The sequence below is a fragment of the Bidens hawaiensis genome, unplaced genomic scaffold (genome assembly GCF_021521415.1).
Source record: "Bidens hawaiensis isolate Kalapana, Puna unplaced genomic scaffold, B.hawaiensis_p1.1 tig00000190_1, whole genome shotgun sequence".
NCBI classification, from domain to species: Eukaryota; Viridiplantae; Streptophyta; class Magnoliopsida; order Asterales; family Asteraceae; genus Bidens; species Bidens hawaiensis.
The window spans coordinates 6,981,467-7,125,645 of NW_027491020.1; positions in this window are offsets into that span (position 1 = coordinate 6,981,467).

Sequence of the window (144,179 nt, forward strand, 5' to 3'; positions counted from 1 at the left end):
TGCTGATTGGTTGAATTTGTATTGATTGATTTTTGCATGTTCGATTCTAGACTTTGTGTTAGGGTTTGTTTGCGGTCGGTACGACCGTAGGGTTTTGTTTAGTGAATCAATCGATAAAAGTCAACGGGTATACACCTTATTAGAGACCGAGAGGTGATAAGAAGTTTGGGTTGTCTCATAGCCTTTGCATGCTAGGATTAGAATTGCGTGAGAGCGAGTTCGGTTATTGTCGGGTTTGGGTTTTTGAGGGGCTAGTTGATCTAGTTTATGTTAAGTTGAATTGTTCCTCTATCCTTGGTTGCATAATATTCATATCTATTAGGGTTGAGTGTTGGTGAGTCCGAGAGGAGAGTCGGCATTAGAACACCTTAGTAATCGTTTTCCAGTTTGCATTTCTAATCAATTAGGGGTAGTTTTGGTTTGTTAGTGAGACCGAGAGGTTATCTAGCTAACTTGAGTGAGCCTTAGTTGTGTCATCTTTATATACCGGTGTCGTGAGTTCATTTAACCCATTTGCTTGTTGGTACGTCACTTTGATTCACCTAGGTAGACATTTTCTCCATCGTAATCAGTTAAGGGTTGTTAAGTTTTCTAAGTTTGGAAAGTTTTGACAGTTAGTCCACTTAGTTGCGTTTAATTAATTAAGTTAGTTTAAAGTAAACTTTTTAGTTTTTAATAATAAATTCAATCAAAATATTATAGCATTTTTCAAGTAGTTTTTAATAATAAATTCAATCAAATATTATTCTTAGGTAGGTCTTGTCTAGGGTTTGATACTCGGACTTCTTTAATCTATATTACTTACGATCTGTACACTTTCCGGTTGTGTTTGGTGTCATTAGACTAATCTGTTTTGAATTTAAAGCTTAGTCATGAGTCTTATTGATAGAAACGTGAATTTAAAACACATCAACAAACATGATCAAATTGAAACAATCTAACCAATTTGGATAACTAATCTATAATGCTAATGACTTCTCCTGAAAAGTTAATCTTCTTAATCTTCAAGTGTTGGATGCATGGGATTGATTCCCTTATTAATGGTGGTGAAAGGAAGTGGTTGGAGAGTATTGAACGCTTCTCCAAGGGGTGTTCAAGTCCATTAAATTAAGGAGAAGAACATTCATTTTACAGGTTGATCAGACCTTCAAGGCACTGCTGTGCTAAGCAAGGCACAACCGTTTTGCCATTTTTGTGATGTTACATTAATTGCTCTTGTCAGATGGTATAGCTCAAGGTAACACGGCCGTGCTAAGAAAGGCACGACTTTGTTGAGTTCCACAACAGTCCAAACTCTTCATGTTTTGTCTTTTTTCTCTTTTTCTGAAGGCATAGCCATGTTTTTATTCAGAACCTTCTATTTTATCTTTTCATATTAACTTTGATAACATGGGTTGTGTCTTGGTTAATATGGCCATGTCTTGATTCATAGATTTTTGTCTTTACTTCGTATGCTCTAGCCATGGCCATGTATTGATTCACCATGGGGTGTGTCTTGTTGGTTTTCACTTTTTATGCTTGTTTTTCTTCGTATTTCAGCTTCTTTTATTCTTTAGGACTATATTTACCTATAGATATAAATTACAAATATTAGTGGTTATTTATTCTTATATAGTTACCAAAATTATACATGTTTGGAGATATTTTGGTATTGAGAAGATGAATAGTTTCTTATACATCAAATACTCACCCCCACTCCAGGATCTAACAACGCCCTTGTCATTTTAAAATCACCCACTTGAATGGGTATTATTGGCGTTCCAAGATCTTGAAGTTTAGTTGGGAGGATTCCCGTCAAAACCGAACTCACATTTACAATTAAGTCAACTTGTTTAGGCATTTTGTGAGTTCGTTTTTGAGTATATAAGTCCTTTAAGTATTTAGCATAAGCGAGGACGTTTTTAATAACATCAATGAGGGGTAAATTAATTTTTAATTTTTTGAACACTTCCTACATTTCCTTTTGTTGAGGGCCCCTCTTTTTGAGTGATGACGATGTTGCAGGATTCACCAATGCCCGAAGAAACGAAACGGTTTTACTCGTTGAACCCGTCTCCTTGGCGGTTGATGTTTCATTTTTATTTACCAATTCATTTAAATTATTTTTAATTAATTTTTCGGTTTATTTATTTCAATTTCCACATCCGCATCACTATCCCCATTTTCACCCAAATCTTCCATCACACATTCAACGAAGGATGTTGAACCGCAGTTGACTTTGACTTAAGCAGTTGACTTTCATTTGAACCACATTCGAGGTGAGTTTCGCTGCCCCTCTTTTTTACTTACACCTTTTGGGGGAGAAAGCATGCATACAAAACTTTTTGGATATTGTAGACTTTGTTAACACCTCATGTATACATAGTGAACTTAAACTGAAGTCCCCATACACATTGGACCGTTAACAATTGTACATTGGCTGGGTAATGAAGGTAGTACTACTGGGTTTGATGAACCCCCTTGGGGCTCTCGGGGGAGGGAGTCATCGGGTGTCTCATTTATTAGAAACGCAATATGTACTAGTCTTATATTAGTCTCCGTGGGTGGCAAACAAACTAACAAGTCAGCCTCGGTCACAATGGAACCTACACTAATGTAACATGATGACTAGCCTAATTAACTAGTGGTATTACTGATGCATACATTATCTGTACTTTATCCATTACAATGTTTACTTACTTATTGGTTTGTTTGACAAACTAGTTTTAAAATCAAACCCGTGAACTCACCAACCATTGTGTTGACCCGTTTTAGCATGTCTTTCTCAGGTCGCTAAAATCAAGTGCACGGATAGGAGTTGCATTCATGGTCACTCATAAACACTGCATCATAAGTTGTAACTTTTTAATTAATAATGTTTGCTTTTGTTTAGGAATTTACGTTTCCCACTATGTTACGCTTCCGCATTTTAAAACAATAAACATTAACTCTGGAATGGTTTTCCCAAATATGGGGCAATAAAGTCTTATAAAATATATAGACGATGTTTGGTGTAACTAATGACTGAGATCCTGGTTTGTCACACGCCTCGCGGTAAATCCCTGCACGTGGAAATTGAGGGTGTGACAACCTTCATCTGATCCTCCCATCCAAACTGTTGTACAACCATAGCCTTCTTACTATTCAACCCAACTTATCCACCTAGCCCCACTGGTACCATGGCCCTCTCTCCGTGCGAATATTTGACAGAATTTGTGTACTCACGAACCAAAAAGATCGGGCTTGTGACAGTTGTAGCACCTCATCTTGCTTTTGTCGAATCCCACACTTGTGTTGTTGGTAATAGCCCAGGTATTCTTACCAGTCTTCTTTGTGAAGTTCTTTTCCATGAAGACGACCATTGCCATTTACCAAGAAATATCCATATCCTCAACGTATTCAAGATGAATTTAATCCAATTCACCAAGCATAGCTAGAGAGACAATATCACCAGCAAGAAACGCATCGTCGCAGTTCATAAAACTTGCAATCAAGGCGATGTTCTCTTCAGTCTTCTTAGAGATGGGGGGAAATCTAGGTGGTAGGCTTTGCTGAAAAGGCCTTGGATGGAAAGGCATTAGTGTTAATAGATTCCTTTTTGGGTGTTGGAGAAAACTTGCTTGAGGTGGATCTTGAACCGCTTGTTCCATCTTGAGTAGAGAAGGCAGTATTGGTGGATCGACTATAAACAACAATTTTATAAGAGCTAGCATGATTTATGGCACGCTGTTTTTCGTCCATATCATACGAGTTAATCACAGCTTTCATCTCACTGATTGTTAGTCTAGCCAGGTCCTTTGTTTTCTTGATCAATGCCACATTAAGATCCTAGCTTGGAGGAAGGAAATTCATCAACTTCTTATTGACATCATGAAGGGTTAGCTCAATATTAGTAGATCTCATCTTGGTCACGAGCTTGGTGAATCTTTGTAGTTGAGAAAAACGAGATTTACTAAGACGTGGTTGAACATATTGAACTCCTGTTTCGGTAGAACTCGTCTACTTTGCTGCATATCTTCATTTCCCTCAAAATTATCTATAATGGTTTACCCATAGCTCTTTAGTTGAATTTGCATCTTGAAGACCAATAGAAATATTCAGGGATAGAGCTATAGTGAGAGTAGAAAAGGCTCTCTCATCATCTTCTACCAGAGCAAAATATTCATCAGTGAACAAATTTTCTGGTTTGTGAGCCACAATCCTCTCATCACTATCCAACGTATAGCTCACCACAGCCGGACCTCTCAGAATGCTTCTCCAACCCTTGGAGTCTTTCATCTTCATGTATCTTTCAAACATATACTTCCACTCATCGTACCCATCAGCAGAAAATAGACGAGGAACACGAGCGGTGGTACCCATCACAAAATCAAGCTTCTGATGAATGTTGGTGCCAACAGTATCATCCTTTGATTCCATCTTAGCCAAAAACCCACCCTTTAGCCGAAACCACACCTTTTAGCCGAGAACACAGTGAGATGACTAAATCTGGCCGAGAACCCTTAACCGAGATCTAGTAACACCGAGAACCTTTGAATTTAAACGAAAAGCCTGACCTGAGCCAAAAACACTTTGCTAAACCGAGAACTTAATTCGAGATCCTTTGTCATTGAGAACCAAATCTTTCCGAGAACAATGTTTTATCGAGAAACCAGTTTGACTTGACCAATACTGAAAATTCCGATAAACAAGAGATTTCGATATCTTTGAAATTTTTGAAAAGATTTGAGCAAATCCTATCTCGAAGTTCCAACCGAATATTCTAATGATACAATGAATATCAGTTATTTGTGTTCTTCAGTTTCCAGCAGACTTCAATGATCAACCGAGCAAAAATACGCCAAAACTTCGATTTTAGCACTTTGAAAAATCCAAAAATCGGTTCCTTGAATTTGTTGATATTGCAACCGAGCCTAGAATAGGTCTATCGACTCTGATACCACTTGTAAGACCCGAATCTGGATCACTACAATGCAATATCAAATGAGCACATGATTGGGTGAAATCCAAACACGTGATGAATCAAGAAAGAAATGAAAGCAACACAAACACAAGATTAGAAGCACACGTTTATTATAAATGTCGTGTGCGTTATCTCGTGACACCAAAATCGATTACACCTTTAGAGAAAAAGTTATTGTAAACGTCTAACCTAATAAATGATTAGCATAAACCATATATAGCTTGGTACAAGCCACATAGGCCAAGACCAAGCCAAATATAAACAATCTAAACCCAATACCCGTCAAGCCCACCGAAATAACTCAAAAGATCTCGGTCAACACTAAACAAAACAAAAAATTCTATACAAAGCATAAACGAAAAAATAAGTCCCAATAGCCTGACATCGACATTACGAAGAATTCGCTTATTTGATGAAATGATGAAAGCATGTGATGATCTGACGAACTATAAGCTTCAGGATGGTGCAAAGTCGTCCTAGGGTTCTTCTCTGGGTGCTGGAATAGAAGATATATTGAATAGGGGCTCATTAACGATTTTATATGATTTAGTGTAACATCCTGAAATATTATAATATTAAATAAAGGAAGATTTCGTTAAGTTGTCAAGCGATAAATAATATTAGCTAGTGTTTAATAAAGAATCATGGACTTGGATTTATTAAGATGGATTAAAAGGGTAATGGGCCTTAGGTCCATGGGCTTTTAGAGATATAAATACCCCTTAAACCATCCTAAAACCCTAACTATCATTTCCATCTTTCATAAATCTCTACACACTCAAAAACACACACACACACTACACCATATACGGCCGAGAGAGAAAGACGAGCGAGATCCGAGAGCAAGTGAACGTTAGTTGTGATTAGATCTTTGTTATTCGAGTTTTATACAAGATCTAGAGTTCCTAGACAAGCTAACCAAGATCAAACGGACCCGTAAAGGTATGTCTTTTACCTTAAAGTTTACGTTTTATAAACATTTAGTCTTGAAACTTAGAACGAGCATAGATCGGATATAAATGAAACGTAAAGTTGCGAACTTGATGCTAAAACGAACTCGTCTGACCTACAAACATGCACGACTCGTGTAAAATGAACCCTAGATCTAGTATTAAATGTTTAAGCCTTAAAGTTTCATGCTTTATGCTGTTACGGGTCAAGTTTTATCCGAAAATGAACATGAGAACGTTTACGGGTTTGGTTAAAATCGCATTCAAAGATTTCGCGATGAAACGATTATGATTAAGGGGTTTTAGAGCAAACAGTGACCACCGCTGAGCAACTTCGCCTGCAAGCTTAACTTCGCCACGGTATGAACTTCGCCGATTACATAAGTTCGCTGAGGTATAAGTTCGCCTGTTACCAAGTTCGCCAATGTTAACTTCGCTGAACAGCAAGTTCGCCAATGTTAACTTCACTGACCTGGCAGCTTAACCCCAGCCATGGGCTCTGCCCCTTGGACCCCGCTAGGGGCTGCCGCCAGAGTGCAGACAGAAGTACTAGCTAAGGAAGGGTTAGTGAAAAAAGAAAGAATTTATGGCCAGCAGGAGGAGTTGATGGAAAACACTCATGGCATTAAGACTAGATTTGACCGCATGTGGATCCCACGCCATGGAGATCTCAGAGGTCGAATCTTAGATGAAGCTCATAAGTCAAGATACTCGATTCATCCAGGATCCAACAAAATGTACCAAGACCTGAAAAGAGACTACTGGTGGCCAGGAATGAAGAACGATGTGGTGGATTATGTTAGTAAGTGCTTAACTTGTTTACAAGTCAAGGCCGAACATCAGAAGCCTTATGGGAGGATGCAACCGCCAGAGATACCTGAATGGAAATGGGAACACATCACCATGGATTTCATAACTAAGCTACCTCGTACAGCTAAGCATCATGATACCATCTGGGTGATTGTGGACCGTCTGACCAAGAGTGCTCACTTTCTGCCTATACGAGAGGCCATCTCGTCAGAAACGTTGGCAAGTTTGTTCATCAAAGAGGTTGTATCTAAGCATGGAGTGCCACTGTCAATCGTGTCCGATAGAGATACTTGATTCACTTCGAGGTTCTGGAAGAAATTCCATGAAGCTATGGGGACAAGATTGAACATCAGTACGGCGTATCATCCTCAAACCGATGGGCAGTCTGAAAGGAAGATCCAAACCCTTGAGGATATGCTACGTGCTTGTGTTTTAGATTTCGGTGGAAGTTGGGATGACCATCTGCACCTAGCAGAGTTCTCCTACAACAACAGCTACCATTCAAGTATTGGTATGCCACCGTTTGAGATGCTTTATGGTAGATGATATAGAACTCCCGTGTGTTGGGGAGAGATTGGTCAAAAAGAAATGGGAAGCTTAGAAGTTGTTCAAGAAACGTCTTCAAAGTTCGATCAGATTAAGGCTAGAATGAAAGCTGCTCAAGACATGCAGAAGGCGTATGCTGATAAGCGGCGACAACCGATTGAGTTTAACGTTGGTGACAACGTGATGCTCAAGGTCTCGCCTTGGAAGGGAATTATTCATTTTAGAAAGAGAGGGAAGTTGAGTCTGAGGTACATCGGACCGTTTAAAATCTTAGATCGTGTTGGTGAAGTAGCTTATAAGCTGGATTTGCCAAAAGAGTTAGAAGGAATTCATTCAACCTTTCATGTTTCTCATCTGAGGAAGTGTCTAGCTGATGACACGTCTCACGTGCCATTAATGGATATTGAGGTTGATGAATAGCTGAACTACATTGAACAACCGGTAGAGATTGTTGATCGCAAAGATAAGCAGCTTCGTCACAAGGTTATACCTTTGGTAAAAGTGATATGTAAACATCGCAAGGGATCGGATGCTACTTGGGAAGCTGAGGATGATATGCGCAAGTTCTACCCTAGTTTGTTTAAGTAATAGTTAGGATTCGGGGACGAAGCCTCTTTAAGGAGGGAAGACTTGTAACATCTTGAAAATTATAATATTAAATAAAGGAAGATTTCGTTAAGTTGTCAAGTGTTAAATAATATTAGCTAGTGTTTAATAAATAATCATGGACTTGGATTTATTAAGATGGATTAAAAGGGTAATAGGCCTTAGGTCCATGGGCTTTTAGGGATATAAATACCCCTTAAACCATCCTAAAACCCTAACTATCATTTCCATCTTTCATAAATCTCTACACACTCAAAAACACACACATACACTACACCATATACGGCCGAGAGAGAAAGGCGAGCGAGATCTGAGAGCAAGTGAACGTTAGTTGTGATTAGATCTTTGTTATTCGAGTTTTATACAAGATCTAGAGTTCCTAGACAAGCTAACCAAGATCAAATGAACCCGTAAAGGTATGTCTTTTACCTTAAAGTTTACGTTTTATAAACATTTAGTCTTGAATCTTAGAACGAGTATAGATCTGATATAAATGAAACGTAAAGTTTCGAACTTGATGCTAAAACGAACTCGTCCGAGCTGCAAACATGTGCGGCTCGTGTAAAATCAACCCTAGTTCTAGTATTAAACGTTTAAGCCTTAAAGTTTCATGCTTTATGTTGTTACGGGTCGAGTTTTATCCGGAAATGAACATGAGAACGTTTACGGGTTTGGTTAAAATCACATTCAAAGATTTCGCGATGAAACGAATATGATTAAGGGGTTTTAGAGCGAACAGTAACCACTGCTGAGCAACTTCGCCTGCAAGCTAAGTTCGCCACGGTATTAACTTCGCCGAGTACATAAGTTCACCTGTTACCAAGTTCGCCAATGTTAACTTCGCTGAACAGCAAGTTCGCCAATGTTAACTTCGCTGAACAGTAAGTTCGCTAATGTTAACTTCGCTGAACCGCAAGTTCGCCAATGTTAAATTCGCTTAATATTAAGTTCGCCAAAAGTTAAGTTCGCTGTGAAATGAATTAAAATCCTAAACAGTAAGTTCGCTAATGTTAACTTTGCTGACCTGGCAGCTTAACCCGAGCCAGGGGCTCTGCCCCTTGGACCCCGGTAGGGGCTGCCGCCCCTAGAACCCCGCTGCCAGGGGCGCTGCCCCCGGACCCCTGTTCGTTGTGGGTTATATAAAGATATAGATACGATATGAGTAGCAATAGTTAATTGATACATGTACATATTATACAGTTAGCCATGCACAGCTAAAGAAAGGGATTACCATAAACGGTGAACGTAACCGACTTCAGGTAAGTTTCTAGCCCCATTTCCTTGTTATGTTTTCGGGGCTGTGTGCATACTCGATGTGATAGTTAATACGCTTACCTTAAATGGTAAGTGTATGCCATGTATGATTTATGCGATAGATATTATGTTACGATTGTGAATGAAAGCTTGTCGATACGTGAACGATCTTCGGATATTGCACGTATTGACAAGGGAGGTATGTATATGAAAGATGAATGTGTATGATATAAATATATGAACGATACATGGGTATGTAAAAATTATTAAAGAAAGTATATGTATGAGTATGTAAAGATACTATGAACGAAGAAGAAGAAAGAGGGATCAGACCCTAATAATATCTGAGATAGAGAAGACAGGATCAGACCCGTAATAATATCTGAGATAGAGAAGTAAAAAGGGATCAGACCCTAATAATATCTATGATAGACAAGAAAGGGATCATACCATAATAATATCTGAGATATACAAAGGAAAGAGGGATCAGACCCTAATAATATCTGAGATAGAAAAGGAAGGGATCAGACCTTAATAATATCTGATATAGAATGGACAGTAAATATAAAGTATAAAAGTAATAAAGTATGTATGTATGTATGAAATAAAAGTAAATTAGTAGAGTAATTATTATGTATCTTCGGAAGCATGATTGAAGGTAAGTGAATGTATTGTATGATGTATGATTAACTAGAACTCACTCAGCGTAGCTGACTTTTAGTATGCACGCAGGTGAGTATGATGCGACAACTGGCGTGAGCGGGACACATGGCAGAAGAATAAAATCCTGGCATCTGAAGACCTTTAATTTTTTATAAGTTATGTTTTAATTTCGAAGGACAAGAAGAATGTTTTAAGACATGTTTATGATTTGATATGTAATGTTTTATGAAAGTTTTATATTCCGCGTAAAGTGTTTTAATTAACTCTGATTTTAGAACTGCGTTTATGAGTAAATCCAACACCAAAGTAGGGCTACCGGTAACGGAGCTTTACAAGTTGGTATCAGCACAAAGTTCGAGAGATTTAAGCATCCTACATGCTTAGACTCGAACATAGAATGGGATTTAAATAAGAAAATAAAAAAGATGCCAGTCCAAGAATGCCATGTGTCGCTCAAGCAAGCTCAGCAAAGGTAAGATGTACGATCAAATGATGTATGATAACTGATAAAGAAAGGATATGTGAACATAGGGATATGATTAATTGATTGTTTTGATTGACTAACTGTTTAAGTAGAATCAACACAAATGGACTCATAAAAGGAAGTGTATAGGACACGGAAAGTAACGTGATCAGCTAATCACAGCTGGCCACTGTTATTACCTGTTAGCCTTACTATCCTTGTACTAAATAGTTCCTTGATTGATGATGTTTGTGTTTTCCCTTTTTAGAATACGATGGCTGGAACGGGAGGAAATGTGAGAGCCGGAGGTCGCACTGGACGTCGTGTCAGGCCTCGTCGTGTCCGACAACTTTCGGTTGAAACAACTTCCAACACCGGAGATGAGGGAAGCGCAGCTGGAGGGAACCCGAACAACAATGAAGGGGTTCAACTGGATCCCGCATTCCAAGCAGCTATGGTTCAAGCTGTAGCCACTGCTGTGAAGAATATGACTCCTGGAGGGTCTGCTGGAAGCCGTGAAAGAACTGCTGAAGGGGCAGCAGGTGATGGTAGGAGAGACGAAGAAGAAGAGAGGGAGGCCCCGAATGGGGTTAATTTTGTGAAAGCCGACGATGGGAAAAGAGGCCGAGTTGGGTGCAACTATAAGTCCTTCAAGGGTTGTGACCCGCCGAAGCTGACAGGTTTGGAAGACGCAATCACTACTCTTCAATGGATAACCGCCATGGATAAGATTATCCGTAATAGCGAGTGCCGTCCCGAAAAAGCTGTGGGTTATGCCACTCAGTCATTCGGTGATGAGGCTATGTACTGGTGGGAATCTGTTGAACAGAGGAAGACCCGAGAAGAGATAAAAGCTATGAGGTGGGATGATTTGAAAGATCTGGTAATGAAGAAGTTTTGTGCGGATGCAGAGGTTGAAAGGGTTGAAATGAAGTTTTTGAATCTGAAGGGGGGTAAGATGACACACCGCGAATACACTACTGAATTCAACCGCCTGTCTCGGTTGGTGCCAGACATGATGAACACTAAAGCCAAGCGGATCAAGTGTTACCTGAGGAGACTGCCGCAGAATATTCGCGTCTTGGTCAAGGCGGGTAGACCATGTACTTTTGATTCTACTGTGGGGCTCGCAGAAACGGTTTATGAGGACTTGGCAGATGAGGTGGTTATGGAAGAGAAGAAAGAGAAGAAGTGGGTCGCTCCTGCCAAACGACCTGGTACTCAGTTATGGAACCCCAAGAACAAGCAACCAAGAGTTTGGGAGAAGAGACCGTGCAAGACGTGTGGAAAGATGCACAGGGGTGAGTGTAAGTGGGGTAAAGGATCTGATGTGTGTCATAAGTGTGGTAAGGCTCATGGTGGGGAATGCAAGCTGGGATCGAATGCCTGTTATAAGTGTGGAAATGTGGGGCATTATTCTCCCGATTGTACTGCAAAATCCGCATGTTACAAGTGCGGTAAGCCAGGACATTTTGCTACGGAATGCACTGATGGTGGTGCCGGAGGGAGTGGGAAGAATGATGCTGATCAGACTAGGCCAAGAACTAGAGCCTACATGCTGACACAGGAACATGCTAAACAGATTCCGGATGTTGTGACTGGTACGTTTCTAGTAAACGGTGTTTCTGCTTCTGTATTATTTGATTCAGGTGCGAATAAAAGTTTCGTAGCTACTCTGTTTAGTAAATTAGCTAAAATGAAATGTTGCCGAGTGTCTGAAACTTTTATAGTAGAGACCGCTAGTGACACTTCGGTTAAAATAATGAAAATGGTTAAGGACTGTAAGATAGAGTTAGAGGGACATGAGTTCCCTGTTACCTTGTACGTAATGATCTTAGGAGGGTTCGATGTGGTTTTGGGAATGGATTGGTTATCCGAGTATAAAGCTCAAATAGTATGTAAGAGTAGGATAATAAGGTTAAAGTCTTTGGATGGTAATGCGGTGACGGTTTATGGTGATAGGTAAAGTTCTGGGCTTAACGTCATTTCGATGATAAAAGCCGAGGGCTTGTTAAGGCGAGGGTGTGGTGCCTACCTGGCGTATATTGTCAACGCTACGGCCGAGATGGAAGAAATGAAATGTCAGGTCGCGCTTAGAATCGGATCTTAATCAATCATGTCATAACTCACACAAAATTAATCGTGTTGACAAGAGAGTTAATGACGGGTTACTAAGTTTAGAAAGATGACCGTTTGTTAAAGGCGGAATCAATAACAAACATACGGTTGCAATGAATATTCAAAATACGAGGACACACGAAGGATTCACTCAAAAGATTTCCATTTATATAACGTTAATCATACAAAAGGATAATCGATTTAGGGTTTAGGAGGAATCCTAGGACAGCCGTCACACACACTTCTCTTAATTAATGTGTCGGTCTTATCCACTCGTATATTCTGTCTATTTCGTGTCTCTTGTGTCTTTGGCGGCGTGCCCTAATTATTCTATTTATAGGCCTGCCAACCTAAGACAGGCTGTCATTCCTTCTAGAAACCCTATCCGATAGTACATACTCAATTTACATATTCAAAAATATACTAAGTGTAAAACAAGTCTTCCGGGTAAGCTTTTCATTAAACTTCAGTCTCCGAGTACGCAGTGTACTCGGCCTTCCTTCAGACTTGGTAAACATAGAAGTGTACTCGGAATCAGTTTCCGGGTAGACTTTACATAGAGAATATTTTACCAAGTAAAATATTCACCGAGTAGACTTCAATCTTCTTGGACTTATCAAACTTTGCTCGACAAATCCTCACGAGCAACCTTGTTCTTCTATGATCCTGTTCGGCTTTTTGTTAGTTGAATAACTTATTTGATAAGGCGTACTCGGGAGTACATACCTTACTCGAGCAGAACCTTACTCGATATAACTTAGAGATATTCCATCAACTCATCAAGTATACTCGGACCATAATTATTAAATAATACCATGCCCGGTCTTCCAATTACTTGGCTTCTTGGACTTGGTTGACCATACCTTACTCGGAAGAGTAAAATACTTGGTCTTGAAGAACAACCCTGCTTGACAAAGTGAACCTTACTCGGATATGCCAAATAGATGAACCTTACTCAGAAATCACCAAAAAGCATACCTTGCTCGGATATCCACTTAAGAAGATTCTTTGAAGTAAACCGTGCCCGAAAGGCAAAATCTCGTACTCGGCTAAAGTAAAAGCTTACTCGAAGGTCCAAGGTGTACCCGGGTTCAATACTTAGCAGTTTCTGAGGAGGTTGAGAAGATTCCAATCTTCAATATTCTTCATTTAGGTCAAATCTCCTCATTTGGGTCAAACTCTTGACCCAACAATCTCCCCCTAGATTGGAACACCTCAGCTGACCCAAAACACTCTAAGGTTACATACACTTAGCAAAATACACAACAAATTTCATAATTGAATTACATAAGTAAAAATTACATAATCAAAGGTTTTTCCGAAGACATTACAAAGCAAAGCCTATTCTATCTCATTTGTCTTTTCCTCTCATTGTAGGCTGCTTGTCTTCTCAGCTGGATCACATATGCTGCCCTTTCTCTGAATATATTGAGCACTTGGTAGTGAATGTGTCCTTCTTGTATCATCAAGTCTCTTATATCAGCAAGATCATCATTATGTAGGCATGTCAGATCTGCATCCTTCTTGATTGTTGCCAAGGCCTTCCCATCTGAATTCCTCAGCACATAGTGGCCAGTGTCTTCTCTGTATTCAACTTCTGTAATGACACCATTTTTCTGCACTGTGTAATTCGGCATTCTCATCCTTCTTCCCAAGCTTATACAAGTCTCCATGTTGGACAGAGGATTTTGATCTCGGACTCTCATCTGGAAGTTCAGCTCAGCCCTGTCCATTTTCTTCAGTTTTTCTGATCTCCTTGACTTGTGAAGTTGGATCAGTCTCCAACTTCTCTTTTCTTTTAAAAATTTGAAGCCATCAGCCGCCTGTTCTTGCAGATACTTAGATAAGTCATTCATCTGTCTTCCTGCTGATCTTTCTCTGTCCCTGAAATCATATAAGTGAAGTGACTCCATTCTTCTTAGTTGTTCTTCTTTGTATTCTCTGAAATCACTTCTTACAACAATCTCCCTTAACTGCCTACTTTCCATTATGACTTTCAAAGAATCAGTAACTGAATCATAGTAAAGCTCTCTTGGTAGATCCACAGCAGACTGTGGTCTTGTTCTTTGTTGCACTGAGCTACTTGATTCACCTCTTCCACCATGACCTCTTCCTCTAGGGAATCTCTGATGAAATGGAGGTCTAATAGGAATGGACTTTCTTGGCTTTTCAGGACCCAAATTAAAGAATTTTCTGTATGTGGCCTCCACCATTTCAGTTGGTAAATTCTCAAGCTTTCTCACATTCACCCCATGCTTGTGAAACTCATTTAACATCTTTGCCATCCCCACTGTATTTGCTGATCTTGCTGGTACAAACCTGCCATCTGCATAATACCTAGGGTTTTCACCCTCCTTTAAGGCCTTTTCCCATTCTGCCTTCTGGATATAAAATAAGTCTTTCAGATCAACCTTTTCCAGGGCATTGAAATCAGCTTCAGTCATGCCTTTTTGATGTATCGTTATGTTCCTGAGGATGTTTATCATTTCCTCATTTTCCCATGGCAAGAACTTCTCTTCATCAGACTCAGGCTCAGGCTGTTCTGGCTGAGGGATAGGAGTTTCAGCAATTTTCTCTAGTTCCTTCTCTTTCTCCCTCACAGTCCTGATTCTTCTTCTTTTCGCAGGTGGCTCATCATCAGTTTCTTTCATAATTGAGCTCTCAGTATAGACCCTTTTCATCTCTTTCTGTTTCAATTTGGAATATTGGTCAAATACTGCCTCTTTGCTTAAGTTTCTCACAACTTCAGGCTTTATCCCTTTCTCAATCAGATAACCACACATTCCATCATACGTTTCTTTAATTCTTCCAGCTCAACCCTGTCATCCTTTTTAACAAATTTTTCTGACACTATCTCTTTCTCACTTTTGTACAGATCTTCAATTTGATCAACAGTGTATCTTTCTAAAGCAGCTTCAGGATACCCTCTAACCTTCAAAAAGTTTTTATAGTGCTCAGTGTTTTTCTTTCTTTTCTCAACCTTCTTTAGGACTTCCTCTGCATTTATTTCAATTATGCCCCTTTGAATATAAGTCATTTCAGCTTGAGGGGTCTCAGCAGTAGAGCTTGTGTCAACTTTCTTACCTCCTTGATCAGGGTGATTATCACCCTTTCCATCAGACTCCTCAGAGTCATCCTCCCCATCATCTGATAGATCATTCATGGCATCTATCTTTGGTTCATCAGAGGCAGGATGCTCTGGTTCAGCAACATCAACATCATGAACCTCAACCTCAGGGACATCAACATCAGGAACCCCTGGTAATTTTTCTCCTGGTTTCAGTGTTTTCAAGGGGATTGCCCTGATTGGTTCATCAACAGTCTGTTTAGCAGATTTCTTTCTTCTTTGATAGGTCTTTTCATATCTTCTTTCTCCCCAGTTACTAGCAGGGTTCTTTTTCATGTCTTCTTTTACTTGATCAACCCATTTCTTAGCAGCTTCAAATGCAATTGACTCCCCAATCTCTTCAGGTATAATCATGTCAGTGTGAAGATTGGTTGATGGTTCAGCAGTCTGCTCTTGTTGCTCTTGAAACTTGTTAACCACCTTTCTCAAAGAGTCATCAACCTCTTGAGTTTTGTTCATATTCACCAGTATTTCAATAACCTCTTGATCTGCCACATCTTGAAATATTTCTTTTGCTACATTGGCTTCATTGATCAATAGGTCCTGTTGTGCCAACTCTTCTTCAGTCAAGGAATGGGCAATTGCTTCCCTTTCCATTGACTCTTTAATCAGTCTTTCTCTCTCAGCAAGAGCAGCAGCAGCAGCAGTATCAACAAAGGATACATCTTTCTCAACATATACAGCAGGCTCATCCTCTGTTGCTATCATTTTACCCTTTTCTTTTCTTCTCATCACCTATTCTTCATCCTCTTGTTCATCACTTTCAAACTCATCAATCTCTTTGAATAAGTCTTCCAATTCAGAGTCATGCTCTACCCTTTTGGAACTAGCTTCTTGATCATCAATTGGCTCAGTGTATTCTAGTTCCTCAGTAGCAGCATTCACATTCACATTCTCAACAGTCAGTTCTTCATCAATAATCTCAGTCAACTCTTCTGTCAGCACATTCTCAACATCATCATTCACATTCATTACAGATTCATCACTTTCATCATATTCATTCATGATCCTTATCAAACCATCAATATTTTCAGCACTTTCAGCATCAGTCTCTTGATCCATATTCTCCCCCAGTTTTGGGGCAGCTGAGGTCTTCTCAACCTCCTGCACCAGGGTTTGAATCATCAGTTCAGCCTCAGCTAGCTTTTTCAACAATATTTCATTTTCATTTGTCAGCTCTTCATTCTTTCTACTCAACTCAGCATTTTCATCCCTAACCTCCTCAACTCTCCTCTTTAGCTCATCATTCTCCAACATTAGTTCAATATTTCTTTGAAGTGTGTTTTCTTGTTGGCTTGAGGGTGGGGTTGTAGGAAATGGTTCATAAGTGGGTTGTTCAGTGATGGATGGGGATTGTGTGTGTTGTGTGGAAGTTTCTGGTTGGTCTAGGTTGAAAGATTGAGGTGGTGTTTGATGTGGTGAGGTATGTGGTGGTGATTGTGTTAGTGTAGGGATAGGTTGTTCAAGTTCTTCATGCTGCTCCCCCTGTACTTGTGCTATAATCTCCATATCCAGACCATCTCCCCCATCATTTCCATCTTCATCATCATCAGAGTCTCTTTCAGAACTCTCTTCTTCCTCCTCTGAGCTCAGCTCAGGTACAGGCATAACAGCCAGATCATGGTTTAATAACCATGGCAGAATTTCCAGTGGAACACTTACATCAAAATTGTTTGAAACACCAGGATTCTTTATTCTCTTATATGCATCGGGATCTTGCAGTTTATGGGTGGTTCCAATTGTTGGTAAATCTTGTAAAGTGCTATTGAAAATGATCTGCAGAAATCTTGGGTACTGTAAAAATCTTTTGCTTTCTGGTTTCTTCAAATTCCCCACCAGCCCATCAAAAATCATCTTGGAAAAATTAAATGGCAGATCAAAAATTGTACCAACAGTGGCATTTGCTAGATCAAGGCTCATCAGAGTCCATGATCCCTTTCTCGGAGCAAATCCATGAATAATGTGGTGAATCAGAAATCTGTACAGCATCGGAAATAAACCCTTCTGAAACTGTCCCTCATAGACATTTCCTTGATACCCCATTGTTTCTTTGAAAATCTTCAACATATGCTTTGTATCGAAGCTGATGTGATTGTGATCATCGTCATTCAGTCTTAAACACCTTCTTATCATCCTTTCAGTAATATGAATCTCTTGTCTAGCCACGGTCGCCTCGATTCGTCTTTCATTACCGTCTTCAACAAGCTCTGCTGATCTCCAGAAATCCAAAGAGTGATTTCTATAGATAATCGGGCATTCAGTTAGTGAAAAGCTAGTGTTTGACCGTGCCATCCATAGGATCATCCGAGCCATCGGTTCATTCTCTGGTGTTACTTGAAGTAGTACGCACATATTGTGCTTTGGTTCAAACACATACTTCGGCTCGTTGTCTGCCATATCTGTAAAACATAAACAAACATATTCAAAGTGAAATTAGACATAAAGTTTAAAACTTTAGACAATTTCAAGTTATAAAAATGAAGAAGAAAGATAAAAATCTTCAAGAACCTGTTATTCGACAAATTAATAACCTAAACACATAAACAGAGTGTTAGTACTCGAATACATTATCAAGTCACAATCACAATCTAATCGTGATCGGAAAACATAAAATTTCATGCTTACCGAGTCGGAAATAAGTGGCTGATAAAAATTAGGGTTTGGATTAATCTTGAATTCGATAAGTCGGTTATTTTTCTTAGTTAGAGAGATTTGCAGTGGAAGGAGAGAGATAGAGGGAAATAATGTAGAAGAAATTTGCCTAAGTCCCTCTTTTATACATTTTGAAAGTGGGTTTTAAATGCTTTTTGTCTTCTTGTGAATTACTAGCTGTCAACCAGTAACATTATCCACTTGATATATTAAAAGCATTTAATCTCATTTAAAATCATAAGACCTTACTTGAAAAATTAATTAATCCAAAGTCTACTCGGTCCTCTTCCACTAACAAACCTTACTCGGTCAAACTTTACTCGAAAAATATTCATTTTGAATATAAAGTTTGCCCGAATACTTCTCTATTTAAACCTTGCTCGATCAAGTAAATTAATTTAAAGTTTAAGATATAATGAAGAAAGCTTACCCGAAATACTTGATTTCTTGAGAAATAAATCGCAAGAAAAATAATCAAATATAGTTATCAAATAAACATTCTTACTAAGAATCAATTAAGATCCTCCAAAAGTTTCTCAAATTCAAATTAAAACTTATCTAGCATGAACCCTAAAAATCACAATCACTAACATATTCAAACAACGTATTCATTCAAGTATGAGTCTAAACAATTTTATCATACTAACTCACATATTCAATCAATGCATTCATTCAAGTATTCTTGTATGAAAATTGTGCTCGAGCATTCTTTCAAATGTAAAGTGTGCTCAGACAATAATCTTGTGCTAAGTATACTCGAATAACTTTCATATAGTACAAAGTGTGCTCGAAACCAAATTCTAGCAGACAGTGTACTCGGAAAGTTGGGTTTTGAAAATTACCAAGTATATTAAAGGAACACAAGTGTACCCGAAATATAAAGTGTGCTCGGTAAACGAAGTTTGCCCGAAAACACTTGTAATTTCAAAGAAATCATATACAAACATATCAAAGAGCATGCTCGACATGAAATTAAACACTAACATTTACGTGTGCTATAGTCTAAAATTTCATAGAGCTTGCTCGAAAATCCTAAGTTAGCATAATGCTAGCTAGGATAAACACATTCAGACATCAGGTATGCCCTTGCTCGAGGGAACTTATCATATCAAACCATACCCGAAAATGACAAACTTAAACAGTAACATTTAAGCGTGCCCGGAAAGATTAACAAGTCTTTCCTAACAACATATTCACTCAAAGCTTACTCGGTACACTCACTTAAGTGCACAAAGTTTGCTTGACAACACAATCAGCATATTACATGCATAGCTTACTCGAAGCTAACATATAACATGCATAGCTTACTCGAAACAAGAATTTCTTGTTAACAGTTAGCTATTTCAACACATAATCATCTCAAGACTTCAAGCTTGCTCGGAAAGTGAGTGCAATAGTGCAAACATTTCAAAGCATGCCCAAAAATCATAATGTTAGTCAAAAATGACTAAGCTTACTCGGAAAGGTTGAAAGTTGTCAAACCTTACCCGAAACAACATATTCACACATAATCAACTGTTCTGTACTCGGAAAGGTTATAATTCAATAACCTTACCCGAAAATACATATTCAAACAGTTTGTGCTCGAGAAGGTTGGAAATCATACAACCTTACTCGAACTTACATATTCAGACATAATCAACTGTTTTGTACTCGGAAAGGTTATAATTCAATAACCTTACCCGAAAATACATATTCAAACAGTTTGTGCTCGAGAGGATTAGAAATCATCAAACCTTACTCGAACTTACATATTCAGCCTATTTAGGCAAAATGCAACACTTTTTGACTTAAACCACTTTTCAAAGACATTTCTAAGTTATGTATCATTTCAGAACATAGTTTAAGAGCAAATGGTGCATTAAGAGATCAAATTTCAGTTATAATTCATTTCAAAACAATTTCTTTTATAAACTGAAAAGATCTCAGGAATGGGATCATATTGACTAAGTAGCTATTTCATTACTTCACTCTCAGCATTATTATGACAACTTAGATAGGTTAACAGCAGGTATAAACTTAGCATGATTTTCATCTCTTTGGTGATATGATTAAGGTTCAATTTGAGCATAATGCAATAATGGTCAACACTGTGCTATGATGCCTCATATCTCTTCTCAAAGCTTATTTGGCTTTCCCCAGATCACCCCAATTTGACTCCAACCTCCTGTATTTGGTCAAAAATAGGTTTTTATGACAGAACTTATTGTATTTTTGGACTTTTTATATTCAAACATGTATAGAGGTTGAACGTTGGACTTACAGTTAGCAACATGCCTTTCATTCAAGATGAGACAGATTTTGCCAACATCTTTGTAGTTCTTGTTGTAACCCTCTTGTTTGATAAAATATTTAAAACATTTATCAACTTTTGGTTGATTTATTCATTCTTCCCCTTGTTTTTGATATTTTCTCAAATTTTCTTAAAGCATGTTCTTTGTCATATTTAAAAAAATGTTTCATTTTGGTTGATCAAATAACAACAGGCTTGTGTATGACTGGGTAATCACTTTTCTGCCATATCATTCGGAGAGATCTATCTTGAGACATGCAAAATAACTATGCATCTCCACATAAAGATTAGCATATTCATTATGTTTATATCACCTTAGATTTTACATCATCATGGGAAAGCAACCATACGTGTTAATGACTATACTAAGGCCTTTTTAGCCTATTAATTCCATATGATCAGCTAAGTAGTCAATGTACTATCATTTCCTAAGATATACAGCTTAATATTCAATCACCTCAATACCTCTTCATTGTCAGGTTAATGGCTATCCTGTATTGACCAAAAGTGATCAACAGGACCAAACATACATGTGAATATATGTCCTGTCAAAGTTAGAGTTATTGACATAGTTTTAAGTGAAGGAATAAGAAACAAGTCATAATCGCCCCAAATGCATTCAGTTTTTAGGTCAATGGCTATCCTTTGAATCTATAGAGATTTAAGGACCAAACATACACAAGTGCATGTCCTTTCAACTGGGCAAATGACATAATTTTCAGCAAAAACAACTGTTTGAGATCTTTCCCTTTAAAAATCCTTCTTTTAAGCTTCTTAAAAGCTTGAACTGAATAATCTTATCATATCTCTACACCATTAATCAACTTGCTCATGTTTTGACCAAAATCTAGTATTTATGCAAAATTCATTAAAAATTTCATTGAATCACATATTTTTGACATAAAACACATTTTGACACAAACAGTTGCATCTCATACTCAAATCTTAATCATTCTATCATCATTAAGAAAAACAGACTGTAAACTCATTCAATGTCTATTCAACCTTAACAACTTCAGAAGATCAGATTAGGATCATATTCAAGTAATCATAAACATGTGATTACTCATGACATTATATAAGCAATTAATCTCACCTAAACAGATCTAATTACTTATCATAACATCAGATCAGTTAACAAGATAGTCAAGTATTATCATCAAAATCAACCAAATTGCACAAGTAGTCACTCAAGTACCTATCAGTTAACATCAAAGCAGTGACATAATCAAAACATATTAAACAACATGTTCAGCAACATATTCAGCAACATATTCAGCATGTGTGACCTCTTTTAAAATATTCAAGTAACACATAGAGGTACACAACTAAGCACACATCCTTAATCAGATTTCATCAGAGTTGATCATCCCCAGGGCTTTCAACAGAGAGTTGAACCTGGTTCTATCAAGTGGTTTGGTGAATAGGTCAGCCAGATTATCACTTCTATCAACTCTTTGCATGTCAATCAAACCCTTTTCACTACAATCTCTGATGAAATGATGTCTGATTTCAATATGCTTAGTCTTAGAATGTTGCACAGGGTTCTTAACAGTAAAATATGCAGCAGTATTATCAATCAGAATAGGGGTGTTTAGAAAGTTCAAACCATAGTCCAGCATCTGATTCTGAATCCAGAGAACTTGTGCACAGCAGGCAGATGCAGCAACATATTCCGCTTCTGCAGTGGAGATTGACACTGTGGTCTGTTTCTTGCATTGCCATGACACTAGTTTTTCACCCAAAAACTGGCATCCTCCTGATGTTGACTTTCTACTCATATTACATCCATCATAGTCAATGTCTGTATATGCAATTAGATCAAAGGATTTGTTCTTTGGATACCAAATCCCTATGTCTGGTCTTCCTTTCAAATATCTGAATATTCTTTTCACAGCATTCATGTGGGAGACTTTTGGATTTGATTGGAACCTAGCACATACACACACAGCAAACATGATATCTGGTCTAGTTGCAGTCAGATACATCAGTGATCCAATCTTGGCTCTGTATTCATGTTCATCAACTGACTCCTCCTTTTCATTAGCTATAATCTTTTCTTTGGTGTCCATTGGAGTTGAGGCAGCCTTGTAATCATGACAGTTGAACTTATTCAGAATGTCCTGTACATACTTAGCTTGGTGAATGAAGATTCCTTCATCCTTTTGTTGAACTTGTAGTCCCAGAAAGAAATTCATTACACCCATTGAACTCATGCTGTACTTGGACTTCATCACCTCTTCAAACTCCAAACACATATTTTCATTTGTAGATCCAAAGATGATATCATCAACATAGACTTGTACAAGCAGCAAATCTGACCCTTGTCTTTTGTAGAAGAGTGTCTTGTCTATGGCTCCCCATGTGAAGCCATTCTCAAGTAAATGAGTTGATAACTCATCATACCATGCTCTAGGAGCCTGATGTAAACCATAAAGGGCTTTGTTTAGCTTATACACCCTGTTTGGATACATGGGATCCTCAAAGCCTGGTGGTTGAGTCACATACACTTCTTCATCAATCTTTCCATTAAGAAATGCAGATTTGACATCAAGCTGGAATACTTTAATGTTCTTTGATGCAGCATATGAAAGAAAAATCCTTATGGCTTCCAGTCTTGCAACTGGAGCAAACACTTCCTCAAAGTCTATCCCTTCCTTTTGAAGACATCCCAGTGCTACAAGTCTTGCTTTGTTCTTAATCACCAAACCCCTTTCATCCCTTTTATTTCTGAACACCCATTTGGTTCCAAATACATATCTGTCATGTGGCTTGTCTACAAGATCCCATACATGTAAATCTCTGAACTGGGCCAATTCCTCTTGCATTGCCTCTACCCAACTATTGTCTTTTAAAGCTTGAGCAATATTCTTTGGTTCTAATTGGGATAGAAAGCAAGAGTACAGACAGATGTTAGCTGTCTCAGAATGACTCCTTGTTACTCTTTCATGCAAGTCACCAATGATATTTCCAGCAGGATGATTCTTTTCAACAGTAGGAGTTTGTATTATCATATTTGTAGACAAATTTATGTCAAGATTTGTTTCATTGATTTCAGGTTCTTCAATGATCAAATCAGCTTCTGCATCATGAAAATCTGATGCTTCATCATTGGTTTGTCTTGAAGTGGATGCACCATTGTTTCCCAGATTCAAACTTGGAAACAAGTCTTGGAATCTTGCTGTTGTTGCAGCTTCTTCATCATTTGTTTTGTTGCCTGTGTCACTCCCATTATGAACATGATCATTTTGTACATCAGTACTATCTTGACTTGTCATTTCCTGATCTTGTTCAATGTCATTGTTTGTGGAGCTATTCACAAAAGTGTATTCTTTTTCTGTTCTAGCAACTTTCTTTCACAATTCTTCCAAGTCCAGGTCTTTCTTCTTATTTTCTTCAAGTACACTGGTCTTGTAGAATGTTTCATCAAAGTCTTCAGAATAAATCTTGAATGACTTTATCAATTTTTCATGATCAAACAGCCATGTTGCACCACTGACTGTGTTGAATTGATTCTCATTAAAAATAATGTCAGATGACTCTATTACACTCATGTGATCTTTCACATAAACTCTGTAAGCCTTTGAGTGAGTAGAATATCCAACAAAGAAACAGTCTAGTGACTTAGTTTGAAACTTGTTCAAATAGTCTCTAGTGTTTAGTAAGAAACATTTACAGCCAAAGGGCTTGAAGAACTTGATGTAAGGCTTTCTATTGTTGAAAATCTCATATGGAGTTTTATCATGCCTTTTGTTCACAAGCACTCTGTTCTGAACATAACAAGCAGTGTTGATTGCTTCAGCCCAGAATGTGACAGGTAAGTTAGCATCAGCCAACATGGTTCTTGCAGCTTCTATTAGTGTTCTGTTTCTCCTTTCTGCAACACCATTTTGTTCAGGAGTTCTTGGAGCTGAAAATTGTTGAAGTATTCCTTTCATAGCACAAAATTCTTCCATAACTCCATTCTTGAACTCAGTACCATTGTCACTTCTCAGCATCTTCACTTTCTTATTCAGCTTGTTTTCAATCATTGTGACACATCCTTTAATCAACTCAGCAGTCTCATCTTTGGTACTTAGGAAATAAACCCAAGTATATCTTGAATAGTCATCAATGATCACCAAACAGTATCTTTTCTTTCCAATACTTGGTACACTCACAGGACCAAAAAGATCCATGTGAAGTAACTCAAGTGGTTGATTAATTGAGTTGATGAGCTTTGTCTTATGAGTAGACTTGTGTTGTTTTCCCTTCTGACATGAGTCACAATGATCATCTGACTTAAATTCTCTTGTAGGTAAACCAATCACATGTTCACCCTTGACCAGTCTATTCATATTCTTTAAGTTCACATGACACAACTTCCTATGCCACAATTTAGACTCATTTTCAGTGGCTTTGGACACAAAACATGCACCACCTCTTGAAATAGCATCTTTCATATTCAACTCATACAAGTTGCCATTTCTTGGTGCCATCATCATAATCATGTCAGGTGGGATCACAAACTCAGGTTTTAAGATGAAACAATGAGAATCATCAAAACTGACTTTGTAACCCTTATCACACATTTGAGATATACTCAACAAATTGTATTGTAGTCCCTCAACATGAAAGACATTGTCAAAAGACACCTTCCCATTTGTCAATATCCCTTTACCCACAATCTTTCCTCCATTTTCATCACTCCCAAAGACAACTGGACCCTCATACTTCTCTACATAATTCACAAGTGACCTCTTGTCACAAGTCATGTGCCTAAAACAACCACTATCCATATACCATATATCATTCAATGGAGTGGCCTGTTCCTGCACAAAGAGAAATTTGATTAGTTTAGTGATGAGATGCAAGCTTCTTCAACTTGCAACTTATCAGTGTCAATATTGGTGGCAGCTTGGGAAGTGAGTGTAATAGGTTCAGGATCTTCATGAGTGATCTCCAAGTTGTCTGAATGGTCAGTTTCATACCCACACTCTCTTGGTGTCTTGACAAGTGAAGCTGAATTGTCAAGCTCAACTGAGGCAGTTCTCTTTTCTTGTAAGACATAGTCCTTAGATTCTGAGAAGTCTCTTACATCAGTTACAGCTTCAACATTAGCTCCAGTTCTGGGTTTCCATGTGAAACCTTGTGGTTCATATCCATGTTTCAACAAGAACTTTTCATCACCAGTGAGTACAGCTTGTTTCTTTCTTTGATATACAACTTTTCTTTTTGAATTCTCACTGCCTGATGATTCTTGTGACTCATCAGACTTGACTGAATGAGTATTCTTGGTGAATTTCAATGACTGGTTTTCCCTTTTCACCTACTTTTGCTTCTGAGGTGATTTACTTCTTTTCACATTTTCAATCATATGCATCTTCTTCTTTGTCTCACCCTTCACTTCAACTCTTATCTCTTTTCTATTCACTTTTCCCTTTCCCAAATACATTGCATACTTCTCTTTGTACAAAACAAAGTCTTGACCAAACTTTGTTCCATTTGGGACATGGAATGGCTGAAACTTTAGTCTCTCATTACGTGAATCAGTATGGTGTCCATATTCATCACACTTTATACACCACACCTTTCTTTTGAACATCTTATGTTCTTGTGGTTTCCTGAATCGTTCACTTGGTTTGGGCTCTCTTACACTAATTGTCTTTTTGTTTTTCAGATTGTCATAATCAATTGAGAATGGTACAAACTCAGCCATTCTGATGTCATTTCTTTCCACACTCCCTTTAACAAAGACAACCTTTTTCAAGTTTAGAGGTTGATCATCTTCATTCTCTCTATATCTTGACTTCCTTCTTTCATATTCCTCAACAATCTCTACCTCTCCCACATCAAAGTCTTCAACACTTGAAAAGATAGGATAAATAGGAGTAAAATATTCTATATCCATTTCTTTCTTATTTACCTTCTTTTTCTTGTTCTTTTCTAACTTCTCCAAAAACTTTTTGCTTGGAGGTCTGACAGCATTGTAATTCACATTCTTCTTTTCACCAATGTCAAACGAAACATGTTCTCTCTTAATTTGCTCATTCATTCTTTTCATTTTATGTGTAACTGGAGGATACATTGGAAGTTGATCAAAAGATTCAGGCTTTTTATATTTTCTTCCTTTTTCAGCAGCTTGAATTTCTTTTTCAGTGATTTGATCACTCAAATCACTTAGATCATCTTGATCTAATTCATCTGAATCAAAGTCATCTTCAGAGACTTGAACTCCAATTGACTTTTCCTCTTTCATTTCTTTCTTCATAACAAATTCACCATTTTCACTCACCTCAACATTTTTGTACAAATCTGCAACATCTTCTTTGTCTTGAAACACATCTTTGAATTGTTGTAGATAAGCACTTCTCTTTTCTTTGTCAACTTTAGGCATAAAGTTGTTGTTGAATGGTGGTGGAACAGCCTTGTACTTTTCATCTTCTTTTACTTTATTCAGAATTCCACAAATGTTTCCAGTTGAAACTAAGTTCTTTAGGAATTCATTTTCAGTTTGCAGCTTTGTATTCAGCACCTTTTCATCAATCACCATCTTCTTCAACCCACTAATTTCTGTTGTGAATCTTGTCTGAGCTCTATAGCTATTTATACAATCCTCTTCCAAATTTTTCATTCTTTCCTCACTAACAATCTCACTTGCCTCATAAGCATTGATAATGCTTTGCTTCTTAAAACACTCACTTTCCAACTTACCAATCTTTTCTTTTAATTCATTGACAAGTTTAGGTAAATCAGCATTAGGATCAGAATGTACCTTAGATGAAGATGCAGAGTCTATGGCCATGAATGCCACATTAGCTCTTCTGATATCATCTGCTATATCTTTCTCATGGTTACTCCAGTTAATGCTTCCCTCATGCTGAGTAGTTACTGCCACATTGCCTTGATTTCTTGGTTGATTTTGGTTTGCTGGAATGTTTTAAGTTGCAGGGATTTGAACAGCTTGATTCTGATTGTTGTTCATTTGATATACTTGATTCTAATTCATTCCCTGCTGGCTGTTCATCTGAGGCTGATAGTGGTTATTAAAATTGGGATTGAAGTTGTTGTTAGGATGGAAGTTGCTGTTGTTGGGATTGAATCCTTGGTTATTGTTGAAGTTCTGCTGGTTGTTGTTTCTATGCACATTCTGCTGGTATTGTTGTTGGTTTCTAGGCTGTTGGAACTGATTGACTTGAAAGTTCCTTGGCAAATTGCACTCTCTTGCAAAGTGTCCAGGCTGTTGACAGTTGTAGCAGATAGCCTTGGACTTATCAAATCCTATTCTCTCATTTGGACCAGAAACTAGTGATCTACCAGTTCTGTTGTATAGTCTCTTGCTTCTTAATGCCAACATTGCAGCTTGCCATTTGAGATCCATGTCTTCAAGGTCATCAGAATCTATTTGTTCCAAATCATCCTGCACTACACTTGTGTGAATCATGTTTTTGGCCACAAATGCATTGTAGGACTTAGTGAACATAGACATTAGGGCTTGTGCCTCACTCCCTTGAACATCCCTGCACCAGCACTTTGAGCATTTCCATTTCCCACAGAAACTGAATCATAATCAATCAATTGAACATTAAATCTCTGTTGACCACTTTGATTGCTTGAACCACTTCCAATGAAAGACCTAGCAGTCTCATTGTTGTGATCACTTGGTTCTTCAATGATGGGAATTTGTTGTTGATTCTTTGTTGTAAGATTCCCCATTGGAGCAATTAAAGCATTTGACACATTGAAACTTGGTTTATCTTCCTTGATCATTTCATTCTCAATCATTTCAAGTTCAGCAGCTTGAAGAAAACATACTACATCATCAAATTTCAATTCATTGAAATTTTGCTTTTGAAGGATGAATTTGCAAGCAGTATACCATTCTTTTGGCATTGAGTTGAGCAACTTTGTATTTATTTCAAAGTCAGTCATTACATAGTCAGTTGTTCTCAACTCATTCACAATACTCAGAAAACGTTCTAGTATTGACTTCAACCTTTCACCATCTCTATACTTGAATCTTTCTAACTGTTGCTTCAGTCTTTGCTTCTTAATGTTTTTCAATTCAGTGTTCCCTTCATACATCTCAAGGATTGCATCATACATTGCCTTAGCAGTTTGATGATGTGCAACCTTTGTGAGGATTTCCCAAGACATACCAAGTTTGAGCATAGCCAATGCCCTGTCATCAACCTTTCTCATTCTCTCTCTAACAGCAGCAATAGCGTTTGCATTAGCACCTTCTTCAACCGAAGCTTGTGGTCCATTCTTGATAGAATTCCACATATCCACATCATTATAACAAACGGCAGCCTCAAAAAGCACTTTCCACTAGGTAAAGTTCTCCTGACCATACAATCTAGGTATCTTATTAGTAGACACCTCTTGTTCCTCATATCCAGACATTTTCTTAAAACAAAAGTTAAGCTTTTATCGAAAATAAAGTAAAATAATCAGATCTGAGAATAAATTCTTTGATCTGAGGTGTCTGATATGAATAGGACAAGATTCAACAATAAAAATCAAAGCTTTAAGTGAAATAAGGAAAAGAAAACACCTAAAACTTGTAGATCTGGAAGAAAAATGAAGAACAGAGCCTCTGACGTCACAAATCAATGGAACAGTGCTTTACTTACGTCATTCTTCTTCAAAACTTAATCAGCAACAATCTTTCTAAAGATAGCAGCAACAAGCTTTGATACCACTTGTCAGGTCGCGCTTAGAATCGGATCTTAATCAATCATGTCATAACTCACACAAAATTAATCGTGTTGACAAGAGAGTTAATGACGGGTTACTAAGTTTAGAAAGATGACCGTTTGTTAAAGGCGGAATCAATAACAAACATACGGTTGCAATGAATATTCAAAATACGAGGACACACGAAGGATTCACTCAAAAGATTTCCATTTATATAACGTTAATCATACAAAAGGATAATCGATTTAGGGTTTAGGAGGAATCCTAGGACAGCAGTCACACACACAATATTCTCTTAATTAATGTGTCGGTCTTATCCACTCGTATATTCTGTCTATTTCGTGTCTCTTGTGTCTTTAGCGGCGTGCCCTAATTATTCTATTTATAGGCCTTCCAACCTAAGACAGGCTGTCATTCCTTCTAGAAACCCTATCCGATAGTACATACTCAATTTACATATTCAAAAATATACTAAGTGTAAAACAAGTCTTCCGGGTAAGCTTTTCATTAAACTTCAGTCTCCGAGTACGCAGTGTACTCGGCCTTCCTTCAGACTTGGTAAACATAGAAGTGTACTCGGAATCAGTTTCCGGGTAGACTTTACTTTGAGAATATTTTACCAAGTAAAATATTCACCGAGTAGACTTCAATCTTCTTGGACTTATCAAACTTTGCTCGACAAATCCTCACGAGCAACCTTGTTCTTCTATGATCCTGTTCGGCTCTTTGTTAGTTGAATAACTTATTTGATAAGGCGTACTCGGGAGTACATACCTTACTCGAGCAGAACCTTACTCGATATAACTTAGAGATATTCCATCAACTCATCAAGTATACTCGGACCATAATTATTAAATAATACATTGCCCGGTCTTCCAATTACTTGGCTTCTTGGACTTGGTTGACCATACCTTACTCGGAAGAGTAAAATACTTGGTCTTGAAGAACAACCCTGCTTAACAAAGTGAACCTTACTCGGATATGCCAAATAGATGAACCTTACTCGGAAATCACCAAAAAGCATACCTTGCTCGGATATCCACTTAAGAAGATTCTTTGAAGTAAACCGTGCCCGGAAGGCAAAATCTCGTACTCGGCTAAATTAAAAGCTTACTCGAAGGTCCAAGGTGTACCCGGGTTCATTACTTAGCAGTTTCTGAGGAGGTTGAGAAGATTCCAATCTTCAATATTCTTCATTTAGGTCAAATCTCCTCATTTGGGTCAAACTCTTGACCCAACATGAAAGATGTTCCTATCGTGTGGGACTACCCAGAAGTATTCCAAGAGGATCTTCCGGGGTTACCATCGGAGCGAGAGATAGAATTCCAGATAGATTTAGTACCAGGAGCCCAACCCTTCGCGAAAGCACCTTACCGTTTAGCGCCGTCCGATATGAAAGAACTGATATCCCAACTGCAAGAACTCCTCGACAAAGGTTTCATAAGATCAAGTGTTTCCCCGTGGGGCGCACCGGTGTTGTTCGTAAAGAAGAAGGACGGAAGCATGAGAATGTGCATAGATTATCGCGAGCTGAATAAGCTGACGGTGAAGAATATGTATCCTTTGCCAAGGATTGATGATCTGTTTGACCAATTGCAAGGTTCAAGTTGGTTCTCACGGATAGATCTCAAGTCAGGTTATCATCAGTTGAAGGTGAAAGAGGCAGACATCCCTAAGACAGTGTTTCAAACGCGGTATGGACACTACGAGTTCCTCGTGATGTAATTCGGTCTAACGAATGCTCCTGCAGCATTTATGGACATGATGAATAGGGTATGCCGGCCGATGTTGGATAAATCAGTTATCGTCTTCATAGATGATATACTGATTTATTCAAAGAAAGAGACTGATCATGCTGAGCATTTAAGAGAGGTATTGGAGACCTTGAAGAAAGAGAAGTTGTACGCTAAGTTTTAAAAATGCGCATTCTGGTTGCGAGAAGTGCAATTCCTAGGTCACGTGATTAATCCAGAAGGGATTATGGTGGACCCAGCCAAGATTGAAGCAATAACTAATTGGAAGACTCCACAGAACCCGACCGATATACGAAGCTTCTTAGGGTTAGCTGCTACTATAGGAGATTCATCGAAGGTTTCTCCAAGATAGCCGCACCGTTGACTTGTATGACCCCAAAGTCGGTAGTATTCAGTTGGGGAAAGTTCCAAGAAGAAGCATTTGAAGAGTTAAAGAAATGGCTCACACAAGCACCAATCCTTGCTCTGCCCGATGGTGATGAGGATTTAGTTGTTTGTGCTGACGTCTCGCATCAAGGATTAGGTTGCGTGTTGATGCAACGAAGAAAAGTGATAGCCTATGCATCTAGACAATTGAAAGTCCACGAGAGTACTTATCCGACGCATGATTTGGAACTAGCGGCAGTTGTACATGCTCTCAAGATTTGGAGACACTACTTATATGGTACTAAGTGTACTATCTACACCGACCATAAGAGCTTGAAGTACTTCTTTGAGCAGAAAGAACTTAATATGAGGCAGAGAAGGTGGTTAGAGCTGATAAAAGATTACGATTGTGACATTAAGTATTACCCCGGTAAAGCTAATGTGTTCGCTAATGCGCTAAGTCGCAAGAATGAAGAAGTCATAGCAACAATGAAATCCTACCAGCTGATTATGAACTCAAGCTTTTTTGAAGAAATCGCCAAAGTGCAGACATAAGTACTAGCTGAGGAAGGGTTAGTGAAAAGGGAAAGAATTTATGGTCAGCAGGAGGAGTTGATGGAAAACACTCATGGCGTTAAGACTAGATTTGACCGCATGTGGATCCCACGCCATGGAGATCTCAGAGGTCGAATCTTAGATGAAGCTCATAAGTCAAGATACTCGATTCATCCAGGATTCAACAAAATGTACCAAGACCTGAAAAGAGACTACTGGTGGCCAAGAATGAAGAACGATGTGGTGGATTATGTTAGTAAGTGCTTAACTTGTTTACAAGTCAAGGCAGAACATCAGAAGCCTTATGGGAGGATGCAACCGCTAGAGATACCTGAATGGAAATGGGAACATATCACCATGGATTTCATAACTAAGCTACCTCGTACAGCTAAGAATCATGACACCATCTGGGTGATTGTGGACCGTCTGACCAAGAGTGCTCACTTTCTGCCTATACGAGAGGCCATCTCGTCAGAAATGTTAGCAAGTTTATTCATCAAAGAGGTTGTATCTTAGCATGGAGTGCCACTGTCGATCGTGTCCGATAGAGATACTCGATTCACTTCGAGGTTTTGGAAGAAATTCCATGAAGCTATGGGGACAAGATTGAACATCAGTACGGCGTATCATCCACAAACCGATGGGCAGCCTGAAAGGATGATCCAAACCCTTGAGGATATGCTACGTGCTTGTGTTTTAGATTTCGGTAGAAGTTGGGATGACCATCTTCACCTAGCACAGTTCTCCTACAACAACAGCTACCATTCAAGTATTGGTATGCCACCGTTTGAGATGCTTTATGGTAGACGATGTAGAACTCCCGTGTGTTGGGGAGAGATTGGTCAAAAATAAATGGGAAGCTTAGAAGTTGTTCAAGAAACGTCTTCAAAGTTCGATCAGATTAAGGCTAGAATGAAAGCTGCTCAAGACAGGCAGAAGTCGTATGCTGATAAGCGGCGACGACCGATTGAGTTTAACGTTGGTGAAAACGTGATGCTCAAGGTCTCGCCTTGGACGGGAATTATTCATTTTAGAAAGAGAGGGAAGTTGAGTCCGAGGTACATCGGACCGTTTAAAATCTTAGATCGTGTGGGTGAAGTAGCTTATAAGCTGGATTTGCCAAAAGAGTTAGAAGGAATTCATTCAACCTTTCATGTTTCTCATCTGAGGAAGTGTCTAGCTGATGACACGTCTCACGTGCCATTAATAGACATTGAGGTTGATGAACAGCTGAACTACATTGAACAGCCGGTAGAGATTTGTTGATCGCAAAGATAAGCAGCTTCGTCACAAGGTTATACCTTTGGTAAATGTGATATGGAAACATCGCAAGGGATCGGATGCTACTTGGGAAGCTGAGGATGATATGCGCAAGTTCTACCATAGTATGTTTAAGTAATAGTTAGGTTTCGGGGACGAAACCTCTTTAAGGAGGGAAGACTTGTAACATCCTGAAATATTATAATATTAAATAAAGGAAGATTTCGTTAAGTTGTCAAGCGTTAAATAATATTAACTAGTGTTTAATAAAGAATCATGGACTTGGATTTATTAAGATGGATTGAAAGGGTAATAGGCCTTAGGTCCATGGGCTTTTAGGGATATAAATACCCCTTAAACCATCCTAAAACCCTAACTATCATTTCCATCTTTCATAAATCTCTACACACTCAAAAACAGACACATACACTACACCATATACGGCCGAGAGAGAAAGACGAGCGAGATCCGAGAGCAAGTGAACGTTAGTTGTGATTAGATCTTTGTTATTCGAGTTTTATACAAGATCTAGAGTTCCTAGACAAGCTAACCAAGATCAAACGAACTCGTAAAGGTATGTCTTTTACCTTAAAGTTTACGTTTTATAAACATTTAGTCTTGAAACTTAGAATGAGTATAGATCTGATATAAATGAAACGTAAAGTTGCGAACTTGATGCTAAAACGAACTCGTCCGACCTGCAAACATGTGCGGCTCATGTAAAATGAACCCTAGATCTAGTATTAAACGTTTAAGCCTTAAAGTTTCATGCTTTATGCTGTTACGGGTCAAGTTTATCCGGAAATGAACATGAGAACGTTTACGGGTTTGGTTAAAATCGCATTCAAAGATTTCGCGATGAAACGATTATGATTAAGGGGTTTTAGAGCGAACAGTAACCACTGCTGAGCAACTTCGCCTGCACGTTTAACTTCGCCTGCAAGCTAAGTTCGCCACGGTATGAACTTCGCCGAGTACATAAGTTCGCTGAGGTATAAGTTCGCCTGTTACCAATTTCGCCAATGTTAACTTCGCTGAACAACAAGTTCGCCAATGTTAACTTCGCTGATCAGTAAGTTCGCCAATGTTAACTTCGCTGAACAGCAAGTTTGCCAATGTTAAATTCGCTTAATATTAAGTTCTCCAAAAGTTAAGTTCGCTGTGAAATGAATTAAAATCCTGAACAGTAAGTTCGCCAATGTTAACTTCGCTTACCTGGCAGCTTAACCCCAGCCAGGGGCTCTGCCCCTAAGACCCCGCTAGGGGCTGCTGCCCCTAGAACCCCGCTGCCAGGGGCGCTGCCCCCGGATCCCCGTTCGTTATGGGTTATATAAAGATATAGATACGATATGAGTAGCAATAGTTAGTTGACACAAGTACATATTATACAGTTAGCCGTGCACAACTCAAGAAAGGGATTACCATAAACGGTGAACGTAACCGACTTCAGGTGAGTTTCTAGCCCCATTTCCTTGTAATGTTTTCGGGGTTGTGTGCATACTCGATGTGATAGTTAATACACTTACCTTAAATGGTAAGTGTATGCCATGTATGATTTATGCGATAGATATTATGTTACGATTGTGAATGAAAGCTTGTCAATACGTGAACGATCTTCGGATATTGCACGTATTGACAAGGGAGGTATGTATATGAAAGATGAATGTGTATGATATAAATATATGAACGATACATGAGTATGTAAAAATGATTAAAGAAAGTATATGTATGAGTATGTAAAGATACTATGAACGAAGAAGAAGAAAGAGGGATCAGACCCTAATAATATCTGAGATAGAGAAGACGGGATCAGACTCGAAATAATATCTGTGATAGAGAAGTAAAAAGGAATCAGACCCTAATAATATCTGAGATAGACAAGAAAGGGATCTGACCCTAATAATATCTGAGATAGACAAATGAAAGAGGGATCAAACCCTAATAATATCTGAGATAGAAAAGGAAGAGATCAGACCCTAATAATATCTGAGATAGAATGGACAGTAAATATAAAGTATAAAAGTAATAAAGTATGTATGTAGTATGAAATAAAAGTAAATTAGTAGAGTAATTATTATGTATCTTCGGATACTTGATTGAAGGTAAGTGAATGTATTGTATGATGTATGATTAACTAGAACTCACTCAGCGTAGCTGACTTTTAGTATGCACGCAGGTGAGTAGGATGCGAAGCTGGCGTGAGCGGGACATATGGCAGAAGATTAAAAGCCTAGCATCTGAAGACCTTTTATGTTTTATAAGTTATGTTTTAATTTCGAAGGACAAGAAGAATGTTTTAAGACATGTTTATGATTTGATATGTAATGTTTTATGAAAGTTTTATATTCCGCGTAAAGTTTTTTAATTAACTCTGATTTTAGAACTGCGTTTATGAGTAAATCCAACACCAAAGTAGGGCTACCAGTAACGGAGCTTTACATTTAGGTTTAATTTTCCTTATGAGCTTGTTCGCGTAGCGTGAATAGATAAGAGCTTGGTCCTTCGTGTAACGCGGAGGACAAAATAGTCGGGCTTCATTTTAAGTTGTTTCACATTACGCGAAGTGTTAGGTCCTCCTCCCTTCGCGTAGCGCGTAAGAACCATTTAACAGTGACTTTTCTGCCTATTCTTGCTTTATGCATTGGGAAGCGTGTCGGTCAATTCCGTTCTTCTAAGTCTTCATTCCAAGCTCATAAATCACCCCGATAAGCATCCTTAGCGTCCAATGACCAAAAACACGTAAACATGCTTGATGTACCAAATTTCACACTATATTTTAAACTAAAATAAAACAATTAATATAATAATATACACAACTTATAACCAACCATCAAGACAACGAAGACACGAGCCCCAACAATTATGCGTCTACCTCATACTTTGCATTTGGTTTTTCAATCATAACTGTATTTTATTCCTTTCAAATTTTATTTATTTTGTATTCTATTTTATTTAATTATATAACTAGGGTCTTTTATCCGCGCTTCGCTGAGGAGATGTAGTTTTGTATAGCTATGTCTGTATGCATGTATTGGTGTGGGGGTGTAGGTTTGCGCAGATATGTTTGTATGCATGTAGTAGGACTAATATTAACATACTATTATTAATGTTTTTTTGTGGATAGTTAAGAGTACAACCAATATTTATGTACCGCATGTGTTTTGCATTTACACCGTAGGAGCTTACGTCAAATGTATTAGGTTGCCTTTACAGAACTTGTAACATTCGTTAATCTTCAAAACCGAAAACCCGACCTGTTGTAAATTTTTGGGTTTTGTTTCTATTTAAATTTTTTATATTTTTACAATGATATTAATTAATCTCAATTTTCGTTTCATGTATTTTATGTGATCATTTTTATGTAATTATACTTTTCACCACCATTGTAGTATTGCATACTTGTTTAAAAACATTCATAATCAATATCAAATATTCATGTACATGTCCCATCTAATTTACTTGAATTATTATTGAACTAATACTACTTTTATTATTATTATTATTATTATTATTATTATTATTATTATTATCTTTTCATATGTTACTTAACTAATAATAACTAATGAATGTTTTAATTCAATAAAGTTGATTAAAATAGTTAAATCTTTTGAAAATCCCATTAAACTATTTTTAATATGTATTTTAATTATATTAAATATGATTTAATTTCTTAAATTCTATAAAACATAACCACTTTAAAAATTCAATATAAAAGGAGGACTAATTCTCCACCTTTTTCACACCTCAATACATTCTTTTCTTAAGCTTAAGAGCACTAACAAGTATACTTTTACCATTTCATGCTTTTGTTTTGATTTAACTTTAATGTTCATACGTTTTTATAAGTTGTTCTTCATGATCATGTTACTTTTATCATAAAAAAATCTTATATTTTGGTTTTAAGAATCATTCCGATCATGGATATCGAAGATAAACATTTTGATTTTTATAAATCTTGGATCAAAACTAGTTATTTTGCAAGAACAAGCATGCATATATATTTATCTAAATCTTATAATCCGTTGATCATCATAAACTTATAAACTTTCTTTTAAATAAGATGATTTATAAAAATAATTATTTTATTTAAATATATCTTATAATACAAATAACATACTTCATATCTTTAAATTAATAATTAAGTAAACTAATTATTGTTTATTTTATTTCAACATAAACTAATATTTATAATTTCTTTAAAAAATTCATGCAAAACATTTAAGTTGATTAATTAGTAAATTAATTATTTATGGTACTAGAATAAAAAACGTTTAATCATAAATTGTTATTAATATTTTTATTTAATCTTATACTAATAAGTTACAATTATTTATCTACAAATCATTCTTCAACTAATAAACATCAAATGATTTATATAAGCTTTAATACATTATTGTTAAACTCATTTTAAATAAAACATCCCCAAGTCTCCATTTACTATAAGTTAATTAAATAGATATTAAAATAATGTCTAATTCCTAAAACTAATATTATTTAAATTTTATAATCTCGATAGTTAGTCTTTAAATTTTGTATTTACTTTTTAATTATAGTTCGTGAGGTTTGATCGTTTCAATTTCCTTAACGCGCTTTCGGCTGTTATATCAAGTATAACTTCAATTTCAAGGTGAGTTTCTCACACCCCCTTTTTACTCTTTTATTACTTTTGGGGGTAACATATGTATCCTACAAAGCTTAATTATTTATGATTTCACTTACAAACTACAATTCATTATATGGACTTGTGTGTTTTACTTGTTCAAAATTACTTGTACATGGATTTCTTCAAGAAAGTATGATCATACGCCCCCCTTTGAACTCTAGAACTTGTTGTTATGAGTGGAAAATTGCCTCATTATCCGAGTATGTTAGTTGTTACCATCGGGAAATGACCTTATTTGCTTTTCACAAGTTTTCGTGGAAATTTATGGTTTTTATGTATTATGTTGAACTGTGTGAACTCACCAACATTTAAGTTTGTTGATATTATTTTATACATATGATATAGGTATGCTTATTAGAGGATGAATCAAGAGAAGATACTAGACATAAGGATTATTAATAAAATGTTTGATATGTTTCATTTCCTTGTAACTTATTTATTTGCAAAACAACTTGTTATTTGAATCATCAATGAAATAATGATAATACTGTCACTTAATAGTGTCACATGTGTTTTGAACTATCTGTACGTCACACTCGAGCGTATTCAGCTTTAGCCAGGGTGTTACAGATTGGTATCAGAGTCATGGCTATAAGATAGAACATTAGACGTAGTATTTTAGTTAGTTATAGTTTATTTGTTTAATTGTTTAAGTTGCATGATTAGATATTATGTGGGCATTATGTGATTGTTCAAAGCACTTACTTGTTACTATTTTACTGATGATTCAATTACCTCAATCACACAACACACACAAGTCCAAGGCTTATGCCTAAAAAAACGAAGATTTCCAAACATTCTTAACAATCGATTTTCTTTTTGTTTTCCGATATTTCTTCTTTTTAAATATGATTCTATGTGGCGGATATTTAGTAACTGGAAGGGAATTGTGCTTGTTTTATAAACTCTTGACACTAAGTTTATTGAAACCTAAGGATAAGCAATGCGCATAAATCCCAATCAGACTCGGGACCCGGTTCCTTACTTGGAGAGTTCGGAAAGGGCATGAAACTTATTAGGTCAAAACATACCACCCCAACGCTATATAAATCACAACTTTAAAGCTTTCAACGTGGCAATGTCCTCTTTATGAAAAGGAATATGATGGCACTCCTAAGGATGTCATACAAGTCATGGTGGTTCACACGATGTGTGACTCCGACCCTCAATGTTTTACCATGTGTTTTTACTGAAAGTATGTCAAGTAGTGGTGACACACGAATACCTAGCTTTCGGTTTGATTTAATTGGGCATTTTGGTTATGTGTTGTAATACGAGAATAGTCGAGTTTCAATGTGATTTCTTTAGTTATATATTCATTTATTATTATGGTTTAAAAGTGAAATTCGAAAAGTCATGGTCATATATGAATACTCGAGTTTTGTTGGTACATAGATGTCAGTAGTTCATAGTCTAGCGTTTGTAATCGAGTCTGTAATGTAATTGTGTTTAAGTTTATCTTTATGTATGTAAGCGAAGTTGTCAACAAGTTCGCTTAGGCGAACTTGTTGAACAAGCGAAGTTGTTGACAAGTTCGCCTAGGCGAACTTGTTCAACGAGCGAAGTTATTGACAACTTCGCCTGAGGCGAAGTTGTCGTGTATTTAAGTAACCTACGGGTTACTGTTTATCGTTCGGTTTTTTTGAGAGTTCGTTTTAGAGTTCGTGATAGTTGTGATCATTTCACGTGTCAAGTGTCTGTAATAGACGTGGTTCGAGTTATAATATAACGTGGTTTCGTTTGTATCGTGTGTTCGTGTTTTACGTATTCTACGCTCGTAACTACCTACGCAGGGATTCCGCACCTGCGTAGATAGCGATATCCCGTGTAAGATCCGTCCGGGAACCTACAATTGGTATCAGAGCTTAGGCTCGATTGTGAGGTTCGGGATTTCACGCGGGTGTAGAATACGTCTCGTTTGACCTATTCGCGGGACGCGTTTTCGTTGATATTGTGTTATACTCACCTTATACAGTCATTTTCAAGCCGTTGCACCGACCGGAAACTGCTAGATCGTCGAAAACAGATCTGAATATTTTCAGTGTTCTTCGGGCGAAGTTGTTGTTCTTCAGGCGAAGTTGCCGTCACTGGAAGTAGGGTTTCGGCGAAGATATAAGGTTAAGCGAAGTTATTCACAACTTCGCCTACCTCATAAGTTCGCCAAAGCGAAGTTATCCTCAACTTCGCTTACCTCCTAAGTTCGCTTATCCTAAGCGTGTCCGCTTATCCTCAACTTCACCTGCGTAGTTCGCTCCTTCAAAGCGAAGTTATCCTCAACTTCGCTTACCTCCTAAGTTCGCTTATCCTAAGCGAAGTTATCCTCAACTTCACCTGCGTAGTTCGCTTATCCTAAGCGAAGTTATTCTCAACTTCGCCAAGTCACGCGAATTTAAGAATTTTCCAGCGAAGTTAACACTTAAGCGAAGTTAGCCTTAACTTCGCCTATAGTACTGTTTGGAAGATTTTTTGAATTTTCGGGTTTTTCTTGTTTTCGCGAAGATGTCGCCAATTAACATCTCAGAGTTCGTCAAAATGGAAGTAGAAGCGGGGTCGGCTACTAAGGCCCCAAGGTTAATGAAAGGAACTGACTTTGTGGCGTGGAAGGATAGATTCATTCAGTATATTAAATACCAGGATGCAAAGATGTGGGTGTGCATCCAGGATGGATATATCCCACCGACAATGGAGTACGAAGGTCGTGATGTGGTTAAGAAGTACAGCAAGATGGAGGAAGAAGAGAAGAAAATGTATGAGGCCGAGAGCAAGGCCCATGCTGCAATTACTATGGCTCTTCCTCAAGAGGTTCTCCATACATTCCGGAAGTACACTTCTGCACGAGAGCTTTGGGATGCTCTTGAGAATAGATTCGAAGGGAACGTGGGTATTCGTGCCTCGAAGATTAAGCTGTTAAAGACCCAGTTCTCTGTTTTCAAGTATTTGAAGAACGAATCGCTCGATGATATTATCACCCGATATTATCATCTAATGACAGAGCTGAACAACTATTCAATTGCTTACAGAGAGGAGGAAATAGTTGAGAAGCTTCTCGATGCTCTCCCACCGAAGTGGGAAATGTACACTGTTCTAATGAGGGAAGACAAAGACTTTCACAATTATGACTTGGAGACAGCAGTAAACAAGCTCAGAACCTTTGAGCTTAATATGGTTCGAAAAGAGACACCAACGGATCAGGTTCAAGACCCTGGTATGTATGGTGCCAAAATTAACTCAGGCTCAAGTTCGAAGCCTGACTCTGCTGCTTACTACTCCAAAGGAGAGTCAGGTTCTGACTCTTCTCATGAAGGAAATGTGTCTGTAAACATGAACGGTGATGTTTGCTTCGTTGCTGGAGGATCAAGTGCTTCGAAACCTCAAGCATCCACAAGTAGTTTCTCTCCCAGTGCTTTAAGCAATAACTATTCCAAGATGCCAATGAGTGTCAAATCTGCTGAAGAGCAGTTTGCAGTCTATGCATCTTTTATTGCTTCTTACGAGAACTACATACAAGGGAATATTGTGGACCCTGCTGTTTTGGAATAAGACTATGACCAGATCGATCCTGATGATCTGGAGGAGATGGATCTGCAGTGGCAGATGGCGATGATAGTCAGAAGAGTGAAGCGTTTCATGAAGAAGACTAGAAGAAAGTTCGTAGGTGGAAAGCCAGGATTTGATAAGTCAAGGGTGAGGTGTTACAATTGTCAACAAAATGGACACTTTGCAAAGGAGTGCACAAATGCACGGGTTGAACGTAGTCAGGGGAGGACTACACAGCAAAGTGGGAATAACAATGGGAATAATGCCATGATGTCTGATGCTGGTGAATACAATTGGAACATGTTCTCTGGAGAACTCTTTGAGCAGGCACACATGGCAAAGGTTGCAGCTGAAGAATGTATGAAAGCTGCTGAGAATGAAAAGGCATTCATGGCTGATGACCGGAACTCCGAGGTATGTACTAAACCTATCTGTACTAAATGTGAGAACTTGTCTGAACAGCTTGCTATAATTACTGATCAGTATGTTAAATTGGATGCCGAATTTAAAACCTTGAAAGAAGATCATCACTTCACAAAGACAAGAGAAAATAATTATAAAATAAAGATTAAAGCTTGTGAAAAAAAAAAACAGATTGCTGACCACCAGGTAAAAGTGGTGGAACTAAATAGGAAACTGGAGCAATTCCGGAATTCCTCTGCTATTCTTGATCACCTCGTCAGTGATCAAGGTTCCTCACCTAAAAGGGGAGGAATTGGTTACCATGAGGTTCCACCACCTTATAACCATAATTATACTTTCAATCCTAGTGTTCATGAATCTGTTAATTTTGTAGCTGATCAGACAGGTCCTGCTAAGGAAACTGGTAAAGTACCGGAAGTTAGTAAAGGCGAAACATGTTCGCCTGTCTCAAAAGTTAAAGTTTCTATTTCAAGTCCAGTCTCATCTGATTCGGATAAGTCATCCGAGTCGGGTAAGACAAAAGAGAAGGAAGTATTACCCACTAGTGGAGAAAAAGTTAATTCAACTAAAAGGAGTACTCCACTCAACCCATATGTCCCACCTTATGTGAGATGTACAGTTGGTAATACTGCCTCCACATCTAAAACATCTGCTGAAAAGAAAGCTGAATATAGGTGTTGTTTTAGATGTAATCAAACAGGGCACCTTGTTGCTGATTGCCCTCTGAAGCAGCGTTTCAGAGAGGTGAGGCCCTCGAAAACTGAGACTAAGGTTTCTGGAAATCGTTTAAATGTTAAAAATGAAAACCATTCAAATTTGAAAGATAATACAGGTTTTCAAAGAAACACATCTCGTTTTTATACCACTAATAACCAAACCAAATGCTATAATTCATTTGATTCTATTAATGTTCGTCGGTTTGGTTGGCCTCACTATCAGTCTCCAAGGAGGTATCCTGTTAGGACTTGTGGAAATTTTTCAAATGCTAACTTTGGTCAGCCAAGGAGTGTGAGTTCTGTTAAGAAGGTTAGTCGACCCAAGACCAAGAGGTCTTGGGTCCCCAAATTTTAATAATCTTTTTGTTTGTGCAGGAACAGTTGAACAGGGCGTCCAAGAATCTTTGGGTTGTGGACAGCGGCTGTTCCCGGCACATGACTGGTAACAAGGATTTGTTACAAGATTTAAAACCTGTTCAAGGGGCAAGAGTCAGTTTTGCCGGTGAGAGTGGAGGCAAAATAACTGGAAGGGGTACGGTAACTAACGGGAAGATGACGTTAGAAAATGTGAACTTTGTTGAAGAACTGAAGCACAATCTGCTGAGTGTGTCGCAGATTTGTGATAAAGATTATACCGTACACTTCACGAAGACTGATGCGATTGTGTTGAAGCCTGGTTTTCAAATACCAGAGGAGTGGATAGTAATGAAGGCTCCACGTGATCGAAATACGTATATGATGGATTTAAGTTCAACTGAAATGTCAACGGAAGAGTCGTGCCTTTTGACGAAAGCAAGCGAATCGGAATCTGAACTGTGGCACAGGAGAATGGGGCACATTCATCTTCGGAAGATGAACCATATTGTCAGACATGGGCTTGTGTTGGGTGTTCCCTTAAAAAGTTTCAATTTTGAAGACAAATGTCTTGCGTGCAAAAAGGGAAAGCAGCACAAGAAGTCCCATCTCACCAAGAAAATAAACTCAATTGCCAGTACACTAGAGCTGCTTCACATGGATCTCTTCGGTCCTGTGAATGTAAGAAGTCTAGGTGGTACAACTTATTGCTTGGTGATCACTGATGACTACTCACGATACTCGTGGGTATACTTCCTGAAATCAAAGGACGAAACGGCTCAAATGGTGAAGAATCTAATTACCAAAGTTGAGAACATTATGGATAAACGAGTGAAGTTCATCAGAAGTGACAATGGTTCCGAGTTTAAAAATTTTGAAATGGAGATCTTCTGTCTGTCAAGAGGGATTGAACACCAATTCAGCGCTCCGTATACTCCGCAACAGAATGGAGTGGCTGAAAGGAATAATAGAACTTTAATTGAAGGAGCCAGAACGATGCTGGCTGATTCGAAGCTTCCGGTGGTGTTCTGGGCTGAAGCTGTTTCTACAGCTTGCTATGTACTGAATAGAGTTTTAACGGTAAAAAGACTTAATAAAACATGCTACGAGCTTATGCATGGGAGAAAGCCCAATTTGTGTGGACTTGAAGCTTTCGGGTCCCCGTGTTCAATTTTAAAGGCACATTCAAAGTTTGGTGAAGCAGCCGCTGAAGGAATCTTGGTCGGCTATGAAGTTGGGACTCCCAACAGGCGTGTCTTTAATACAACGAATGGCAAGGTTGAGGTGGTGTGTAACACCGACATTACGAGTTACAGATCGCCAAGACCGAGCATCGGACCTCCTGGGATTTTCGACTATGATAGGCTCTTCAAGTCTTTTAACATACCTGATTTGTTTTGTACAGAAGAAGAAGAACGTGTTGCTATGAAGATGATTCTAGATGAGGAGGAGAATTTGGCACATAGACAGCTATTTGATGATGGTCAACCTTCCTCATCAAATTCTATCGATTCCCCTGCTGTCTCTCCTGAAGAAGAGTTTATTAATCCATTTCACTCTCAGCCAGAAACAACCATTGATGAGCTCTCTTCTAATTTAGAAGATAATTTGCATGTCGGTGCTGTTCCGACCACGAGAATTCACAAAGATCACCCTCTGGAGAATGTTATAGGTGATGTGTCCTCCAGTGTACAAACCAGAAGTAGCTTGAATCAGCACACCTGTGTTTATACAAGCATTAAGGAAACGGGTATAATGAACGAATGTTTGTACTCATGCTTTATTAGCCAGATTGAACCGAAAAATTATCAAATGGCTCTTAAGGACAGCTCGTGGGTCGAGGCCATGCAAGAAGAGTTGGCTCAATTTAAGAAGATGGAAGTATGGACTTTGGTTGAAAAACCAAGGAATGTGCATGCGATAGGCACAAAGTGGGTGTTTAAGTGGAAGAGAGATGAAAAGGGGATTATAATAAGAAACAAGGCGAGACTGGTCGTTAAAGGTTTCAATCAGCAAGAGGGGATAGATTATAATGAAGTGTTTGCTCCGGTGGCCAGGTTGGAAGCGATAAGATTGTTTTTGGCGTTTGCTGCTTTCAAGAAGATGAAAGTGTTTCAGTTGGACGTGAAGAGTGCGTTCCTCAATGGGAAAGTTGATGAGGTTGTGTATGTTGAGCAACCTCCGGGTTTTCCTGACCCAGACTTTCCTGATCATGTATACAAGTTGAGCAAGGCGCTATATGGATTACATCAGGCACCTCGTGCCTGGTATTCAACGTTATCGGACTACTTGCTAGAGAATGGTTTTGAAAGGGGTTTGATTGACAGCACACTGTTTGTGAAGAGAGATGGAAGTGACTTCCTGCTAGTTCAAGTCTACGTGGATGACATCATATTTGCTGCATCAAGAGTCTCCATGTGTCAGGATTTTAAGGCAGTCATGAAGAAAAGATTTGAGATGAGTGCCATGGGTGAACTAACGTTCTTTTTAGGTTTGCAGGTTGATCAAAAGAAGGATGGAATGTTCATTCATCAAACAAAATATGTTCATGATGTCCTCAAGCGCTTCAAGATGGAGGACTCTTCTCCATTTGACACTCCAATTTGCGTCAACCACAAGTTGGGAGCTGAAGTAGACAGTGACGCAGATGTGGACCCAACTCTGTATCGGGCTATAATAGGTTCTTTGATGTATTTGACTGCTTCTAGGCCTGATATAATGTTTTCTGTTTGTCTTTGTGCTCGTTTTCAGGCAAACACAAAGGAATCTCACATGAAGGGTGTGAAGAGGATTTTGCGGTATCTCAAAGGCAAGCCGAAGCTAGGGTTGTGGTACCCGAAGGGAGGAGACGTGGAACTGGTTGCGTATACGGATTCTGATTATGGAGGGTGCAAACAGAGTCGGAAGTCGACTACAGGAGGATGTCAGTTTCTCGGTGGAAGATTAGTTTCCTGGCAGTGCAAGAAACAGACATCAGTCGCAATCTCAACGTGCGAAGCTGAATATATGGCAGCATCCAACTGCTGCTCTCAGGTTTTGTGGATTCAGCAACAATTGCGCGACTATGGTCTGAATTTCTTACTCACTCCTATTTTAATTGATAACACTGCTGCCATCTCAGTAATTAACAATCCCGTGAAACATAGTAAAACTAAACATATTGACATTCGTCATCATTTCATACGAGATTGTGCAGAGAAGAAACTGATTAAGGTCGAAAAGGTCGATACGCTAGAAAATTTCGCTGATTTATTTACAAAAGCGTTTGATAAATCCAGATTTTAAAACCTAATTGAGCTGAACGGGATGATCAATCCCGAGTAACCATGTTTTTATTCGTTTAAAAAAAAAAAAAAAAAAAATCACTATTGCTTAAAATTAGTCGGTTACCTCAGTTTGATGGACATATCCTCGGATATGTTTTGGTCCTCGTTTCTACTTGTAGAGAATGAGGGTCGCCATTAACCAGACAACTGAAAGTGACCGGGGCGGTTATGATGTGTTTTCTTTCTGTCGCTGAAAATTAGTCGGTCATACTTAGTTAGAAGGACACATACTTGTATGTGGTCGGTCCAGTTGATACATTGGATCTTCAGGATTGCCGTTTACCTGAAGACTTTGACGTGATCGGGGCGATTGAAGTCAAAATTTTTTTTTTAGACGGAAATGAAATTACTTTTCGAGTCTACTACTTCGTATGAAGTACCTTTGCTATGTTAAATGGAAAATTGATCCAACCATGGAAAATGATAGATATACTAACTTTGTGTGCTTAACTAGTGAAGTTATTAGGCTTAAAAGGCTTTAGAACAATCATTGTATGTCATGGTAACTTTTTATGGTGCGTAAAAGTAGATGTGATACAAACTAATTTTACTTGATTTTATGTGGAAACTCCTTAAGAGTTTTGCGTGTCTTCATGTATATCTTTCCGAATGATAGGCAGAAAAGTGATTACCCAGTCATACACGAGCCCGTAAGTGTTCTGATTCACGTGAAGAAGGCGTTTCAAGACACTGCAGTGATCCAGATTCGGGACTTGCAGTTGCTTATTACTCTGAAGTCTATAAGTACGTTTGAAAAAAAAAAAAAAATTAGTACTTATGAAGTTATTGTAACATTCGAGAGTTCAAGATATCGAGACTTCTCAATCATGGAGTAAGAATGAATACGGGATCCAGACATAGAATACTTACAAGTTAATCAGACACTATGGGTCGAAGTCAATTCGGGGTGACTTGGGGAAAGCCAAATACGCTTTGAGGATAGATAGGAGGCATCAATATTTCTGAGTTGCTGCCCACTTAAATTTTAAGGATTAATTGAACCTAACTCGTATCACAGAAACGATGAAAACCACTTTAAGTTATACCTGCTTACAACCTGTCTCTATATGTCATAATACAGCTAAACACGGATCTATGTGACAGTCACGTAGTTAGTATGATTCCTGTTAGGATATTTTCTAAAACATAGCAGTCCCTACCGAGACTGAAATTTGATCCCTTATACTTTAAATTTTTAAGTTTTTGTACTTAGATAGTTTTATGATTGTTTATCTGGTTACTTAGAATTGATCATGTCGTTTACTTCTTAAAGGACAACTGTTTAAAATCTTAAGGGTTAAATTTGAAAATTTTAGGCGATGTTGTTGAATAGGCGAAGTTGTGAATAACTTCGCCTAGGCGAAGTTATCCGTAACTTCGCCTGTATAACTCCGCCTCTATATAAAGGATTTTAAGAGTCAAACTGTTCATCAGATTATCAGGCGAACTTATACGAAATTTCCGGCGAAGATATATAGGTTTCCGGCGAACTTGTTTCGTTTCCGATTTCGATCCTTTTTTCTCAGTTTCGTTCATAGATTCGAGGTGGGTGTTATCGATTAATCGTATATCCAAAGACAGTGGTGCTTTTCATAGGTCGTTTTGAACGGTTTCGTGACCTCGGTCCGGTGACCTTTCAAAATCGAGATTTACAAGCTTGTATTACGTGTTCATGGACAAACTGTTCGTCCACATAACCTTAATACCAAGTGTTTTTAAGTTCTTCATCGTCAAAACCTTTGCCGAAACATAGGATTCCGACTGTTAGAATCTTAACAGTCGCCGATTCAGTTCAGGCGAAGTTAGGGTTTCGGCGAAGTTATCATCAACTTCGCCTGACGAGTAATTTCGCCTGAGGCGAAGTTAACCGCAACTTCGCCTGAGGCTTAATTTCGCCAAACTCTTATCTTCGCCTGAGGCGATGTTGTGAAGGGGCGAAGTTATCATTAACTTCGCCCAGACCTTTTTACTTAAAATTAATTAGACGAACTTAAAGATGAAGCGAAGTTGTTCCCAACTTCGCCTCATCTATAACTTCGCCTATACAGGTTTGACCACAACTTCGCTACTGGTAATCAAGCGAACTTGTGTACAACTTAAACGTTTATCTAACTTGGTTCGTTTTGTGCAGATATGGCTGCTGTTGGAGGTGCAGGAGGTGCAGGTGATGACGGTGATGATCATAGACAGTTCTTCCCGGCGCATAACCAGTTCATTACACTTGACCCAGATGCAAAGGGCGTGGAGGACTATAGGGAGATAATTACTTTTCTCCTGCGCTCAAGGATTTATCATGCAATAACAACTACCCTGCCTATTTCACTACCGAATATTGAAGACTTTTGGCAGACGGTAGAGTACGATTGCCGGGTTGAGCCCCCGGTTATGCGAGCCACCGTTAACGGTCAAGTCGTTCAGTTTTCTTCTGAACACATACGGGTGGCGTTGCAGTTTGGTGAAGAGACGAGGGATGACCCAACGGAGTTTGTTGCGCCATTCCGTGATGGGGCGTTCCTCAGGATGGGATATTCTGGTCTCTTAGAAGACACTCAACGGCGGAAGGGATTTCTTTTAGATCAGTGGCGCTTCCTTATGCACGTCATGATCGTATGTATGTCAGGACGGAAGGCAAGCACTGATGGAATGGGTGCGACAATGCAGTCTGCTATGACTGCATTGACTTATAATAAAAGATATTCGTTCAGCCAGATGATCTTTTACGAGATCGACAGGCAACGAAGGGCTGTGGCGCGTGAGCGGTTTACAATGTATCCTCGATTTCTACAGATGATTTTCAATCATGTGGCTCCGACGCTGCCTCAACGACGCCCTATACGATACGTTGAAAGTGTGACAAAACGTATCTTTGCACAGTGTCGCACGTCTAGCGCACGAAGCAAGCCTGAGCTGCGTCCCAGGCATACTCCACTCTTTGGGTATCTTATAAACCCGGAGTATGTGCCTGCGCAGGGGATGAGTTCAGGGACCCAAGACCACAACAGGCGGCAGCACACCAGGCTGTATCAGCTGCACCTGCTGTATCTGCTGCTGTGACAGCTGCAGAGATTGATCTTGACGCCATGTTCGGCGGGCAAGGATTGTTTGATATGGACCGAGATGATCCACATGAGAATATTCTAGTCTCGGGTCCACAGGCTGACTTTGATGATGTCATGGAAGAGGCTAGACGGATGATGGTGACGCATGAGAGAACGGTTGGGAAACAGAAGAGAATTATTGATGACGACGACGAGGAAGATGATGAAGAAGAAGCTGTGCAGCTGGTAAGAAAGCGTTCACGTAGGGAAACGACAGGTATGGGTGTAGGAGCTGGAGAAACTTCACGGTTGGTACGTTTTGCTCCACCTGCCTTGTCTAGTATGTCCTTTGTTCCTACCTCTGTGCAGGTATCGAGTACAAGCGCTACGGTTGTTCCCGTAGTGGCTACATCATCGGCTGACATTCCACCGATCACAGCCGTCCAGACGTCGACTCCAGCAATTGTGTCTCTACCACCTCAAACGCTTACTCCATCGGTGGTAGTAGCACGATTTGTTGAGTCTACGGTCACCACTACTGCAGGAGTATCGGGTACGGTACCACCTGCGGACACGCCCTCTTCTGACTCGGAACGGATAGCTTCACTAGAGCGGATTGTAGCTGAGCAGTCCAAGACTATTCAAAGCCTAGTGGAAGCAAATCAACTGCAGGCATCCCTCCTGGCTGAGCACGGGAAAATCATAGATGCCTTGAAAGCGTTCTTGGCATCTCAGGGGGAGATGAGCTGTAGAGGAGATGAGTTGAGGACCAAGCGCAGAAACGATCAAGACGATGATCCCAATGCACCGAAAGGTGCAGGTGGTGAGTTGCCAAGAACTACTATAGCTCTTGGGGCTTCCACAGCTGAGGGGGAGTCTGCAGCTGGTGATGTTGTGGTTGATGATGATGTTGAAGATGTTGATGATATGATTGATGCACTGAAAGAGATAGACGAAATGTTAGAGGAGGATGAGTTGATAGATGAAAATGATGTTCTGCCAATCGATGAGATTGAAAAGATTGGTGCAGAAATTGTTGTTGAGAATGTGGTAGAAGAAGGAGAAATTGTTGAAGAAAATGTAGAGCATGAGATCCCGGTGGTTGAACAGTCGACTATATGTGAAGATGCTGCAGTTGACAACACTGAGTGGGAAGATCAGCCAAAATGGAAGGAAGGCTGCGCTCAGTGGTTTGTAAAGACAAAGAAGCCAGCAGTACCTACGATGTTCAAAAAGTCGTATAATATAAAGGGATATGCAGAATCAAAGAAGGGAATCATATGCTGGTTGTACGATGAAGAGTTGAAGTTATTTGTGATCAAACGGTACGACGGCATTCAGTACTTCAAGAAGATGTTGAGATCCCTGAATACCTTACCGGAGTGTGAGGTGAAAGACTTAGCGAGACTGGGGCTGATAAACAGAAGTGACGATAACATGGCGAGAGTAATTGGGAAAATTGTTTGGAAGGAGGCCATTAAAGACAAAAAGTTTGAACTTCTGAAGCCGCAGAAAGGGAAGTTAGTAGAAGACAAAGAAAGAGGGATGCGGGCAGACGGCAAACCATGGATGGTTATGAAGTATAAACCAGTCCGTAATTTAAAAGAAGTGCCGATGAAGGTGATGCCCAAGAATGTCTTAAAAGATTTGAAATGGTGGTACGTGGACTGTGAGACTGCTGAAGCAGTCATGGAGGATGAAGATGAGCAAGAGATTATGAGGGTGTATGATCCTATGCACTTAGTCAATCTGTCTCAAGCTGACTTGCAGGTACTACATGCTAAGAAGATTTTCTACATTCCTGCTTGGAAAGAGGAAGCTAAGAAGTACCAGAAGCTGGTCTCTGTATGTGTTAGACAGGGAGTGCATGCTTGAGAGGATGCAGAGAGAAGACGAGAGATTACAAGACACAAGCTATGAAGATCAAGATATGAAGCTACTGCCAAGGGGGAGTCTGTTGGTACATAGATGTCAGTAGTTCATAGTCTAGCGTTTGTAATCGAGTCTGTAATGTAATTGTGTTTAAGTTTATTTTTATGTATGTAAGCGAAGTTGTCAACAAGTTCGCTTAGGCGAACTTGTTGAACAAGCGAAGTTGTTGACAAGTTCGCCTAGGCGAACTTGTTCAACGAGCGAAGTTATTGACAACTTCGCCTGAGGCGAAGTTGTCGTGTATTTAAGTAACCTACGGGTTACTGTTTATCGTTCGGTTTTTTTGAGAGTTCGTTTTAGAGTTCGTGATAGTTGTGATCATTTCACGTGTCAAGGGTCTGTAATAGACGTGGTTCGAGTTATAATATAACGTGGTTTCGTTTGTATCGTGTGTTCGTGTTTTACGTATTCTACGCTCGTAACTACCTACACAGGGATTCCGCACCTGCGTAGATAGCGATATCCCGTGTAAGATCCGTCCGGGAACCTACAAGTTTCAGTTCGATTATCTTATATATATATTAGTTTATATTATGGCTTAAAATTGAAAATTCGAAAAGTCGTGGTGATGCATGAATAGTCGATTTTCAATTCGTTTTCTATATTTATATCTATTTTTATGGTTTGAATTGCAAATACAAAGAGTCATGGTGGTAAATGAACGAATGCTTTTCAATTCGATTTCATTACTTACATTAAGTTTGATATATTTTTCATTTGGTCATTCAAATATTTGTAAGATTTTTATGGAAATGAGCATTCCAACTTCAATTTCAAATTTTAATTCATGTGATTTTATTTCTTTACTTATTTTTCTTTTAAATATTTGTGGATTAATTGTGATATTTCTTTTGGTTGTTAATACGAATTTCATATCTGCGTCCCATGTCACGCGAATCATCCACGTATCGCAACATATCGTCTTGTTACCCTCGATGTCGCCCTTAAAACTCAACACGTGAAGCAACAACTCAAAGTATCGTACTATTGGCCACCGTGATCCCAACCATGACCCAAAACTCATCAAAACCCGTATTAACCATGACAGTAGATCCAATAACTATGCTTGAACCGATCCAAACCCAACACAACTCTTGGACACTAAAACCACCCCAACCAAAAAGCTTTGCACGGGGACACACCCTTTGCATAACATATGTAAATCCCACCATACAACTGTGATAAATCCAGCCACCATCTCTTACCAAAAACCTATACATATTCAACATCACATATTCCCACAACCTGTTACCCAACCATCTATCCCAACTATATGCCTTATACTCGTACTTCAAGCATATTATCATAGTAGTGACCCGAGTACCCCAACTATACTAAAAAAGGCCTAACTTGTTTCCGTCATGCAATATCTTAAACTGCATCCTCTAACCCCGTGGAACTCACTCGTAGCCTTACACCCCTACTTAGCCCCTTCGTACTCGTCAAACATACTTATTTGTATTATTATTATTATTATTGTTGTTGTTGTTGTTGTTATTGTTGTTGTTATTATTATTATTATTATTATTATTATTATTATTACTAATTGTAAGTTTCATACCTTCATACCATACCTTTCTATATACATAATTGTAAGTTTCATACATACATACATACATCATTCATTCTTCATATACAACAATTTTATCATCAAACCTTTACCTGGCAGTACATGCAATATCCGAAGATCGTTCATGTACCGACAAGCAGTCAATCATACCTTTCACATAAAACATATATGGCATACACTTATCACTTAGGATAAGTGTATTAACTAATCACATCGAGTATGCACACAACCCCGAAAACATAAGGAATAGGGCTAGAAACTCACCTCAATGCGGTTGCGTTCACCGTTTACGGTTATTACCCTCTTTAGCTGTGCACGACTAATTGTATAAAAATTACGCATATTAATTTCTATCACTATCCATAACGAATTTCTAGTCTAATTATAACCCTCGACGAATGGGGGTCCGGGGGCAGCGCCCCTGGCAGCGGGGTCTAGAGGCTGCAGCCCCTAGCAGGGTCCAAGGGGCAAAGCCCTTAGCTGGGGTCGAGGACTTCTTTGTAATTAATTCATTCCTTTCTAAGTCCAGGGACCATTCTGCCATTTTAATAAACTTCTAGTTCGTCCCAGTCAGTTAAAGAATGGGGTTCATAACGAATGAACCCATTCGTTACTTTGTAACGAATCAGACCTCATTTGTTTGGTCTGGTTAACGAATCGAACTTTATGACGAATTGAACCCTTATAACGAACCAGTTCTTTTAACGAATTAGACTTTTTAACGAACTGGTCATCATAACGAATTGGACTCTTTATAACGAACTGGCATTATAACGAACCGCTTAGCGAATGAGACTTAGTTCGTTATTCCTCCCTTAACGAATCAACATACGAATTACCTACTAATTCGTTACACCCGCTAACGAACTAGGGTTAGGTCAGAATGTCAGGGAACATTCCCTGACATCCTTACCTCGTACCCCTTTTCCGACGCCGCCTTTCCAGCGCCGTCGCCGGAAAAATGCGGTTTCGCCGGAAAAAACGAGTTTTGACTCGTTTTTCACAATTTTTTCGTCCCGTTCGATCCAGATCTGAGCTAGGGTGATCCCTAAGCTCATCTTAGGTTCGGTTTATACCCTCATCCACCCGGATCTCGTGACTTAAACGGTTTAACGGTGTCGGCTCGTCGTTTCGTGACTATATCTAACGGTTTAAGCTCATATAACATCATACTATCATTACCTTAGGTCGGGATTGGTTCTTCTTCTATGTTTCGGCTAGAGAGAATTAGAGAGAGAGAGAGAGCTTAAGTGTGTGTTTTGATGGTGTATGGAATATGTGTAAAATGAATTAAATGGGTGATTAAAGGTTTATATATTTATGGATCATGGGCTTAAGCCCATGGTCTTTTTCCTTTTTTCTTAACCCAAGTCCATAACCCATATTCATTTAACCCAACACTAGCCCGACTCATAATAACTCATATTTCATTTATTAACCGGAACCCGAAAAACGGGATGTTACATTAGTTATAATTTTTTATCTACAAATCGTTCTTCAACTAATAAACATCAAATGATTTATATAAACTTTAATTCATTTTTGTTATACTCATTTTAAATAAAACATCCCCAAGTCCCCATTTGCCATAAGTTAACGAAATAGAAAATAAAATAATGCCTAATTCCTTAAATTAATATTATTTAAGTTTTATAATCCCGATAGTTAGTCTTTAAATTTTGTATATACTTTTTTAATTATAGTTCGTGAGGTTCGATCGTTTCAATTTCCTTAACGCGCTTTCGGCTGTTATCTCAAGTATAACGTCAATTTCAAGGTGAGTTTCTCACACATCCTTTTTACTCTTTTATTACTTTTGGGGGTAACATATGTATCCTACAAAACTCAATTATTTACGATTTGTCTTACAAACTATAATTCGCTACATGGACTTGTGTGTTTACTTGTTACTTGCTCAAAATATCTTGCACATGGATTTCTTCAAGAAAGTATGATCATACGCCCCCCTTTGAATTCTGGACCTTGTTGTTATGAGTGGAAAAGTGTCTCATTATCCTAGTACATTGGTTGTTACCATCGGGAAATGACCTTATTTGCTTTTCACAAGTTTTCATGGAATTGTATGGTTTTTATGTATTATATTTAACTGTGTGAACTCACTAACTATTAAGCTAGTTGACATTATTTTATATATATGTTACAAGTATGCTTATTAGAGGATGGAAAAAGAGAAGACACTAGTGTTAAGATTATTAATAAAGTGTCTGATATGTTTCATTTCCTTGTAATTTTCTTATTTGCAAAACAACTTGTTATTTGAATCATCAATGAAATAATGATAATATTGTCACTTAATAGTGTCACAAGTGTTTTGAACAATCTGTATATCACACTCGGGCATATTCCGCTTTAGCCGGGATGTTACAGGACTGTTCGACTGTTCAAAAAAGACTATGTAGTTTCATGGCTATGTAGCATCATGCCTATCCACTAGCAAAACAATATTGGGTGGGTCTTCCAAGCTATGGGTCAGGGGCCTTGTCCCTATTGGTTGTTTCAGCTTCTTTGTCTTGTATGCCAAATTACAATTGTTGTTTCCATGGGACTACAGAAGAAACATCTGAAGTATATGTTGTAGAGACATTAAATATAGTTTCCAAAATATTACAGTAAGGTATTCTATTTTACATAGTTTTGAAGTATTTACTTGGAGTATCAATGGTTGCCTTAACATCTTGAAATTTCTAAGAATAATATTTTATATGTTATTTAATTATAATTGGAAATGTTTAATTGTGTTAGTAGAGAAATAATAAAATAACAAATATGGAGGATAAGTAGGCTAATTAAAAAAAATTAAAGATGGACTAAAAAGGAAAGATGGGCCTAAGGTCCATGGGCTTAAGAGGAGTAAAAATACCCCTTAAATCCTTTCATTTCCATTAAAGATGGACCAAAAAGGAAAGATGGGCCTAAGGTCCCTGTGTTGTTGTACGAGCCGTTTGGATCTAGATCTATGTAACATCCCGTTTTTCGGGTTTCGGTTAATAAATTAAAATACAAGATATTATGAGTCGGGCTAGTGTTGGGTTAAATGGATATGGGTTATGGACTTGGGCTATGAAAGAAAGAGGAAAGGACCATGGGCTTAAGCCCATGATCCATAATTATATAAGTCATTAAATGGTCATTAATCATTCATTTCACACATTCCATACACCTACCAAAACACACACTTAAGCTCTCTCTCTAGTCTCTCTCTCTCTAGACCGAAACCAAGAAGGAAACCAATCCCGACCCAAGGTATGATAGTATTTTGTTGTATGAGCTTAAACCCGTTAGATATAAACACGAAACGACGATCCGACACCGTTAAACCGTTTAAGTCATGAGATCCGGGTGGAATCGGGTATAAACCGAACCTATGATGAGCTTAGGGGTCACCCTAGCTCAGATATGGATCGAACGGGACAAAAAACGGTGAAAAACGAGTTAAAACTCGTTTTTCTGACGTGTTCGCGGTTTTCCGGCGGCCTTCCGGCAAAGGCGGCGCCGGAATAGTATGTACGAGGTTAAGGGATGTCAGGGAATGTTCTGACATTCCCTGACCTAACCCTAGTTTGCTAAGGAATAACTAACGAATTAAAGTGATTCGCTAGCTGATTCGCCTAAGTAAACATAACGAACTAACTTCAGTTTGTTAAGGGGAAAGGATAGCGAATTACCCTTGATTCGCTATAGTTAAAAGATAACGAATTGAAAGTAGGTCTACCGGTAACGGGGCTTACAAGTTGGTATCAGAGCAAAGTTCGAGAGATTTAAGCATCCTACATGCTTAGACTCGAACAGAGAATGAGATTAAAGTAAGAAAAGAAAGAAGATACCAGTATGAGAATGCCATGTGTCACTCAAGCAAGCTAAGTAAAGGTAAAGTACGTGATTAAATTCACATGTAAAGTAGAATAATGAATGAATGTCTGCGTAATTTCTAAATAAAGAATGTGTGAATGCTAGCTTAATTTCTAGGGATAGGGGTATAAGGTGATATGAACTGCTTGATTGTCGAACTGTTAGAAGTAGAACCAACACAAATAGACTCATAAAGGGAAGTGTATAGGACACAGAAAGTAACGTGATCAGCTAATCACAGCTGGCCACTGTTATTACCTGTTAGCCTTACTATCCTTGTACTAAATGGTTCCTTAAGTGATGATGTTTGTGTTTCCTTATAGAATACGAATGGCTGGAGCTAAGAAAGCTGCTGGAAAAGGAGGACGTACGGGACGTCGTGGCAGGCCACGCGTTGTCCGAGAACCGTCAGTGGAAGCAGCTACTAATAATGAGGGAGAAGGAAGTGCAGCTGGACGAAATCTGAGTAACAACGAAGAGTATCAACTTGACCCTGCTGTTCAAGCCGCCATTTCTCAAGCGGTGGCAGCTGCTGCGAAGAACTGGAATGCTGAAGGGGCTACTGGAGGCCGTGAAAGAACCGCTGAAAGGGCGGAAGAAGATGATAGGAAAAATTATGAAGGGGAGGGGGAAGAATCAAGCGTGGTGAGGTCAGTGAAGGTTGATGACAAGAAAAGGGGCCGAGGTGGGTGCAACTATAAGTCTTTCAAAGGGTGTGGTCCACCGGAGCTAACCGGCTTGGGAGACGCAATCGCTACTCTCCAATGGATAACCGCGATGGACAACAGTATCCGAATTAGCGAATGTCGTCCCGACCAAGCTGTGGGGTATGCTACCCAATCATTCGGTGAGGAGGCGTTGTACTGGTGGGAGACAGTTGAGCAGAGGAATAGTCGAGAAGAGATCAAGGCCTTGAGGTGGGATGATCTGAAGGAGTTAGTGATGAAACGATTCTGTGCTGATGCAGAGATAGAGAAGGTACTTTTGATTCTGCTGTAGGGCTCGCATAAACGGTTTATGAGGACTTGACAGATGAGATGGCTGTGGAAGAGAAGAAGGAAAAGAAGTGGGTCGTGCCTGTCAAACGACCTGGTACACAGTTATGGAACCCTAAGGACAAGAATCTGAAGGTGTGGGAAAGAAGGACCTGCAAGACATGTGGAAAGGTACATGGTGGCGAGTGCAAGTGGGGTACTGGTTCTGAAGTGTGCCACAAATGTGGAAAGGCTCATGGTGGCGAGTGCAGGATGGGGACAAATGCATGCTATAAGTGTAGGAAGATGGGTCATTATGCTAATGAATTTTATGCAAAACCAGCATGCTTTAAGTGCGGTAAGACATGCCATATGGCAAGGGAGTGCACTGATGGCGAGGCTGGAGATAGTGGGAAGAGAGATGCCGATCAAGCAAGGCCGAGGACTAGAGCCTACAGGCTGACCCAGGAGCAAGCTAGACAGATTCCTGATGTTGTGACCGGTACGTTCCTAGTGAACGGTATTTCTGCTTCAGTATTATTTGATTCGGGTGCGAATAGAAGTTTTGTAGCTGCGACATTTAGTAAACTAGCTAAAATGAAATGTTGCCGAGTGTCTGAAACCTTCATAGTAGAAACCGCTAGTGACACCTCGGTGAAAGTGATGAAAATGGTTAAGAATTGTAAGACAGAATTAGAGGGACATGAGTTCCCTGTTACTTTGTATGTTATGACTTTTGGAGGATTCGATGTAGTTTTGGGAATGGATTGGTTGTCCGAATATGAAGCTCAGATAGTATGTAAGAGTAGGATAATAAAGCTAAAGTCCTTGGATGGTAGTGCCGTGACGGTTTATGGCGATAAGGAGAGTTCAGGGTTTAACGTCATTTCAATGATAAAAGCCGAAGGTTTGTTAAGGCGAGGGTGCGGTGCCTACATGGCGTATGTTGTCAACGCTACGGCCGAGATGAAAGAAATGAAAGATGTTCCTATAGTGCACGATTACCCAGAAATATTCCCTGAGGATCTTCCGGGGTTGCCACCGGAACGTGAGATAGAATTCCAGATAGATTTAGTACCAGGAGCCCAGCCCATCGCGAAAGCGCCTTACCGTCTAGCGCCGTCTGAGATGAAAGAATTGATGTCCCAACTGCAAGAACTCCTCGACAAAGGTTTCATAAGGCCAAGCATTTCCCCATGGGGCGCACCAGTGTTGTTCGTGAAGAAGAAGGATGGAAGTATGAGAATGTGCATAGACTATCGCGAGTTGAACAAGCTTACGGTAAAGAATAGATATCCTTTGCCAAGGATTGATGATCTATTTGACCAACTGCAAGGTTCAAGTTGGTTCTCACGCATAGATCTCAGATCAGGCTATCATCAGTTGAAAGTGAAGGAGGCAGGAATCCCTAAAATAGCGTTTTGGACACGGTATGGACACTACGAGTTCCTCGTAATGTCATTCGGTCTAACGAATGCTTCCGCAACATTTATGGACATGATGAATAGGGTGTGTCGGCCAATGTTGGATAAGTCGGTTATTGTCTTCATCGACGATATATTGATTTATTCCAAAAGCGAGTCTGATCATGCTGAGCATCTGCGAGAAGTATTGGAGACTCTGAAGAAAGAGAAGTTGTATGCTAAGTTTTCGAAATGCGCGTTCTGGTTGCGAGAAGTGAAATTTCTAGGTCACGTGATTAATCCTGAAGGGATTACCGTGGACCCAGCTACGATTGAAGCGATAACGAATTGGAAAACTCCTCAGAATCCGACTGGCATATGAAGCTTCCTAGGGTTAGCTGGCTACTATAGGAGATTCATCGAAGGTTTCTCCAAGATAGTTGCACTGTTGACCGTATGACCCGAAAGTCGATAGTATTCAGCTGGGGTAAGTTTCAAGAAGAGGCTTTTCAGGAGTTAAAGAAGAGACTCACGCAAGCTCCAATCCTTGCTTTACCGATGGTAACGAGGATTTGGTTGTTTGTACTAATGCTTCGCATCATGGGTTAGGTTGCGTGTTGATGCAACGAGGAAAGGTGATAGCTTACGTGTCTAGACAGTTGAAAGTCCATGAGAGTACTTATCCGACGCATGATTTGGAGTAGCAGTAGTAGTGCATGCTCTAAAGATATAGAGACACTATGTATGGTACTAAGTGTACCATTTACACAGATCATAAGAGTTTAAAGTATTTCTTCGAACAGAAAGATCTGAACATGAGGCAGAGAGATGGTTAGAACTGATAAAGGATTACGACTGCGACATTAAGTACTATCCTGGTAAAGCTAACGTGGTCGCTGATGCGTTAAGCCGTAAGAATGAGGAAGTCATTGCAACAGTGAAGTCATACTAATTGATAATGAATTCAAGTCTTTTGGAAGAAATAGTCAAAGTGCAAGCAGAAGTGTGCTGATAGATGAGGGGCTAGTAAAGAAAGAAAGAAAGGATTTTCGGTCAGCAAGACGGGTTGATGGAAAACACGCGTGGTGTTAAGACTAGGTTTGACCGTATGTGGATTCCACGCCATGGAGATCTCAGAGGTTGACTCTTATATGAAGCTCATAAGTCAAGGTATTTGATTCATCCAGGAGCTACGAAGATGTACCAAGATTTGAAAAGAGACTATTGGTGGCCAGGAATGAAGAATGATGTAGTGGATTATGTTAGTAAGTGCTTAACTTGTTTACAAGTTAAAGCCGAACATCAGAAGCCTTATGGAAAGATGCAACCCTTGGAGATACCTGAATGGAAATGGGAACAAATCACCATGGATTTCATAACTAAGCTACCTCGTACAGCTAAGCATCATGATACCATATGGGTGATTGTGGACCGTTTGACCAAGAGTGCTCACTTTCTGCCTATACGAGAGGCTATCTCGTCAGAGTTGTTGGCAAGCTTGTTCATTAAGGAGGTTGTATCCAAGCATGGAGTACCGTTATCGATCGTGTCTGATAGAGATACTCGTTTTACTTAGAGGTTTTGGAAGAAGTTCCATGAAGCCATGGGTACGAGATTGAACATCAGTACGGCGTATCATCCTCAAAAAGATGGACAGTCTGAAAGGACGATCCAAACCCTTGAGGATATGCTGCGTGCTTGTGTTTTAAACTTTGGTGGAAGTTAGGACGATCATCTGCATCTAGCAGAATTCTCCTACAACAACAGCTACCATTCAAGTATTGGTATACCACCATTCGAGATGTTATATGGAAGACGTTGTAGAACTCCGGTATGTTGGGGAGAGATCGGTCAAAAGCAGATGGGAAGTTTGGAAGTGGTTCAAGAAACTTCCTCAAAGTTTGATCAGATTAAGGCAAGGATGAAAGCTGCTCAAGACAGACAGAAGTCGTATGCCGATAAGCGGCGACGACCGATTGAGTTTAACGTTGGTGACAATGTGATGCTCAAGGTCTCGCCATGGAAAGGAATTATCCGTTTCAGGAAGAGAGGAAAGTTGAGTCCGAGGTACATTGGGCCGTTTAAGGTTTTAGATCGTGTGGGGGAAGTAGCTTATAAGCTGGATTTAATCGGTGAGTTAGAAGGAATTCATTCAACCTTCCATGTTTCTCATCTAAGGAAGTGTCTAGCTGATGACTCGTCGCACGTGCCATTGATGGACATTGAGGTTGATGAACAGCTGAACTACATTGAGCAACCGATAAGGATTGTCGATCGCAAAGAAAAGCAACTTCGTCACAAGGTTATACCCCTAGTGAAAGTGATATGGAAGCATCACAAGGGATCGGACACTACATGGGAAGCTGAGGAAGAGATGCGCAAGTTTTATCCATAATTGTTTATGTAATAGTTAGGTTTCGGGGACGAAACCTCTTTAAGGAGGGACGACTTGTAACATCCCGTTTTTCGGGTTTCGTTTAATAAATTAAAATACAAGTTATTATGAGTCGGGCTAGTGTTGGGTTAAATGGATATGGGTTATGGACTTGGGCTATGAAAGAAAGAGGAAAGGACCATGGGCATAAGCCCATGATCCATAATTATATAAGTCATTAAATGGCCATTAATCATTCATTTCACACATTCCATACACCTCCCAAAACACACACTTAAGCTCTCTCTCTAGTCTCTCTCTCTCTAGACCGAAACCAAGAAGGAAACCGATCCCGACCCAAGGTATGATAGTATTTTGTTGTATGAGCTTAAACCCGTTAGATATAAACACGAAACGACGAGCCGACACCGTTAAACTGTTTAAGTCACGAGATCCAGGTGGAATCGGGTATAAACCGAACCTATGATGAGCTTAGGGGTCACCCTAGTTCAGATCTGGATCGAACGGGACGAAAAACGGTCAAAAACGAGTTAAAACTCGTTTTTCCGACGTGTTCGCGGTTTTCCGGCGGCCTTCCGGCAAAGGCGGCGCCGGAATAGTATGTACGAGGTTAAGGGATGTCAGGGAATGTTCTGACATTCCCTGACCTAACCCTAGTTCGCTAAGGAATAACTAACGAATTAAAGTGAGTCGCTAGCTGATTCGCCTAAGTAAATATAACGAACTAACTTCAGTTCGTTAAGGGGAAAGGATAGCGAATTACCCTTGATTCGCTATAGTTAAAAGATAACGAATTGAAAGGTCTAATTCGTTACATAGACTGGTTCGCTATGGACTGATTCGTTAAGGGTCCAGTTCGTTAGCCGGGTTCAATTCGTTAAAATAACCAGTTCTTCATGACAAGTCAGTTCGTTAAGGATAAGTAACGAACTAGGAGTTTGGCAGAATGACAAGAACAGTCCCTGGACTTAGAAAAGAATGATTTAATTACAAAGAAGCCCTTGGATTTTAAGTAGCAAATTATTTAATGATTCAAAATCCTAATGGAAAATGTGTAAAGACAGTTAATGAAAATAAAATTTTTCCGAGCTAACCTGGCAGCTTAACCCCAGCCAGGGGCTCTGCCCCTTGGACCCCGCTAGGGGCTGCCGCCCCTAGAACCCTGCCAGGGGCACTGCCCCCGGACCCCCATTCGTTGAGTGTAATAATTAAACTAGAAAGGCGATATGTGTAGTGATAGTTTACTGAAACGTATATTTATTATACAGTTAGTCGTGCACAGCTCAAGAAGGGAATAACCGTAAACGGTGAACGCAACCGCATTGAGGTGAGTTTCTAGCCCCACTTCCTTGTTATGTTTTCGGGGCTGTGTGCATACTCGATGTGATAGTTAATACACTTACCTTAAGTGGTAAGTGTATGCCTTGTACGATTTATGTATGATGATTGCTTGACGGTGTGTGAACGATCTTCGGATATTGCATGTACCGTCAGGTGGTAGCTAAAGACGTGATGGCTATGTATGATGTAAGATAAGAGGCATGTATGAATATTCATAATGTATGCATAATGTACGTATGATATGTTAATGGTACGTGAACGCTCTTCGGAGATTGCACGTATTGTCAGGAAAAGTATTTAAGGACATGTATAGTATAAAGCTATGGAAGAAAGGGTACCGGACCCTAATAATATCCGAGGATGAAGGGTACCGGACCCTAATAGTATCCGAGGATGAAGGGTGACCGGACCCTAATATTATTCGAGGATGAAGGGTGACCGGACCCTAATAATATCCGAGAATGGAGGGTACCAGACCCTAATAATATCCGAGGTATGTAGGGTGAAACGCCCTTTATAATGTATGGTTAGATATGAATGTGTATGGACGAATGTTGATCTTGATATGTATGTAATGCGTACCTTCGGGCACGTATATGTGTATGATGTTTAAGTTATGTGATTAACTAGAACTCACTCAGCGTAGCTGACTTTTAGTATGCACGCAGGCAAATAGGTTGAGGCAGTTCGCGTGACTGAAGACACATGGTATGGAATCGAAGATACTGGCATCTCGGAGAAATGTTGTGATGTTTTAAAGACTATGTTTTGTTTTAATTGACTACGAATGTTTTATAAGACATGATTTTATGGTTATGTAAAATATTATGGTTGAAGTTTTATTATTCCGCGAAAGTTTTTATTAGCTCTGATATTTAGAACTGCGTTCAAGAGTAAATCCAACATACAAAGTAGGGCTACCGGTAACAGGGCTTACAATCTAGCTTTATTCGGATGTTTAATCAACCAAAAACAAGCTTAAGGACCACCTTATCTCAGATCTAGACACCCCAAAGCTACCTAGGCCATAAACGATCAAACCCCGACCAACCATGGTGGTTAACGGCGGCTGACGGTGCCAGAATCGATAAAAACCCCAAAAAAGCGTAATAAGAAAGTTGAACTGACATTGGGGCGTATAAGTTTACGCCGTGTAAGTTAACCAATGCATAAGTATGTATGTAACGTATATGTGTACCAACGTATAAGTATGTATGTAGCGTATATGTGTACCAGCGTATATGTGTGTATCAAGTATATGTATGTATGAAACATATATGTGTATACCACGTATATGTTGTATGTAACGTATATGTGTATACCACGTATAAGACTTATACGCCATGACGACTTACGCGTTGGAAGTACTTATACGCCAAATGGGACTTAAGGGCCATAAGGACTTACACACCCTAAGACTTATACGGCCTAAAGTGATTTCCAAGATAAACGAAAGATAACCAGCGTATACGTACGTAAATGACAGTTTTGGACTAAGATAAGTAAATAACTAATAATGAAATGTAACATTTAATTAAATAATTGAAATTCAGTTTTATAATGAGGTTTTTAGTAAAGGCTTATTAATGAAAATACAATTTTTCCAAGCTGACCTGGCAGCTTAACACCAGCCAGGGGCTCTGCTGCCCCTAGAACCCCACAGCCAGGGGCGCTGCCCCTGACCCTGTAGCTAGGGGATTCTACAACCTAGAAGTATGATATGGATAGGACAAGTTAAATGATACATGTAAATGTTATACAGTTAGCCGGGCCCAATTAAGGAAATGAGTTACCATTAACTCTGAAAGGAATCGCTTACAGGTGAGTTTCTAGCCCCACTTTCTTGTTATTTTTCGGGCCTGTGTGCATATTAAATGTGAATGTTAATACACTTACTTTAGACGGTAAGTGTATGCTAGATGTGATAGTATGTATGAATGTTATTAATGAATGCCTATCGGTGCGTTAACGATCTTCGGATATTGCACGTACCATCAGGGAAAGTAATGTGTAGTATGCCTAGTATGAAATATATATTCATGAAAGTACGTAATAAAACGAGTACGTACGAATGTATGTTTATATAAAAATGGTATGTGTGACTAAATGATGGATGGAATGTATGGTTAAAGGTTTGCAAACCCTAATAATATCTGCCAAGGTTAAAGGGTTGCAGACCCTAACAATATCTGTGAAGGTTAAAGGGTTGCAGACCCTAACAATATTAGCGAACGTAAAAGATTTGCAAACCCTAATAATATCTGTGAAGGCTAAAGGGTTGCAGAACCTAATAATATCAGCGAAGGTTATAGGGGGGAAATTCTCTTTAAAACGAATATTTAGTTACGTATGAAGTGCACAGGCTAAACGAATGAAAGTATGAAAGAAAGAATGATAGTACGTATAAAGAAAGGTAACATGTTAAGAATGTGATATTTATCTTCGGATACGTACTTATAAGTAAGTATGTGTATGTATTGCATGTTGCCTGGTTAACTAGAACTCACTCAGCGTAGCTGACTTTTAGTATGCATGCAGGTGAATAGACTAAGGCAGCTCGCTTGATTGAAGACACATGGAATTGGACTGAAGACACTGGCATATTAAGGAAAATGTTATGATGTTATTATGGTTAATTTTTTAAAATTTGAAAGACAAAAGATGTTTAATTTGAAAAAGTTTGAACGATCATTTAATATATGTTTGAAGTTTTATATTCCACGAAAAGTTTTAATTAACTATGATATTTAGAACTATGTTTATGAGTAAATCCAACGTCCATGTAGGGCATCGGGATCGAGGCCTTACAAATTGGTATCAGTGTATAAGTTTGATAGAATTAAGCATCTTACATGCTCAGACTCGAACAAAGAATGGGACTTAAGTAAGAAAGGAGAGAAGATGTCAGTTCAAGAAAGCCACGTGTCACTCGATCAAGCTCAGTAACGTAAAGTGTATGATTAATATCATGTGTAATGTAAGAATGTGTAAGGAAGTTAGATTAATTGCTAGGGATAGGAGTGTATGGTTATATGAACTGTTTGATTGCCTGATTATTTAGAAGTAGAGCCATCACATATAGATTCATGAGGGGAAGTGTATAGGACACGGAAAGTAACATGATCAGCTAATCACAGTTGGCCACTATTATTACTAGTTAGCCTTACTATCCTTGTACTAAATAGTTCCTTAAGTGATGACGTTTCTGTTTCCTTATAGAATACGAATGGCTAGAGCAAGAAATTTGAACCTTTTTCCTCGGAACGTGATACACTTTTGGGTTTAAAGAGAAACGAATGGTGTGGGCCGGATCTTGAAGCTGAAACCAGAAAGGGTAGGGTGGCTGCGGGTCGGACGAGCTGGCTGTGGGGGTGCGACGTGTAGGGGGATGGCTATCAGTTTGTGGTGTAGTAACCAAAGAGAGAGGAGGATGGTGGACGTTGGTGGCCCGGTGGTGATGGCGGTTCAGTTGTGGTGGTGTGTTCCGAGAGATAGAGAGAGTAATCCGAGAGAGAGCTAGGGAGATGAAAGAGTGTTTGAGAAGTTGTTACATAGACTTTGTGTATGGTATAAGTAAAACAGAAAACAAGGAAAAGTGGGTATGGGGTATGGTCGGCCGGGTCAAAGAGTAAGGGAGTAAGGAGTTGTTGGACCAATTTTTAACTCGTGGGTAAAAGATTTCGCGTGTATCTGGAAAGACTGTCCAATCTCCAATTCTTGATTCAATTACTTGGTCAAGAACTGAAAATTGATAAAGATATGTGTATACATAACATGTGGGTGGGAGAGTTATTCATATTTTGTTTTCCTTTTCTTTTATATAAATTAGGAAACCATTTTGAAGAACTTTTGGACTTTAGTACTCTTGTAAAGACACTACAATAGGTGATTTATGTCGGTTCAAAATGTTATATGTCAAGGTAATGATAATACCTATTAATTCTATGTATCTTATTTCTTATAATTAATTAGTTATTATAGTTGTGTTTCAATTTTACAAATCATATGAAATGAATCATATGTATTCATGTTTACATTATGTTTTCGTTAAATGCATACATAATAGCATATAGATTAAGTTACAAGACGAAACGTTTTGAAGTAAACGCACATGTCGCTTTTTCTTCTTTTTCTTTGTACGTGTCACTTTTAAACATTCACTAAATGTATAGTTATGTGTGTTTAGTTTAAACCATCTCATCACCAACGTTCGTAACCGTTAGATAAATCTGGAATTTCGAGTAATTTAATTAAAAATACATTACTTACATGCAATGTATCGTGCATATGTGGTCTTATGCTAAACTCGATGTGATTAAGCATAACAAACTTTAATCATTCGGTAATTAACATAAAGAAATCATGTTTAGTAATTGTACGGAAAATGACTCATTTAGTGGAGTGTCACATTCCCCCACTGTTAAAAGAATTTCGTCCCGAAATTTAATCAATGTGAAGTTAGAAATTTGGTCGTTAGCATGACCTTGGATGAAACACGTTATACTTTCTTGAGAATATTGAATAATTTACGAAAGACATGTTGTAGCATTTATTTGTCTTAATGTCTAGTACCATGTTCGTGTTGTTGAACCCTTGTGCGGTAAATTCCCAAGAAATACAATTAGTGGATCATGTAAATTATTGGAATTTTGAAATTGCACCAAACGCATGGCATAGGTGCTTTCTATATTCCTTTCATGCCATGAGTGGCGGCGATGAAGGTGGTTAGGCAGAAAACAACAATGACAAAAAATATTATGGTCATCAAGGATTTAGTAGAAAAGGGTGCATTATTTTGGAAGTGTTGGGCACCAACAGTGGAACACTTATTCGAGTACCGAAAGAGTGGCAACATTTTCAAACTTTCGTCCCATCCAAATGTTCATTTAAGTTGATGTTGCTATCATATCACCTGGTTTGATGATGTATAAAAGATCTGATTTGTATGCGGATATACATGTCGTCAATCTCATGCAAATGATAGTTTATTAAGGTTAATATTGCGATTAATAGTTCACAAGATTTGAAACGATTTGATTACGGGTGTGAGTCACCAACTACAGAATGAATAGATTTCTATATACTAGCTAGGCAGCTTAGAGGTGAGATTTATCCATTTTATGTATATTATGCCGAAAGTGAACTTAGTCAGCTGGCAAACGGAAATTTTGGATATTTTGTTTTGCAATTTTAATGAATTCTACGGGTATCAAAGAATACCCGTCTAATCCGAATAGAATACGCAATGTATTCGCGGATTTTTAATCATGATTGAATTTATGGTTTTATAAGGGAAATTAGGGTCGATAGAGCGAAGACTCGGTGACAAAGATTAATTAAGAAGTCCGAGGTGTACAAGGAATATGTCACGTCGTAAAAGAATTTTTGTGTTTACCAACATCAACGTGCCAGTCGTCATTGTCAAAGACGATAACAACGTAATTATTGGCATGGCCCTATTAGCAATATAATCCACACATGACAGGAATGACTAGTAATAGTTTTGTAGAGATCGAAACGTGGAAGATCTTGATTATAAAATTTATTAGGGTCAATTTAGACTATCGATAAGTCGGTCGAGATACTTATTGCAAATACATAATCATGGACTGAGTCATATTGAATATGTTCTAGCGTATTCAAATTCGTTATCTCTGATATGCTGACTTGGCAATGAATATGAATACTTATTAGTCCCATTGAGGTGGTTTATAGAAAAAGGATAACATTTGTTAATATTATCCTACGAATATAGAATAATCCAAAGGTTAATAGTCATGCCATGAAAGGCATCCTTTGTTTCTAGTGACTAAGATTTGCGTGAGCGACATAGAAACATATGTGCTAACTTCCATGTTCGCATAAGAGGATGTGCTCACTATTTACTTTATATTCATGAATCGTAAGAATTAGTATGGAAAGCGACTAAGTATGGTTATAGATGTCGAAGTTATCTCTTTTAGACACGAAATAGCTCTTCATGAACAAATTCAGGTATTGGGCTTATAAGGTTTGAAATTAATGATAAGAATCTAGAATGTGATTATCATGATTAATAGGTTGTGTAGTGGTTTAGGAAGTATTAAGTCGTTCTGAGCCTACTGTTACAAACGATCATTTCAAAATTCTAGTGCCAACTTTTTTTATAGGATTTTTTCCGTGGATGCCAATTTCGATTATTCTAGGAGTGGACACTAGTAAATCGAAGGTTAGGTAAAAGAATATTTCAATCTTTTATTGGGTTAAGACCTAGGATAAACATAGAGGTCTCATCGTTGTACTGATTTTCGTTAAGTCAAGCAATAAAACGCTCGATGTATATATGATACTAAGTAACTATTGGACACGAGCATTGTCGAATCCCAAGGTTTATAAAGGAATGTATTAAAAATAAGCGAAGAATCAGTCTTGGAATAGAAGAGACTCAAATGATCGTGAAGATTGAATAAGGATATGTAGATTTTTACTGGAACAAGCATGCAAAAGAATTTCAAAATTATATGGTTGTTTATATATTTCTTGAAAATAACTATATAGCTTATGTTTGTGGAGAACTCGTTCATAAAACTTGATACATATATTACTAGAACTACATACTTGTTGTGGAGGTTTTGCTAAATATAGTAATCATAATAACTCAAAAATTTTTACCCAAGAATCCTGCAAAACTTATAAAGGTTACAAAGATTTTCTCGTATGTGTAATATGATATTTTGAAAGTTCAATTTTAAAAAGACAACGCACCTACATAGAGATGATAGTATTGAACTAAACAAATAGGTTTTTGATTTTCTTCTCCGTAAACCGTGTAGTACGTGCATCCTTGTAAATGAAACTTATCCGACTTGAGTGTGGATTTAAATGTGACGTGAATTCAAGAATAATAGCACTTAGTGTGAAATCAAGAGTTTAAACATGTGGTTTTGTTTTAAAGGATTTAGTTTAACTCATAAACAATACTAGTAAGTTTTGAGGATGATTAGGAACAAATTACCACGTATAACCATGGTAAGATAAGAATAAGTATAAAGATTTTGAGAGAAGTTTATGCTCAAAAGTCATAATAGATGAGCCTGATACATAAGAATTTAACCAACGTCAAAGATTGTAATCATTTTCAATTTGTTTTCAAAGGAACGACTTGTTTAACGATCTTTGATAAATTGAGGTTCTATAATCATGTTAAATGAAGTATCTGGTTGTTGATGATCGATTGAGTGTTTTTGAAACAATTATTTTTTTTAAACCACATGGACTTTATAGAAAATTTACGAACTTTGGTGTTCATGCGACGAGAACGCCAGGATATCAATTTGTCAGAACAAGATCATACAATTCAGTCACGAAATATTCAGAGTGAGTTCCTTAAGTCGTTCTAGTTTGAAACCTTTTGTAAGGCTGGATATTTATCTAGGTGATTACAAGTTCTGGCTGCCACATCAAGCTCACTTTTGAAGTGAACATGGCTAGATTTTGAGGAGGACTCATACACAATGATTAGGATGGGATGTAAAGGCAAAATGAGTGAGCTTGATGCATAAGAGCATCGTAAGCTTCCGTGGATGAAATCATTTCTTATCTAAATTAGGTATGAACACTTAGCAATCACCGCGATGGCATATGGTGGGTCCAATTATCATAACAAATGAAGCAATTTATCGATGATTGTAAATCAAAATGTTATTCAGGCGATTAACACCTTTAAATCTGGTGATTAAAGAGCGTTGGAGGAATGTCGATATCCACAAGGAACATGTTACAATCAACATCCGTCATGAAAGAAAGTGAAAGTTATCAAAATTGACGTAACGCGTAAATCGAACGAGACAACATGTGTGTACTAAGACAATTCAACACATGGTAAAATGCTCTAACGAAAGCAAGGTACATACGAACTTTTAGGCATATTTTAAGACTATGCGAAAAACGTTGTTAGTGATTTCACGTGCCCAAAGGGTTTCGTTTACGGCAAAGCTACTAAAGAAGCGTGAGTGAAAAGTTTTACTTCAAAGGGTGAGATTCCACTTACAAGCGTAGCGATAGAATTTATATCGTACTGTGTCATACAACATGCTGGCCACAAAGAAGTTGAGTTTCCCAATTTTAGAGTAAGATTACTAGAAATCTTTCAGAAACGTTGAATGGAGTGAGGTAGTGGAGTCACCAATTGACATGTGCCATGATAGTAAACACACATAGCAAATAATGGATGCACGGTTTATGAGAAGAAAATTATTTAATGTTACTTCACCGCTTAATAACACGCTACGAATGATTTATTTTTTTTGACATTGGCTCGGGTATAGAGACCCGGGAATTGAAGAATAATATTAACAGAGTATGTGGCAAGTTATGTTGCTAATGGTGCTGAATTCTGGGCGTCCATGATAACGGAGTGAAATAACGTTTCAAGTAAATGACGATAGATCAAGCTATTGTAGGGTGTCGTCACCCTTTTTTTAACGAACATTCCTTTTACTTGGAGACCAATTCTTGATTAACAAACTTGTGAATTTAAACTAATCTAAACATCTGCTCGAGCCATAGCGTTCACTAGGATTTTCATGCATTGCACATTATGATTACGTGTGCACCCGTAATGATAATCTGTTTTGCATGTTCACCCTAGTTTCTTCCATATTCGAGCTAACGTTTAAGGGAGTTGAAGTGACCATTTGGTATGCTAAAAATTTGTTATGGACAATAAATATTTTTCAAAAATCAAAGATTGATGTTGTACAAGATAGAATGATCAGGAAGACTCCATCTAGATGTGTCCGTAAGATTGGATGTTACATGAATGATTCAGTTTAAATAATGAGTAATCTTTAATTCACCAAGGTTTACACCTCTTCATGAATGTTAGCCTCTACGTCATCGCGTAAGATTTCAAATAGCAATTGACACGTAGCTTCCTCGTGTATTATATGCCCACACGTGTTCTAGACGCACCATATGGTCGTGTACCCGATGTGCCAGCACTGAATCGCAGTCTTATGAGACATACTTTACGGTGGAAATATATCAATTCGGTACTCCCATTATTGGAGTTACCGGTTCTCATTCCTTAAAGGTACATTGGGGTTATCGAGTCATCCTGACTCCTCGGAGATTAAGAATATAGTCTCAAGTCACCACTCAGGTGCGGGTCCCACTGGTTGTCGCATGGGTGGTTGGTGCGGTTTAGAAGACTAGCATGTCACACCTCAAATTGGCGGAGATTAGGAGACAAATGATTATGGTGTCACGAAACACAGTGTGAGTGGATAATGAGAACAAAATCCATGTGACAACAATTCCTGTAGTATAGATTATGGAAATGTGTATGCATGCAAAGAAACATTTATGAGTCACCAGTTATAGACTAGAACTTCTAGTTCACTATAACCAATGACTCTGATACGAATCTGTCACACCCCGCTAGAACAAAAGCGCGGGCGCGTGACGTCATTTATACCGTAAGCATATGATTATCGCCAACATAGTAGCATTAGGATACCATTAGTTTTAAAAGCGTTTACAAACCATAACATGATTTTAAACAAAATAAGTTTTAGACAAATTTGGGATTTCTCGTATATAACCCTAAATATCAATAGGGTTATACAAGCAAACCCTTCCAAAAGGTATCCTAATTATGCATTGAGGTACCGTCTTCATGATTCCTTTCGTGCTTCTTAATTCCCTGAAAACATACGTCTTAAAAAGTCAACACAATGGTTGGTGAGTTCATAGGTTTTGATACTCGTATGAAAATACGTTATTCATAAATCGTTGAATCGGTTCGTAAACAAGTATACGGTAATATGTTGAAACAAATACGATGATCCTCCGTAGACTAGCCTATAACCAAACCACGACTTATAACCGTTTGACCTATTCAAATCTCACAGATTGAATATACGCACCGTGTTTCGATGCAATATCGGAGGTTAGGGGGAAATGTCAACGTCAATAGTACTATTCGTATATTCCTGTGGCTAACTCCGTTAGCTAATGGTTATAGTATGCAAGCAAGGGACTTATAGCACTACATAGTTCAGCTCATGTTCACATAAGGATTGTGTGTTTTGTTTCTAATTATCATATATAAAAGCAGTTGTGTATGTTTTCCACCCCCGAATAAATAAAACAGTAAAACAGTAAAAATGGGGTAGTTAAACTCACCTCGTGAGTTCAGTGGTTGTTTTGCTAGAAATTTCAGATTATTTAAGGTTTTGTTTCCTTCACACGTCCTAAACGCGTAAGGTCAGTTAGTTTGTTATCAACTCGCAAGTCGGTTTATGGTAGTCTCTTTCACCCAACTAGTCGTTTCGTTAATTCGTTTGTGTCAGTTGCTTTCACCAATCGAACGTTTCGTTCAATGTGTCGGTTGCTTTCACCAACCGATCAGTTCGCTTGTTTTGTAAATAACATTTCATACGTTTGTTTTTGGACGACTCGTTGGTGATAAGTTTTTATATTCTTTTTGAAATTGAATATTTGTATTACTGTATAAATATTAAGAATGCAATTCTTATCATTGTCGGTTATATATAGATATAACCGATTCATTTGGTCGATTAATAAATATATATATATATCAATATTATATTAACGTAATCATTTTAGTTTGTAAACCATTTTACCTTTATAAGTACTCTCTCTCTCTCTCTATACATATATATATATATATGTATGTATGTATAGTCACAAAATAAGTTCCTGGACTCAAAATCTATTATTTCAATCGATATACATATTTAACCAAAAATACATATATTTATGTATCTAGAACATCAAAGACAACCACTTTGTATATAATTATTTTTTTATAAATATTTTAGGCAGTACTTTAAATGTTTATATTTTACCAAAATATATCATTAAAGTTTAAAATACATATTTTTCACTAAAATATATATCAGTTTTGTTTTTAATAATAATGCAACGTCGATGTAGATCTCTAAATTTTTACAAATAATAAAGTTTTGAGTATTGAAATTCATATTTTCATATAACCCATAATTTTATGTAATTATGTAAATTACCAAGAGTGACCATATTTACTAAACAAGAAAGTTCTTACAAACCACTTTATATAGTTAATTATCTTTTTACCATCAAAACAAAAAACATGTATGCAAGCATGAAAAGATCGACCACACTCACCATCCAGATTACAAAGAGAAAGGCAAGCTCTTATATTACAATATACGTTTCTTTTTTTATTTTTCTTATCAAGCTTTTAGAAAAAAAAAACCATAACTACTTGGGTGAATAACTTAGCATAAACACAATTTATATAAATATATAAATATATTTAGGATGGTTTAGCTCACTTAGTTCTAGGATTTGAGATTGAGATGAAGAAAAGAAGATCTTGAGCTAAATTCCACCAACTTGAAGCGTCATAGGCATATTTGAACCTTTTTGCTCGGAATGTGATACACTTTCGGGTTTAAAGAGAAACGAATGGTGTGGGCCGGATCTTGAAGCTGAAACAAGAAAGGGTAGGGTGGCTGCGGGTCGGACGAGCTGGCTGTGGGGGTGCGACGTGTAGGGAGGTGGCTATCGGTTTGTGGTGTAGTAACCCAAGAGAGAGGAGGATGGTGGACGTTGGTGGCCCGGTGGTGATGGCGGTTCAGTTGTGGTGGTATAAGTAAAACAGAAATCAAGGAAAAGTGGGTATGGGGTATGGTCGGCCGGGTCAAAGAGTAAGGGAGTAAGGAGTTGTTGGACCAATTTTTAACTCGTGGGTAAAAGATTTCGCGTGTATCTGGAAAGACTGTCCAATCTCCAATTCATGATTCAATTACTTGGTCAAGAACTGAAAATTGATAAAGATATGTGTATACATAACATGTGGGTGGGAGAGTTATTCATATTTTGTTTTCCTTTTCTTTTATATAAATTAGGAAACCATTTTGAAGAACTTTTGGACTTTAGTACTCTTGTAAAGACACTACAACAAGTGATTTATGTTGGTTCAAAATGTTATATGTCAAGGTAATGATAATACCTATTAATTCTATATATCTTATTTCTTATAATTAATTAGTTATTATAGTTGTCTTTCAATTTTACAAATCATATGAAATGAATCATATGTATTCATGTTTACATTATGTTTTCGATAAATGCATACATAATAGCATATAGATTAAGTTACAAGACAAAACGTTTTGAAGTAAACGCACATGTCGCTTTTTTTTTCGTACGTGTCACTTTTAAACATTCACTAAATGTATAGTTATGTGTGTTTAGTTTAAACCATCTCATCACCAACGTTCGTAACCGTTAGATAAATCTGGAATTTCGAGTAATTTAATTAAAAATACATTACTTACATGCAATGTATCGTGCATATGTGTGACACTCGTCAATTTCAGGTTAACTCCGTTAATCCAAACTCCGTCAATTCAAACTTAAGATCACTAGAACTATAACGCACATCTCATTTCATTTAAACTAGGGTTTTAAATGACGCTTGACAATCACTACACATGTAGTCTTTAAAGATAGCACCGAAACGCAAACGAGTTGACGCAAACCATTGGTGAATAAACGAAAAACATCAAAACAATAAGTATTTGAGAATTATGTGTTAGGTTTAAGTGTTATTTGATATTCATATGTAAAACATTAACTCTAGACGCAAAAGTCTATGTTATGCTAGAAATTGATTAATTAGAAGCTTAAGGGGGTTAAGTTTAACATAATTATATATATAAACCACATATTAATAACCTAAACCCTAATCCCCACCCTTCCCCCTACAACCGATCGGCCCCCCTCCCCACACCCCCTTTTGGTGACGGCAATCATCACCACCACCATATCACCTCCGTTTTCACCTTGTTTTTCATAATCGGAGCATCCCGCAATTGTTTCTAGGCATCTCTCACTTTACTCTTGCTCGTTTATGTGTTTTTAAGGTTTAAACATAAAACCCTAATTTTGTAAATCATGTGTTAAGTGTTCATATGCTTTGTTTTGATTAGATGATGCTTGATTATGCTTCGGTTATTGATTTAGATGATCATGTGTGATTTTGAACGGTGAAAGATTGTTAGATCATTGATTGTTCGTAAACCCTAGAGGGTTTACTACAGATCTTTATGGATAATTATGTTTATTGCATGATTGGAGATATGTCGTATGCTTAGGATGCATGCTAGACGATTGTGTGTGCTTGCTGATTTTTGACAGCAGTGATAGTTAAACTTGAACGATGCGTAACTTGTTAAATATAAAACCAAACTGGAATATTTATGAGTCTAAAAGGTAGTGCTCTGAGTCTAGTTTTCGGAAAACCCAACCACGCCTGATTTGGAGGTGTTTTGGTTGCTCAAACGATTTAAATGTGATCAAAGGTCAAAACTGGTACTGGACAGATTGTAAGTTATGTTTAGACAACTGTAACTGAATGTTAATATTGTAATTGGTCGAGATTGTTAACACTAACGTGTACTAGGTTGAGTCTAGTTTCTATAAAGTCCATGTTTGTAATTTTTGGACGGGTAAAAGTTAACTTTTATTATTTTACAAAACTGAAGTGCAAGTCTGAATTGTGAGACCTGCTGTTAGGCTGTTTTGTAATTATCATATTTCATGAACTACAAGACCAAATGGGTTGGTTCCACTTCTGGAAGTTAACATGTTGAGTTAAGAACCTAAACCAATTGGTCTTGCATTAATTGGAATTACCATTTAACGGGAATAACAAATATCATTCTGTTGCGCATGATTTTGACTGCTGTGAGTTTACTTTAATGTTTTGGTTATTGTGAGAAATCTATGTGGAATAAAAATACAATAAAAATAGTTCTGGAAAGCTAACTCATGTGTGCTTTTGTGAAGATTTTTAGTGAATTAATTGATATATTATGATCTGTTGGATAGAGTAACTATCAAGTAGAAATCTGTCTTGATAAAACTAATTGCTGAACTATGTGAAAATACATGAAACGTGCTTGTTGTTAGATATTGCTATGTTTTTGACTAAATTGCCCTTGTGGGGAATGATTGCTAGTCATGTACAATGTTAGTACTTGATACTTATGTAGTTGTTTACACATGAAACATGTCACCAATGTGCTTGTCGAGTCACACAAAATTCACAAACGAAACACGAAACGTATCTCATGCATAGGTATTGTGTGCCGAGTCTAGAGACTCAATAGTAGTTCCAACACTTAGAAAATCTCATTCTTATTTTAGAACGCTAGTGAGGATTTTCTGTGACGCACATCTCTCGGTTACTTGTTTTTGAATTCTTCGCAAACAGTGAGTTTCACGTTCCCCTTTTACTCTTTTAAACGTTTTTACTTGGGGGAGATAACATACTCCAAACACTTTAGATTTTGTTATTGGTTATATATCGCTTGTAAGGCTAAGTGGCAAACAAACCAACTAAAGTCCTTCATAACATCGAACCATTTAATATTTGGATAATAGCGAGTCACTGTTGAGTAGTACTACTGGGTTTGATAAACCCCACCCAACGCTAAACTCGGCTGGAGGTCGAGTGGGTGTAATCTTGGCTACACATTTATCATGGTCGTGGTAGACATGGTGGCAAGGCAATTGATAAACAGTCAGCTTCGGTGTCGAACACTTAGTAATACTTGTTTTATAGGCTAGCTACCTATAGATATATAATTGACTTAACATTATCTGGTAACGCAAAACGCAAACGCAAAACGCAAACGTATAACGCAAACACTTAAACGCAAACATTTTTCTTTATTTATATATGTGAACTCACCAACCCCGTGTTGACACTTTTAGTATGTTATTCTCAGGTAGCCGAGGCGGGCGCGCGGTATAGGAACATGCATTACATTGAACTCTATCGTTTTTGCAAACTCGTTTTTTCTAAACTGTTATTAATTGGGTTTTAAGTCGTCCTGCGTGACGCAACACTTGGTTTATGATTTTACGCTTCCGCACTTATTTACACTTAAATGTTTCGTGGTTTAAAAACTTTACTTATGATATTTGATTATAACTAATGATTCCGATCATGTTAGTTCACACTCTCTGACGGTAAAACTCCGTTAGTGGATTTTGGGGGTGTGACAATATGTGGTCTTATGCTAGACTCGATGTGATTAAGCATTACAACCTTCAATCATTCGGTAATTATCCTTATCTCTTACCTCATTCACTCATACGCGCGCATACACGACTTATCCTGTATGGATGTCGACGCCACCATCATCATCATCCGACCAGGTGACTCATGGAAAGGATACACAGCTACCTATGGAAAGGATACACAGCTACCTACCTCGTCGCAACCCCGAGTAGCCCGGAACTAGAAGCCCCTGCACCGAAGAGGTATCGCCTATCTGGAGGCATGTACGACGACGACGTTAGCTGGGATTGGTACCCGAGTCTGATCAGGCGAACGGTTTATCGCGAACAAGTTCCCCCACTACCTCACCCGAGCCGCCCTGCTTACCCCAACACCCTACCACCCATAATCGAACCAATAGAGCGAGTTCTCGCAGCTGTTTTTTTCTGTTTAGAGCGTGACGCGGGTTTTATGCTCTCGGCGAGAGCGAACGTTTCCGGATTGATAAGAGATGGAACCGAGGCTAGGGAAGAAATTTCCCGCCTGACAGCGGCTATGAAGGAAGTGAAGGATGCTAACGATCAACAAATGAAGATAATGAGAAAAATGCAAGCAGAGATGATCGATTTGCAAGAGCAACTCCTTGTGGCGAGATCCCGGACAGAGATAGCTCTAGAGCGTTGCGATATCTTACAGACGCAAATTGATCAGAATGCAGCAGAACCGGAGGAAGAACCTGAGGAAGAACCCGAGGAGGAACCCGAAGAGGAACCAGAGGAAGAACCGGCTGAGCCGGAGGCACACTCAGAGGTGTCCTCAGACGATGACATCTAAGGATGATAACACCTAGATGGAGGGGTTGTCTCCATCCAAACTATTATTTTCTATGATTTTAAGGATTGGTTTTAAATAATTTGTAGCGAATACAATGGTTTTAATCATGAATTATTATTTGGATTATTATATGGTTGTGATGTGATGTTTACTTCTTTTATTTTTTTCTTTCTTACCCATCTTTTTATTACATGTATGGTGTGTTGCATATGAAACCGAGAATTCATGTCTAACATTTTATGCTGTGATTCTAGGAAATGGCTGGAAGAAACATTGGGCACGGTCACGGTAACATCAACTTAACCGCAGCAAAACTCCAAACCCTATTGAATGACCATGCAGCGGCAGCTCTAGCCGCACATGTTCATAATCAAGCCGGAGGTCCAGCTAGAGCGTGTACTTTCAAGAACTACCTGGATTGCAAGCCCAATTCGTTTAAGGGCACTGAAGGAGCCATAGGATTCCTGCGTTGGGCTAAGAAGGCAGAATCAGCTTTCGAGATGTGTAACTGTCCACCCGCCAGTAGGGTCAAATTTGCTGCTGGAACACTGGAAGATTCTGCTCTCACTTGGTGGAACTCCAATGTGCAAATTCTTCGGTTGGAATTGGCAAACGCTATGAACTGGGAAGAGTTCAAGAATATGATGCAGGAAGAGTATTGTCCTAGAGAGGAAATAGCGAAGTTGGAATCTGAGTTTTGGTCGTTGAAAATGGTGGGTTCCGAGATTGAAGCCTACACCACCCGTTCCCATGAGCTAGCAGTAATGTGTCCACGGATGGTAGACCCGCCGAGTAAGAGAATCGATATGTATATCGATGGGTTGGTACCACAAATCCAGGGTATGGTGATGTCTTCCAAACCGGCTACAATTCAACAAGCGATCCGGTTAGCTCACAAATTGACGGACAAGGCAGTGACACATGGTGCGTTACAACCTAGAGGTTCAACCTCTAAAACCCGTGACAACTTAAGCACTGACAACAACAACAACAACAACCCGAGCAATAGAAAGAGGAAATTCGACAACACCAGGTCCTCATCATCGAACCCCTCACAGCAACAACACTACCGTAAGCCCGAACTCACTCGAAGCTTCAATAATCAGGGTTCCAACAATAACAACAACGGTGGCGGACAGGGTTCGAGTGGCTATGCTGGGAAATACCCGAAATGCAACAAGTGTAACTATCACCATGTTGGCTCATGCGACCGTATCAAGTGTCTGAGATGCGGAAAAATGGGTCACTAGGAGGAATGTAGGGGAGACCTAGCGGTAAAGGGTGCTCCTAAACAGCCTACGGCGACTAAAGGGTGTTTCGAGTGTGGTCAAGAGGGTCATTTCAGGAAGGATTGTCCCAAACTAAAGCAGAATGAGAACAATGGAGGCAGCAACAACGGCGGAAGTAGTGGTAAAGGTAGAGCTTTCGTCATTGGGTCGGGCCAGGCCCGCAGCGATCCGAATGTGGTTACCGGTAAGTTTCCTGTGAACGACTGTTTTGCTTCTGTTTTGTTTGACACTGGAGCTGATAGGAGTTTTGTATCGAAAGCCTTTAGTAAACTCTTAGACTTAACTCCAACCCCATTAGATGATAAGTTTCTTGTCGAATTAGCTGACGGTAAGTCTATAGAAACAACTCATGTACTTGCGGGATGTAAGTTGAAACTGTCGGGTCATACTTTTGATATCGACCTCATACCTTTTACACTTGGTAGTTTCGATGTCGTTGTCGGCATGGACTGGCTATCCGAGAACCGAGCGGAGATTATATGTCACGACAAGATAGTCCACATCACTACCCCTTCCGGCGAGATCATTTCGATCCAGGGCGAGAAGAGCAGCATGACTACAAGTGTTATCACCCTCATGAAGGCACATAAATATCTACGAAAGGGTCATCCAGCAATTTTAGCCCATATTGTCGAGAAATCCGCGGAGGAGAAGCGAATCGAAGACATACCGATTGTGCGAGATTTTCCGGAAGTCTTCCCAGAGGATTTGCCTGGACTCCCACCTATTAGACATGTCAAGTTCCAAATCGAATTGACCCCCGGTGCAGCACCCATAGCACGAGCCCCGTATCGGCTTGCATCGGCAGAGCTTCAGGAGTTGTCCACTCAATTGCAAGATTTGTTGGATAAAGGTTTTATTTGACCTAGCTCCTCACCATGGGGAGCCCCTGTCTTATTTGTCCGAAAGAAGGACGGGACTTTCCGCATGTGCATCGACTACCGAGAGCTGAACAAGGTGACGATCAAGAACCGTTATCCCTTACCCCGAATTGATGATCTGTTCGACCAACTCCAAGGATCGAGTTACTACTCGAAGATCGATCTGAGATCTGGTTACCATCAATTAAGAGTGCGCGAAGAAGACATTTCAAAGACGGCCTTCAGAACTCGGTACGGTCACTACGAGTTTTCGGTTTTGCCTTTTGGCTTAACCAACGCACCAGCCGTATTTATTGATCTCATGAACAGAGTATGCAAGGCGTACCTCGACAAGTTTGTGATTGTTTTTATTGATGATATCCTCGTTTACTCCAAGAACAAGACCGACCACGAAGAACACCTGAGGTTAATCATAGAATTGCTAAAGAAGGAACAACTGTACGCTAAACTCTCGAAATGCGAATTTTGGCTTCGAGAGGTTTACTTCATAGGATATGTGATCAATGAGAATGGTATCCATGTCGATCCCGGCAAGGTAGAGGCCATCAAAAACTGGGAAGCACCTAAGACTCCGACTGAGGTGCGACAATTCCTAGGACTGGCTGGCTACTACCGACGTTTCATCGAGGGATTTTCAAAGATTGCTCAACCCCTCACCGCTTTGACTCACAAGGGTACTAAGTACAATTGGGGTGACGCCCAGGAATCTGCCTTCCAACTGCTGAAAACCAAACTCTGTAGCGCCCCTATCCTAGCCCTCCCCGAGGGAACGGAAAACTTTGAAATGCACTGTGATGCATCGATACAAGGTCTCAGTTGCGTGTTGATGCAAATCGAGAAAGTTATAGCCTATGCCTCTCGACAACTACGGATTCACGAGAAGAATTACACGACCCATGACTTGGAACTCGGAGCTGTGGTGTTTGCTCTTAAGATATGGAGGCATTACTTGTACGGTACCAAGTTTACCATTTACACCGACCACAAGAGTCTCCAACATATCTACGATCAGAAGGAGCTGAACATGCGACAGCGTCGTTGGGTCGAGCTGCTTAAGGATTATGATTGTGCCATCAAGTACCACCATGGCAAGGCCAATGTAGTGCCCGATTCTCTCAGCAGAAAGGAAACCGATAAACCTAGACGAGTGCGAGCATTACAACTCACGATTCACGCCAACTTACCTGATCAGATTTGTGATGCTCAACTCGAAGCCTTGAAAGACGATAATCTCCCATCAAAACTCATGCGAGGCATGAACAAGCAACTCGAAACAAAATCGGACGGGGTCCGATATTTCGAAAACCGGATTTGGGTCCCTCGATATGGAGAGTTGAGAACTCTAGTGATGGACGAAGCACACAAGTCCAGATATTCCATCCACCCTAGCTCAGATAAAATGTACCATGACCTGAAAGCACTTTACTGGTGGCCAAACACGAAAGCCGACATTGCCACCTACGTGAGCAAATGCTTGACTTGTGCAAGAGTCAAAATAGAATATCAGAAATCATCTGGTCTGCTACAGCAACCGGAACTTCCAACGTGGAAATGGGAACACATTTCAATGGATTTTATCACGGGATTACCCAAAACACCGACGGGATGCGATACCATCTGGGTGATCGTTGACCGGTTGACTAAGTCTGCACACTTCTTAGCAATCAAGGAATCGGACAAGATGGAAAGACTGAATCGCATCTACATGAAAGAAGTAGTGTCTAGACACGGAGTGCCTGTCTCAATCATATCTGATCGAGATTCCCGTTTCACTTCGCACTTCTGGAAGTCACTACAGAGCGTACTAGGCACCCGCCTTGATATGAGCACAGCATACCATCCTCAGACGGATGGGCAAAGTGAGCGCACCATTCAGACCTTGGAGGACATGTTGCGTGCATGCGTGTTGGATTTCGGAAAAGGTTGGGAACCTCACTTACCTTTGGTAGAGTTTTCGTATAATAACAGCTACCATGCAAGCATTAAAGCAGCGCCGTTTGAAGCGTTGTACGGATGGAAGTGTCGATCACCTCTCTGCTAGGCAGAGGTGGGTGATAGCCAAATCACTGGTCCAAAACTAGTAATTGAAACCTCTGAAAAGATTGTTCAAATCCGAAACCGCATGGCAGCAGCACGAGATCGCCAAAAGAGTTACGCCGACAAGCGCCGAAAGCTTCTTGAATTTCAAGTGAACGACCAAGTTTTACTCAAAGTCTCACCTTGGAAAGGTGTAGTTCGCTTCGGAAGGCGAAACAAACTCAATCCACGATACGTTGGCCCCTACCGGATAACTGAGCGCATTGGTCTGGTAGCATACCGACTGGATTTACCAACGGAACTCAGTAGCGTACACAATGTATTCCATGTATCCAATTTGAATAAATGCCTTTCCGTTGTAACCTAAGCATTTCCTTTGGACGAGTTGCAAGTTGATGAACAGCTACGCTTCATCGAAGAACCAGTCAAAGTTTTGGATTGGGAAACCAAAACACTCAAGCACAACAAAATTCCAATCGTTAAGGTTCGTTGGAACTCGAAACGTGGACCGGAGTTCACGTGGGAACGCGAGGACCAAATGATGAAAAAGTATCCTCACCTTTTTGAAGGGTTGACCAAACACCGAAAACCGCGAAAGCTGTCAAACCGTTAGAAATCACCAGAGGTATGAATTAAATTTCGGGACGAAATTTCTTTCTACTAGGGGATGATATGACAAACTGAAAAAAAAGTTTTCTTGCTTTTTCAGACACCCATCGCGACTTAACTCAAATTTTCGGGACAAAATTCTTTCAACATGGGAATGATGTGACACTCGTCAATTTCAGGTTAACTCCGTTAATCCAAACTCCATCAATTCAAACTTAAGATCACTAGAACTATAACGCACATCTCATTTCATTTAAACTAGGGTTTTAAATGACGCTTGACAATCACTACACATGTAGTCTTTCGGGATAGCACCGAAACGCAAACGAGTTGACGCAAACCATTGGTGAATAAACGAAAAACATCAAAACAATAAGTAATTGAGAATTATGTGTTACGTTTATGTGTTATTTGATATTCATATGTAAAACATTAACTCAAGATGCAAAAGACTATGTTATGCTAGAAATCGATTAATTAGAAGCTTAAGGGGGTTAAGTTTAACATAATTATATATATAAACCACATATTAATAACCTAAACCCTAATCCCCACCCTTCCCCCTACAACCGATCGGCCCCCCTCCCCACACCCCCTTTTGGCGACGGCAATCATCACCACCACCATATCACCTCCGTTTTCACCTTGTTTTTCATAATCGGAGCATCCCGCAATTGTTTCTAGGCATCTCTCACTTTACTCTTGCTCGTTTCTGTGTTTTTAAGGTTTAAACATAAAACCCTAATTTTGTAAATCATGTGTTAGGTGTTCATATGCTTTGTTTTGATTAGATGATGCTTGATTATGCTTCGGTTATTGATTTAGATGATCATGTGTGATTTTGAACGGTGAAAGATTGTTAGATCATTGATTGTTCGTAAACCCTAGAGGGTTTACTACAGATCTTTATGGATAATTATGTTTATTGCATGATTGGAGATATGTCGTATGCTTAGGATGCATGCTAGACGATTGTGTGTGCTTGCTGATTTTTGACAGCAGTGATAGTTAAACTTGAACGATGCGTAACTTGTTAAATATAAAACCAAACTGGAATATTTATGAGTCTAAAAGGTAGTGCTCTGAGTCTAGTTTTCAGAAAAGCCAACCACGCCTGATTTGGAGGTGTTTTGGTTGCTCAAACGATTTAAATGTGATCAAAGTTCAAAACTGGTACTGGACAGATTGTAAGTTATGTTTAAACAACTGTAACTGAATGTTAATATGGTAATTGGTCGAGATTGTTAACACTAAAGTGTACTAGGTTGAGTCTAGTTTCTATAAAGTCCATGTTTGTAATTTTTGGACGGGTAAAAGTTAACTTTTATTATTTTACAAAACTGAAGTGCAAGTCTGAATTGAGACCTGCTGTTAGGCTATTTTGTAATTATCATATTTCATGAACTACAAGACCAAATGGGTTGGTTCCACTTCTGGAAGTTAACATGTTGATTTTAGAACCTAACCCATATGGTCTTGCATTAATTGGAATTACCATTTAACGGGAATAACAAATATCATTCTGTTGCGCATGATTTTGGCTGCTGTGAGTTTACTTTAATGTTTTGGTTATTGTGAGAAATCTATGTGGAATAAAAATACAATAAAAATAGTTCTGGAAATCTAACTCATGTGTTCTTTTGTGACGATTTTTGGTGAATTAATTGATATATTATGATCTGTTGGATAGAGTAATCTTTCAAGTAGAAATCTGTCTTGATAAAACTAGCTGCTGAACTATGTGAAAATACATGAAACGTGCTTGTTGTTAGATATTGCTATGTTTTTGACTAAATTGCCCTTGTGGGGAATGATTGCTAGTCATGTACAATATTAGTACTTAATACTTATGTAGTTGTTTACACATGAAACGTGTCACCAATGTGCTTATCGAGTCACACAAAATTCACAAACGAAACACGAAACGTATCTCATGAATAGGTATTTACAACACTTAGAAAATCTCATTCTTGTTTTAGAACGCTAGTGAGGATTTTCTGTGACGCACATCTCTCGGTTGACTTGTTTTTGAATTCTTCGCAAACAGTGAGTTTCACGTTCCCCTTTTACTCTTTTAAACGTTTTTACTTGGGGGAGATAACATACTCCAAACACTTTAGATTTTGTTATTGGTTATATATCGCTTGTAAGGCTAAATGGCAAACAAACCAACTAAAGTCCTTCATAACATCGAACCATTTAATATTTGGATAATAGCGAGTCACTGTTGAGTAGTACTACTGGGTTTGACAAACCCCACCCAACGCTAAACTCGGCTGGAGGTCGAGTGGGTGTAATCTTGGCTAACACATTTTCCATGGTCGTGGTAGACATGGTGGCAAGGCAATTGATAAAAAGTCAGCTTCGGTGTCGAACAATTAGTAATACTTGTTTTATAGGCTAGCTACCTATAGATATATAATTGACTTAACATTATCTGGTAACGCAAAACGCAAACGCAAAACGCAAACGTATAACGCAAACACTTAAATGCAAACATTTTCTTTATTTATATATGTGAACTCACCAACCCCGTGTTGACACTTTTAGTATGTTATTCTCAGATAGCCGAGGCGGGCGCGCGGTATAGGAACATGCATTACATTGAACTCTATCGTTTTTGCAAACTCGTTTTTTCTAAACTGTTATTAATTGGGTTTTAAGTCGTCCTGCGTGACGCAACACTTGGTTTATGATTTTACGCTTCCTCACTTATTTACACTGAAATGTTTCGTGGTTTAAAAACTTTACTTATGATGTTTGATTATAACTAATGATTCCGATCCTGTTAGTTCACACCCTCTGACGGTAAAACTCCGTTAGTGGATTTTGAGGGTGTGACAATATGTGGTCTAATGCTAGACTCGATGTGATTAAGCATAACAACCTTCAATCATTCGGTAATTAACATAAAGAAATCATGTTTAGTAATTGTACGGAAAATGACTTATTTAGAGGAGTGTCACATTCCCCCACTGTTAAAAGAATTTCGTCCCGAAATTTAATCAATGTGAAGTTATAAAATTTGGTCGTTAGGATGACCTTGGATGAAACACGTTAGACTTTCTTGAGAATATTGAATAATTTACGAAAGACATGTTGTAGCATTTATTTGTCTTAATGTCTAGTACCATGTTCGTGTTGTTGAACCCTTTTGCGGTACATTCCCAAGAAATACAATTAGTGGATAATGTAAATTATTGGAATTTTGAAATTGCACCAAACGCATGGCATAGGTGCTTTCTATATTCCTTTCATGCCATGAGTGGCGGCGATGAAGGTGGTTAGGCGGAAAACATCAATGACATAAAATATTATGGTCATCAAGGACTTAGTAGCAAAGGTTGCATTATTTTGGAAGTGTTGGGCACCAACAGTGGAACACTTATTCGAGTACCGAAAGAGTGACAACATTTTCAAACTTTCGTCCCATCCAAATATTCATTTAAGTTGATGTTGCTATCATATCGCCTGGTTTGATGATGTATAAAAGAGCTGATTTGTATGCGGATATACATGTAGTCAATCTCATGCAAATGATAGTTTATTAAGGTTAATATTGCGATTAATAGTTCACAAGATTTGAAACGATTTGATTACGGGTGTGAGTCACCAACTACAGAATGAATAGATTTCTATATACTAGCTAGGCAGCATAGAGGTGAGATTTATCCATTTTATGTATATTATGCCGAAAGTGAACTTAGTCAGCTGGCAAACGGAAATTTTGGATATTTTGTTTTGCAATTTTAATGAATTCTACGGGTATCAAAGAATACCCGTCTAATCCGAATAGAATACGCAATGTATTCGCGGATTATTAATCGTGATTGAATTTATGGTTTTGTAGGTTCCCAGCCGGATCTACACGGAAGTATCTCGTAGTACGTAGGTGCGGAATCCCTACGTAAGACGATACGAGCGTAGGATGTAAACTATGTTAATACCGAACGCGAACACACGTTACAATACTCAAAAGACACGTTGTATTGCAACACTTCAACACGTGATGTTCAATCACAATTACACGTACTCGCCAAAAAACTCTTGAAAAAAATTAAAAACAACTCGTAAGCCAAACATATATAGTTATCGACAACTTCGCCTAACAGACTAGGCGAAGTTGTCAATAACTTCGCTTGTCCACAAGTTCGCTTATATTAGGCGAACTTGTGAGACAACCAATACAAACCAAAACAAAACAAACTAACACAATTACAGACACTAGATACTGAACTACTGACATAATGCACCAACAGACTCCTCCTTGGCAGTAGCTTCATATATCTATCTTCAATCACTTGTCTTGTAATCCCAAAATCTTGTCTCTCCCGTCTTCAAGCATGAACTCCCTGTCTTACACAGACAGAGACAACTCTCTGGTATTTCGTGGCTTCTTCTTTCCATGCAGGAATATAGAATATCTTTTTCTCGTTCAGCACCTGCAAGTCAGCTTGAGACAAATTCACCAAGTGCATAGGATCATACACTCTCAGCACCTCTTGTTCATCTTCATCCTCCATGACCGCTTCAGCTGTTTGACTATCGACATACCACCATTTCAGATTCTTTAAGACATCCTTGGGCATTAGTTTCATCGGTACTTCTTTCAAACACCGGATAGGCTTATACTTCATTATAATCCAAGGTTTGCCATCAGCTCTCATTCCTCTGTCTTTATCTTCAACAAGCTTCCCTTTCTGCGGGTTTAACAACTCGAACTTTTTCTCTTTTATACTTTCTTTCCACACGATCTTTCCAATAATCCTAGCCATATTATCATCACTCCTGTTTATCAACCCCAACTTGGCTAAATCTTTCACCTCACACTCTGGAAAAGTATTCAATAATCTCAACAACCTTTTGAAGTACTGAACTCCGTCAAAACGCTTAATTACAAATAGCCTCAACTGCTCATTATATAACCAGCATATAATCCCCTTCTTCGATTCAGAGCTGTTTTAAAGCATCAAAAAGTTTACCATGCTCAATCAGGAGGGACGACTGAATTTGATTTTCTGCAACAAGGAGCTGGATAGCGTGAGTCTGGATCAGGTTGATTCTTGACTGTTCTGCCACGACCCTCTCAAGAGCTGCTATCATGTCTGAGTCAGATAATGTTGCATCAAAATCAAACCTCATATGAGAAGTGTCTTGAGCATACGGAGGAGGGATTCCCAAGGTAGCCGGAACATCAGAAACAGGCTGAAAATTAACCGCAGGTGGTATTGTAACAGATAACCCTGCAGTGGCAACCAGTGTCGACTCAACGAATCTTGCAACAACCTCCGATGGAGTAAGTGTAGGAGGTGGCAAGGAAACAATTTCTGGGGCCGAAAACTGAAAAGTAGTGGGTGGAATGCCAAAGGAAGATGATGTAGATATCACGGGAACATCCGAGGTGATTGGTCCTGTCACAGTCAAGGATGCAGGGACCATAGTCATACCAGATAAAGCGGGTGGAGAGAAATGAACCACCCTCAAGCTTTCACCAGCTCCCGAGCCTTCACCCGTTCTGACCCTTTTCGATCGACGAATCAACCGATCTAACTCCTCCTCATAGTCAGATTCACTGTCATCTGTGTCTTTCTTTCTTTTTCCATGAATTCTTTCTTGGGCGACCAGTATCTGTCTTGCTTCAGCAACATCGTCAGCTGAGGAGTCAGAGTCGGTTCTTTCTGGATCAGCTACAGACGTAGCTACCATCGACATATCAACACCAGAAACCTCTGCAACTGAGACCTGAACCTCTGCCTCAGGATCAACTCATTCCATATCAAAGAATCATTGGCCACCAAAAGAAGCTTCAAGGTCTACTTGTTCCTCCGGTGCCACAACAGGAGCAGTAGGCAATGCGTGCTGTACCACAGGTGGTGGTTGAGAAACAACAGCCTGTTGCGGTGCCGGATCCCAAAACTCGTCTCCGCGAGGAGCAACATACGTCGGGTTTATCAAATACCCAAATAACGGAGTATGTCGTGGACGAAGCTCTGGTTTACTTCGAGCACTCGACGATCTGCACTATGCGAATATCCTCTTGCTGACACTCTCTACATATCGAATGGGACGGCGCTGAGGTAGCGTAGGAGCCACATGATTCAAGATCATTTGCAAAAATCTTGGATACATCAAGAATCTTTCACGAGCTACCGCACGTCTCTGACGGTCTATTTCATAAAACACCATTTGACTGAATCTGTAACGCTTGTTGTAAGTCAGTGCTGTCATTGCCGATTGCATCGTCGCACCCATCCCGTCCGTACCAGCCTTATGACCCGACATGCACACGATCATCACATGCATGAGAAAACGCCATTGATCTAACAAAAATCCCTTGCGCCTCTGAGTGTCACCCAATGGATCAGAATAGCTCATTCGTAAAAATGCACCATCTCTGAATGGAGCAGTAAAGTCTGTAGGATCATCTTTAGTTTCGTTCCCGAACTGCAAGGCGACCCTTATCTGCTCAGATGAGAACTGCACCTCCTGATTGTTAACTATGGCGCGCATGACTGGGGGCTCAACTCTACAGTCATATTCTACCGTCCTCCAGAAATCTTCAATGTTCGGTAGAGATATGGGTAGTGTTGTAGTAATAGCGTGGAAGATGCGCGAGCGAACAAGGAATGAGATGATCTCACGAAAATCATCTACACCACTGGCATCCGGATCCAGTGTGATGTACATATTGTGCCCCGGAAAGAATTGACGGTTGTTATCACCACCTTCGTCACCACCAGCACCACCAGCTCCCGCTACAGCAGTCATATCTTTCTCATCTCTCTTATATTTAAAGACCCACTTTGTGCCAATAGCATGCACATTTTTCGGTTTTGCTACTAACTTCCAGACTTCCATCTTCTCGAACTGAGCTAACTCTTCTTGCATGGCTTCTACCCACGAGCTATCCTTGAGAGCCATTTGATAATTCTTTGGTTCAATATGGCAGATGAAGCAGGTGTACAAGCATTCATTTATGATACCCGTTTCTTTAATGCTTGCGTAAACACAAGTGTGCTCATTCAAACTTCTTCTTGTTTGAACACCGTCAGACAGATCACCTATCACGTTCTCCAATGGGTATTTTTGTGAACTCCAGTAGTCAGAACCGTACTGACTTCCAGATTGTTTTCCAAGTTCGAAAAGAGTTCATCAATGGGTGATTGTTGTTGAGAATGAAATGGGTTGTAAAATTCTTCCTCGGTAGTGGCAGCAGGAGTATCAACAGCACTTGACGAGGAAGGTTGACATTCATCATATCTCGGATGTTGCACAAAATTTTCTTCCTCATCATACAGAATCTGTGTAGCAATTTTCTCATCAACTTCTGCAAAATCCAAATAAGGCATATTAAAAGATTTGAACAGTCTGTCATAGTTGAAAGCCTCATCGGGTCCCGTGCTAGGCTTTGGTGGTTTGTAACTTGTAATATCAGTGTTACATACCACTTCAACCTTGCTATTCGTTAGATTAAAGACTCGTCTGTTGGGTGTCCCAACAACATATCCGACTAAAATACCTTCGTCGGCTTTCTCACCAAATTTTGAGTTCTTCTTTAATATCGTACATGGGGACCCGAATGGTTCGAGACCATTCAAGTTTGGCTTTCGACCATGCATAAGTTCATAACAAGTTTTATTTAGCCTTTTAACAGTTAAAACACGATTAAGGATATAACAGGCTGTGGCAACAGCTTCAGCCCAGAACACCACGGGAAGTTTAGCATCAGCCAGCATAGTTCTGGCTCCTTCAATTAGCGTCATGTTCTTCCTCTCAGCCACTCCGTTTTGTTGCGGAGTATACGGGGCGCTGTACTGATGGTCTATCCCTTTCTGTAAGCAGAACATCTCCATCTGGTAGTTCTTGAACTCTGTCCCATTATCACTCCTGATGTACTTAACCTTTCTTCCCACAATATTTTCAACCTAGGTAATCAGGTTAATTACTAACTGAACCGTCTCATCTTTTGCCTTCAGAAAGTATACCCAAGAGTATCGAGAGTAATCATCAGTTATTACCAAGCAGTATGATGTTCCACCTAGACTTTTTACGCTCACGGGACCGAAGAGATCCATGTGAAGTAAGTCTAGGGTACTGACTATTGAATTAACCTTCTTGGAGAGATGAGGTTTCTTGTGTTGCTTTCCCTTCTTGCACGATAAGAATTGGTCTTCAAAGTTAAAATTTTTCAAGGGAACACCAAGTACAAGCCCATTCTTGACAATGTAGTTCATTTTTCGAAGATGTATGTGTCCCATTCTTCGATGCCATAACTCGGACTCAGATTCAGTTTCCTTTGTCAGAAGACATGACTCTTCTGTTGCCATCTCAGTTGACCTCATATCCATTACATATGTGTTCTTTTCTCTTGGAGCTTTCATCACCACCCATGCCTCTGGTATCTTGAAACCAGGATACAGAACAATTGCTTCATTTTTAGTAAAGTGCACTGTGTACTCTTTGTCACAAATCTGAAACACGCTCAACAAATTATGCTTCAACTCCTCAACAAAATTCACCTTCTCTAACTTCATTTTACCATTTGTCACAGTTCCAATACCAGTAATTCTACCACCACTCTCTCCAGCAAAACTTACCCTACCTCCTTGAACAGGTTTCCATTCGTGTAACAAATTCTTGTTGTAAGTCATGTGCCGGGAACAGCCACTATCCACAACCCACAGATTGTTTACAGTCCTGTTCAACTGTTCCTGCACAGTTAACGAAAAGATTAAAATCTGGGGACCCAAGACCTACTGGTCTTGGGTCGATTAAATCTGTTAAACGGCATCCCGTACTTTGATTGCCCAAAGGCAGTTTGAGAGTGATTTCTGTAAGTTCTGAAAGGATACTTTCTTGAGAATAGACTATGAGGTCATCCAAACCTTAGTGGATTAACTGAGTTATAATTGTTGGTTTGGTTGTTAACTGGGAAAAACTGAGATCGATTTCTTTGAAATCTTAGATTAGTCCAATATCTGAACTTTGGTGAGTAAGCATTCTTACCATTATAGTAATTACTATTCGTTTTATTCTCAGTTTTCGGTGGCCTCATACCAATGAATCTCTGATTAAGAGGACAATCTGCGATCAGGTGTCCTATTTGATAACATCTGAAACAACTCCTGTGTTCAACTTTCGTCTCAACAGTTGTTTCAGATGTTGAGGTTGCATTACTATTCGTTTGTCTAACATATGGTGGGACAAACGGGTTTAGGGGAGAGTTCTTTTCAGTTGGCTTATATTCCTCCCCACGTTTTAGTAACACTACCTCTTCTTTTATCTCACTAGATTTGGATGTCTTGTCCGAATTTGATGAGACAGAACTAGGAACAGAAATCTTAACGTTCGAAACAGGCTTACATGTTTTGCTTTTACTAACTTCAGGTTCTTTAATCGAAACTTTGACAGGAACTGTCTGACTAATCTCAACATCAACAGAATTCTGATTACTAGGATCATACGTATAGTTATGGTTATATGGTGGTGGAACTTCAGAAAATCCAATTCCCCCTTTGTTAACTGGGGAACGTTGAACACTTACGATGTGATCAAGCATTGCTGAGGAATTTCTAAACTGTTCAATTTTTCTGTTTAATTCCACCACTTTTACCTGGTAATCAGCTATCTGTTTATCCCTTTCAGCAATTAGTTTGGTTTTTTCTACTAACACTTCATAACTAAGATCAATTACTTGTATTTTATCAGCTAAACTGGCTTTAAGACTTCTGATATCTTTTTCACTAGCTTTTATTTTTACCGAGTAACTGTTTTCTCTAGTTTTAGTGTAATGATGATCTTCTTTTAACGTTTTAAATTGAGCGTCCAAACTAACAAACTGATCAGTTACTGTTTTCAATTGTTGAGACAGATTTTCACATTGCATACAATGAAGTTCTGAACATACCTCAGAGAGCTGATCATTCACTTCTGCCATTTAAGCTTGATTTTCTCCCGTCTCTTTCTCACTTCCTGCAGTTTCGATGTTCACCAAATTTGCCTATTCGAAGACTTCCTCAACCTGTAGATTCCAGTTGTACCCACCATTGTGTCTAGATACCATAGCCCTATTCTCACTACCTCCCCCATTCTGTTGTGCCGGCCTGTTCTGACTACGTTCGACTCTTTCATTTGTACATTCCTTAGCAAAGTGACCATTCTGTTGACAGTTATAACATCGAACCTTTGACTTATCAAAACCTGGTCTTTCGCCAACGAACTTTCTACCTGTTTTCTTCATGAATCGTTTAACCCGTCTTACAATCATAGCCATCTGCCACTGCAGGTCCATCTCTTCTAGATCATCAGCATCAATTTGATCATAGTCTTCATCCAAAGTTGCGGGATCGACTATTTTACCTTTGATGTAATTCTCATAAGATGCAATGAAAGATGCATAGAGAGCAAACTGCTGTTCAGCTGATTTAACACTCATGGGCATCTGTGAGTAGTTGTTGGTTGGAACATTTGATGAAAAGTTACCAGTTGTGGCTTGAGGTTTTGAAGAATTACTTCCTGCAGCTACGAAACATACATCACCATCCATGTTGAGAGTCACATGACCATCCTGAGTTGAATTTGAGTTTAAGTCTCCCTTTGAGTAATAAGCAGAGGATTCTGACTTTGAACTTGAACTTGAAGTAACTTTCGCACCATACATTGGTGTCTCTTTCCGAACCATGTTAAGTTCAAAAGTTCGTAATTTATTGACTGCTATTTCCAAATCGATATTGGCAAACTCTTTATCTTCTCTCATCAAAACCGTGTACATTTCCCATTTCGGTGGAAGAGCATCAAGAAGTTTCTCGACTATCTCCTCTTCTTTGTATGCAATGGAGTAATTGCTGAGTTCGGTCATCAGGTGATAATATCTTGTGATGATATCATCAAGTGATTCATTTTTCAAATATTTGAACACCGAGAATTGGGTTTTTAGTAACTTAATTTTGGATGCACGTATCCCCACATTACCTTCAATCGGTTTTCTAGCGCTTCCCATAGCTCTCTAGCTGTTTTGTATTTCCTGAAGGTGAAGAATCTCTTGTGGAAGAGCCATGGTGATCGCCGCATGAGCTTTACTCTCTGGCTCATACATTTTCCTCTCCTCCTCATCCATCTTACTGTACTTCTTTATTTGATCACGACCCTCAAACAAGGCCGTTGGTGGAATGTATCCATCTTGTATGCACACTCACATCTTAGCATCTTGATATTTAACATACTGTTCAAACCGATCTTTCCAAGCAACGAAATCGGTACCCTTAAGCATTTTCGGAGCCTTAGTTGCTGAACCGGCCTCAACTTCCATTTTCACCAGTTCCGTAATGTTTATCAAAGTCATCGCTGAAAGAAACACGACTTGAAAACACAACAAATATTTTTTTTTTTTTAATTTGAACAGTGATCAGTGGGCGAAGTTATTCTTAACTTCGCTTAAGCTTAACTTCGCTTGTTTTTTAACTTCGCTTAAGCTTAACTTCGCTTGATTCCTTAACTTCGCTGAAACCTTAACTTCGTCTGCTGATTAACTTCGCTTAATGTCAACTTCGCCTGATATCAACTTCGCTTGGTTGATAACTTCGCTTAAACTTATAACTTCGCCTAAACCCTACGAACAGTGATGGCAACTTCGCCTGATGAACACGAGGTTTTTGCAGGTTTTAATTTGACGTATTGCAAGGTATGCGAAGGTGTAATGGGTTATATTTGGTAGTGGGAGATGGGTAGGACACAAAAACTCGGTATTTCAACGTAAACTTGTCCCACGAATAGTAGAACGGAACGATTTCTACACTCGTGTGATAATCCTGAACCACACAATCACGAGCAAAAGCTTTGATACCAATTGTAGGTTCCCAGCCGGATCTACACGGAAGTATCTCGTAGTACGTAGGTGCGGAATCCCTACGTAAGATGATACGAGCGTAGGATGTAAACTATGTTAATACCGAACGCGAACACACGTTACAATACTCAAAAGACACGTTGTATTGCAACACTTCAACACGTGATGTTCAATCACAATTACACGTACTCGCCAAAAAACTCTTGAAAAAAATTAAAAACAACCCGTAAGCCAAACATATATAGTTATCGACAACTTCGCCTAACAGACTAGGCGAAGTTGTCAACAACTTCACTTGTCCACAAGTTCGCTTATATTAGGCGAACTTGTGAGACAACCAATACAAACCAAAACAAAACAAACTAACACAATTACAGACACTAGATACTGAACTACTGACATAATGCACCAACAGGTTTTATAAGGGAAATTAGGGTCGATAGAGCGAAGACTAGGTGACAAAGATTAATTAAGAAGTCCGAGGTGTACAAGGAATATGTCACGTCGTTAAAGAATTTTTGTGTTTACCAACATCAACGTGCCAGTCGTCATTGTCAAAGACGATAACAACGTAATTATGGGCATGGCCCTATTAGCAATACAATCCACACATGACAGGAATGACTAGTAATAGTTTTGTAGAGATCGAAACGTGGAAGATCTTGATTAAAAAATTTATTAGGGTCAATTTAGACTATCGATAAGTCGGCCGAGATACTTATTGTGAATACATAATCATGGACTGAGTCATATTGTTTATGTTATAGCGTATTCAAATTCGTTATCTCTGATATGCTGACTTGGTAATGAATATGAATACTTATTAGTCCCATTGAGGTGGTTTATAGAAAAAGGATAACATTTGTTAATATTATCCTACGAATATAGAATAATCCAAAGGTTAATAGTCATGCCATGAAAGGCATCCTTTGTTTCTAGTGACTAAGATTTGCGTGAGCGACATAGAAACATATGTGCTAACTTCCATGTTCGCATAAGAGGATGTGCTCACTATTTACTTTATATTCATGAATCGTAAGAATTAGTATGGAAAGCGACTAAGTATGGTTATAGATGTCGAAGTTATCTCTTTTAGACACGAAATAGCTCTTCATGAACAATTTCAGGTGTTGGGCTTATAAGGTTTGAAATTAATGATAAGAATCTAGAATGTGATTATCATGATTAATAGGTTGTGTAGTGGTTTAGGAAGTATTATGTCGTTCTGAGCCTACTGTTACAAACGATCATTTCAAAATTCTAGTGCCAACTTTTTTATAGGATTTTTTCCGTGGATGCCAATTTCGATTATTCTAGGAGTGGACACTAGTAAATCGAAGGTTAGGTAAAAGAATATTTCAATCTTTTATTGGGTTAAGACCTAGGATAAACATAGAGGTCTCATCGTTGTATTGATTTTCGTAAAGTCAAGCAATAAAACGCTCGATGTATATATGATACCAAGTAACTATTGAACACGAGCATTGTCGAATCCCAAGGTTTATAAAGGAATGTATTTAAAATAAGCGAAGAATCAGTCTTGGAATAGAAGAGACTCAAATGATCGTGAAGATTGAATAAGGATATGTAGATTTTTACTGGAACAATCATGCAAAAGAATTTCAAAATTATATGGTTGTTTATATATTTCTTGAAAATAACTATATAGCTTATGTTTGTGGAGAACTCGTTCATAAAAATTGATATATATATATATTACTAGAACTACATACATGTTGTGAAGGTTTTGCTAAATATTGTAATCATAATAACTCAAAAAATTTTACCCAAGAATCCTGCAAAACTTATAAAGGTTATAAAGATTTTCTCGTATGTGTAATATGATATTTTGAAATTCAATTTTAAAAAGACAACGCACCTACATAGATATGATAGTATTAAACTAAACAAATAGGTTTTGGATTTTCTTCTCCGTAAACCGTGTAGTACGTGCATCCTTGTAAATGAAACTTATCCGACTTGAGTGTGGATTTAAATGAGACGTGAATTCAAGAATAATAGCACTTAGTGTGAAATCAAGAGTTTAAACATGTGGTTTTGTTTTAAAGGATTTAGTTTAACTCATAAACAATACTAGTAAGTTTTGAGGATGATTAGGAACAAATTACCACGTATAACCATGGTAAGAAGAATAAGTATAAAGATTTTGAGAGAAGTTTATGCTCAAAAGTCTTAATAGATGAGACTGATACATAAGAATTTAACCAACGTCAAAGAATGTAATCATTTTCAATTTGTTTTCAAAGGAACGACTTGTTTAACGATCTTTGATAAATTGAGGTTCTATAATCATGTTAAATGAAGTATCTGGTTGTTGATGATCGATTGAGTGTTTTCGAAACAATTATTTTTTTTAAACCACATGGACTTTATAGAAAATTTACGAACTTTGGTGTTCGCGCGACGAGAATGCCGGGATATCAATTTGTCAGAACAAGATCATACAATTCAGTCACGAAATTTTCAGAGTGAGTTCCTTAAGTTGTTCTAGTTTGAAACCTTTTGTAAGGCTGGATATTTATCTAGGTGATTACAAGTTCTGGCTGCCACATCAAGCTCACTTTTGAAGTGAACATGGCTAGATTTTGAGGAGGACTCATACACAATGATTAGGATGGGATGTAAGGGCAACATGAGTGAGCTTGATGCATAAGAGCATCGTAAGCATCCGTGGATGAAATCATTTCTTATCTAAATTAGGTATGAACACTTAGCAATCACAGCGATGGCATATGGTGGGTCCAATTATCATAACAAATGAAGCAATTTATCGATGATTGTAAATTAAAATGTTATTCAGGCGATTAACACCTTTAAATCTGGTGATTAAAGAGCGTTGGAGGAATGTCGATATCCACAAGGAACATGTTACAATCAACATCCGTCAAGAAAGAAAATGAAAGTTATCAAAATTGACGTAACGCGTAAATCGAACGAGACAACATGTGTGTACTAAGACAATTCAACACATGGTAAAATGCTCTAACGAAAGCAAGGTACATATGAACTTTTAGGCATATTTTAAGACTATGCGAAAAATGTTGGTAGTGATTTCACGTGCCCAAAGGGTTTCGTCTACGACAAAGCTAGTAAAGAAGCGTGAGTGAAAAGTTTTACTTCAAAGGGTGAGATTCCACTTACAAGCGTAGCGATAGAATTTATGTCGTACTGTGTCATACAACATGCTGGCCACAAAGAAGTTGAGTTTCCCAATTTTAGAGTAAGATTACTAGAAATCTTTCAGAAACGTTGAATGGAGTGAGGTAGTGGAGTCACCAATTGACATGTGCCATGATAGTAAACACACATAGCAAATAATGGATGCACGGTTTATGAGAGGAAAATTATTTAATGTTACCTCACAGCTTAATAACACGCTACGAATGATTTATTTTTTTTGACATTGGCTCGGGTATAGAGACCCGGGAATTGAAGAATAATATTAACAGAGTATGTGGCAAGTTATGTTGCTAATGGTGCTGAATTCTGGGTGTCCATGATAACGGAGTGAAATAACGTTTCAAGTAAATGACGATAGATCAAGCTATTGTAGGGTTTCGTCACCCTTTTTTTTAACGAACATTCCTTTTACTTGGAGACCAATTCTTGATTAACAAACTTGTGAATTTAAACTAATCTAAACATCTGCTCGAGCCATAACGTTCACTAGGATTTTCATGCATTGCACATTATGATTACGTGTGCACCCGTAATGATAATCTGTTTTGCATGTTCACCCTAGTTTCTTCCATATTAGAGCTAACGTTTAAGGGAGTTGAAGTGACCATTTGGTATGCTAAAACTTTGTTTTGGACAATAAAATATTTTTCAAAAATCAAAGATTGAAGTTGTACAGGATAGAATGATCAGGAAGAGTCCATCTAGATGTGTCCTTAAGATTGGATGTTACATGAATGATTCAGTTTGAATAACGAGTAGTCTTTAATTCACCTAGGTTTACTCCTCTTCACGAATGTTAGCCTCTACGTCATCGCGTAAGATTTCAAATAGCAATTGACACGTAGCTTCCTCGTGTATTATATGCCCACACGTGTTCTAGACGCACCATATGGCCAAGTACCCGATGTGCCAGCTCTGAATCGCAGTTTTATGAGACATACTTTACAACCACTGTCTCATCACCTGCACTGCCCGATGGACCAGCAATCTCCCCATGAGATGTGGAAGCCCCAAGAGTTTGTTCAGTTCTTAGCAGCTCACCACCTGCATCTTTCGATGCTTTGGGATCATCATCTATGTCCTGTCTTTTCTTCGTTCTTAACTCATCACCCTTGCAACTCATTGTAGGTTCCTTGCTGGATCTATACAGGAGTATGTCGTAACACGGGGGTGCGGAATCCCCTACGTATACGATACGAGTGCTAACACGTAAGTCACACGTAAACACACGAATATAAAGGAATACTTGTTATATTGCAAAGACAATAATCAAAGACCAAACACGTAACACCAAAGTGTCACCAAAACACAGCCGTCACCAATCTGATCTAAATGAGCCGAAGTTAGGGTATTAATAATACGACAACTTCGCCTAACATACTAGGCGAAGTTGTCCCTAACTTCGCTGCTCAGCAAGTTCGCTTAAACAAAATGGAAACTAACAAGTTCAACACAATAAGAACAATGTAACGATTACAGACACAAATAAACACGAGATAAATGAACTACTGGCATCTTGCACCAACAGACTCCCCCTTGGCAGTAGCTTCATATCTCTAACATCTTTCTCGTGTCTTGTAATCCAAAAATCACGTATCCACTGTCTTCAAGCATGAACGCCCTGTCTTACACAGGCAGAGACCACCCTCTGTTACTTCTTTGCTTCGTCTTTCCTCGCCAGAATATAGAAAATGTTCTTATCATTGAGAACCTGCAAATAAGCTTTAGACAAATTAACCAAGTGCATTGGATCATACACTCTCAAGATCTCCTGTTCCTTTTCATCTTCCATCACAGCTTCAGCAGTTTGACAATCAACGTACCACCATTTGAGAATTCTACACATCCTGGGCATAAGCTTCATAGGAACCTGTTTCAAACAACGAATCGGCTTGTACTTCATCACCATCCAGGGTTTGCCATCAGCCAAATTCCACGTTCCTTATCTTCAATCAGCTTTCCTTTTTGAGGCTTCAGAAGCTCATACTTTTTATCTTCCACACGATCTTTCCAACCCATCTCGCAAGTCATCGTCACTTCTATTTATCAATCTCAACCGAGCCAAATCTTTCACTTCACACTCAGGCAAAGTGTTAAGTGATCTCAATGCCTTAGCAAAATATTGAACCCCATCATATCGCTTTATCAAAAACAACTTTAACGGTTCATCATACAACCAGCAAATAATACCTTTCTTTGACTCAGCATAACCCTTGATATTGTAAGTTTTCTTGAACATCGCGGGTACCACTGGCTTCTTAGTTTTGAAAAACCACTGAGCACAGCCTTCCTTCCACCTAGGCTGCTCCTCCCACTCAGTATCACCCGACACATTTTCATCTTGAACCACATTTTCTTGATCAACACTTGGAATATCATGCTCAACACTATCATCAACTATCTCACCTTCCTCGAACCCACTATCAATCTCTATCTGTTCACCAATTTTCTCAATCTCACTAACAGTCAACGCATCATCACCCAACTCATCCTCATCATCAACAACCACTGTCTCATCACCTGCACTGCCCGATGGGCCAGCAGACTCCCCCTGAGATGTGGAAGCTCCAAGAGTTTGTTCAGTTCTTGGCAGCTCACCACCTGCATCTTTCGATGCATTGGGATCATCATCTCTGTCCTGTCTTTTCTTCGTTCTAAACTCATCACCCTTGCAACTCGACTCCCCCTGAGATGCTAAGAAATGCTTCAGCTGATCAAACCACTTACCATGCTCAACAAGCAGTGCAGTCTGAAGTTGATTCTCTGCCACCAGATGATTAATAGCCTGAGTCTGAATAACATTTACCCTCAACTGTTCAGCAACCACCCTTTTAAGAGCCGTAATCCTCTCAGAATCAGACAAATTTGGATCAAAATCAAAGTTCATGTGAGAGGTATCCTGAGCATACGGTGGTGGAATTTACAAGCTTAAAGGAATACTAGAAGAAGGTTGTATAGTAGCAGAGGGTGAAATCGAAACAGACAACCCGGCGGTAGCTACCAACGTAGACTCAACAAACATAGATACCACTTCAGTTAGAGTGAGAGTAGGTGGTGGCAACGAAACAATCTCCGGTGCTGACATCTGGACCGTAGATGGAGCTATACTAGATGGTGAAGATACGGGCACCAAAGGTACACTCGAGGTCACCGGCAATGGAACAACCGAAGGAGCAGGTAACATAGACATACCTGATAACGACGGCGGGGAAAAATGAACAACCCTTGAACTTTCACCAACTTTTGCCTTCTTTGATCTTCGTACTAAACGATATAAGTCCTCCTCATAATCTGAGTCACTATCATCTGAGTCTTTCTTTCATTTGCCATGGATTCTTTCTTGTCTGGCAAGAACTCGTTGTGCTTCAACAACGTCATCAGTGGAGGAATCAGATATAGTTCCCTCGGAATCCTCCACAGATAGATCAACCATAGGAACATGTATACCAGAAACATCAACTACTAAGGCTTGAACTTCAGTAGCAGGATCAACCCTTTCCATATCAAACAAACTTTGCCCTCCAAAGGAAACCTCAAGATCAACTTGTTCTATGGGAGCTGGAACAGGGTCAACAAGAGGTTCTTGTTGTACCACGGGTGGTGGTTGAACCACAGGAGGTGGTTGAGGGATATCAGCATGTTGCGGTACTGGATCATTAAATTCATCTTCTGGAAGAGCAACATAATCAGGATTCACTAAATACCCAAACAATGCAGTGTGCCTTGGATGAAGTTCAGGCTTGCTACTAGCACTAGATGACCTACACTGTGCAAATATTCTCTTGCTTATACTTTCAACATAGGAGATAGGATGACGTTGTGGCAGATTAGGAGCAACATGATTGAAAATCATCTGTAAGAATCTTGGGTACATCAAGAACCGTTCCCATGCCAATGCTCCTCGCTGACGATCGATCTCTTAAAATACCATTTGATTGAAAGTATAAGGCTTGTTGTAAGTCAGTGCAGCCATTGCAAATTTTATTGTCGCACCCATACCATCTGTACCAGCCTTGCGACAAGACATGCACACAATTATCACATGCATCAGGAAACGCCACTGGTCCAATAGAAACCCCGTTCTCTTTTGAGAATCATCCAACGGACCTGAATAACCCATACGAAGAAACGCTCCAGTCCTGAAAGAAGCTGAAAACTCAGTAGGATCCTGAATGGTTTCAACCCCGAACTGTAAGGCTTCCCTGATCTGATTTGCCGAGAATTGTACCACTTGATTGTTCACAGTAGCACGCATCACTGGAGGTTCAACTCGACAGTCATATTCAACTGTCCTCCAGAAGTCTTCTATATTCAGTAGAGATATCAGCAGAGTAGTTGTAATGGCATGAAAGATACGTGAGCGAAGGAGAAACGAAATGATCTCACAAAAGTCATCAGCTCCACGACCATCCGGATCCAAGGTGATACACATGTTGTGGCCCGGAAAGAATTTTCTCTTATCATCTCCCCCTACATCACCGCCAGTACCACCAGCACCAGCCACATCAGCCATACCTGAACAACACAAACGGGCTAAGTTAGATCTCTGAAGCAACAGTTCTTAACTTTGCTGTTATACCAGTAGCGAAGTTAAGATGTAGCGAAGTTGGTAATTTCGCTGGACACATAACTTCGCATGACGTGAAGAGTTCAAACACAGAGTGTAACAGGGTTACTATACTCAAGCGAAATTGCAAAAATAATAGGTTTCAGAAAAGAGGTTTTCAAAGTGAGCGACGTTAGGTTTAACTTCGCCCCAGTCCAAGTTTGCCGTAACCCTAACTTCGCCGCATAAACGGCGCATTATGAACACCTAGTTAAGTTGAAGAATGGTCAATCAGAGAGTGATTACCTGAATTGGTTAATGCGATTAAGTTTTCGAATAACTTATTTATATCAAAACAATCTTAACTCGAGTTGAAAAAGGTGCCTTAAGGGTTTTATAAGAAAATCGAATTAAAACTGTTATTGAGTAACAAATTAATAACCAAGTAACACAAATTATGCATCAAGAGAACATAAGGAACCTAAATCGCAGAGGAAAAACAGATGTAGAAGATGTTGATTCAGAGGTAAGTTCGCCGAGGGTTTAAGTTTAAAAGATTTGACCAAAAGTTTGACCTCGTCTGTCTTTTATACTGTCTATGAAAACCCAGAGGAGAAGTTAAGTTAACTTCGCCCAATTGTTAAGTTCACCAGGGTATAAGTTCCCTAGAAAGACAACTTCGCCATAGCGAAGTTAATTTTTAAACAAATCAATCAAAAACGAGTAACCAAGATTTTTATGAGAAAAACCATAAGACAAACTAAATAACAAAGGTTAAATAAACGGGATCAAATTTCAGTCTTGCAGAAACCCAACATGTTTTTAGAAAAGATCCGAACAGGAATCATACTGATTAAGAGGCTGTCACACATATCCATGTTCAGCGTTATTATGACATAGAGAAACATGTTGTAGGCAGGTATAAAACTTAGTATGATTTTCATTGCTTCTGTGATACGGATTAAGTTCAATTAAGCTCAAAATTTAGATGGACATCACTTGAGAAATTGTGATGCCTCCTATCTATTTTTCAAGGCATATTTGGCTATCCCCAGATCACCCCGATTTGACTTCCACCCATAGTGTCTGATTAATCATTATGAATGAGTCATCTCTTCGACACTTTCAAATTGCTTTCACAAGACTCAATTGATGCTATATCTTTGATATTTGTAACTTGATGAACTTAGTAAAGATTTTTTTTTTAACTATAATGAAAGCCTGCAAGTCCCGAATCTGGATCACTGCAGAAAACTAACACAATCTTCGCGGGGGATCAAGACACTCACGGGCTCGCGTATGACTAGGTAATCACTGTTCTGCCTATCATTCGGAGAGATATATGTGGAGACATGCACAATTCAAAATGACTCTCCACAGTAAATCGAGTATTTTTAGTTTGTGTCACTTCGACTTTTACGCACCATAGCATAACATACAATGACTGTTCTAGAGTCTTTTAGGCCTAATTACTTCACCGGTTAGGCACACTAAATCAGTTTATCTATCACTTTCCAAGGTTGGATCAATTTTCACTTTCAACACCAATATTGAAACTTCTTGCGAAGTTATAGACTGAAAAAATATATCATTTCCCCAAAAAAAATTAAATTCAGACGCCCCGTTCAAGTCAAAGTCTTTCGGTAAACGGCTATCCTGAAGATCCAGTGGATCAGCAGGACCAACCACATACGAATATGTGTCCCTCCGACTAAGTATGATCGACTAATTTTCAGCAAAAGAACAAAACTTCTCATAACCGCCCCGGTCTCTTTCAGTTATTAGGTTAATGGCTATCCTTATAGTCTACAAGTAGATGTAAGGACCAAACATATTAAAGAATATGTCCTTCAAGCTTAAGCTACCGACATAGTTTTCAGCGATAGTGATGTTTTTTTTAATAATAAAAACACACGGAAAACAAGGTTACTCGGGATTGATCATCCCATTAAGATCAACGAGGTTTTGAAAACGGGATCGGTCAAACGCGTTTGTAAAAAGATCGACAAAATTATCCAGTGAATCAACATTTTCAAGCACAATTAATTTCTTCTCAGCATAATCCCGTATGAAATGATGACGAATGTCAATATGTTTAGTTTTACTGTGTTTAACGGGATTGTTAGTTACCGAGATAGCAGAAGTGTTATCAATGCAAATAGGAGTTTGAGTGAAATTCAGACCATAATCGCGCATTTGTTGTTGTATCCATAAAACCTGGGAGCAGCAGTTCGATGCTGCCATGTACTCTGCTTCGCAGGTGGATATGGCTACAGAGGTCTGCTTCTTGTACTTCCACGACACCAATCTTCCTCCAAGAAACTGACAGCCACCTATTGTTGATTTCCTGTTCTGATTGCATCCTCCATAGTCAGAGTCAGTGTATGCTACCAGTTCCAGATCTCCTCATTTTGGGTACTAGAGACCCAAGTTGGGCTTTCCTTTAGTATACCGCAAAATCCTCTTCACTCCCTTCAAGTGTGATTCCTTGGGGTTCGCCTGAAAACGAGCACAAAGACAAACTGCAAATAAAATATCAGGTCTAGAAGCAGTTAAATACATTAAAGAACCTATAATTTCTCGATACTGAGTAGGATCCACATCGTCATCACTTTCTGAATCAGCACCCAGTTTGTGATTCACACAGATTGGAGTGTCAAACGGGGTGGAGTCATCCATCTTAAATCGCTTGAGGACATCGTGGACATATTTAGTTTGATGAATGAACATGTAGGCTCCTGGACGGATCATACACGGGACGTCGCTAACAACGCAGGTGCGGAATCCCTGCGTGGGTAGATACGAGTGTAGAGTATGTGGAGATCGAACACACAAGCAATAAACCAAACACGTTATATTGATAACAAACACGTGACCCGAGGTCACTGTTACAGACTATGACACGTAACTCGGTTACTGAACAACTGAAATGAAACCCTAAACGACCAACTTCATAAACTGTTCCGCTGAACAGTTTATATATACGACAACTTCGCCACAGGCGAAGTTGTCGATAACTTCGCTGATTCAACAAGTTCGCCATAGCGAACTTGTTGACAACTTCGCGTATTACACAAATAAACATAATCAAAACATAATTGCATTACAGACTCGATTACAAATGCTAGACTATGAACTACTGACACACATGTACCAACAGACTCCCCCTTGGCAGTAGCTTCATATCTTTATCTTCAAATCTTGAGTCTTGTAATCTTGCATCTCTACGCGTGCGCTCCTTCTCTAACACATACCGACACCACCCGTTGATATTTCCTAGCTTGATCCTTCCAAGCAGGAATGTAGAAGATCTTCTTCTCGTTGAGCACTTTCAGATCAGCCTTCGATAGATTAACAAGATGCATCGGGTCGTAAACCCGAAGTACTTCTTGTTCATCCTCATCTTCCATTACCGCCTCAGCTGTCTCACAATCCACGTACCACCATTTTAGATTTTGAGCACGTCCTTGGGCATGAACTTCATCGGTACTTCTTTAAGGCACCGGATCGGTTTGTATTTCATGACCATCCAAGGTTTTCCATCAACTCTCAGACCTCTATCCTTGTCTTCGACAAGTTTTCCCTTTTGTGGTTTCAGTAGCTCAAACTTTTTCTCTTTAACGCACTCTTTCCACACGATCTTCGCAATGATTCTAGCCATGTTGTCTTCACTTCTGTTTACCAATCCCAATCTGGCTAAATCTTTTACTTCACATTCTGGCAGTGTGTTTAGAGATCTCAACTTTCTCTGGAAGTACTGAATGCCATCATATCTCTTGATCACGAAGAGCCGCAACTGCTCGTCGTATAACCAGCAGATAATACCTTTCTTGGCTTCCGCGTATCCCTTAATATTGTAACTTTTTCTGAACATCTTAGGGACCGCCGGCTTCTTCGTCTTTACGAACCAGTGGGCACAACCCTCCTTCCATTTCGGTTGTTCCTCCCACTCAGCATCTTCCTCCACGTTCTCATCACCCAAACCTGGTCTCTCAACCTCCGGAATCTCATGTTCCACGGAGTCATCAACAATCTCACCTTCTTCCAACACGTTTTCAACCGTAATCTGCTCTCCAATCCTCTCGATCTCATCAACTGGCAACACATCATCTTCAATCATAAACTCATCATCCTCCTCATCCAACTCTTTCAACGCGTCGATAACATCTTCAACATCAGCATCATCATCACCAGCTACTACATCGTCACCAGCTGCATTTGTAGACTCCCCCTCAGCTGTGGAAGCCCCAAGAGCCTGAGAGGTTCTTGGCAGCTCACCACCTGCACCTTACGGTGCATTGGGATCATCGTCATGATCTTCTCTCCGTTTCGTCCTCAACTCATCACCCCTACACGTCTTCTCCCCCTGAGATGCCAAGAATGCCTTGAAGGCATCTATAATTTTACCGTGTTCAACCAGGAGGGCTGCTTGTAGTCGATTGGATTCCACTAGGCTCTGAATGGTTTTTGTCTGATCAGCAACAATCCGCTCTAGTGATGTAATCCTCTCGGAATCTGAAGTAGGCGTTGGAGTTGGCGGGACATCAGCAGCAGAAGTGACCGCAGGTGGTACACTTGGTAACCCTGCAGTAGTAGTGATGGTCGACTCCACAAATCGTGCAACTACCACCGGTGGATTAAGCGGTTGGGGTGGTAGAGACACAATTGTTGGGGTCGACGTGTCGACAGCAGTAACCTATGCTGTAGTAGGAATAAGAGACATACCAGACAAGGCAGGTGGAGCAAAACGTACCAGCCTTGAAGATTCTCCAGCTCCCGAACCCATACCTCTCTGTTCTCTTCTTGAACGTCAGAGCACAATCTGCACTGCCTCCTCTTCATCAACTTCATCCTCATCCTCGTCTACAGTTCTCGGTCTCTTTCCCGTAGTTCTCTCCCGAGACACCATAAGTCGTCTCGCCTCAGCAAACGTTTCGTCTAGATCGGAGTCAGCTACCGAAGTAACTGCTCTAGTAACATCCATAAACTGAGGACCCGAGACATCCATATCAAACACACCATGTACGCCAAAGGCAGCATTAAGATCAACGTCTTCAGCAGTAGACACAGCATGAGATACAGTAGCTGGCACAGCAGAAGAGGCAACAGTAAAAACAACAGGCGCAGCTGATACAGCATGAGGTGCTGCCGCCTGATGTGGTTGGGGGTCTCTGAACTCGTCCCCTCCTGCAGGAACATACTCCGGATTGATTAGATATCCGAATAATGGAGTATGCCTGGGACGCAGCTCAGGCTTGCTACGAGTGCTCGAGGTGCGGCACTGAGCAAAGATACGTTTCGTTACGCATTCGACGTATCTTATTGGGCGTCTCTGCGGTAGCGACGGAGCGACATGATTTAAAATCATCTGTAAGAAACGAGGATACATAGTGAATCGCTCGCAGCGCCACAGCCCTTCTTTGACGATCGATCTCGTAGAATATTAGCTGACTGAATGAATATCGGCGGTTGTAAGTCAGCGCTATCATGGCCGACTGCATTGTCGCGCCCATCCCATCTGTTCCTGCCTTCCTGCCGGACATGCATACAATCAACACATGCATCAGGAAGCGCCACTGATCCAGAAGAAACCCTTTCCTCCTCTGCGAGTCCCCTAGCGGACCCGAATAACCCATCCTCAAATAAGCTCCATCCCGGAAAGGAGCCACGAACTCCGTTGGGTCATCTCTTGTTTCTTCACCGAACTGCAGAGCCAACCGTATGTCTTCCGAGGAAAACTTTATGTTATGACCATTTACGGTTGCTCGCATCACCGGAGGCTCAGGCCTGCAATCATAGTACACTGTCTGCCAAAAGTCTTCAATGTTAGGCAGAGAAATGGGCAGTGTATTAGTGAGCGCGTGAAAGACTCTTGATCGCAGGAGAAACGTGATAATCTGCCTGTAGTCTTCTACGCCTCGTGCGTCTGGATCTAACGTGATGTACTGGTTATGGGCTGGAAAGAATTGTCGTTGCTCATCACCATCATCACCACCAGCACCGCCAATAGCAGCCATATCTGCACCAAACAAAACAAGTTAGACAGTGTGTAAGCAACTCACAAGTTCGCTAAGTACCACGAGCGAAGTTGTGATTAAACCTATACAGGCGAACTTAACGGTGAGGCGAAGTTGGGAACAACATCGCTTCAACTGTAATTTCGTCTAAAAACTGTTAAGTAAAATGGTATAGGCGAAGTTGATGATAACTTCGCCGAATCACAACATCGCCACAGGCGAACTTGAGTTCAAGGCGAAGTTACGGGTAACTTCGCCACAGGCGAAATTAAGCTTCAAGGCGAAGTTACGGATAACTTCGCCACAGGCGAACTTAATCTCCTGGCGAAGTTGTGGATAACTTCGCCTAAACCTTAACTTCGCCTGAATCTGAAACGCCGACTGTTAAGATTCAAAGGTTTAGATCCGATGTTTTCGGACCGATTTGACGATCCATCAGTGAATAACAACATAGATTTAATGATATTGAGACGTAAAGGACGTCCATGAACACGTAACACAAAGGTGAAAAACTTGGTTTTGAAGGTTCGACGACCTGAGGTCTCGAACCGGGTAAAACTATACCGAACGAGTAAGTTTGTGAAAGATATTGACAACACATACCACGAGTATAGTAGAAACTAGAAACACACGATCGAAAACGAGTGGTAAAACAAGATCGCCGATAATCTGGTATAGATTATATGTTCGCCGGAAATAATGAAATATATGTTACTGTTACTGTTTCAAAGTCCTTATATAGGGCTGAGTTGGTTCAGGCGAAGTTACGTTTAACTTCGCCTAGGCGAAGTTAAGCACAACTTCGCCGAATTCAACAACTTCGCCCGTAAGTTCAAAATCAGCCCTTTAAGTTTGAATAATCTTGCACTTAACATTAGAAGTTTCCAAAAAGAGTTAAACAAAAATGATCATGTCCAAGTAACCAGTTTTACAATAACACAACTACAAAAATAGAAAAACTTATAAAAATTTTAACGAAATAAGGGATCAAATTTCAGTCTAGTCAGGGACCACTATGTTTTAGAAAAGATCCCAACAGAAATCATACTAACTATGTGACTGTCACTTGGATCCGTGTTTAGCTGTATTATGACATAGAGAAACAGGTTGCAAGCATGTAAATAACTTAAATGGTTTTCATCGTTTCTGTGATACGTATTAATGTTCAGTTAAGCTCAAAATTTTAAGTGGGCAACAACTCAGAGATAATGATGTCTTCTTTCTATTCTCAAAGCGTATTTGGCTATACCCAAGTCACCCCGAGTTAACTTCGACCCATAGTGTCTGATTAACTTGTATATTCTCGTTGTCTGCTTCCCTTTCTCTTCTTACTCCAGACTTGAGAAGTCTTGATTGTTACTATGTCTCATAAGTACTAAAAATATACATGTATAATAATAATTTTTTTTTTTTTTTTTTTTTTTTTTTTTTAAACCAAACATTCTTATTGACTTCGGAGTACTAAACTACTGCAAGTCCCGAATCTGGATCACTGCAGTGTCTTGAAATGCTTTCTTCACGGGAATCAGAACACTCACGGGCTCGTGTATGACTGGGTAGTCGCTTTTCTGCCTATCATTCGAAAAGATATGTGTGAAGACATTCAAAACTCTTAAGGAGTTTCCACGTAAATTCGAGTAGTTTAAGTTAGTATCACATACACTTTTACGCACCATAAAAATTACCATGACATACAATGACTGTTCTAAAGCCTTTTAAGCCTAATAACTTCACTAGTTAAGCACACACAATCAGTATATATATCATTTTCCAAGGTTGGATCAATTTTCTGTTAAACACAGCAAAGAACTTCTTACGAAGTATTAGACTTGAAAAGTAATTTCATTTCCCCTTAAAATTTTGATTTCAAACGCCCCGATCATGTCAAAGTCGTCAGGTAAACGGCTATCCTGAAGATCCAATGTATCAACTGGACCGACCACATACAAGTATGTGTCCTTCTTACTAAGAATGACCGACTAATTTTCAGCAACTGAAAGAACACATGTCATAACTGCCCCGGTCACTTTCAGTCTTCCGGTTAATGGCTATCCTCACTTTCTAAGTCGAAACGAGGACCAAAACATATCCGAGGATATGTCCATCAAACTAAGGTAACCGACTAATTTTAAGCAATAATGACACAGTTTTTTTTTTTTTTTTTTTTTTTTTTTAAACAAACACAAAGGCATGGTTACTCGGGATTGATCATCCCTTTCAGCTCAATTAGGTTTTGAAATCTAGATTTATCAAACGCTTTTGTAAACAGATCAGCAAAATTTTCAAGTGTATCAACCTTTTCGATCTTGATCAGTTTCTTCTCAGCACAATCCCGTATGAAGTGATGACGAATGTCAATATGCTTAGTTTTACTGTGCTTCACGGGATTGTTAATTACTGAGATGGCGGCAGTGTTATCAATTAAAATAGGAGTGAGTAAGAAATTCAGACCATAGTCGCGTAATTGTTGCTGAATCCACAAAACCTGAGAGCAACAGTTGGATGCTGCCATGTATTCAGCTTCGCATGTTGAAATTGCAACTGATGTCTGTTTCTTGCACTGCCAGGAAACTAATCTTCCTCCAAGAAACTGACAGCCTCCTGTGGTTGACTTCCGACTCTGATTGCATCCCCCATAATCAGAATCTGTATATGCCACCAGTTCAACGTCTCCTCCCTTTGGGTACCACAACCCTAGCTTCGGCTTGCCCTTGAGATACCGTAGTATCCTCTTTGCACCTTTCAAATGAGATTCTTTCGGATTTGCCTGAAAACGTGCACAAAGACAAACAGCAAACATTATATCAGGCCTAGAAGCAGTTAAATACATTAATGAACCTATTATCGCCCGATACAGAGTTGGGTCCACATCTGCGTCACCATCTGATTCAGCACCCAATTTGTGATTGACGCAGATTGGAGTATCATATGGAGAACTGTCCTCCATCTTGAATCTTTTCAGCACATCATGAACGTACTTCGTTTGATGAATGAACATCCCGTCCTTCTTCTGATCAACCTGCAATCCTAGAAAGAAAGTTAGTTCACCCATAGCACTCATCTCAAATCGTTTCTTCATGACAGCCTCAAAATCCTGACACATGGATACTCTTGATGCAGCAAAAATGATATCATCCACGTAGACTTGAACCAGTAGGAAGTCACATCCTTCTCTCTTCACAAACAACGTACTGTCAATCAATCCCCTTTCAAAACCATTTTCCAGCAAGTAGTCCGATAACGTTGAATACCAGGCACGAGGTGCCTGATGTAACCCATATAACGCCTTGCTCAACCTGTATACGTGATCAGGAAAGTCTGGGTCAGGAAAACCCGGAGGTTGCTCAACATACACAACCTCATCAACTTTCCCGTTTAGAAACGCGCTCTTCACATCCAACTGAAATACCTTCATCTTTTTAAATGCAGCAAACGCCAAAAACAATCGAATCGCTTCTAACCGGGCAACAGGAGCAAACACCTCATTGTAATCAATACCCTCTTGCTGATTAAAACCTTTAACAACCAGCCTCGCCTTATTTCTTACGATAATTCCCTTATCATCTCTCTTACACTTGAACACCCATTTTGTGCCTATAGCGTGCACATTCCTTGGTTTTTCAACCAAAGTCCAAACTTCCATTTTTTCGAACTGAGCCAACTCTTCTTGCATGGCCTCGACCCACGAGCTGTCCTTTAAAGCCATTTGATAATTCTTTGGTTCAATTTGACTTATAAAGTAGGAGTACAAACATTCATTCATTATACCCGTTTCTTTTATGCTTGTATAAACACAGGTGTGCTCATTCAAGCTACTTCTGGTTTGTACACCAGAGGACACATCACCTATAATATTCTCCAATGGGTGATCTTTGTGAATTCTCGTGGTCGGAACAGCACCGACATGCAAATTATCTTCCAAATTTGAAGAGATCTCATCTATGGTTGTTTCTGGCTGAGAGTGAAAAGGATTAATAAATTCATCTTCAGTTGAGGCCGCAGGGGTATCGATAGGGTTTGATGTGGAAGATTGAGATTTCTCAAACATCTGATGTTGCAATAGATTCTCTTCCTCATCAAGTATCATCTTCGTCACAGCTCTTTCGTCTTCTTCAGAAATTTCCAAATCAGGTACGTTAAACGACTTAAAAAGTTTAACATAGTCGAAAAGCTCAGCAGGTCCATTGCTTGGTTTTGGCGGTTGGTAACTAGTAATGTCGGTGTTACAAACCACCTCCACCTTGCAAGTCGACGTATTGAAGACCCGTCTGTTGGGAGTCCCAAAAACATAACCGACTAGGATTCCCTCATCGGCTACTTCACCAAATTTCGAATTAGTCTTCAAAATCGAACAAGGAGACCCAAATGGTTCAAGACCGCACAAGTTGGGCTTCCTTCCGTGCATAAGCTCGTAACAAGTTTTTCCAAGTCTCTTAACGGTTAACACCCTATTCAGAACATAGCAGGCTGTAGCAACTGCTTCAGCCCAGAACATCACAGGAAGTTTCGAGTCTGCCAGCATAGTTCTGGCTCCTTCTATTAACGTTCGGTTCTTCCTTTCAGCCACTCCATTCTGTTGTGGAGTATACGGAGCGCTGTATTGATGTTCAATTCCCTTCTGAAGACAGAAGATTTCCATTTCAAAGTTCTTGAACTCTGTCCCATTGTCGCTTCTGATGTATTTAACTGATTTACTCATGACGTTCTCAACTTTTGTAATTAGATTCTTCACCATTTGAGCCGTCTCATCTTTCGTTTTCATAAAATATACCCACGAATATCGCGAGTAGTCATCAGTGATCACCAAGCAGTAAGAAGTACCACCTAGACTTTTTACATTCACTGGACCGAAGAGATCCATATGAAGTAGTTCTAGAGTACCGGCAATTGAACTGATCTTCTTGGTGAGATGGGTTTTCTTGTGTTGTTTTCCCTTCTTACAGGCTATGCATTTGTCTTCAAAGTTAAAACTTTTTAAGGGAACGCCCATCACAAGCCCATTCTTGACAATGAAGTTCATCTTTCGAAGATGAATATGTCCCATTCTCCTGTGCCACAATTCTGATTCTGATTCGCTTGCTTTTGTCATTAAACAGGATTCTCCAGTGGCCATTTCAGTGGACCTCATGTCCATCACATATGTATTCGTTTCACGTGGAGCTTTCATTACTATCCATTCGTCTGGTATTTGAAAACCAGGTTTCAATACTATCGCTTCATTTTTCGTGAAATGGACAGTGTAATCTTTATCACAAATCTGCGACACACTCAGCAGATTGTGCTTTAATTCCTCCACAAAGTTTACATTCTCAAGTGTCATTCTCCCATTCGACACAGTTCCTCTACCGGTAATCCTTCCACCGCTCTCACCAGCAAAACTAACTCTTGCTCCCTGAACAGGTTTTAAATCTTGCAACAAGTGTTTGTTGCCCGTCATGTGCCGGGAACAGCCGCTATCTACAATCCAAAGATTGTTGGCAGCCCTGTTCAACTGTTCCTGCACAATAAAAACAAAGAGTTAGAATCTTGGGACCCAAGACCAATTGGTCTTGGATCGATACGTCCCGTACCCTGGCTTTCTTAAGTTAGCATCAGGATAATTTCTGTAAGTCCTGTTAGGGAATCTCCCTGCAGATTGAGTGTAATGCCTCCCAAACCTTTGAGAATCGAAAGTGTTATTTCTTGTGGTTTGGTTGTAAAACTGAGGTTTGTTTTTATGAAAACTTGAATTCGTTACATTTTGGCATTTTTTAAAGTTTTCATTTTTAGCAGTAACAAAATGACGCTTATACTCAGTTTTATTTGGCTTCACACCTCTGAATCTCGGCTTCAAAGGGCAATCTGCAACTAGATGTCCTAACTTGTTACATCTAAAGCAACATCGACTCTCCATTTTCTTGTCAAACATTGGTTTGGATGTAGAGGCATAGTTACCAGCCGTTCGTCTCACATAAGGTGGGACGTACGGATTGAGTGGAGAACTCTTTTTATTTTTATCTCCCTCAGTGGGTAAATTTACCTTCTCTTTTGTCTGACAAGATTCGGACAACTTATCCGAATCCGATGAGACTGGACTCGAAACAGAAATATTCACACTAGAAACAGGCGAACTTGTTTCACCACAGCTAACACTTGGTTCTACACTAGTAATCTTGATAGGAGTTGTCTGAGGAGCTTCGAAATCAACAGATTTCTGAACACTCGGATTATAAGTATAGTTGTGGTTAAAGGGTGGTGGAACTTCGTGATAACCGATTCCTCCCCTCTTTGCAGAGGTACCTTGATCACTCACGAGGTGATCAAGGATGGCTGAGGAATTCCTGAACTGCTCAAGTTTGCGGTTCAGTTCCACCACCTTCACCTGGTGGTCAGCAATCTGTTTATCCCGATCAGCAATCACTTTAGTTTTTTCTTCTAAAACTTCATAACTAAGATCAATTATTTCAATTTTCTCAGCAAGCTTAGTTTTTAAGCTTTGAATGTCTTTTTCACATGCTTTTATTTTAATTTTATAACTTGTTTCTCTTGCTTTCGTAAAATGGTGATCTTCTTTAATAGTTTTAAAATCAGCATCTAAACGGACATACTGATCAGTTATCGTTGTAAGTTGCTCAGACAAATTCTCACAACTAGTACAAATATTCTTATTACTTACCTCGGAGCGAGTGTCCTTGTCATCTGCCATGAAAGCTGTTTCTTCTTCAGTAGCTTTCTCATTTTCATCAACCTTCTCACATTCTTTAACTTCAGCCTCAGCCATGTTCGCTTGCTCACCAGAACCACTTGAATGCAGGTTCCAGTTATACTCACCTGCTTCTCTGGTCAACATGGCGTTAATCTCTCTGTTAACTCCAGAGTGTTGTGTAGGCCGACCTTGTCCTCGTTCAACCCTCTCATTTCTGCATTCCTTGGCAAAGTGCCCGTACTGTTGACAATTATAGCACCTTACCTTGGATTTGTCGAACCCGGGCCTACCACCAACAAACTTTCTCCCAGTTTTGTTCATAAACCGTTTCACACGCCTCACAATCATTGCCATTTGCCATTGCAAATCCATCTCCTCCAGATCATCAGCATCGATCTGGTCGTAGTCCTCATCCAGTACAGCAGGGTCCACAATCTTCCCCTGGATGTAGTTTTCGTAGGAAGCAATAAATGATGCATAGACTGCAAACTGCTCTTCAGCAGATTTTACACTCATAGGCATCTTGGAATAATTATTGCTTGAGGCATTTGCAGAAAAACTACTTGTGGATGCTTGAGGCTTTGAAGTACTTGATCCTCCAGCAACGAAACATACATCACCATTCGAGTTTACAGAAACGTTTCCTTCATGAGACGAGTCAGAACCTAACTCCCCTTTTGAGTAATAAGCAGCAGATTCAGGCCTCGAACTTGAGCCTGAGTTAACCTTTGCACCATACATACCAGGGTCTTGTATCTGATCTGTTGGTGTTTCTTTTCGAACCATATTAAGCTCATAAGTTCTGAGCTTGTTTACTGCCGTTTCAAGATCATAATTAGGAAAGTCTCTGTCTTCCCTCATAAGAACGGTGTACATTTCCCACTTCGGTGGGAGAGCATCGAGAAGCTTTTCAACGATCTCTTCTTCTCGGTAAGCAATCGAATAATTGCTAAGCTCTGTCATTAGATGATAGTATCTGGTGATAATATCATCCAGTGATTCGTTCTTCAAAAATTTGAAGACGGAGAACTGGGTCTTTAAGAGTTTGATCTTTGACGCACGGATACCCACATTCCCCTCGAATCTATTTTCAAGAGCATCCCAAAGCTCTCTCGCAGAAGTGTACTTTCGGAACGTATGGAGAACCTCTTGAGGGAGTGCCATTGTTATCGCAGCATGGGCCTTGCTTTCGGCCTCGTACATTTTCTTTTCTTCGTCCTCCATTTTGCTATACTTCTTAACCACATCCCTGCCTTCGTATTGCATAGTTGGAGGGATATATCCATCCTGGATGCACACCCACATTTTGGCATCCTGGTATTTAATGTATTGGATGAATCTGTCCTTCCATGCCACGAAGTCAGTTCCTTTCATCAGCCTCGGGGCCTTAGTGGCAGACCCCGCTTCTACTTCCATCTTGACCAAATCGGAGATGTTAATTGACGACATCCTTGCGAAAACCTGAAAATAAAAAAAAATATTAAAACAGCTCAGTAGGCGAAGTTAAGAGTAACTTCGCTTGAAAGTTAACTTCGCTGAAAAGAGAACTTCGCTGGATCTTAAATTCGCTTGACTTCGCGAAGTTAAAAATAACTTCGCTTAGAATGAGCGAACTTAGAAGATAAGCGAACTTAGGTGGAAAGCGAAGTTGCGGATAACTTCGCTAAGGCGAACTTATGAGGTAAGCGAAGTTGTGGTTAACTTCGCTAATCCTTATATCTTCGCCGAAAACCCTAATTCCAGTGACGGCAACTTCGCCTGAAGAATGGTAACTTCGCCCGAAGAACGGTAACTTCGCTCGATGAACAAGGAAACTGTTCAGATCTGATTTCGTCAATCCAGCAGTTTCCGATCAATGCAATGGCTTGAAAATGACTGTCAAGCACGAGCAAAACACAATCCCAACAAAAACACGTCCCGCGAATAGGTCAAACGAGACGTTTTCTACACCCGCGTGAAATCCCGAACCTCACAATCGAGCCAATGGCTCTGATACCAATTGTAGGCTCCTGGACGGATCGTACACGGGACGTCGCTAACAACGCAGGTGCGGAATCCCTGCGTGGGTAGATACGAGTGTAGAGTATGTGGAGATCGAGCACACAAGCAATAAACCAAACACGTTATATTGATAACAAACACGTGACCCGAGGTCACTGTTACAGACTATGACACGTAACTCGGTTACTGAACAACTGAAATGAAACCCTAAACGACCAACTTCATAAACTGTTCCGCTGAACAGTTTATATATACGACAACTTCGCCACAGGCGAAGTTGTCGATAACTTCGCTGATTCAACAAGTTCGCCATAGCGAACTTGTTGACAACTTCGCGTATTACACAAATAAACATAATCAAAACATAATTGCATTACAGACTCGATTACAAATGCTAGACTATGAACTACTGACACACATGTACCAACAGAACATGCCATCCTTCTTCTGATCTACCTGTAAACCCAATAAGAAGGTTAATTCCCCCATGGCGCTCATCTTAAACCTTTTCTTCATGACTGTCTCAAACCCCTGACACATAGAGATTTTTGAGGCAGAAAAGATGATGTCGTCCACATAGACTTGGACAAGAAGAAAATCACTCCCATTCCTTTTTACAAACAAAGTACTGTCGATCTTCCCTCTCTCAAATCCATTTTCCAGCAAGTAATCTGACAGAGTTGCGTACGAAGCTCGTGGGGCCTGATGTAGGCCATATAATGCTTTGCTTAGCTTGTACACATGATCAGGAAAGTCTGGGTCAGGGAAACCCGGAGGTTGCTCGACATATACCACTTTATCGACTTTTCCATTGAGAAACACACTTTTAACATCCAACTGAAACACTTTCATCTCTTTGTGTGCAGCAAAGGCCATGAACAGTCAATTTGCCTCCAATCTTGCCACAGGAGCAAATACTTCATTGTAGTCTATCCCTTCCTGTTGGTTAACCCCTTTGACAACTAATCTTGCCTTGTTACGAATGATTACCCCTTTCTCATCTCTCTTGAATTTGAAAACCCACTTAGTACCGATTGCAGTCACATCATGTGGTTTTTCAACCAATTGCCATACTTCCATTTTATCAAACTGTACCAGTTCTTCTTGCATGGCTTCTACCCACGAGATATCCTTTAATACCATCTGATAGTTCTTTGGTTCAATCTAACTGATGAAGCAGGCAAACAAGCATTCATTCATAATACCAGTGTCTCTAATGCTTGCATACACACAGGTGTTTTCCTGCACACTTCTTCTGGTTCGCACACCATTAGTAGGGTTACCGATCACATTCTCCAGGGGATGATCCTTGTGGATCTTAGAAGTTTGAATGGGATCCACTTGTAAGTTTTCCTCAAGATTCGAAGAGAGTTCATCTGAGTTGTGTTGAGTGTGAAACGGATTGAAAAAATCTTCTTCATTTGAGACAACAGGCGATTCAAAGACATTTGGAGTGGTAGTGTGCTTTTCTCTACATTTTGGATGATGTATAACGGTGTCTTCTTCATCGAATAGCATTTGAGTGGCCATTCTTTCTTCTGTCCATGCAAAATCCAAGTAAGGCAAATTAAAAGATTTAAATAACTTATCATAGTCGAAGGCCTCTACCGGTCCCATGCTTGGCGTTGGTGGCTTATAACTGGTAATGTCAGTGTTACAGACCACCTCAACCCTATTTTTCGATAGGTTAAAGACTCTTCTGTTGGGTGTCCCAACAACGTAGCCTACGAGAATACCCTCGTCAGCCTTCTCACCGAACTTTGAGCTAGTCTTTAAAATCGAACACGGGGACCCAAAAGGTTCAAGACCTTTCAAGTTAGGCTTTCTACCATGCATAATTTCATAACAAGTTTTATTCAATCTTTTAACAGTTAAACACGATTATGGATATAGCAGGCTGTGGCTACAGCCTCAGCCCAGAACACCACGGGAAGTTTAGCGTCTGCCAGCATAGTCCTGGTGCCTTCAATTAGAGTTTTGTTCTTCCTCTCAGCTACCCTATTCTGTTGCGGAGTATATGGTGCGCTAAACTGATGTTCAATCCCTTTCTGCATACAAAACATCTCCATTTGATAGTTCTTGAATTCTGTGCCGTTGTCACTCCTGATGAACTTGACCTTTCCCCAACAATATTTTCTACTTTGGTAATCAAGTTGATCACCAACTGAACTGTCTCATCTTTTGTCTTCAGAAAATAGACCCATGAGTAACGTGAGTAATCATCAGTCACAACCAAGCAATATGACGTGCCACCTAGACTTTTGACATTTACTGGACCAAACAGATCCATATGAAGCAAATCCAGAATAGTGACAATTGAGTTAACCCTTTTGGAGTGATGTGGTTTCTTGTGCTGCTTTCCTTTCTTGCATGACACGCATTGGTCTTCAAAGTTGAAACTTTTTAAAGGAACTCCCAATACCAGTTCATTCTTCACAATATAATTCATCTTTTGGAGATGGATATGACCCATTCTTCGGTGCCACAATTCCGACTCAGACTCCGATGCTTTTGACAGTAGACATGATTCTTCCGTCGCCATCTCTATTGACCGCATGTCCATTACATACGTGTTCTTATCCCTTGGAGCTTTCATCACAATCCAAGTTTCAGGAATCTTGAAACCGGGATAAAGCACGAGAGCCTCATCCTTGGTAAAATGCACAGTGTATTCTTTGTCACATATCTGAGAGACACTCAACAGATTGTGCTTCAACTCCTCCACGAAATTTACCTTCTCCAACTTTATTCTACCATTTGTAACCATACCGATACCAGTAATCTTTCCTCCACTTTCTCCAGCAAAACTAACCCTTCCTTCTTGAACAGCTTTCCAATCACGTAACAATCTCTTGTTACCAGTCATGTGCTGGGAACAGCCACTGTCGACAACTCACATGTTGTTCACAGCCCTGTTCGTCTGTTCCTGCACAATTAAAGAAACAGATTAAAAAGGAGGGACCCAAGACCTGTTGGTCTTTGGTTGATCAAATCGATTAAACGGTATCCAACTCCTCGGCTGCCCAAAGTTCCGTTGAGGGAAGTTTCTATTTGAGTTGAATGGAGGATATCTAGAAAATTTGTTATGAGGCCAATTGAACATTCTTGAGTTTCTAGCATTCTTGTATTCAAAATTACCTGATCTGTGGTTCCTTTTGTAAAATTGAGGTTGGTTTCTTTGAAAACTTGAACTTTTCCAACGATTAAAGTCGGAGGCTTTATTATTATTACCAGTATCAGTTTTAAGTGTGTTTTATTCTCAGTCTTAGTTAGCCTCATATTTCTATAATTTCTCCTTTTCAGAGGACAGTCATTGACAAGGTGTCCTATCATGTTACACCTAAAAAAACTCCTGCTGGGACAACTAGTGTCTGTCCAAAAATTCATTTCAGAAGTTGTAGCAGAAGATGGGCTGTGTTACTGACAGGTTGTCTAACATAGGGGGGAACGAAAGGGTTTAAAGAAGATTTCTTTTCATCAAAAACATAACTCTCCCCCATTTGAGTAACACAACTTCATCGTCTTTGTTGACAGAGTTGATGGAATTTGAACCTTGACTTGTGACAGGAGAACTTGTCTGACCGGTTTCGTTACTAACATTAGTATTAACGTTAGTATTGCTTTTATCGACTTTAACGGGTACCGTGTTGACGTTCACATTACCCGTTACAATCTGATCAGATTCAACACTTTCAGATGGCTGATTACAAGGATTATAAGTATAATTGTTATTGAAAGGTGGTGGAACCTCATTATATCCAATTCCCCCTTTGTTGATAGGGGAACGTTGAACACTTAGGGCATGATCAAGCATCATGGATGAGTTCCTAAACTGTTCAAGCTTCCTATTTAATTCCACCACTTTTACTTGGTAATCAGCTATCTGTTTATCCTTTTCAGCTATAATTTTAGTCTTTTCTTCCACGACTTCATAGCTTAAATCGATGAATTGGATTTTCTCAGCAAGTGTAGCCTTAAGGCTTCTTATATCTTTTTCACTAGCTTTTATTTTTACAGAGAAACTATTTCTTTATTTTTAGAAAAGTGGTGCTCCTCTTTTAATGTTTTTAATTCTTTATCCAAGTTAACTTACTGATCAGTTAAAGCATTTAATTGTTTAGACAATTTCTCACATTGTTCACACTGAGATTCCAAACACACCTATGAGAGCTGATCGTTCACTTCTTCTATGTATGCTTGATTCTCCACTGACTCTTTGTCACATCTACCACTCTCTATGTTTACCATATTTGCTTGTTCAATCACCTCCTCAACTTGTATATTCCAGTTATACCCACCGTTCTGTTGAGACACCATATCTTTAATTTCATTTCCACTTCCATTCTGTTGAGTAGGCCTGTTCTAACTTCGTTCGACTCTTTCATTCGTACACTCTCTAGCAAAGTGTCCATTCTGTTGACAGTTGTAGCAGCGAACCTTTGACTTGTCGAACCTCGGTCTCTCTCCAACGAATTTTCTACCAGTCTTCTTCATAAACCTTTTCACTCTTCTTACAATCATTGTCATTTGCCACTGAAGATCCATTTCTTCCATGTCATCAGCATCTATATGATCATAGTCCTTATCCAAGGTTGCAGGGTCAACTATCTTTCCCTTGATGTAGTTCTCATATGAGGCGATGAAAGAGGCATAAAGAGCAAACTGTTGTTCAGCTGATTTCACACTCATAGGCATTTGTGAGTAATTCTTGTAAGAGGCACTGGCTGAGGAGTTACCAGCTGAGGATTGAGGTTTTGATGAGCTACTTCCACCCGCTACAAAGCATATTTCATTATCCATATTCATCACCATATGACCATCTTGAGTAGAGTTTGGTTCACCTCCTGAGTAATACGCAGTTGATTCTGATTTAGAGCTTAAGTTTGGAGACCCTTTTGCACCATACATTCCCGGATCCTGAACCTGATCAGTAGAAGTCTCTTTCCTTATCATATTTAGCTCATAATTACTTAACTTATTGACCACAGTTTCCAAATCAAAAGTTTCAAACTCTTATCTTCTCTCATCAAAACTGTGTATATATCCCATTTTGGTGGGAGAGCATCTAGAAGCTTTTCGACAATTTCAGGCTCTGTGTACTTCAAGGAGTAGTTATTCAGTTCTGTCATCAAGTGATAGTATCTTGTGATGATGTTATCAAGTGACTCATTCTTAAATCCTTTGAACACCGAGAATTGAGTTTTCAACAATTTTGACTTTGAGTTACGAATCCCGACATTGCCTTCATAGTGATTCTCTAAGGCTTCCCAAAGTTCTCTGGCAGACTTGTACTTTCTGAAAGTATGTAGAATCTCTTGAGGTAGTGCCATGGTGATTGCAGCTAATGCTTTACTTTCAGCCTCATACATTTTCTTTTCATCATCTTCCATCTTATTGTACTTCTTAAGCTACTCTCGACCTTCAAACATAGCTGTTGGAGGGATGTACCCATCTTGAATGCAGACCCACATCTTTGCATCTTGATACTTCACATATTGTTCAAACCTATCTTTCCATGCAACAAACTCAGTTCCTTTCAGAAGTTTTGGAGCTTTAGTTGCTGAACCAGCTTCAACTTCCATCTTTACCAATTCTGTGATGTTTACCGAAGTCATACTTGAACGAAACGAGACCAATAACCCAAACACTATATTCTGTGAACAGTGAACAGCAAAGTTACTAGAACTTTGCTACATGATAACTTCGCTTGCCCCCATCTTCGCTATATCAATAACTTCACCTAAAGACAACTTCTTCGATACACAACTTCGCTATGTTATCAACTTCTTTGTTTTACTAACTTCGCTGAAGGGCAACTTCGCTAGAACAATAACTTCGCTCGAAGCTATATCTTTGCTGAAAACCCTAGTTCCTATGACGGCAACTTCGCTGGGAGCTCGGCTTAGATCTGCAACTTAGCTTCTTTGATTTTGAAGGTTGTGGGGGTAACAATGAAGTGCGATTTGAAGGGTATAGTTGAGAAACAAGCAAAAGAACGGTATATCAACGTGAAACGATTACGAGAAAAGTCTATCGGAATAATTTTAACACTCGTGTGATAATCCCGAACCACACAATCACGAGAAAATGCTCTGATACCAATTGTAAGTTCCTTGCTGGATCTACACAGGAGTATCTCGTAACACGAGGGTGCGGAATCCCCTAGGTATACGATACGAGTGCTAACATGACGAACACGTAAGTCACACGTAAACACACGAATATAAAGGAATACTTGTTATATTGCAAAGACAATAACCAAAGACCAAACACGTAACACAAGAGTGTCACCAAAACACAGCCGTCACTAAATCTGATCTAAATGAGCCAAAGTTAGGGTATTAATAATACGACAACTTCGCCTAACATGTTAGGCGAAGTTGTCATATTATTAATACTAGGCAAAGTTGTCCCTAACTTCGCTGCTCAGCAAGTTCGCTTAAACAAAAGGTAAACTAACAAGTTCAACACAATAAGAACAATGTAACGATTACAGACACAAATAAACACGAGATAAATGAACTACTGGCATCATGCACCAACAAGGGTGTACATGTTAATAAGAAACCGTTTATGAGTTGTTTATTTTGAGTTTTTGACACTCTTAATTTCAATCTTTTTGAGATAACAATAACTATACGTAGCTATTTACTAATAAATATATAATTATTTGTGTAGGATGTATTATATACTACTTGGTAGGTATATATATTATAAAACAATTATGAGTTTTTTTATGTGTAGGATATGAACCAACTGTGTATACGTATATAATATTTTATAGGTTTTGCTGTGTAGGTAACATAACGGTTATACATACAAGAATGATTTCTTATCTGTCTATTTATATGTGTTATGTTATTTTGTGTAGGAACTTTTTTTAGTGAGAAGGAATAGTAGTTAGTATAGGTTGTGGACTATTAAGGTATAATTTCTTATTATTTTACTTTTTATATGGCAGAAAATGATCGATTTGTTATTTTTAATGATTTCTTATTTGTTGACCATAATGCCGTGATCATGTATATTTGATACATAATAATGAATAAAAAATATTTGAAAGGAAAAAATAATCATGCTTTCTAAAGTTTCTATAACTGGTATTAGTTTACAAAAATAACTCTCAAATCTACCCTTGTAAATAAATAATTAGAAAAGAAAATGAAAAACACATGATTGGTTAAAATCACTTCTCGCATTTCTTGCAATAAAATCACTTCTCCCATTAACTTAAACCTATATATATATATATATACTAGTAGGTGCCAGCGCGATGCGGCGTCGGCGATTCACAACGTGGTTATTCTACCACTGCTTCTATACAAGTACAAGCTGAAAATTTGAAAGCACGAGCTTGGCTCGGCTTTGAAACAGAGCTGAAAATTGAGCTTAAGCTCAAGTTCAACCTAATACACATTATATAACGAGTTTAACCGAACACAAAATAAGTTTAACGAATACATAACAAGTTCAAATCAAGTTTAAACTAACATATTACATGTAAAACCAAATACATAACAAGTTCAAAAAAAGTTTAAACTAACATATAACATGTAAAACTGGTTACAATATAAGTTCATTGGCATCTGAACTAACTCAACAATGAATGATATCGCCCTGTTAATGAACAAAAAGACTTGTTAATACAAGATAGGCATGTATTTGAAGTTTAAGATTGCTAGAAGCATGATAAAATCACCAGTTCTTGGTTTATTAAGAAGAATACGAGTTTACTAAACTTGATGTATATAAAAATAAAATATATTCAAGTAATATAATCTGAGCCAAACCGGGCCAAGCTCACAAACCAATTCAAACCAGTTTGTGATTCAAGAGCATTATAGGGAATTGAAATCTTTTTAAATTATTAGTTTATCTCTTATTATTTTACGTTTATCTCGTTTCCAAGTTTATATCTTTTCATGTCAATTATAAATAGGGTTATGATTGTTTAGTTTTATTAGTTTTTGGTTGAATATTAAATATAAGAACATTGTTCTTAGAACATTTGGTTTGATTTTATCGTCTTTGTTAATCATGAGTTTCTCGAGCTATTGATCGCTTCCAAAACTGCATCAGTTTGGCTCGTTAAGAACAAAGCCAAGCCATGCAATCATTCTAACCGAGCCGAGTCGGCTCGGCTCGGCTTCAAACCGAGCCATATTATTTAAAATTATATATATTAAAAACAAACAACATGTCACCTTGTTATTGAAGTTCCAACAACCTCCACGAGTAAGCAAGTCTCTTCCCTTTCCAAACTTTATCTGCAATGAATACTAAAAAAAACTGAAATCAGGTCAACAATTTTGAATCGGGTCAAAGCCTGAAATCCAGTCACAATTTTATATCTGGTAGGTTAAAATTTAGTAGGTCTTAGACATAATGTATTTAGTATTTTATGAAAAATAAATTAATTTTTGTTGCCTGTTACGGGCCAGATTATGGGCCACGGATTGTTGTAGTTTAAGCGTTTGAATTGTAGGGGATCGAAAGGTGGTTCATTTTAGTACAAGACAACCTTTAATCAAAGAGCTGGAGATTTCTTCTAGGAGGCAGTTTAGGAAACATTTAGTCATAGCGCAGAACGATTTAAGATTCATTTTTTGAATCATTTATCATACATAATTAACAAAATGCAATTTTTAAAATTTATATGTATTAAATATTTGGCTATAAATTATATTTAAATATAATACAAGTCAAGAATTTATGATTTAATTTAAACGAGTCAATGAACGGCCCAACTAAACAATCCTAACAAACAAGACAAATTCAGCTCGCCTTGCCTTGTTACAAACAAATTCAGCTTAGCTTGTTACCAAACAGGTACGTTTTTTTTAAACGACATGTTTTGACACGAACCAAACCGGTACCTTTTTAAAATGGCTCATTTTGGGCAAAACTGAATAATCGAAGCAAACCAAGTACTTCCAAGAACATACTAAAACATACGCTTACGAATGTGTAGGCCATTCTTATTTTGCTTTCTAAAAACCAAGAAAAAAAATAACACACTGGATTGAACTACACATAAATAACACTCACATTTTAAAAAATGCAGCCTGTTTAATTAACTACGTCGACACGTTAACCCGTTTAAATTTAAAGTAAAAATAATTATTATTAATAAAGGTAAACTTGTCAACCCGTTTAATCATTTATTTAGATTTATATCTTTTGGAATTTAATTCATTAATTTCACAATGCACATCCGAGCTTTGGCCCATTTAAGCCGAGCTCAGGCTCGCTTAAGGTTTTTCTCGAAATATATAAAAAAAATTAAAAACATATATACATGAATTAATAGATAATAAATGGGCCAAACATAAGCTTTTTAAGCCATTTAAATTACAGGTTAAATAGTTAATGGGTCAAAATATATAAATTTTGTATAGATCAAAGTGAGAATTTTGACCCTTCTACCCATTTTCTTTTCAAGCCATTTAAATTACACAAAAATTAGCCAGTTTAGAGAAACATGATCGATTGTGCAATGTGCATCATCGAACTTTATTTTTATAAAAATACAGGAAAAATTCTTATGAACTATATTGACATGTGCATTCTGATAACGAAAGCTTTTAAATCACTATTACTAATTCTTAAGGAATAATAGTGACATGAACAAAAATATTTGTAGTCAAAAATTTTACTTCCGTTCTCAAAGAAGTAAATTTAAGAATTCAAAAAATAAAATATCTTTTATATATTTAGAAAATATTAGTCTAGTGTTAAACTACAACTAACAATCCATGGGTTTAGACTTTAGGACAGTGTTGTTGAGACTGGACCGGCGACCAAGACGGTCCACTGCAGTTTGCTTGGTTCCTTGAAAACCGGTCGGTCCGAACCGGTTCAACCGGGAAACCGGACAAGTTGACCGGTTTTCCTATTAAAAAATAATTTTACATAAGCGTTTAATAATATAAAAACGAGCAGATTAAATATAAAAAATGTATTGCACAAGCGATTAATAACAAAAGAAAGTACAAATGTATAATAAAAAGGATTAATTAAGAAAACATACCTCGAGTCATAAAAAGATGTTTAATAATTAGGTGAAGTGTTGCCTCAAACGCCTCACGCCTCATCCGTTGATGTGCCGCTTCAGGGAGCTTCATGTTATTTCTCGCCTCACGTAAAATAAGGCGTTTTCCATAAAGCCTCGAGTGCCTCATGCCTCAAGCGCGCCTGAGGCGTACCTTTATAAAACCAAGATTATCAAAATGGACGAAGCGTATTTTCAACTTAACAAGCAACATGTTTTCAATTGAATCTTCTGGAGCAAATCAAATCTTTGTTATGTATGTATGTATGTATATATGTATGTATGTATGTATGTATGTATGTATGTACGTACGTACGTACGTATGTATGTATGTGTTAGGGCTGATATTATCTCTACTGAGGATATATTATCCTTGAAGATATGTCTGGATCAGTTATCCTCCCGAAGAGCTCTAGAACCGTGTCGAAGATCAAGGATCCTCAGAGGTTAGTATTGTTAATAATTGTTTCATGTGTGTAGGTTAATGTTCAACAGAAGTAACAGCTATGTGACTTGGTCCACCTTGAATATCGCAACTTGGAAGCTACCAGCACGTGGTCAATGGACGTTGGAAGACTAGTGGGATAGTGACGAATAGATAGGACTTATTGTTGTATTTATTTTCTATATATCAAGATAAGATCGATTAGATAACTCACTCTATTCACACACACTCAGAGCTGAACTCACTATTCTCTGTACACACTAGCAATTCTTGTAACATCGATCTAATCTCCACAACCTTTGTAACCCAGTTTTTTATATTAATAAACCGGTGATCGACGAGTTGTCATCACCCGGGGTTTTTTTCTTTTGATCTGGACCAGGTCAAAAGGTTTTTCCTCGCAACAAATCATTGTGTTTACTCCATTTTTGTTCATATAATTGTTATTGTCATCGTAGCACTAGACCTCACATTAACAGATTTGGATACATTATCCTTAGCTGATTTTTATCCAAAACAATTTGGCGCCCACCGTGGGGGAATTGGTGCTATAATCCATATTATTCCTATCATTTTCAACCTTTTCATACCCATATCACTATCAATGGCCTCTCATTCAACCTCTGCTTCATCAACCATGCCGTCTACGGTTCCTCTCTCATCAAGGACTTTGCCGCTGATGCCTCCGCCAATCACGGGAGCACCACGGCATGCCGCTTCTGGAAGCAAAACACAGCTTCCAGAGCTCAAGAGCCACTGCTACCACGCCGGTGGTTAGTACTAACAATGATGTTTCATCTATGTTTTCGAAGGTTAAAGCATACATGGAGCAGCAGAACAAGACCAACCAGAGGATCCTTCATGAGATAGAAGATCTCAAGAAGACTAGCAGGCCAGCGGAGGATCACACTCCCCTGATGCCCAGGATGCTAGATTTCACCAGTCCAGGACCCATGGCTCAGTTCACACAAGGATCATCTATCCTTCAACAGGGATCCATGGGTACACAGACTCGAGGATCCTCATTGTTTCAGCAAGGATCATTTATCCTTCAACAGGGGTCCATGGATCCACAAACTCAAGGATCCTCATACTTCCAGCAAGGATCGTCTATCCTTCAACCGGGGTCCATGGGTTAACTAGCTCAAGGATCCTCAACTCTCCCTCAAAGATCATCCATTCTTCAACCAGGGTCCTCTGGGTTATATCATCGAGGATCCTATAATTCCCAACCTCGAGGATCCTTTTTTCAGAATCAAGGATCCACAGGAGTTCAACATCAACGATCCTCCGAAGTCCATGAAGGAGATATAATCCCCATGCAAACCATAGCTTCTGGAGGACCAACTCCTATTGCAGACTCATCTTATCCCAGCTACTCATCTGGGATGCCTACCTTCACCCAGCAAAGAAGTAACCCGTATGATCCTATATCATTTAACGCTAACCGTGGTCCCGTGCAGGATGCAAGTATCAACCAAGCTTTGGCCAAGGAGCTACAGAAGCTCAAGGATATGATATCCAGTGTTCCCGGGGTGATACGACCAATTCGCGAGATACTTGAGGGGAGTCACAAGTTATCCAGATTTGCTCAACCTATCTGTGATGCTGAAATCCCGAAGCGATTCCAAACCCCTCAACATGAAGACTTACGACGGAACCACTGATCCTGAAGAACATGTGGCACAATACAGAGAAAGGATGGAGATCAACCCTATCTCGGAGAGACTCAAGGAAGCTTACTTGTGCAAAGGCTTCTTATCTACACTCACAGGATCAGCATTAAAATGGATGCTAAGTCTTCCTCCCTTTTCAGTTACTTCTTTTTCACATTTAGTTAACTTGTTCAACAGCCATTTTTTCTGTAGTAGGAAATTTGAGAAGTTGACTAGTAATTTATACCGAGTTATCCAACCTAGTGATGAATCCCTTAGGGATTTTGTTACGAGGTTCGGCAGGGAAGCTCTAGAAATTCCCAATCTTGACATGGCTACTGCTGTTGAAGCATTCAAGATGGGATTTCAGAGGGGCTCCTCCTTTTATGATGATCTTATGATGAATCATTGCAGGTCTCTAGATGAAGTAAGAAACAGGGCACTCAGATTCATACGGTTGGAAGATGACAAGAGGATCCAGGATAGTCTAGGGAATCAAACAAAACAAGAATCCTCTAACAAGAATCAAGGATTCTCGTTCAAGAACAACAACTCGAAGCCCTACTCCAAATTCAACAATCAAAACGTTCGAGCTGTTGAAGAAGAGGATGATGATTAGGACTACCCTAGCATTTTAGAATATTGTTTCTCTGTGGGTACCCATGGCTTAATTTGTGCCATGAAGGATCTAAGAGAAAAAGTAAAGTGGCCCCGAAAGAATGAGAAGACAACCACCTTCAAAGACAAGTCTAAATGGTGTGTTTTCCACGAAGATTTTGGCCACATGACAGACGAGTGCATTGGCTTAAGGAGGGAAATCGGATACCTCCTGAGCAAGGGCCACTTCAAAGAGCTCTTGGGAAGGAAGAAATCCAAGATCCAGGATCCTGAAGATCTTCCACAGAAAGCAACACCACCACCGCCAGATGCTCACGTGATCAACTTCGTCTCCATAGACTACGACATATTTCAAACTTCTTATCCTAAAGAAGAATTCAAGTTGAATGGCGAAAGAAGACCACTCATCCCTACTACTCAAATAACTGATAAGAAAATCTTCTTCGATTTGAGTATCCGGGATCCTCTCAAGGATGACCTAGATGTGCGAATGGTCAATTTCATCTCTAGAGGATCAGACATATGTGGAACTTCCTTCTCCGTAGCAAAAAGGCTCACCAAAGAGATCAAGCTGGAAAACGGAGACCGACCAATAGTATCCACCACCTTGACAACAGACAAAAGGATCTTCTTTGATGAGGAAGACAAATCAAGCATCCAGGATCCTCATCATGACGGTTTGATTGTAACTTTGTTTATTGCTAACCATTATGTACGCAAGATCCTTGTCGATGGTGGAAGCTCGGTCAACATCATCTAACATGATGTCCTTCAGAAGATGAACATCCCAGACTCAGAAATCATCCCGAGTACGTCGGTGTTAGTCGGCTTCACTGGGGAAACCAAGAAGACATTGGGGGACATCAAACTTCCAATATACATTCAAGGGTTAAACTCTTACCAAAAATTTTGTGTTATAGATAACCTTTCCTATTGCAATGTTATTTTAGGTCGGCCATGGTTACATGGAATGAAGGCGGTGGCTTCTACTTACCACCAATGCATTAAACTCCCAACTCCTTGGGGAGTAGTGAGGATAGACGGTGACCTGGTGGAGGCCAAGAATTATTACTCTTCATCAATGAAGCCGACAGCCAAGCAAACTATAGCATAGCAACCACAGCAACATCCTAGGGACGTGCTGGAAGCTCGGGTGAAGGACCTAAAGGAAGTATCCTTGGACCCCGAGGATCCAGATGTGAAAGTGTTCCTAGGATCCAGTATCCCTAGCGAAATTGAGGAGGATATGATATCCTTCCTAAAACGAAGAAAATCCACATTTGCCTTCAAACATTTAGACATGACAGGTATTTCAAATGAGGTAATCATTCATAAGCTCAGCCTTGATTTATCTATTAAACCCATCCATCAGGATCGGAGAAAATTCGCTCCTGAGAGGAACAAGATCATACAAGAAGAATTTGAAAAACTTCTTAAGGTCGGTATGATCAGAGAGGTTAAGTATCCTCGATGGTTAGCTAATGTGGTTGTCGTTTCTAAAAAGAATGGAAAGTGGAGGGTGTGTGTCGATTTTACTGATTTAAACAAGGAATGCCCCAAGGATCCTTTCCCACTACCACATATAGACTCCATGGTGGATGCAACAGCAGGACATGAGATGCTCACCTTTATGGATGCTTCCTCTGGATTTCAACAAATTCAGATGGAACCATCTGATCAAGAGGATAATGCATTCATGACTCCTACTGGCATATACTGTTATACTGCTATGCCATTTGGACTAAGAGATGCAGGGGCAACATACCAAAGACTGGTCAACATGATGTTCAAGGATCAGTTAGGTTAAACCATGGAAGTCTACATAGATGACATGGTGGTGAAGTCAAAGAGGGCTGAGGATCACCTCAGGGATCTTGAGGAAGCATTCAATATCCTTGACCAGTATAACATGAAATTGAACCCGTCAAAAAGCCACTTTGGTGTTAAGGCCGGAAAGTTTCTAGGATACATGGTGAACAAAAGAGAAATTGAAGCAAGCCTAGAGCAGATTGAAGCCATCATCAACCTGAAATCACCTGTAAATGCCAAGGATGTCCAAAGACTCACGGGAAGAATAGCCGCTCTCAACATATTCATCTCAAGATCCTCCGAGAAATGCAAAGACTTCTACGACATTCTTAGAAAAAATAAGATGTTTGAATGGACGGAAAAGCATGAGGCTGCGCTCAAAGCCTTGAAGGATTACTTATCCTCAGCTCCAGCTCTGATGAAGCCTGTGGATGGAGAATCCTTATATCTATATCTAGCAGTTTCAGGTAATGCAGTAAGTGGTCCTCGTCAAGGATCATGAAGGTGAACAACACCCTGTGTATTATGTAAGTAAGAGTCTTTTAGACGCAGAAGCCAGATATTCTCATTTAGAAAAGTAAATTCTTGCTTTAATTATGGCTTCTACTAAATTAAGACATTATTTTGAGACTCACACTATTATTTTGAGAACTAATTATCCTGTTAAGAATATTTTTAGAAAGCCAGAATTGTCAGGTAGGTTGGCTAAGTGGGCTGTGAAGCTGAGTGCATATGACATTCAATATGAGCCTAGAACAGCTATCAAATCGCAGGCACTAGCAGACTTTGTGGCTGATTTCAGCAGTAACATGCAAAAGGAAGCTGATTTAGAAGTACAGCAACTAGAAGAAACCAAGGATCCTTGGATACTCTTCACAGATGGAGCATCCAACGTAAGAGGAACAGGATTGGGCATACTACTGAAATCGCCACAGGGGGACATAATACCCTAGTCCATTGCATGTGCATTTCAAGCCACCAACAATGAGGCAGAGTATGAAGCGCTAATCGCAGGTTTACTTTTAGTCAAAAGCATGAGGATCAGGTATCTTCAAGTTTATATGGATTTTTTACTTATAACTAACCACTTTAACGGCTCTTATGCCGTAAAAGGTGAGAATATGATCAAATATTTAGAAATTGTGAAGGAATTAGCAAAATCCTTCAAATTGTTTAGTATAGTGCAGGTACCAAGGGAAGAAAATGATGGGGCAGATGCCTTAGAAAATATAGCCTCATCCTTGAAAATTCCAGAAGATACGAAGATCCCAATCATCCATATACTCTCGCCAGCAATAAGAGAGCATGAAGTTGGGGAGATAACAAGTGAAAAACAGATTGTACTCTGAGATCCATTATCCTCGGATAGCCAAGGATATTGGATCCTCCCAATTAATAAGCACATTCAAACTGGAGAGATCCCAGCTACGGAGAATCCGAAATCCTTCAAACTCAAGGTATCACAATATATTTTATTAGATGATATGCTATACAGAAAATCTCTTGCAGGTCCATACTTAAGGTGCATAGGGGATCCTGAAATTCAAGAAGTACTTAAAGACTTTCACGAAGGAGATTGCGGCAACCAAACAGGGGGAAGAGCATTATTCTCCAGGATACTTAGGACCGGGTACTTCTGGCCGACAATGAAGGAGGATGCAATGGAATATTCGAAAAAGTGTGATGCTTGCCAAAGACATGCAAATACCCTTCACCAGCCAGCAGAACCAATGTATCATATATCCTCTTCATGGCCTTTCATGAAGTGGGAAATGGACATTGTTGGTAAACTACCAAAGGCACCAGGTGGAAAGGTCTTTATGCTTGCCATGACGGACTACATCTCTAAATGGATTGAGGCAGAAGCGTTCGTACAAGTCCGAGAAAGGGAAGTTATATCTTTTATTAAAAGGAATATTATAACTAGATTTGGTATTCCTTCTGAAATTATTTGTGATAATGGTTCCCAATTCATTGAGAAAAGAACAACTAACTTTTGTGACAGCTTGGGCATAAAGATGATTACCTCAACTCCAGTTCATCCTCTAGCTAATGGTCAAGCAGAATCTAGCAACAAAATCATCATCAACAATTTAAAGAAGTTAGGAACCAAGAAGGGTAAATGGGTTGAAGAATTGCCATATGTTCTTTGGGCCGACAAGACAACACCCAAGAATGCAACGGGCAGACACCCTTCTCATTGGTGTTTGGATCAGAAGCAGTTATCCCTACAGAAATGGTGGTTCCTACAGCCAGAACAACTATCCGTGATCCTGAGGTCAATAAAAAAATCTTTCTTAAAGACGTGGATATTGTTGAAGAACTCAGAGACCTAGCCAAGATCAGAATGGCAGCATATCAACAAAGGATAGCTGGGGCATACAACAAGAATATCAGGATCAGAAGATATCAAGAAGGAAATTTAGTTTTGAGAAAATCCTTCCAAAACACAACCAGTCCGGCTGATGGGAAGTTAGCACCCAGATGGGAAGGTCCTTATCTGATTGACTCGGAGGCAGGAAAGGGGGCATATCATTTCCTCACTATGGAAGGCAACAGGTTACCAAGAGCATGGAATGTCATCCACCTCAAAAAGTACTTTTTCTTATCAGGATCTAGTATCCTGTGAGGATCTATTATCCTTAGAGGATCAAGGATCCCCAAAATTGGTAATATCTATCTAATCACTTATCCTTGTAAATTTATTATTACTTACGTAAGGATAATGTATTCTTAACATTTTTTGTTTCTTCCAAGTTTTAAGTATCAATGCAGGAAATTAATAAGATGTGTAACAGTCAAGAGGTTGGCCACCTCTCCTTTAAATTTAAGGTAGTTAGCTATTTCCCTTGGCCTAGCCCACGATTGGATATGACCCCCGATGGTCATATCCCCTAAGGTTTAATGGTTTTCACCTTTCTTATAAATTAGAGTTTCTACACTCACGCCTGTAGCGCACGTTATCCAACGTATAGTCCGGGGCAGCGGGACCAGTACACGCTTAGTGGCTGACAATTTCGTTGCTTTCGGCTATATGGAGGATCCTACAAATTACGGTAGACGTACCATACCACCGGTTTATAACGTTTTCGCGTTATCTTACGTTTGGGCTAAATCCCGGTTTGGGCGAGTCCCCAGTTAACATCCGTATTTGGGCTTGTCCCCAGTTTTGGCTTGTCCCCAGTTTGGGCTTGTCCCCAGTTTCATGGACTTATCCCCAGTACACGAGCTTGTCCCCAGTTGCACGGTCTTGTCCCCAGTATTTTATTTGGGCTTGTCCCCAGCCTAATGGGTTTAATCCCACTTGACATTATGAGTTGTTTCCAACAGATTTTCTAAGTTCATTGTGAAGATCAAAACTTATGGATTCAAAATACTTAAATTTCTTCTACAAGGATCGCCGAAGGTTCAATAGTTACGGTAACTTAGGTCTACTTAGTCCTTGTGGTATGATTTCTACTTTTAAATTCATATTGGTTTGGTTAAGATCCTTATATGTCTTTTGGTTTAAAGATTTAACATCTTTGAATTATTTCTATTACGATATTTTATCCTAAGAATTTTAATTATTTTTCTAAGGATATTATATCCAGAAATTTCTATAATAGCTTTTTCTTAAGGATATTCTATCCTAAAATTTTTACTCAGAATTATTCCTTGAAATTCTTAATAAGACTAAGATTATATCAAATAAATTTTCAAAACAACAAGTAACAAAGCAAATAGTTAAGATATTTAGATTATCATTAATATAAGTCACTTGGACTTATCCAAAATCTTTAACCCGGATTTCACCATACAAAAGATGGACCATCCACCCGGGTTAAACAGATGTTACTAACTGTTCTTAAGTGCAGGAAAATAAAAGTCAGAGGCACCAAAGGCTTCATCCCCACAAACAGAGGATCCATCCACCTTCGGTACCCCTGAAAATTGTCTTGAGGATCAGTGATCCTAGAAACCTACTTACTATTGTTTATTACAAACCAAATTATCCTTAAACAGAAAAACATCAACACAAAAAAAGGTAGGCTCGGGCCTTGTCTTTTATATCCTTCATCGCCCACTTATGTTGCGTCTTCACCCTCTACAGCACCTTCTCCTTCACCAGCTTCAGCCACCTTCTTGACACCACTAGTCCCAGCCTCATTCTCCTCAGTCATCTCCTCATCATCTTCGCCACCAAGAGCCTCCAGGGCAGACTTCCACTTTTTCACGTCCCAGGTCGCCTTATCGAAAGCAGGGTCACCGGCCTCCTTCGCCATCTTGATCCGTGCTTGGAACACCGACCTAGCGGCCCACATCTTAGCCTCGTCTGTAGCTTGCTTCACCGCTTCTTGGTGCTGGGTCTCCGCTAAGGATAGCTGATCCTCCAACTGTTTTTTGTCTTTGGAAAGTTGGATCATGGCTTTGTCCTTGGCAACCACGGCTTTCCCTAATCCTGGCAGCTTCTCACTCATCTGGCTGACAACCTTTTCATAATGCTCTTTGAAAGCATTCATAGCCTACAACCAACGAGAAGAATAAATTACGAGAATATTGGATCCTTAAAGTCCATATTGGATACCGGATACATACATTAAGGACCATGTCATAGTGAGTTTCAGGATCAGAGGACCACTTCCTCTTGGATGCAGCAGACTTGGCTCTGGTCTTTGCAGTCTTAGGCTCGAAACTGGTTACTGCTTTCAAGGCTTCTTTCTTGATGTCCGGAGAGGTGACCATACAATCAATGTCTTCTAAGGAAAACTTGCTAGCTGACTTCTGAGACTTCTTGGCGCCTACAAAGGTTAAGTAAACGAATAAGTATTTCTCCTAATTCTATTTACCTTACAATTACTATAATAAACTTACTTGACATGCTGGAACCCGAGGAGATATCACAGAAAGCTTCAACAAAGCGGGCTTGAAAGGTTCTAACCTCGGTATACAGTGCAAGGAACCGTTTTTGTCACACCCGGCCCTGAGCGGCGGAAACAGCCGGGCGCGCACGAGTGGGGATTGATAATTAAGCACGGGCCATTGCAAAACATTCAAAGATTTTTATTGCGCATGAGGAGTTTAGTACAAACACATTACATTGTTCAAAGATTACAAAAAGAAACATCCAAGTATAACACTGAAGATTTCCTCGCCATATCCCCTTGCGCGGCGGGTAACCGTGCGCATCGAGGGGATAAAACCAAAATCTTCCAAAAAGCTTGTTTTAGATGTTCAGCGTGTGGTGCTCTAAGTGTGACTCCATGCGCTACCTAGTTATCTCCTGAAAGACACGTAAAAACATTTGAATCAGTATAAACTGAGTGAGTTCACAAGTTTTAGTAACTTGATAAAATCATTCTGAAACATTTCTGGCAACCTCATTAACATCTGCTTGGTAAAATCGTATTAACACATAATTCTGACAATATTCTGATAAAAATCGTTCCGCGGGTTACGCGTGAACAAATTCTGGATACGGTGCTCGTCTATGTAAGTGGCGCAGCCACTACGAGCTAAAATAACGTAAAACCGTCCCGCGAGTTACGCGCAGACGTTTCTGGATAACTATGCTCGTCTATGCAAAGAGGCATTGCCCCTACGAGCTAAGGATACTGTCCCGCGGGTTACGCGCGAACAATTCTGAGAAACTGTGCTCGTCCATGCAAAGAGGCATTGCCCCTACGAGCTAAGGATACCGTCCCGCGGGTTACGCGCAGACGTTGTGCCGGAAAACAAGGCGCTCGTCCATGCAAAGAGGCGCGACCCCTACGAGCGGGCTCAACCCCATAGTACTGCCCCATGCCAGGCACTCGTCCATGCAAAGAGGTGCGACCCCTACGAGTGGGCGGATCAAACCAGCAGTCCCTACCCTTAGAGTTCCAATGGTAAAGTGATCACTTACTCGAGTTCTAGCGCACATACATTGAAAACCTTAGATAACCGTTTGCATTGTTCATCATGAAACATAACTTAAACACATAATCGCTTGCATAGCTTGTAAGTATACCATGATAAAACATTATTTAAGTACGTGTCCCTCGCCCCGAAAGCAGTTTAGAAACAGTGAAAACAGTGAAAATAGGGGCTGTGAGACTCACCTGTGGTTCTTGTTAAGGGATTAATCGAGATTCGGGTTTTCTTGGTGTTGGCCTCGGAATCGAAGGTCTAGAATACGATTAAATAACAAGTATATATATTAAGATCAAGAAATAGGAGAATATAAGGGTTGGATAGTAGGTCTCAAGGTTATATTCTTGGCTTACCTAGTAACAGGATCGGAGCTGGAAACAACGGATGCTTGGGAAAGGATTAGTGCAAGTTCTTTGAAGTGTGTTTTGGGTGATAATTTAGGCTACAAATTTATAGGCAAACTCAAGGGAACACAATCCCTTGCTTTAGGGGATTGAAATCTTTTCATATCTAAATGTAATGATGATAAAGTATGGAAGTTATTATTATTTACTTAAGAGTGGAGTGGTGGATAAAAGATTTTGATTTGATTTGGACAGAACATGCAGATCTGGGGTTGGTGAGAATAGGGTGGCTGACAGTTGACTTTTCATGTTACAGTGTGCTTTTTCAGGTACTTTTGTCAGTGTACAGTAAAAAGTGGAAAATCTCTGAAACACGCTACTGTTTCCTTTCGGGCGGGAGTAATCTCCTTAACTGGAGAATAGACCAAGTGTTCTGCGCGTATAACTTGGTGCGCATAGCTTTCTGCGTATAGGACATGTTTTTGCTGCGGGTAGGTGCGTAACCTTCTCGCAGTTAGGGACATTTGAGTTTCATTTGTAGATTCTCCAGGTGGTCTTGGTATTTCAACATAGTGATCAGTCATGTTGAAGTCAATTCCATCTTGGAGCTTCAGACAAACTAGCTCTCAATGTTCCCGCCATGCGGGTAGGTTAGTTCCCTTCCGCACGCGCATAAACGATGTAGGATGCACCCGCCTTAGCATCATGCGGGATGGTCAACCCATAGACAACATAACGTTTAAGTTACATGAGAACATAAAGCCAAATCATTCACGCATGGCGCATATAACATATGCTCACGCTGGTTCTTAACATGGTGCGCTCGCGCAGGGTGCATATAACAAATGCACGCGCTTAATATTTACAATCACCTAATTATTAGGTTGATTACTTAGCATATGGGTTTGGGAAATTACCGGTTGTCACATTCTCCCCTCGTTAAACGAATTTCGTCCCGAAATTTAGGAGACGTTGCTGGCAGAAGCCATGTTCTGAAAGAGGTGTGGGTATTTTGTGCGCATCTGGTCTTCTCTTTCCCAAGTGAATTCAGGCCCACGCCTCGAGTTCCATTGAACCTTTACTAACTTGATTTTGCTTCTGCGTAACTTTTGTTCTTTCCAATCGGTTACTGCTATGGGTTCTTCTACGAAGTGCAGCTGTTTGTCAATATGAATTTCTTCCAACGGTAAAATCAACGTTTCGTCAGATAAACACTTCTTGAGGTTGGATACATGAAACGTATCATGAACTCCACTGAGTTCGGCGGGTAGACGGAGTTTATAAGCAACTGGACCGATCCTCTCCAGGATCTCAAATGGTCCAATGTAGCGCGGATTTAGCTTTCCTCGCTTACCGAAACGTGGGACTCCCTTCCATGGAGAGACTTTCAAAAGTACTTTATCCCCTACTTGAAACTCCAACGGTTTCCTTCTCATATCAGCATAACTTTTCTGTCTGTCGCGTGCTGCCTTAAGGCGATCCCTTATCTGAAAAATCTTGTCTGTTGTTTCTTGGATCACTTCTGGACCAGTCATTTGCTTGTCGCCCACTTCAGCCCAACACAGTGGGGATCTACACTTGCGCCCATATAACGCTTCAAACGGCGCTGCCTTGAGGCTTGTGTGATAACTGTTATTGTAAGGAAATTCAACCAACGGAAGGTGGGTATCCCAACTACCTCCAAAATCGATCGCGCATGCGCGCAGCATATCTTCCAATGTCTGGATCGTTCGTTCGCTTTGTCCATCCGTTTGGGGGTGATAAGCCGTACTCATGTCCAGTCGAGTACCTAACCCCTCTTGTAATGATCTCCAAAACCTTGAGGTGAACCGACTATCTCTATCCGAAATGATGGACACTGGGACTCCATGTTTTGAAACTACTTCTCGAATATATAGTCGGGCTAACTTTTCCATTTTATCAGTTTCTTTAATCGGCAGGAAGTGCGCTGACTTAGTTAGCCGATCTACAATAACCCATATCGTGTCGTAACCCCCAGGTGTCCTTGGTAGTTTGGTGATGAAATCCATGGAGATTTGTTCCCACTTCCACATGGGAATTTCTGGCTGTTGAAGTAACCCCGACGGCTTCTGGTATTCAGCCTTTACCTTTGAACACGTCAGGCACTTACTGACATGTGTCGCGATGGCGCCTTTAAGATTGGGCCACCAATACAACATTTTAACATCTTGGTACATCTTGTCTGCGCCAGGATGTACGGAATACCGCGTCTTGTGAGCTTCGTTTAATACCTGCTCGCGCAGTCCTCCCTTGAGAGGGACCCATATGCGGTTGGCAAAATATCGAGTGTTCCCTTTAAGTTCCAAATTCTTAATCATACCCCCAAGGGATTCAGTTTTAACAAACTCTGGTTTCAAGGCTTCTTGCTGAGCGTCTCGGATGCGCGTAGAGAGCTCTGCGTGAATTGTTAGCTTTAGGGCCTTGACCCGTAGTGTTTTTATTCGCTCCTTTCTGCTTAGCGCGTCTGCTACCACATTCGCTTTCCCCGGATGATACTTGATCTCGCAATCATAATCATTCAACAATTCAACCCATCTTCGTTGCCTCATGTTTAAATCCTTCTGATTGAATATATGTTGGAGGCTCTTATGATCCGTAAAGATTACACATTTCGTACCGTAGAGGTAATGGCGCCAAATCTTTAGCGCGAAGACAACCGCTCCAAGTTCTAAATCATGCGTTGTGTAGTTCTTTTCATTGGTCTTGAGTTGGCGCGAGGCATACGCTATAACTTTGTCTCGCTGCATAAGGACACATCCGAGTCCCTGGTGTGAAGCGTCGCAGTAAACGACGATGTCATCCGTCCCCTCTGGTAAAGATAAAATTGGCGCACTACATAACTTCTGTTTCAACATTTGAAATGCCGCTTCCTGATTCTCGCCCCAAATAAACGCCTTGTCTTTCTGAGTTAGCGCGGTCAGAGGTAGAGCTAACTTGGAGAAGTTCTCAATGAAGCGTCGATAGTAGCCAGCTAGTCCAAGGAATTGCCTCACCTCAGTTGGGGTTTTTGGCGCTTCCCAGTTTTCGATGGCTTTAACCTTAGAAGGATCGACGTGTATTCCTTTCTCGTTTACAACGTGACCGAGAAAGTGAACCTCTCTAAGCCAAAACTCACATTTAGAAAACTTTGCATACAACCTTTCTTTCCTTAACAATTCCAAAATCAACCTCAAGTGTTGCTCATGCTCGGCCTTGGTTCGAGAGTAAATTAGAATATCATCTATAAACACAATCACAAACTTGTCCAAGTATGGTTTGCACACACGGTTCATCAGATCCATGAATATAGCCGGCGCATTAGTTAGCCCGAAAGGCATCACTAAGAACTCATAATGGCCATATCTGGTTCGGAAGGCTGTCTTTGGCGCGTCTTCCTCATGGACCTTAAGTTGGTGGTATCCTGACCGTAGATCTATCTTCGAATAATAACTGGATCCCTGCAACTGGTCAAATAAGTCGTCAATCCTCGGTAAGGGGTACCGATTTTTGACTGTCAGCTTATTCAGCTCCCTGTAGTCAATACACATCCGGAACGAACCATCCTTCTTCTTAACAAACAGTACTGGAGCTCCCCAAGGTGAAAAGCTTGGGCGTATGAAACCCTTATCCAAAAGTTCCTGTAACTGATTGGATAGCTCTTGCATCTCAGATGGAGCTAATCGATAAGGCGCTCGGGCTACTGGCGCAGCTCCTGGGACCAAATCAATTCGAAACTCGATTTGTCGCGGTGGCGGCAATCCGGGCAGATCTTTAGGAAAAACTTCTGGAAATTCGCGCACTACAGGTAAGTCTTCAATTCTTCGCTCATCTCCCTTCTCTATTACATGCGCCAGGAAGGCGTAGTACCCTTTCCTTAGGCACTTGCGCGCCTTTAGGCACGAAATCAGTTTCGTCGCAACTCCCTTTCTTTCCCCTTGAATCATCAAAGTTTCTCCGTTCAACAGTGGAATCCGAACCTGCTTCTCATGACAAACAATCTCCGCGAGATTCTCGACCAACCAATCCATACCTACCACAATATCGAAACTTCCCAAATCTATTGGCAACAAGTTTATATTGAACTCATGACCTCCCATGACTAATACACATTGCTCAGTCCTTTCATTCGCGCATAACTGCCTACCATTGGCTAGTTCTATAGTATAAGGTTTGTCTAGCCTACTGGTCGCTAAGCCCAGGGAGTTTTTAAACTCATGGGATATAAAACTTAGGTCAGCGCCAGTATCAAATAAGACAGATGCATAATGACCGTTAAGCAAAAACGTACCGGTTACCACATTCGGCTCTTCCTTTGCTTCACCCGCGCCGATCACAAAAGCTCTCCCGCGAGCTTGGTTTCCTTTCTGTGGGCAATCCCGACTGAAGTGTCCAGGCTTCCCGCATGCGTAGCAGCTGTCGCTCGATCCAGCTTCTCTGATGCGACAATTCATCGCCTTGTGTCCTGGTCTGCCACATTTGGCGCATTCGATTTTTGCGCATTCACCCTCGTGGTGATACTTGCATTTGCTGCACCATGGGCGAGGCCCGCTGTATCCTTTCCTTGATGGTTCCGCGGCTTGAATCGCGTAAACCCTTGTGCTTTCCTGCTTCTTGGGCGGTGGCTGCTTGAAGTCTGACCCTCGGTGGGAGTTCCATTTCCTCTTGGAGTCAGAGGTTCGCTGCTCGTTCAAGCGAGCGGTCAACATACCCGCACGAACCGTATCCCTTGTAAGGGTGATGGCTCGCGCAACCGCCTCGTCAAAGGTCGGAGGTGCGGCGGCGTTGAGCGGGACTCTAACGACAGGAGGTAACCCAAAGATGTACCTCTCGATTTTCTTTTCTTCTGTGTTTGCCATGTCTGGCACCAGCTGGCAAAGCTCGTTGAAACGATTGGTGTAGGCATCGATATCCGTTCCTACCATGGTGTGGTTCCAGAATTCTTGTTGCAAGCTCTGAATTTCTGCGCGAGAGCAGAACTTTCTCATCATCATTTCTTTCAATTCTTCCCAGGTCTTGTGAAGAGCAACTTCTCGCCCCAACGTCTTTACTTGGAGCTTCCACCAAGACGAAGCTGCTTCTTGGAACATGCAGGTCGCGTAAAGGACCTTCTGGTTTTCACTACATCCGCTGATGGAGAGAACGGTCTCCATCTTGTCAATCCAATTGTAGAGCCCAATGGCTCCTTCGGTGCCTTTGAACGGCCAAGGCCTACAGGCCATGAATGTTTTATAGGAGCATCCTTTGTTCAAGGCTCCTGATTCGGGTTCTGGGGTCTCGTTCTCTTGGCGACCCTGACTAGATTCGGCCTTGCTGGCCTCATGCGTTGCAATCGCCTGCGCGATTATTTCTGCGAGCTCCTCGGGTGTCATGGTAATTCCCTTGGCTCTGGTTGGAGGCATTCTTTTCATAAAAAGAAAATATAACAAACTTAGCGCATGTACTCAGAGCACATAATGTTCTTATCTCTAGACACTGTGACCCGTGTTCCTAAGTGCGTGTGTGATTTTTCTTTTGAAAATATTCTTTTGAAAATATTCTTTGAAAAATATTTCATGCGATTCCCCAAAGGTTATAGTCTAGGTTAAAAACTTCTTTTCCTAGTTCGCTATAACCAGTGCTCTGATACTAATCTGTCACACCCGGCCCTGAGCGGCGGAAACAGCCGGGCGCGCACGAGTGGGGATTGATAATTAAGCACGGGCCATTGCAAAACATTCAAAGATTTTTATTGCGCATGAGGAGTTTAGTACAAACACATTACATTGTTCAAAGATTACAA